Below are 143,552 nucleotides of genomic sequence, written 5' to 3'. Positions count from 1 at the left end.
CCTATCTTTTTTAAGGGCAGGGATTCAGTTTCCTCTAGCCCTCCTGTCTGTCCCAAAGCTGAGCACACTGATTTTTAAAGTTCCAGGTGTTAAGCCCCATTGATTGTAAGATCTCATAGATTCAGCCTCTCTGGTTTTCAAAGCCAAATGTTATGAGGATTCATCTTCCTCGTGTAGATACTCCACCCCTGGGATATGCTAGGAGAATCTGTTTCTTTCTCCTTCCTGCACCTGTAGCATCCTTCCCCTCCTGTAGATCCATTTGCCTCCCAATCACGTTTCTGTCTTTCCAACCTTCTTTGATATGGCCTCTTCTCTACACATAGCCCTGGGGAGCCTGTTCTGCCAGACTTCAGGTTGTTTTCTGGGTTATATACAGCCATGTGCATGTTATCTAGTTGTATCAATGGGACATGGTAAGCTTAACATCCTCCTACTCTGCCACCTTCCCCAGAAGTTTCCCAAATGAGATTGTAATGAGCTTCTTCCATCCACAGTATAGTAACTGTGTTTAAGCCCTATTCAACTAGGACATCGTTTGTGAAATGTAAAAATTTCTTCATTTTCCCCTTCATTTCTGTTAACATCCTCAGCTTCTAGTAGCCTAAGTTGTAACATTTAACCTAAAATTTATGGATAAAAAATGTTTCTATTCATTTGGCCTACAAATGTTAATTGAATGCCTACTAGGTAGCAAGCATATACTAATTGCTAGTTTAGTCTCTACTCTTTAGTCTTCTACTCTTCTCTATCTATATTCTATATAGATAGATATAGATATAGATCTCTCTCTCTCTATATATATATATATATACACACACACATATGGAGTATTACTCAGCAATCAAAAAGAATGAAATCTTGCCATTTGCAACTATGTGGATGGAAATGGAGGGTATTATGCTAAGTGAAATATGTCAGAGAAAGACAAAAATCCTATGACTTCACTCATATGAGGACTTTAAGACACAAAACAGATGAACATAAGGGAAGGGAAACAAAAACAATACAAAAACAGGGAGGGGGACAAAACAGAAGACACTCATGGAGAACAAACTGAAGGTTACTGGAGGGGTTGTGGGAGGGAGGATGGGCTAAATAGGTAAGGGGCACTAAGGAATCTACTCCTGAAATCATTGTTGCACTAATGCTAACTAATGTGGATGTAAATTTTAAAAAACAAAAAATAAAATTTACAAAAAGATTTTTAAAAATTAACACTGAGCAATGATACTGAAACTGAAGCCAAATGAAACCTTATAACATCTCCAACATGATCAGTTGCTTAGAAGAAATAAGCCCAGGAGCATCATGGAAACCAAATGTGTTTTCTGATCATTAATAAAACTGTATACTTGCTAATGTTACAGAAAAATATATAGGTGACAAAAAGAATTTTAAGCTTTAGAAAATATTTCTTGTAAAAAGGGATAAAATTATGTAAATCCACATTCTCTTTTCCACAATTACAAAATCCATAAATCTCTAAAAACCGCATTTTTTTTTCATAAATTTGGTGCCAAAACTATTTTGTCAATGAAATGTAAGCTAAATTGACATGAAACTATTTATAACTTATTCATTTACTGTGAATGTGATATTAATGTGTTTGATTACAAGGTACTCTCCCATACCCCATGGGGATATTATGTAATCAGCCGTACATATGCTGTATTACTTTTCCAAATCAAAAAAAAAAAAATCTAAATTCTGAAATATATTTGCATCCAAAGCTCCGAATAAGGGGTTCTAGATGTACATTTCCTCTTCTTTAAAAGACAATTTTACTAGTAAGCTTTAGGAAAAGACACACACCCATGCACACACACACACACACACACACACACACACACACACACGCAGATACCAAATAAACTACCATTTCTTTGAGGGTAGGGTGTAACACATTATGCACTTTCCAAATCTATCTCTAACTCTCATCTGAGAAGTTGATCTTACTGTTCCCAATTACAACAGACTTAAGTATTTTGCCCAAGTACTAACAAAAGATGAGAACACTATTCTCATTTCTAAGGCTTTTAAAATTTCAACATTCTGTCTATAGATGATTTCGGGTATCATAAAATTACTTTTTTAAAATATATGCATTTATTTCACAAAGTGATCGAGGTACAGGCCCTTTTTTTAAGAGAGAGAGACACACACAGAGTAAGCAGGGGAGGGGGAGAGAGAGAGAGAGAATCCAAACCAGGCTCCGTGCTGCCAGGACAGAGGCAGACATGGGGCTCGAACTCATAAAACCATGAGATCATGACCTGAGCCAGAACCGAGAGTCAGACGCTTAACCAACCGAGTCACCCAGGCACCCCAAGGTACAGGCCATTCTTAACGGACTGCATCATTCTAGAATTTCTGGTTGGTATGGGCCTCCACAAAAATAACACACTTGGCAATACAGGAACAAAATGTGACCAGGGATTCACACAAAACTTTCTTTTATACAGTTGGCAAGGAAGAAGAATCTGAGAAACTGAAGCAAGTGCAATCTAGGGTGAGACTAATACTCCTACATGTAGTTAGCTATAAGGTTTCTGTTTTATTATTATTAATAGTCAAATTGTTGGAGAAGAAGAAAAATTCAAACATTCTTGTTCTCATTTTAAAGTACAATATTTTATGGGCACCAGGGTGGCTCAGTCAGTTAAGCTTCCCACTTCAGCTCAGGTCATGGTCTCGTGGTCTGTGAGTTCAAGCCCCACATCTGGCTGTCTGTTGTTACTACAGAGCCTGCTTCAGATCCTCTGTCCCTCTCTCTCTCTTTCTGCCCCTTCCCGGTTTGTTCTTTTTTTTTCCTCTCTCTCTTTCTCTCAAGAATAAATAAACAGTAATACATACATACATACATACACACATACATACATACATTTAAAAAATATATAATATTTTAAAGAAAATTCCTTTTGCAAATATGACCTTCTAACAGAGATATCTATATGCTTGGAAAAAAAAATTAACTATCCCTTCACTCCAAGAAATTCCTCAAAATCCATCTCATATACAGACCTATTCCATGACATTTAGTTCACGTAACAATTCCACATGCTCCTAAACTTGGTGTCTGCCTTTCTTGTAACAGTAAATACATTATACCAATGGAAAAAAAGGAGGTAAAAAAGAATGTCTTAAATTCATCACTGTATGCTTAGAGCTGGCTTTTATATGTATAGGTAATACATCTTAATTTTTTGACATTCAATCTTCAGGGGGTACTAAGAAAATATCATTTTTCGTGCACTTCAGATATATTATTTCTAGAATTCACAACTATCCTGAAGATATCACCCCCATTTTATAGATGAGGAAACTATAGATCAGAAAATGGAGTCCATGGTTCTCATCTAATAGCTTACAGGAACAGATTTTAAACAAAGATCTGAATTCCAGTTCTTTCCACATTACCTTGCTAACATATGCTTACCTTAGAATGACGTTTCCTGTAGGACAGGGATTTCATCATGGCTATTATTGCTTCATTATATAGAATATTGCAATATAAAGAGAAAGCCAAATAATGAATCTGGATAATGTTAAAATAAGCCCCAAACAGGGGTGCCTGGTTGGCTCAGTTGGTTAAGTGTCTGACTTTGGCTCAGGTCATGGTCCCCTGGTTCTCGGGTTCATGCCCCACAGAGATATGCACTGGTGGTGTGGAGCCTCCTTGGGATTCTCTCTCCCTCTCTGCTCTTTCCCCACATGTGTGCTATCTCAAAATAAATAAACTTAAAATAAGCCCCAAACATGTATAATCTTACACTTATTTGCAGATCTTGAGGAAGTTGCTTAACTTCTCTGTGCCAAAACTGCTTCAAACAGTAGTGATAATACCTTAGAAATTAGTTATGATGCTGACATACATTAAAATATATAAAGCTCTTAGCACAATATCTGGAACATAGTAAACACTCCAGAAATGTTAGCTATTGCTACTGAGATGAAAACTCACCAGATGGACATGTTTTAAACCAGGTGACTCCAGTCAGCAATAGCTGGACATCTAATCCAAAAACAGTCAATCCTACACTGGCTTGAAATCTATGATATGATCCGGTGAAAATATGATGCATGTCTACTAGTTTCTCTCTCTTGGGAATCTGAATTAAGAAACAAGGACTAAGCCCATCAATCGTAATTCAGAATTTATATGGTTTGGCTCCTACCTTCATCAATTTTTCTCTCATCATTGTAACCAACGATGCTAAGACTGTTGCTGAATCTAGTCTTTCAGTCTTCATTTTTATATCATTTGGCAGCATTCCATATGTTCAAGACCATTCTCCTCATTCTCTTTGGAAAGCACTGAAAAATTGCAGCTATTCAACACTTAATCCCAAGCCTCTAATCTCCACACCCCACTGTCCCTCTATGCAATTTCATCCACACTTTTGACTTCACTAATTATCTTCATGTTAGCTCAGACTTGTCTTACACATTCAACTGCCTTGTCCATCTCTCACTTCTCTGGATGGCTCAACGATAAATGATACCTCCGACACCATATGTCCCAAACCAAACTCATGATCTTCCCTCTCAAACATAGCCAAGATCCCTTCCAGTGCTCCTTACCTCCATAATGGCCCCAACAAGTAACCAGATCACGAATTAGAAAATTAGAAGCATGCCCGGATACCTCCTTTTCCTTTATCCCCATCTTTTACTAAAATCCTATTAATTTTATCTCTTAAATATTTCTCAATTCCTTCTCTCCATCTCCACTGCTACCTTTTAACAGGTATACCTATATCCATTCTAATATCTTGTGTACTTTCCATACTGTAACCAGTTATATTTTTTTATGATTCTAATCATGTCATGTTCCTGCTGAAGAGTCCACCAATGGCTTCCTACTATTCTTAAGATGTTTGGTGAAAATACATATCATAGTAGTCAAGACCTGCAAAGATATGTTTCAGCTTCTTTCCCTCTTCTGTTGCCCTACATGCAGCCATATTTGTCTTTTTTTCAGTTCCTTAAACATAATAGATTATATTTCCTGCTACCTTAGGATCTTTGCACATGGTTTCCCTCTGCCTGGACTACTCCTCGTCCTTCTCTTCACTTAATTAATCCTTATTATATCTCATCTCATAATATCACTTCCTCACAGAAAGTTTCTTGAACAACTGGACTTTATCAGATCATTTAGTTATTTATTCAACAAATATTTAATAAAAACCTACTATACACCATGTATAGCTCTAAACATATGGGATTGAGAAACACAAAAAACCCTTCCCTTCATGAAGCCTACATTCTAGTGGAAGTAAACAGGCAATAACCAATAAAATAATGCATAGAATGTATAATATATGTAAAGCCAGTAAGTCTGGGGACTGGGGGTAAGGGGGAAGAAAGAAAAAAAAAAGGGTAAGAAAATCACAAGCAGAGAGTTTCCAGTGCCTGAGTTGGTATGTGACATAGAGTTGGCCCTCAATAAATATTTGTTGAGCAGACGAATGAATAAAGGAAGGAGCATGTTCAAGTTATGAGAAAGTGTAAACTGTAAAAGACTAGAGGAACTACTTGATGGATGAAACAAAGAGAAACCAGGCAGGTCTTGAGAGATAACAGTCTCTTGAACCATTCATTCTCAATGGCTTCATTCAGCTCCAGTTCCAGTCATTATATGGTCTTAGTATAACCATATTTAGTATCCATACCCTTCCTTCCCCAGTGCCAAGGGCTGGATAATTTAAGTGGGTCATTCTTAAAACCAAAATACCTAATCAGGACACGGATACAAGATTGTGTATACCACTTCCATCACTCACCACCACACATATCCCTAAAGCCACTTCTTTACTACACACACACACACACACACACACACACAGATATCACTTGTGTTGAAGCTTCAGTTCTCCAGTCCACAGCCCCTTTCAGGTACAAACTCCCTCCCATATACACAAGACTGTGAAAGCCCTTGCTCTTTTCCCTGACGCTGTGAGACACTTAGGTCACTACTCTCCAAGTCCAGTCAAACCCACAACTGGGGGCCCCTCAGGAAAAGGAACCTGGGTCTCTCCTTCCCAGCAGTCTCCTGCACCTTAAAGACTATCTTCTACCCACATGTAGATGGACATGAACTCCTTTGTGATTCTGAATGACCTTCAAGATCACTGATCCCATATATACTCAAACTCAGGCTCCAGCATCAGATGGCAAGGTTCTGAAGGACTGGGGCTCTGAGTGCCCCCTCAAGCCTCTTGTCTTTATCAGAACCCACAGAAGGATTTGTATACTTTCTGGGTGGCCTGGGCGGAAACTAAGGCACTGTACTTCCCCAAAACACAAATATTCAGTGTATACCCCCTTTCCATGGCACTGCCTGATATTACAGTAACACTCGCCTCACAGATACCTGCCTCCTCACAATTAGAGACTCTATCAAACCATGTCCCTTTAGGGAGCCCTCCCATGTTCCCACAAGTCTGTGTACCCCGCTCCATGACTAAGCCCACTCCTATGATCAGCCCCATCACAAGCACCCCTCAGGATTGGAGTCCTGTATCTTCCCTGGAGCCCCAGCACTTTCTGGGCTCATGCTCACTCAGGAGTGGGCACACTCGCACATACATCCCTGCGCCTTCTCTGGGACTCTGAGGTCCCTTCCCACCATTCAGAGTTGTATGACTTCCCTTGACCCCTGACCCTGAGGTCCCAGCCCCACCACACAAACACACAGGGACGCCTCCTCAGGAGTAGGGCCATGCCCAAGTCCCCTCTCCCCACAGACCCAGGACTGCCCAGCTGCTTCAGCGCTTTCCCCTGAACGACCGCGCCCACAGACCTGCCTCAGGTGCCCTCTGGCTCTACTCCGCCATGTTTTGTTGTCCCTCCACTTCTAAGCCCACGCAAAAATCGTGGGGCAGTGGGGAGTGGGCAATAGGATCCTCGGGGTGACATACCTTCCTCAGGAAGACTGGGAACAATGGCTGATAGAGCAACTGGTGGTCCACGTGCTAGCTGCAGGCACGTGGAGGGCCTGGCGGGGAGGTGGTAGGTGGGCTGGGAGGGAGCAGTCGCCTGAGGCCCCGCCCCCCATGGCCCCAGTCCTCTTGGGTCCAGGTGCCCACAGGGCTAGGAGTCCCCAGCACTTCTCATTTTGCTCCTGGGCATTCGAGTCCTGGCAACTGAGCATGCTCAGCCACCTCTGGGGACCCATTGTGCTGGGATGGCGCTCTGCTGCACTGAGGGGTTCTTCCTGCCCACCCCAGACATGTAAGGACTGGCTTTACTGTGGTTGAAGCTCAATTTGGGACTTGAGACAGATTTCCTGATTTCCCAACACATCTCCTCCTGGCCTGCCTGGTTCTGGTCGAGGTGCTGGGTAACCTATTTCTTCAACTGAAATGCACCGAGGAATCAATAGTTCTGTGCCCACCGATACCAAACTCGAAGAGGCCCAAAGAGTTCTGGCTCCTTGCCCCTCTACAACTGCACCAGCCCTAACCCTAGACTTTACTGCTGTATTTCTCAGTATACTTAGGATGTATTTTCCCATCTCCCCCTGGTGAATCGACACTATCTTCTAAGACCAAGCTAAACATTACCCTTTTCTGAGCTGCTTTATCCTCCCACAGTCACCTGTGTGTCCCTGGCCTGATGCTGACAATGTTTTATGCATTATTTACTTCTCTCTTCCTCACTTAAGGGTGGAGTGAGCTCTTTGATGCCTGGGGTCTGACACTTCATCTAGGTATACTCCATACCACAGCATAGTGCTTGACACAAGGTAAGTGCTTCATAAAAGTAAATGTTTGTGGAATGAAAAATGAATCCTAAGTTCACTCCTGCACATCCTACCAGTTTTATTGAGCACTTAATTTTTTAACAACTACCATTCTAGGCCCCTTCTCTTCAAAGGTCTCACAGAGAAAGGAAGAGATTATGGCTTTATATACCTCATAGAGACACCACCTCCAGCCTGGACTTCAACTTATTCTAGGATGTTAGCCCACCAGAGAGTGGACACTCCATACATTTCTTTACTGAACAAAAAGATGTAGTCACAGAAACAAAAAGAGAGAGATGGAGAGAAAATGGCTTTGGTAGAGGTTAACTAGTGTTTGAAGTGCTGCCGAATCACAGAGAGAACTCTCAATTAGAGGTGGCAGGAGTAAAACAACGAAAATCCTAAAGAGGAGTGGATACCCTAGCTGAGTCTTGAAGAATGAATAGCTGTCAGCCAGGCAAAGGAAAGGAAGACTGTGCCAGGCAGAGGGAGCAGCATGAGCAAGGCAGAGTGTAGGGAACAGCAGTGACACTCAAAGAAGTCCAGGAGGCTAGAGCACAAAACTCCTAGGGCAAAACATTATCTCTAAAGAAACTCCTGTATAGCTAAGTAATGTCTTCAGTTGGGTTCCCCAAAAGCAAAATCTGAGGCCAGGACTTGGTTGCTGGTAATTTGTTTGGGAAGTAAGCTCCAAAAACAGATGGGAGGGAGACAGAATGAAAGAGGGGAAAGTGGAAAAGCCAAGAAAAGGGTGTGATATTGAGCTGATAGCTTTACTAGATAATTGGGCTTGATTTTACTGGAGACCCTCTGAAAACCATGTAGAAGGTGCCTCAGCTTTGCACCACCAAACAGCAAGGAGACTGGGTCATTTGCCTCTTAATTTCCATCCCCATTATTTGAAGGTTATCTCAATCCCCCAGCTGGAACTCATTAACATTTCCTGATTATGCTTGCCCAAGGCTAAGCATTCTACTAGGATTTGAAAGAAAGCCTTGAGGCAGAAAAGCAGATGGACCAGAAAGCATTTGAGCTAGTAACAGGCTTAGAGCTACACTGAAATCAGGAATAAGGTTTTGAAAGGGTGGGCCTAAGCCAGCCAACTCCCATCTTGTTCTCTGTCCTTCACCTTGACCACGCCTCCTCCCCTTGAGTAACCTCCCGCTCACCTGCCTAACAGGACTCCGACCCTTCCCCAGCCAATCGGATGAGGCCACAGCCATTACCTCACCAACTGCCCCTAGACCCCAATAAAACCTTTGTGCTTTTGAAACTCGCTCTCTCTTCCCGGTATCTCACCGCTGCGTCGGTGCAGGTAGGGGATTGAGCTCGAGCTAGCTTGAATAAGGGCTCTTTGCTTTTGCATCAGACTTGGCTCCCTGGTGGTCTTTGGGGATCACGAATTCTGGGCATAACATTTGGGGGCTCGTCCGGGATCCCCAAGACCCCCGAAGGACCCCGACGTGGAGAGCCTGACTGGCCACGGTGAGTGTCTGTTCGTTCCGTCTTTTCTGTGTGAGCTCATTTCTGAAATTCTGGTAGTGCCCAACATGGTCTAAGTGGACGCACTGGAGGACCACGGGCCGGGAGTTTCAGAAGACGTTCCGATCCTCCCTTTTGGAAAGATGTGGAACCCCCTCAAAGGTCTAAGCTAGCTGTCAGTTTTGCTTCCATGGAGTTGGAAGACTTTCTAGGGGCCCTGTTTGTTTTTGTGTTTCTCTGTTTGGTTCTGTGGACGTACTGGACTTACTGGACGGACGTTATGGGACAGACTCAGACTACTCCTCTAAGTATTATGATTAATCACTTTAAGGATGTGAGGGGAAGGGCTAACAACCTCAGTGTGGAAGTCCGAAAGGGTCGGTGGCAGGTTTTTTGTTCTAGCGAGTGGCCAACTTTCAATGTTGGATGGCCACCAGAGGGGACCTTCGAACTCCCTACCATCCACCGAGTCAGGAGTATCATCTCTCGGCCTAAGATGGGCCATCTTGATCAGCTCCCTTACATTATCACTTGGCAGGACCTTGTAGAAGACCCAGCCTCTTGGCGTAAGCCTTTCCTAGACCCACTCCCTCTGGAGCCAAAACCCATTCTTGCTTTGCAGGGGACAAAGAAGAAGAAAAGTCTTACCCAGCCTTCAGCACCCCTCTACCCTGTCCTACAAGGGGGGACTGAAGAAGAATTAATTTTTCCTCCCCTGTATAACCCCTCTAGGATGCCGGAAGAACACCATCCTCCCCCTCCGGGGGAGGCAGATGCTATTCCGAGAGCGGGAGGTGGAAAGGCTCCAGTGGGAAGCCCGCCCTTTACCAGACAAAGGGCTCAGAGGGAGCAATCCGCCTCCGCCGCCGCCGACTCCACTGTTCTGCCCCTGCGAGCCACCGGACCCCCAGACGCAGAGGGGAATCAGCCCCATCACTTTTGGCCTTTCGCCACTAGTGACCTCTACAATTGGAAAGCTCAGAATCCTAAGTTTTCCGAGAAACCGGCAGGGCTTATTGATTTATTAGACTCTGTTCTTTTTACCCATCAGCCCACGTGGGACGATTGCCAGAAGCTTTGCAGGTCCTGTTCACGACTGAAGAAAGAGAAAGAATCCTCAATGGGGCCCGAAAACTAGTTCCGGGCGCAGACGGGAATCCCACCACCAACCAGGCTCAGATAGATGCCTCCTTCCCCTTAACTCGGCCCCAGTGGGATTTCAACACGGCAGAAGGTAAGGAGAGGCTCCGGGTCTACCTCCAGACTCTAATGGGGGGGGTCTCCGAATGGCTGCTAGAAAGCCAACCAATTTGGCCAAAGTAGGAAATGTACAACAGGGAAAAGATGAATCTCCGGCTGCCTTTTTAGAATGGATCATGGAGGCATTCCGTACCTATACCCCCAGGGATCCAGAGGCTCCAGAAAGCAAGGCAGCTGTTATCATGGCCTTTGTAAACCAATCGGCCATAGACATTAGGAGAAAATTACAGAAAATAGGTAGACTAGGAGAAAAAAGTCTGCAGGACTTACCGGTGGTAGCCAAAAAGGTATATAATAACCGGGAGCCTCCTGAGGACAAGCAGGCTCGCGCCATGGCGGCTGCCAGCAGTAAGCAGACTCGAGACCTGGCCAGAATACTACAAGCTACCACTGCTGAGTTCCCCGAGGAACGAGACCACCATCTCCGGCAGCTGGCAGACGACGCAAGAAAAGGTAAAGGAACCACCAAGGGGGGGAAGCAGAGGCTGCAGAAAGATCAGTGTGCATACTGCAAGGAGATAGGGCATTGGGCCCGAGATTGTCCGAAAAGGGCCCGCGGGAAGGGAAGCAAGACTGATGGAATAAAAGTCCTAGAGCTAGATGAACTAAGTGATTAGGGGAGTCGGGGTTCGGACCCTCTCCCCAAACCCAGGGTAACTCTTAAAGTGGAGGGGACCCCTGTCGACTTCCTTGTCGACACCAGAGCACAACATTCGGTCCTCCACACCCCACAAGGAAAACTAGCCAGCAAGAAGTCCTGGGTACAAGGGCCAACTAGTATGAGCCAGTATTCATGGACTACCCGAAGAACGGTAGATTTGGGGACGGGACGGTTATCCTACTCCTTTATGGTAATACCAGAATGCCCCTACCCACTGTTAGGACAGGACTTACTGACCAAGATTGGAGCTCAGATAACTTTCAGACAAGGGGGGGCCTCAGGTCACCGATGGCAAGGGCCACCCCATCCAGGTCCTGACCATGAAACTGGAGGATGAATACCTCCTCCACCAGGAGGCGCTCCCGAGAGAGGATAATATAGACAGATGGCTACAAGAATTCCCCTCGGTTTGGGCAGAGACAGGGGGGATGGGACTAGCCGCTCACAGGACCCCGGTCCTGGTAGAGGTCAAGCCAGGACAGAGTCCGGTAAGGATCAAATAATACCCCATGTCTCAGGAGGCCCAGAAGGGGATCCAGACACACATCCGGAGACTACGAAGCCTAGGGGTACTAGTTCCTTGCCAGTCTGCCTGGAACACACCCCTACTGCCGGTCAAAAAGCCTCACACAAATGACTACTGACCGGTACAAGATCTCTGGGAAGTAAATAAGAGGGTCGCGGACATACACCCAACTGTTCCCAACCCATATACTCTCTTGAGCTCCTTGGCGCCCTCCAGGGTCTGGTATACTGTACTAGATTTAAAGGATGCCTTCTTCAGTCTGCCGCTGGCACCCCAGAGCCAACCCTTGTTCGCCTTCGAGTGGCATGATCCGGAGGAGGGCTACAGTGGGCAGCTCACCTGGACACGGCTACCTCAGGGATTCAAAAATTCACCCACCATCTTCGACGAGGCACTACACGAGGGCCTGGGTGAGTACAGAAGGGAGCACCCTGGCCTCACCCTTCTACAGTACGTAGATGACATCCTGATTGCTGCCGACACGGCCAAAGACTGCGAGCGAGGGACCCAGGACCTGCTGGCTACTCTGGGGGCCTTAGGGTACTGGGCATCCACGAAGAAGGCTCAGATATGCAGGGAGAGGGTAAGTTACCTGGGATATATCCTGGAGGGTGGACAGCGGCGGTTATCAGATGCCAGAAAAGAAACTGTCCTAAAGATCCCTACTCCCACCTCCCGAAGTGAAGCAATGGAATTTTTAGGATCAGCCGGCTACTGCCGCCTCTGGGTTCCAGGTTTTGCTGAGATCGCCAGGCCCCTATATGAAGCTACTAAAGACAAGAAAACATTTAAATGGGCTGAAAAAGAAGAAACTGCCTTTAATCAGTTAAAAAAGGCCCTCTTAAGTGCCTCAGCCCTGGGCCTACCAGACATTATGAAGCCCTTCCACCTCTTTGTAGACAAACATAAGGGAATAGCAAAAGGGGTTCTAACTCAAGCCTTAGGCCCCTGGAACCGCCCAGTGGCTTACCTGTCCAAGAAACTACACCCAGTGGCTGCCAGCTGACCACCATGCCTAAGAATTATTGCGGCGACAGCACTCCTAGTCAAGGACGCAGACAAACTGACCCTAGGACAGGAGATCTGGATCACGACCCCACACGCCATTGAAGGGGTCCTAAAACAGCCTCTGGATAGATGGATGAGCAACACACATATGACTCATTACCAGAGCCACCTACTCACCTCCACGAGTGTGGTTCCACCCCAGTGCAGCCCTCAAGCCTGCAACCCTGCTGCCCGACCCTGACCTAGGTGCTCCACTACATGACTGTGGGAATCCTGGAACAAGTACATGGATTCCAGACGGACCTGACCAACTGACCCTCCCCGATGCCGAGGCTACTTGGTTCACTGATGGCAGCAGCTTTGTGCGAGACAGACACAGGTATGCAGGTGCAGCGGTGGTCACCGAAACGGACACTGTATGGGCGGAGGCTCTACCCTCCGGAACGTCAGGCCAGCAAGCAGAGCTCATAGCCCTCACCAAGGCGCTGACGCTAGGAGCTAGAAAACGGCTTAACAACTACCAGACTTGGGAGACCCAGTTTTACCAGACCAGCCCAAATACTCCCAGGAGGAGTTACAGTGGATCAAGAAACTCCCCATGGCCCAGGAGATAAAGGGATGGTGGTATACACCTAACAAGGAGCTCGTGCTGCCAGACCGGCTCGGAGTCTCAATATTAGAGCACATGCATCGGTCTACTCACATGGGGGCCCGAAAATTAAAAGACTTAATCCGACATGCCGGAATCAAGATTCACCAACAGGACACCAAAATACAGCAAGTTGTATCTGCCTGCAAGACCTGCCAACTCACCAACGCGAGAGCCACATCGAATAAAAAAGGAACCAGGCTCAGAGGCACCAGACCGGGAGCCCAATGGGAAGTCGACTTCACTGAAGTCAAACCAGGAAAGTATGGTTATAAATATCTTTTAGTATTTACAGACACCTTCTCTGGCTGGGTGGAGACATACCCAAGCAAGCATGAAACGGCTCAGACGGTGGCTAAGAAGCTACTAGAAGACATCTTACCCAGGTATGGTTTCCCTGCCATGGTAGGATCAGACAATGGACCAGCTTTTATCTTGCAGGTAACACAGGCAGTAGCCAAGGCGGTGGGGGCAAACTGGAAATTACATTGTGCTTACAGGCCCCAGAGCTCAGGACAAGCAGAAAGAATGAATAGAACCCTAAAAGAAACCCTTACCAAATTAACCATGGAGACTGGTGGGGACTGGGTGACTCTCCTACCGTATGCCCTTTACCGGGTTAGAAACACTCCTTACACTCTGGGTTTTGCTCCCTACGAGATCATGTTTGGCAGGCCACCCCCTGTTATTCCCAACCTTCGAGCTGAACTTCTTACTGAGTTTAAAGATCAAGAACTTTTTCTTTCCTTGAGAAAGAAAAAGCCCTTGAGAGGGCTCCAGAAGGCGCATGAGGACATTTGGCTGCGCCTCCGTGCCATCTACGAGGCCGGCCCAACCCTGACACCTCACCAGTACAGGCCGGGAGACTGGGTCTATGTTAAGAGGCACCACCAAGAGACCCTCGAGCCGCACTGGAAGGGACCCTACATCGTGGTGCTGACAACACCCACTGCTCTCAAAGTAGAAGGCATTGCAACCTGGGTCCATCACACCCACGTTTGGTCAGCGGACCCCTCCTCCATCCGGAAGGACTTCGTCATGTGATGGGCCATCAGTTGGGACCAACACAACCCGCTCAAGCTCAAGCTACAGTGCATTCAACCCACATAATATTGGTAACGCTGTTAACTCTGCTTGTCATTGCTCATGCTGCTGGGAGTCCCCATGCCCCTCAAAACATCACCTGGCAGATCATAGACACCAGCTCAGGGACAATACTTAATCAGTCCTCCCAGAGCCAACCCAGGGACACTTGGTTCCCAGAACTTTGAGTAAACCTGCAAACTCTGTTCCCCTTGTCACCATAAATGCAGCCGGTCCCACGATTGGGTCCGTAAGCTACATGACAAGGGGGGAATGAAAGGGCGGGCCTATGCCAGCCAACTCCATCTTGTTCTGTGTCCTTCACCTTGACCACGCCTCCTCCCCTTGAGTAACCTCCCGCTCACCTGCCTAACAGGACTCCGACCCTTCCCCAGCCAATCGGATGAGGCCACAGCCATTACCTCACCAACTGCCCCTAGGCCCCAATAAAACCTTTGTGCTTTTGAAACTCGCTCTCTCCCCGGTAACTCACCGCTGCGTAGGTGCAGGTAGGGGATTGAGCTCGAGCTAGCTAGAATAAAGGCTCTTTTGCTTTTACATCGGACTCGGCTCCCTGGTGGTCTTTGGGGATCACGAATTCTGGGCGTAACAGTTTGGGCACCAGAAGAACCTCTACAAAAAGTTACATGAAAATACTCATCAGAAATAGCCCTCCATAGCTGAGTAGTTTAAAAATTCACAAGCCTTGTCACTACAACTATCAAGATGAATATACACAAGCTTTTACACATCAATCCTAATGATTGGTAAAGGCTGTGGGGGCTATAGGAATTTCAGTGTGGGAGGGGTCACTGAAGGCTGAAGAGGACAAAGGAGCTTCATGAAGTATAACAAAATGGAAAAAAAGGCCTTTGAGAACCAAGGTTCTACTCAAACTCTTGGGCAAATCACTTAAAGAGACATTGAGCCTCAGATTCCTTTTCCAAGAAACCCAAACAACAGTGCTGCCTACCACAAAGAGTGCAGTAAGTCACAAATGAGACAGGTTAAAATGCATTTTATAACTATAATTATGGTAAATAAAGAACCTGGCATGTTTTTGAACAATTAACATAAACATACCTTGATTCCATTGCTGAGTAGGCTCTGTGCAGATGCTAGTGTTAAACTTAAAAAATAAAAATGACAGGGGTGCCGAGGGGCTCAGTGGGTTAAGCCTCTGACTTCAGCTCAGGTCATGATCTGGAGCTCTGCTTCCCTTAGAGCTCTGTGCTGACAGCTCAGAGTCTGGATCCTGCTTCAGATTCTGCGTCTCCCTCTCTCTGCCCCCCCCCCCCCGTTCATTCTCTCTCTTTCTCTCTCTCCCTCTCACACACACACACACTCACAAATAAACATTAAACATTTTTCTGAAAAAACAGATAAAACTTCCAGCTGTTTTACCAATAAAAACAGGTTTCTCTGGGAATAGAGATTTGCAACCTGAGACAAGCAAACTGTGGCAAAACCACAGACAAGGCCTCCTGGAAAGGAGAGATATGCTCTCTCAAAGAGAAAAGGGGGAAAGTTGGAAATGCTGTTATAAAGTCCATTGGACGAAACTAGGAGTTTAAAGTATACCAGATTTTCATTGAGTATGTTGTGACAGGTTTTCATTGAGTGTGTTGTGACTGTTTCTCATTTTTCCTCACTTCCAGTAGGTCTGCAGGAAACAAGGAGTACTCAACTTGACAGCTCCCTCTGCCCTCTGCCCACCTCCTGACTCCTTTCTAAATGAGGTTTCCTTTTATTACTTTTCACACCGAAGATAAAGAAAAAAATGAATATACCACTGTCCGTGGTTTCTAGAAGCTCGCAATCCAAAAAAGGAAGGAGAATTAATCCATAATTATAACCTAGCATGATTGATGTTCTGATTAGAGCAACCATGGGAGGCTGTGGGAGCCCAGAGGGAGGTATACAACCCAGCCTGGGGTAGAGAGGATAGGCTAAGGGATATTTAGGGGAAACTTCCTGGAGGAGAGTGTTTGATCTAACTCTTCAAGGGCAGGTAGGAATAAGCTTGGCAAAGAAAACAGTGGGACAAGGGGAAAAGGTGGTTGGGGCAATGGGAACAGCATGGACAAAGCAAAGGATAGTGTGTCTGGGGTGGACAGCAAGGACAGGAGTGGCTGCATCAATAGGTAAGTACAGATTCTGGAGAACTCAAATAGCAGGGGACTTGATCCTGAAAATGATAGAAACCCATTGAGGAATTTTTAAGCAGGTCAGGGACCTGGTCAGCTCCTCTGGTCGCTGTGTAGAGAGTAGATTTGAGACAGAAAAAAAAAAAAAAAAAATTGAACAGTGCAATTCTATACAAATGTGTTTGTTGACATTTCAAATTACCATGTGATGAGAACCTTTTATTTGCTATATACACTTGCCCTGTACAATTTAAATCTTAAGTGAATTTAAATATCAGTTATTTAGTCAGACTAGCCACATTTTAACTGCTCAATAGCTATCCTATATTGGAAAGCATATATAGAGAACACTCAAAGTTTTTTCCCACAGCATTGAAAGACAAATTACAACTGGGCAGAAGAAACAAAATGCCTAGAAACATTCAGGACTTAAAAAGGCCAGGTTCAGGATACCCGGATGGTTCAGTCAGTGAAGCGTCTGACTCTTGATTTCAGCTCAGGTCATGCATGATCTCACGGTTCAAGAAATCAAGCACCAGGTTGGGCTCTGAGCTGACAGCATGGAGCCTGCTTGGGATCCTCTCTCTTTCTCTCTCAAAATAAATAAATAAACAAACTTAAAAACAACAACAAAGTCCAGGTTCAGTTCTTTATGTCAGCTCCTCCTCAGGAAGCTGGGAAGGAAGGAGGATAGACTTCATACCTGCTGGAGTCCTCAGAGAATTCCTTCTGATATGACTAGCACAGCATGAGGACTGGGATAGAAATGTCGCCCTCATGGTCTCCTGGGAGTCGGTTTTCCCATGCTATCATTCAGAGTGTACCCAGGAGGTCTGCCTTCCCCAGGGATTTCCTGAGGTTTTTTATCTCCACAGATAGCCACTTCCCACCCACCATAGAGCCAGGGTGCCTTCCTTCTCACAAAATATTCCCTATAAGATTCACCCACTACCTCTGTAAACATTTATTAAAATGATGCCTTCCACATGCCTGTCACTGACTTAGATACAGTATGGAAAGAGAGATATTCAAGGTATAATCACATTTCTCACATGGGCTAACTCATTTACATCTCAAAGTAACATTGTAACATTACTATTAACATCATCATCCTGTACAGAAGATGAAATTGAGATTCAGAGAGTTTAAGTCACACAGTCAGATGGCAGCAGCGCTAAGGAAGGCTGAAATGGTGCTATGTGGTCTTAAGTAATTTCATATCAAAACTCTCATGCTTTTAATGTTTACAAACACGTTGGGAAGAAAAGATGAACACACACAAATACAATTTATAATTTCCAAGCAATGTAGTAAAAGCAGTGTTACAATCATGCTCAGAAAAATATTGAAGCATCAAAGAGGGATGCCTTTGGTGGACATCATGGAAGGTTTCCTGGAGGAAATGACCCTGGAGCTAGCTGGAAGCATTCCACCCACAGAGCTAGGGGCAAAGTTGTTATAGAGGAGAAAAAGAGGCAAAGCAATTATTTGACTGGTTATAGCTTAAGCAGTTGTCTGATTTGGGAAAGCCTAGGTGGCTGTTTGTGACTGGCTGCCTCAGGGTTCATTTTCTTGGATTCAAATGCACTGACTCTGGCTTAGTGTTTGGTTTGGTTAATGAGGCGTTAGAGCCACCCCTGTCTAGTGGCCTCCTCCTTTAAATATTTTCACACCAGCATATATTCTCCACAGGTTTAAGTTTAAATATAATGAGCAGGGACAGAAACAAACCTTGCTGAAGCAAAACTGTTAGGGATACTTCCTTTTCTTTTAAGTTTATTTATTTATTGAGAGAAAGAGAGAGACAAAGAGCTTGAGTGGGGGAGGGGCAGAGAGAGAGGGAATAGAGAGACCCAAGCAGGCTCTGTGCTGATAGCAGCACACGCTGAGAACAGCACGGAGTCTGACTTGGGGCTTGATCTCACGAACCGCGAGATCATGACCTGAGCCCAAATCAAGCGTTAGATGCTTAAATGACTGAGCCACCCTGGTATACCATTAGGGATGATTCTAACCTGACCTTTTCAACTTAGCTTTAATAGTAACAGAGACAAGGATGGTTCACACTGTACAAATATCTTTCTTATTCAATTATTAGATGGATTTTTTATGAATGAATTTTATCAGAACTGCTAATTGATTAGATAATTGCTCATCGTTTAGCAATAACAGAACTCCATAATATTTTATTTCATTTATGGGGTTATTTACTTAAAGCATAATTATATTTATTGTCATGATAAAAAGATTTCTGTTTTTTTTTTTCTTTTTTCTTTGAGAGAGACAGAACACAAGTTGGGGAGACGGGCAGTTGGAGAGAGAAAGAATCTCAGGCAGCCTCCACATTCATCATGGAGCCTGATGCGGGGCTCAGTCCCACCAACCTGGGATCATAAACTGAGCCAAATCAAGAGTCTGACGATCAGTCACCTGAGCCACCCAGGAGCCCCAAAGTGGGTTTCTGATATGATTTCTCAGTACCTTAAGCATTGGAAATCTTCAAACTGGTCTTTCTAACGATTATTTTCAGGCTATCAGGCCAAATTTTCTCTCTATATCACCTACTTTATGCTATATGGTATACTGCTCTGGGTATTACAATCATAATTCAGGCCAGTGTGTGTTGAGATGTCACTTTTATGTATTTGGTCTTAATTATTAATTGCATAAATGCCTGTTTGCATGTATTTGTCAAAAATTGACTTTTAGGGAGAGTAGTATTGGTTTTTACATTTTTCTAATGCTTTCAAACACATTTCTGTCTCAGTTATCATCACCTAGGACGTTTTTCTTCTTAATTAGATTGCTGTGAATGTGCTAAGGTACTATCTCTCCACTTCAAGCCCCCATCTTCTCAGTTCTCTGATTACATGGCAACACGTTCTCTAACTCTTGCTTCAGTTGCTTCAGTTTTATGACATTATCTAAGTCACACCTCTTAACTGAAAGAACCTTTTCACCAGAAAATGCAGATCCAACTAAGAGTCAAAAACCCTCGATATTGAGTTACTTTCTATGAACTACATTAAGCATTTCCTCCACCTCAAAGTCACAAGTATTTTGTTGTTATTTAAATACCATATGATACGTGTTCACCAGAGCCTTGCAGTCAAGATACACTCAATGATTATGTTGAGTCATAAGAAAACCCATTGACTGACAGAGGTAATGGACACCATACATTTTTGCTTCTCAGTCTTTTCAATTGTGGCATTCGACATAAGTCTGTTAGCTGAAATAAGAATTTCTAGGCTGATCAGTAATTCAATAAATTATTAACTTCAGTTGAATACATGTGTCAACACGTAATTAAGAAGGTCATCAACTCAACAAGAATGATGCTACCATCTTCATTGTGTATTAACAACCTCTCAAAGAGTAGCTCTTCAGTCTTCGGGGTTTGCACTGAATTCATGTTTTGAATACAATTCTTAATCCAAGATTAATTCATTTAAACTTTACCTTTGTGTACAACCTATCTACTTCAAGCAGGCTTTAGTGGGACTATTGGAACTCAGGGACTCTATAATGCCAAAGTGTAAGACTAAAGGAGTTTAATATGAGAACATTTATATTTTATCAGAACATGTGAAAAGTCATCTTCTCCATTTGTATTTTGGTCTACCACATTATTTCATGAAACTATTTTCTCCTGAAAATCAATTTGCCACAAAGCTTTATTGTATAACCTGTTATATACAATGCATTAGGTAATAAGAATTTCAAGTTAGAATGGTTACTTCTTTTGAGAAATGTCCATTATTATTTACAAATATTTTAAAATCTCTAACAACATACAATGAGATATGATAATAACTGTATGTGGTCAACTCCCCTAATGGTACAATGGGAAGAATGTAGATACTGATGAAGGCTGAGAAAATGTTTCAAAAAGTAGAATTCGAAATTTTAGGATTGATAAACAGCACTTTTATAAAAGCGTGAAATTAAAGGAAATAAAAAGTGATCACAAGGATGAAGTATCAGCACTACATCATTACAGAGCAGTCAGGAAACTAACCTTAGTTTGTCAATGAGGTGGATGACATAAAACATTAAAATCCAGGGATGTCTGGGCGGCTCAGTCCGTTAAGTGTCTGACTTCAGCTCAGGTCATAATCTCGCGGTTCCTGGGTTCAACCCCACATCAGGCTTTGTACTGACAGATCAGAGCCTGGAGCCTGCTTTGGATTCTGTGTCTCCCTCTTTCACTGCCCCTCCCCCACTCACACTCTGTCCCTCTCCCTCTCAAAAAAATAAACATTAAAAAAAATTAAAATCCAGACAGATATTTTCAAAACATTATTGTGCAGACAGTAGATTCACAAAAATACAAGTATTATCAATTGACAATTATGGGGATTTCTTTAGAAACTCTGAGCTGTTTCTTTAGAAACAACTCAGTTGTTCCTGTCATCACTCCTCTGATTTGTAAACGAAAATAACAATACAGTATTCAGTAGCAATAATTTAGAGAGAAAATAATCAAATAAACTTTGAACTTGAGGTGAGAAGCATAGTTAAATAAGAAGAGAACCCAAAGCAGTTAAACAAAATACATTTTAAAAATTAAAAATCAGATGAAGAGAGACAGGAGAAAAACTAGGATGCAAGAGTTTTATGAAAACAAAGGGAAGAAAGTATGTTTCCTCCCCTGTTTTTTTTTCTTGTATGAGAATGCACACTTAAGGCTTTATCACAACTTGTTATTTTTAGTTCACAGTTCTTAATAGACAAGCTAACCTATAATTACCAAAGAATCACTAGGAGTAGTTCTTCAGATAACAGGACACTGAAAACACATTTCCACTTAACAGGAGGGGATTAGTTGGTAGAATGTGTTAGAAAAGCTGCAAATCGGGGCGCCTGGGTGGCGCAGTCGGTCGAGCGTCCGACTTCAGCCAGGTCACGATCTCGTGGTCCGCGAGTTCGAGCCCCGCGTCAGGCTCTGGGCTGATGGCTCGGAGCCTGGAGCCTGTTTCCGATTCTGTGTCTCCCTCTCTCTCTGCCCCTCCCCCGTTCATGCTCTGTCTCTCTCTGTCCCAAAAATAAATTAAAAAAAAAAAAAAAAACAAAAAACGTTGAAAAAAAAGAAAAGCTGCAAATCTCCTACAACAAATATCAATCCTCTCATTCGGGGGTTGTTTTTCATCACTGACTAAAAAATATAGTCAATTCATTAAACTTTCTTTCAAGTTCTAAAATTGTCCCAGGTGAATTATCAGGGTTTTTTCCCCATCATGTCACTCTGGTGGGCTGATAAAGACCCAAAAACAACATATGGTCAAATGTTTACTGTCAAACAGCAATCTCGTAACGTTAAAAGAAAATGGGTTTTGGATTCAAAACTACATTAAAGAAACACTTTTGTTAGTTTGTTTTTAGTTTATTATGTGCCAAAAACTTGAGGTGGGCACAAGCACCCCCCCTCAAAACAAAACAAAAACCCACAAAACTAAAAAACAGAAAAACAAATGTATTACCATTTAGTGATAAAATCAAACAACAACAACAAAAGAACACACAAATACCAACAACACGATATGATGTGAAAAGACAGAAGGGAAAGTGACTTTTTGTAAGGTGAGAAAAAGGCAAGTAGTTAACTAACTTGGATCTTAAAAGAGAAGTTGTTTTCCTTTTGTTGTTATTGATTTTTGTCTTTTTTTTTCTGAAAAGAAGTAGAGGAAGGCAAAGGGGAATAAGTGTTAAGGTATGAACCCTATTCATGTTTGAGTAGCATCAAGCTTTCTCTGAGATTGGAATTTAGACACACACACACACACACACACACACACACACACACAGACGGAGGTAGTAAATGATTGGTAAGGCTGTTCTACTTGAAATCATCCCTGTATTAGCCAGGGTTCTCTAGAAAAAGAGAACTAACAGGATGTAGACACACAGATTAGAAAGATAAGGAAGGGAGGGAGATTTACTATAGGAATTGACTCATGCAGTTGCAGAGATCTAAAAGTCCCATAATCTTCCCTCCACAAATTGGTATAATTCAATCCATGTCCAAAGGCCCTTGTACCAGGGGCTCGGATATTTGAACACAGGAAAAGATGAATATCCAAGCTCAAGAGAAAGAGTGAATTTGCCCTGCCTTTGTCTTTTGGTTCTATTCAGGCCCTCAACAGATTGGATGAGGTCTACTCACATTGGTGAGGGCACACGTCTTTATTCAGTCTCCTGAATGAAATGCTAATCTCTTCCACAAATACCCTCACTGACCACCCAGATATAATGTTTTCCCAGCTGTTTGCATTCTATAGCTCAGTTAACACATAAAATCAACCAATACCATCGCCACTAGCTCCCAGACTTTTCACAAATCTGCAACTATCCCATCACTTAAGTTCCAGTTCAGATATTGTAATTCCATTGAGATCTTCCCTGATGCTCTAATAAGTCAAAATTGCACCTTCTCTCCAGTCCTGTCACATTATCTTGTTATACTTGCTCTCTCTTTTGTTTTTACCCTATTTTTCTTTCCCCATAAAACTTATGACTTCCTGATGTTTTTTGTCACTTACATATTTATTTATTCTATGTATCTTTCCACTAAAAATGTAAATTCCATAAAAGTAGGGTCCATGTATTTGTACCCACTGGAATATTCTGCAGGAGTAATTAGAGATGCATCTTATATGTGCATGAAAGCAACAGATGAGCACACAGTATTTCAAAGATCATTTCAGAGAGTGATTATTTTAAAAATAAGAAAGCATATAATCCTAAATCAGTTTCAAAAGCTTAAGGAATGAAAGAAGTAATGATTATCCAAAGATCACAGTCTCATTCAGGAGGGTTTAATTTTCTATTATGTATACGCATATAATATTTATTCAAAAAATGAGACTAATGCATTTATTTTCAGAATTAAAAAAGATAAAGTTTGAGGAAAATGAAAGTTATTATAGATAAATCAAAAAAAGATTTGTTGCTGAAAGTTTAAATTCCAAATCTTTTCAAGTTTCCAAAAAATTAGTTACCTGTTAATTTCTTAATGGATCAAAGAACTTTTCTCCTACCACCCCCAATACCCATTAATAAAAATCATCTAATTATCTGTATTAGACTACCAGAAAAACAGCTGTTTCGTTAGAACCTGCCTTGCAATTCTGTAATTATCTTTCAAGACTCATTTATTTAACCTTTTTTTCATTCATTTTTGGGGGGGGGGGGTGGGGGAGGGAGGGGCAGAGAGAGATGGAGACACAGTATATAAAGCAGGCTCCAGGCTCTGAGCTGTCAGCACAGAGCCCGATGTGGGGCTCAAACCCACTAACCATGAGAGCCTGATCTGGGATGAAGTTGGGCGCTAAACCGACAGAGCCACCTAGGCGCCTATTACTCATTCTGAAGAGAGACTGGTCCCCCAGTATTTGAAGGTTTCAAAACATGCGTGCAAGTTCTCTGATACGTCTTCCATCAGGAGATAAAGTCTATGCTCCCACCTTCCCTTGAGTCTGGGTGGGTTTGTAATTTGCTTGCAACAAATACAAGGGGCAGCAGAGACACTGTAAGATTTCTGTAGCTAAGTCACAGAAACCAGTGCAGTTTCTGTCTTGTTCACCCTAACACTCATTTGCACAACTCTGAAATGACATGTAAGGATCTAACCAATCTGAAGAAGCTATGCTATGAGGAAGCCTAAGACCCATGAAAGCACCACAGGTAGATGCACCATTTGAGAATCCAGGTTAAGGTCCAAGCTAATATTGGAAATGAACTGCCATATTTGTGAATTAAGACAACTCCAGGTGAAACTGTACATTCACCTGCAAGTGTGAAGTCTCTCCAGCTCAGGACCCCGTCATCACTAAACAGTGAAAATCTATGTCTGCTATGGCCTCCCTAAAATTTTTTCCATTGTTTTTTGATGTTTATTTGTTTTTGAGAAAGACAGAGCATAAGCAGGACAAGGGCAAAGAAAGAGTGAGACACAGAATCTGAAGCAGGATCCAGGCTTGGAGCTGTCAGCACACAGCCCGAGGCGGGGCTCAAACCCATGAACCATGGTATCATGACTTGAGCTGAAGTCAGACGCTTAACCAACTGAGCCATCCAGGTGCTCCAGACTGCCTTAAAATTTTAGCTCATAGAATCAGTGAGGCTCACAAAACTGTTGCTTTAGGTCACTAAGTATTAGAGTAACTGTTAGGCAATTACAGTGATCACTATGCAAAGACTAGAAATTTCAGCAACACCAACAAGAGATTCCCCTATGTATGGAATAAAAAACAGGTAATCCTTCAGGAAAAATCTCCATCACAAGAGCTTATTCTCAAATAAGCAGTTAGTCACTATTAAAGAGGATTCCACTTGGCCTGGAAGAACCCTAGCATTTGGAAATTCTAAAAAAATATTTACCATACTGGGTAGTATCGTGCTCTGTCAAGTCAAGAACTCTATAGAAACTTTATGTGCTTAAAGACTTTAAAACTGGGTCTGTCTTTTCTATTTACCTTAAACTGGTCATTGTGAACAGGTATAATATTTTATTCTGAGTATTTTTGCCTTTAAAATAGGCCTTACAAGCATGGGGAATGACTGTGTAAAACAAGCAAGCAAGCAAGCAAGCAAGCAAACAAGTGACAAGAGAAGATAACCTCTTTCTCATCAGAACTATTTCAATCTAGAGAACATGTTTTTCTGATGGTATGACTGCTTGAATTACTTAGGCCAAGTCTGTGTGCAAAGATATTTGGATGAGATGAAAACTATCAATGCAATTTCCAGTTAGAATCGCTTCATTTATGAAAGCTAACACTTATTTATACCCAAAGGTGGTCCCTAAAAAATACAGCTAACTTTTAGTGCAGACTGTACATGGTCATGAAGACTGAAAAATTATCCATTTAACTTAGACAATGTAGCTAGGTATTCTAGACGACAATCTATGTCTCCCAACAAATTAGAATGCTCTTTTTCCTAAAAGCATATAAAAATCACTAGATTTCAAAGATTACTCTGTTTTAGCACATTATTTCCAAACATTAATAGACATTGGTTATAATATAACCTCAGTATTATTTTGTCTTAAATAAATTCTACTTGGATTTTGTCATGTAAATTGGAAAATATGCCATCTTTCACGAACATTTAATTCACCTAAACGACTAGGCTGTAAATTCTCTGCAATACTAGCAATTCTATGGAACAGTGTTGACCAATAGAAATAAAATGTGACCACAAAAAAGAATTTTAAATTTGCTAGTAGCCACATTTTAAAAAGTAAAAAGAAGCCAGTAAAATCAATTAATTCTATATGTGTATATACTTATTTATATATTTATATATTAAATATGTACAATTATATATAATTTTTAATTATATATGTAATTAAACCTAATATGTCCAAATATTATATTTCAACCTGTAATGTATATACATACATATATACATATTTTGTTGTACTAGGTCTTTGAAATAGATTATGTTACCGCACATCTCAGTGTGAGATACAAGCCTTGCTTCAAATGTTCAGTAGTCACATGTGACTAGTGTCAACTAGTTGGAGAGCTATAGAATATTACCCACAGTGGAGTTACATCCAGGTTTTGTGCACGTTTACCTGTTTCATTTTTCCCCTTTATGGCAAGGCTCTAATTATTTCAAGAACCTCAAATAAAAGTAAATATATTTGATTGTATCCTTTTATGTAAGTTATTTACTATTTAAAATAAATCTTTATTTCTTCCCATTAGTTTCAATGCCAAATACTGATATGCTACCCTAATTCAATATGCAGATGTAATCAGTTTTCCAAACCTAGTGAGAAAAAGATTAAATGTAATAAATAATTCTTTTGGCTGAATTATCAGCTGTGCAGAGAAACCTTCTCTAACCACCTTCTTGGGCGTTCCCACCCTCCATCCCACCAGACACTCCATCATGTAATCCTGCTTAATTTTTTTCATGTTTCATATAACTATTGACAATTTAAGAACATTATTTAAATCAGTTTACCTGTTCATTGTGTATCTCTGCTACTATAATATAGGTTCTTTGAGAGCAACCACATTTTTTTGTCCGTGAAGCACCAATGATGCTCATTGCTTAGAAGAGTGCATAGCACAATGGAGGTGTTCAATAAATACTTGTTCACTGCATTTTAAAAACATAGACAAATCAGCTAAAATGGTGTTTAGAGAGCTTCACCTAAGAGTCACTGGCTTCTTAAAACCTTTCTAGGAAGTATTAAAATCTCCTAGAAAGTAGTGCAATGTTTATAGTGTAATTCATATGGTGGAAGGTCTCCTTTAAAAACAAGGAGTTCAGAAATGGAAAACATCTCATTTCTGATTAGGATAAGAGAAAAGCTTATCCTCCCCCCCCCCCCAAAATATCATCTACAGTCTACTTAATACAATGCTATTAACCCAACATACAAACATGTTTCTTTCTCGTTATTAAAAAAAGCCTCTCAAATTTAAAGTCAATAAAGAAATTAAAAGCTTAATGAGAGCAAGAATCCCCTGACTGTGTTCGTGCTGTTATCAGCCTGTGATGCTGTAAAAGATAGGATGATGATTTCATTACCAGACAACCAAAAGAAGAGGAAGGATAACAAGGAGAGCTGTGAAAGACCTCCTGGTGAGAGAAATCTTGCAGTGAAAAATTGTTGAGCTTAATCAAGTCAAGGGAGAAATTAAATACAAAAGGGATAGCTTTTAAACATAACCACCTATTGCTTAATGCAAAATAATTTGGGAAAATAAGGAAAAATAATTTGAGATTGATCTAAACAAGATTCCTATTCAATGTAAAATTTTGTGGGAAACCCTGAGATAATGCCCACCATCTCTTCCCACGTAATCTCAAGAAATTACAATTGGCCTGGTCAGAATATAAGTAATTTTTTTTATTACTCACTTCAAAAATAAGTATTATATGAACTAGAAATTTACTGCAAAATTCTAACATTTCGCTCCCAGATTAAGAGAGAACCAACCCTTCAGCAGATGTCAAAAGCTTCCACAACTATGGTCAAAAGAGAGGTGCATGGGTACAGTACTGGACTTTTCCTGCTTCCCACTGCCTTCACAAGTAGTACACAGGGTACCCCAGACACAAAAAGGTTCTCACCACTTCTCCCTTCTATAAGACCACTACCCCCACACCCTCTGTTCTGGCTTCTTTCAGATCATCATCAAAACCTCCTGGCATTGTTCTCAATTCCCACACTTTCACCCCTTTAGACTCTGCACAGCTCCTGTTTATTCCCCCTCTCTCAGCTTTCCACAGTTCCTAAAACTTGCCCACTGTGTTCTGTGCAATTCACAATGCATCATCTTCAAAGTCCCCAGGATCTTGACACTTGACTCTGAATGTTCCCTTCCTCATCTTGCTCAAAGGAGCCCTGGATCTTCTCTGAGAAAAGTGTTTTCCCAATGGATCATTTTGTTTTACCCCGTCCTTCCTCACACGCTTGAGACTGTACTGGGACAAGTGTTCGTTCTCTTTACAGCTCATCTCCAGTTCTAGATTATTCCCTCTTCCTTCTCTCTGAATTACTCTAGCTTTGAATCATGTCATCAGATATTACCGCATACCACTCTTGAGAGTTAGCTCCTATCCCTCGTGTTATTCCTCTTCATTTCTTGAAGATTTTAGTTTCTACTTCAATCACTCTCTCAAAGATCTTACAAATCTTAGAGATACCAATTTATAGGAGGTGATTCTTCCAACATTCTAATTTCATGTAAATGACAATAAAATTTCCATATTCACAAGTTCAAACATTTACTTTCTGGTCATGTACATACATATTAGGGAGAGAGAGGGAGTGGAAGGGAGAGGAGGGGAGAAGAGAGAATGGAACAAAGAAGAGAGAAGACTGGTTTCTTTTCAAATTTTTGAATGTGAATCTTAAAGGATTCCTTAATAATTCCTTAAAACTCAGCAAATGTAGTCTTTTTTTAGTCTCCCCGTCTTGACCTTCAACTCTACAAGTTTTGTATGATACAGCAGTAGTTTACTATTTGTAGTCATATACATACATGCACATATAAATACATATACACACACAATCTCTGTACATAAATACACATTTGACGATACTTTTGGGTTACTCAGAACAATCTCCTTCCCACATGGTTATCTTGCAAAATATTGGGGTTTTTCCTCAGGGTTTAAGGTTAGATGAGTGGAGGTAAGGTACCAGGCCAGCATGTACACCTCATCAGAGGAATGCAGATTATTAGATTAGTAACAAATGCTATAAAACATACCCTGGCACTTTGGTGTGCCATAGCCCAGCAAATTAGACGGGTGTCCTTAGTCCTTAAGGAAAACACTATGCTTCCAATCCTTTACAAGTTGATCTATGAATGTAAACCTGGCACTCATTTCAATACATACAGGTAGTAAATAAACCAAAGGTTTATTTCAATCCACAAAAATTTCAAAAGGAAGAGAACATGATGGGGAAACCATATGTTTCTTAGATACACTAAGCAAGATTACTAATTTCAGAGATATACCAGCATTAACCATAACAACAACAACAACAACAACAACAACAACAACAAGAGTAAGGATGCTTACACACATCAATAAAAAGCAACTATTTAATTTACTTTTAACTTACTCTATATCTCCATCTTGCCTTGATTTAGCTAATTCTTGGTTTCACTCTACTCAGGGATATCACTCTCTTTCAACATCAGTTTTACTGCCATCGACCTCCCCTCTGGCAACCATCACTTTGTTCTATCTATTTAAGAATCTTTGTTAGTTGATGTTTTGTCCATTTATCCATTTTTTCAGTTTGTTATTCATTTGTTTTGTTTTTTAGATTACCCATATTAGTGAAATTATATAGTATTTGTCTTTCTCTGACTTATTTTACTTGGTATAATACCCTCTCGGTCTACCAATGTTTCTATTATTTACAAGACAAATATGGAATCAAGTGGTTAATAAGCACCTAAATAATTAAAACTAGCTTATATTCCATTTCAAAAATTTTATTCATTTTGCTAGACATGTGTCAAATATGCATGAATAAGTTGGAACTAGGGAATCAGTTATCCAGGATCACATGCAGATATCCCAGGATCAGTGATCCGTGAGGTTTTCTGAAATGGAATTTGTGTTTAAACATTGTTTCTGGACTTTGTGTAAGTTTCCTGTTCATTTTCTCCTTTACATAATTTTCAAATTTTGAGTTTCAGGCTATCTACTCCATAAGAGTTTGATATCTGACATTGCTAAATGAAACTTCAAGTTCCAGCACCTTCTTAATAATAACAACCTAGAGCAAATAATTTTCTTGCTCTCAGACTTCCTTGACTATAAAATGGAGCTAATACCTACCTCTTAGGTTTACTATCAGGATAAATGGAAATGTTTCTTTGAAGCAATCTAGCTCAGTGACTGGTACATAATAGGTGATCATTATATTGGTATAAGCCATCCATTCAACAAAATTCTAGTATAGGTCAGATGTTTGTCAGTAAGTAAGCATTTTAGCACCCCTGGAAGTACCTTCTAGTGATAAAGACAGTCAACAAAGGTATAAACAAATTAACAATCTGGTGGTGATAGGTACTATAATAAAACAAACCAGGTTATGTTTCAAATCAATAAGTCAATAAATGAATAAATCAGGTTAATGGGAAAAAAGAATGTAAAGACGAGCAATCTACTTTTTCTCAGCCCTTTGTTTATTGGACATTGTATCTGAAAACACAGAGAATGTCATGCAATAAACATGTTATGATCATTTTTATAAAAATTTGGTTGATTATATGTTCTTACCATAAGAAGTTCTTCATAAGATCCCAAAAGATGATTTCCCTGATGACAAAAAAAAAAAAAAAAAAAAATGAAGATTAGAAATATGAGTATCACACCATATGTGATTTAGGTTTATTCAAGTTTTATTTTCATATTCTGATTTCTCTTTTTTCTTGAACTGAACCATATTTATTAAAGTAAGACTCCCATCACTATTTGAATAATCAAAACAATTTTACATTTGTTGTAACACTATTTGTCTCTTAGTAAGTAAAAAAAAAAAAAAGCACACCAACCATATAGAGTGAAAATACTCAAGACCTTTCCACGTCTAATTCTAATATTAATTATTTAACCTTTACTCGACTCAGTTTCCTCATTTTATAAAATCATGGAATTTGTTCCAATGGAATTAGAGCATATCTAAAATTTGAATTCTGTTAAAAGTTGAGCCAAAGTAATTTTAACTCATTTAAAGAAAAGTTTTATACATATTAATTTTGAAATACCAATTATACCACATACATACAACGTGTGAAGATATATTGCATATATCTCATGTTTAAACTAGAATTAGAAGTTATTGAGTAATTTAAAACCATTTAATTTCAACCAAGAGAAGAATATATTTTCCTTCAACTTTAGAATTCTAAACACTGAAGCCTGAGACGAAAAAGAAGAAAGAAAATTCTAATTTGTCCCTGAGTGATTTAAGTGGTTTTTAAAAGCATCTTTTGCTCATAGAAAATATTTTTCTATCCATTCCTTTTTTTCAATCCCTACCATGTCTTTTTCCAATACCACTTTAATTTAAATTTTGACTACCAACTTCGAATTGAGCAAAAGAAATAGATTTCCAAAATCAGTGGGCTGCTGTGAATCACTTTCAAAAAGAGAAGACAAACAAATGGATTACAGCTATCATTAGGCTCTGGAATTGAAATTACAAGCACTCTGAGGAGTAATTCTCGTATGTGGTCCAAGGATCCTGCTGCTCATGTCCATTAACATGGCACACCCTGCTGAATTATGAAAATATTCCTAAGATCTAACATTTTTACAAAACGATGCTGAAACCAAATCCCCAAAATACTCCCTTGATAAATACAGGTTCTATAAAACTCAGTATTTATATTGTAGTCTTAAGAAAACTTTAAGACATACAGATATATTTCACATATTAAAAGCGGTGAAGTGTCTGGTATTAAAATTAATGTGCAGAGCAACTGAAAACTCCATTAAATAGATCCTTATTTTAAATTCCATCACCAATAGACAATGACTCTGGTACTCCCACAGTAATAAAGCCCAGAGTTCTTTCTCTGCAACTCAAGAATGCAGACCTGGGGCAGGTGAAAGTTCCAGAAAGGTGGATTTCATCTTACTATAAGGAGGAAAAAATACATCATGAGATAAGAGTGTTTTCAGTGACTAAAAACATTTAAACAGAGAAGAGGTTCATGTTAGACCATTCTAGCAAAGGTTTCTGACCAGAGCGCCCCCACATTTCTTTCCCACATTTGGGCCATTATTTCTGTGTGTCAATAACCTTTGTAGTGGGCTTACAAAAAAATGTGAGACACAAAACAAATCTGTGTTAAATATACATTAAATATATATTCCATATTAAGCATTTCTTAAAAATGTGCCATGCTGTTCAAGAGTGTATCATAATCACAAGTAGCCCCTCACATTTGGAGTTTCCTAGGTCTCAAACACTCTTTTCCCATCCTCTTTCCCAGTAATATAACCTATCCTATAGGTTCTAGGTATGTACTACCTTTTCCAGAAATGAGTTTCTGCCCCTCTCCAATGTTGAAACAGATTGTGTTTTACCTATTTCCTTTGCTAGAACCATAGGCACCCATAGGCAGCAGTTGTGGTTATAATTAAATTGTACCCCCAAAATTAGTTCTGTAGAAACACCAGATCCAGAATGTTGATGCACTTTAAACAGATTATTTTTTGAGATAAATTTGGAGAACGCTGCATGATTCAGAGATTAAGCAAAGTCATTTATTAAAGGACATCACAGAGCCATGAAACTTTTATATTCTGTGAATTACTATTAAAAAGGTAAGTGGGTACAGAATTTCTCAAAATTGTTTTCCTTCAGACTCATTTTTTTTTTTTCATGGAGCAACTTCTAAGACTAAAGTTTCTTCACATTTGTTTTAGAGAACACAGAATTATTTTATTCACCATACTCTTGACTGCACCTGGCACAAAGTAGACAGGTAGGAAAAACTAATTGTATCAGTTTTTAAAGTGTAAACTAACCGGCTTTCAGGTTTCTTGATAAATGCCACCCCAACTGCCCCTATTTTTTGAAAAGGGACTTGGTGATCATCCTCTTCGTTCTGATTACAGGAATTCCCTGATATACTTGGTCACTTAATTTCTGTGAGAATAATTCAGGGCTCAAGATATTACATCTACACGAGCAGTGGGTTTCATTTTTGGATAGCAATTGTTCAAAAAATTCTTTTTCACTGGGGCACCTGTGTGGCTCAGTTGGTTAAGCTTCTGACTTCAGCTCAGCTCATGGTCTTGTGGTTCCTGAGTTTGAACCCCACATCAGGCTCCTCATGGACAGCGTGGCGCCTGCTTGAAATTCTCTCTCCCTTTCTTTCTGCCCCTCCTCCACTTGTGTATCCTATCTCAAAATAAACTTTAAAAATTCCTTTTCATTGAATTTATAACTGAGCACCTCTAACTGCAGTGCATTGATTCAAGCTCTTCCTCTTCAAATGACTAAAAAAGTTTACACTCTCTTCTACCTAACACTTCATAGGCATTCCTTTTAGGTTTCTACCCTCTCAAGTGAACATCTTAGTTCCCTTATTCCTACTGCAGTGTGGTTTCCAGGTTTCTAAGTTCACAGCAAACTTGCTATAAAAATTTAGGTTGTTAACTCTGTGTTATTCTTCTAAAGCATACTTGAGGTCAAAATAAGACAGGATCTTAATGTTTTGGAAAGATGCCACGGCCTAATCCTGTGCTCTCTATTCCATTCATATTGTTCCTGTGGCCCAGAATGCTGTTCTTTCTTTCCTTCACCTCTACAAACAGCGTTTACCTTTTGAGATCAAGTCAACCCCATGGCATGCTCAACTACTTTAGCTGCCATTTCTTCCCTCCTGCTCTCAGACAAATCATTCAGGACTCATTGTCTACTATCACAATTTACCCTCCCAATTTTCTTTATTATTCGCCGATGTTCCATGTGTATTTTTCTTTATTCCCTAAGAAGTTATAAAGGTATGAGGGCAAGTACTTTACTTTTTATTTCTCCAGAGCACTTTATAAAAGGCTTACACACATGAAATCTATTGGTTAAATATTTGCCTGAAAATGTTGGTGCACATTGATATGCAGATTGCTATGGCTACCATCCTTACAAACCTCCCCTTGCTCCTTAATATTTAGAGGGCTAAGGTAAAGAGCACTGGGATCGACATAGTCAGGATGCAGTTTACTTTCTGACTGCCCAAGCTTTTTTCTTTGCTCTGAGGGAAAGGTGGTGTGCTGAAAAGGACACTTGCAGATTCTCTGGCCTGGTTTCCTGATAGGTCCCTCAAACGGGAGGCACTGGTAGGAATTTAAAAGGCAAAAGTGAGGAAAAAATCCTTCTGTTTTCAACTCTCAAAGTAGCAGAAAGTCAACTACCAAGAGGGTGTAGACTCCAGCATATGCAGGTACTCATAGCAGCAGGTGAGGAAGCTCCGTTTCGGAAGCAGTGCCTCAGCTTAACTGGGAGTGCTCTCTAGGACAGAGGCAGGGGCAGCTCCCTGATTCCATGTCATATCTACTCATCCCTTTCCCTGCCCATCTATCACTTTTGAAAACATTCCTCTGCCTTAAAAAACCTCTCTTTGAGGGGACACAAAGGGCCGTTAAACCGACGAAAATCCATCAAGGAAATACAAATTAAAACCATAATGAGATACCTTTCAATAATCACCCAACCCATTTAGAAAGTACAGAAATAGGGGCTCCTGACGGACTCAGGTGATAAAGCGTGAGACTCTTCATCTTAGGGTTCTGAGTCTGAGCCCCACATTGGGTGCAGAGATTAGTGAAAAGATACAATAAAATTTTAGAAAGTAATAAAAACAGAAAATACAGAAAGGAAAGAGAAAATACCAAGTGTTGATGAGGATGGACAACAACCAGAATTCTCAGACACAGCTTCTGGAGCTGTAAACTTGGCACAAACTCTTTAGGAGCCTAGCTGGCTGTTTCTACTGAAAGTGAACTTAGGCCACCTCTATGGTCCCAGAGCTCCATTTCTCTAGGCATATGCTCATCATAAATGTGTACAAATGTTTACCAAAAGACACAGAATAACATGTTCACAACATACTACTTGTGGTCGCTGAAACCTGGATATTACTCAAATCTTCAGTAACAACAGAAGGATACATTGGGGTATATTCACATAATAGGGATACTTAGAGCAATGATGATGGCTGTCTACAACTACATGCAACGATATGGATGAATTATACAAACAATGTTAAGTTAAAGTAGTCAGTCATGAAAGTACACATACTGTATTATCCCTTTTATATGAAATCACAGCAGACAAGACTAGCATATGCTGTAAGAAGTTAAGACAATGTACTACCTTTTGGGGAAGCAGGAGACAGCCTAATGGGGTGCCAGGTGATCTGTTTCTTTATCTGGATGCAAGGGACAGGGATATTCACTTGGTAAAAATCATTGAGGTTCACTCCTACAATATGTGCACTTTTCTGTATGTATATGTGTGTATACACACACACACACACACACACACACACACACACACATATACAGAGAGAGAGAGAGAGAGAGAGAGAACTCAGTACAAACTTTAAAAAAGGTCCTGGTCTACTTCAGACCAGGGAATATCAGTGACTTTGTCACTGCATACCTAGGGTAATATACTGGAAAAAAATGAAACCAACTATTCTAAACATTTCTTTTAGCCATTAAAACAAACAAGCAAGCACTAAGCAAGTTTTCTCAGAACAGCTAACTATAAAATAAAATAACTGAAAAACCTGCAGTAGTTTCTGTCTTCTTGACTTAATGCATATAGATGTAGGTTTCCTTGCTTTCCAAGTTAACACATGTAATTCTTATGTTCTATTTCAAAATAACTTTTATCATTTCCATAAAATAACTAAAAATTCCAGAACACACATGTTAAACATTTCTGCCAGAGGCACCTCGGTGGCTTAGTTGATTAAGTGTTGGACTTTGGCTTAGGTCATGATCTCATGGTTCATGAGTTCAAGCCTTGCATCGAGCTCTGTGCTGACAGCTCAGAGCCTGAAGTCAGCTTTAGATTCTGGGTCTCCCTCTCTCTTTGTCCCTCCCTCGCTCGCGCTCTCTCTCGAAATAAACATTAAAAACAACTTCTGCCAAATCCCATGAAGTGTTTCAAACCAGTAAGATATGATTCAGGTTTTAAAAATATGTAACAAACACCACTGGCATTTTCACATATTTTAAATACCCAACTTTATCTTCCAGATCATATTTAAACATTTTCATTCATAATCATTATTTTCATAAAAGTTGAGTCTTTAACCAGAATAAAACTTCCCTACTGCTAGACAAGGAAAGGAGTTATGAAATAAAAAACCTGAAGGGAGATACTTTGTTTTGTCTTTCATTATTAAATACAATTCAGAGGCTCACACTATTTAATGGAATTTCTTTTAAAACATACAGAAGTGAAAGGGAGGAGAAGATGGCAGCGTAGGAGGATGCTGGGCTCACCTTGTCCTGCTGATCGCTTGGATTCCACCCACACCTGCCTAAACAAGCCACAAAACCGCCAGAAGACGAGCAGAACGGACTCTCTGGAGCCAAGCATAGACAAGAGGCCCACGGAAGAGGGTAGGAAGGGCGGAGAGGCGGTGTGCGCTACACGGACTGGTGGGATGGGGCTGGTGTGGTGGAGGGGCAGCCCGCCCAGTAAGGCATAGCCCCTGCGTCTGGCTTGCAAAAGTGGAGGGGACAGACTGCGTGAGTTCTAACAGCCAGCAGGACTTAATATCTGGAATGTTAAAAGTCAACAATTCTACCCTCGGAGATCTGGGAGGGCGAGAGGACCCCGGGAGAGTTGATGAGCCCTGAAGACGGAGCTTAGCTCGGCGGGGAACAAAGGTGCTGGCCAGCGCCATCTCCCTCTCCCATCCCCCGGCCGAAATCCCAAAGGGAAACAGTTCCCCTCACCGAACTTGCTTGCACCATGCAAACACCCAACGCTGTGCTTCTGTGGATCCATCCCTCCGACGGGTCTGCTACCTCCCTCCAGGTGCTACAGGGCCCCTCCCGCAGGGGACCACTTACAGCAAAGAAGCTAAGCCTGCCCCGCCCACCCCTGTGCACGTTGCAGATCCACCCTGCCTAATACGCCAGATCCCATCAAAGCAGCACAAACCTGGCAGTGTGCAAGTAGCCCAGAGAGGGCCCACACCAGTTCACAATGAGTCCTGCCCCTGGGAGAGGGGAACGTAAGGTGCACACCAGTCTGACTCTGGCCCAAGCGGTGGACTGGGGACAGACATTGGGTCTGACTGCGGCCCTGCCCACCAACACAAGTTACTCCAGACAACACAGGGGAAGTGCCCTGCAGTTGGGCGCCACCCCAGGGACTATCCAAAATGATGAAACGGAAGAATTCTCCTCAAAAGAAATCCCAGGAAGTAGCGACAGCTAACGAATTGATCAAACATGATTTAAGCAATAAAACAGAACAAGGATTTAGAATAATAGTCATAAAATTAATCCCTGGGCTTGAAAAAAGCATAGAGGACAGCAAAGAATCTATTACTACAGAGATCAAGGGACTAAGAAATAGTCATGAGGAGCTAAAAAATGCTATAAATAAGGTGTAAAATAAAATGGAGGTGGCAATAGCACGGATTGAAGAGGCAGAGGAGAGAATAGGTGAATTAGAAGATAAAATTATTGAAAAAGAGGAAGCTGAGAAAAAGAGAGAGAAAAATCCAGGAGTATGAGGGGAGAATTAGAGAACTAAGTGAGGCAATCAAACAGAACAATATCCGCATAACAGGAATTTCAGAAGAGGAAGAGAGAGAGAAAGGGGCTGAAAGTGTACTTGAACAAATCATAGCTGAGCACTTTCCTGATGTGGGGAAGGAAAAAGGCATTGAAATCCAAGAGGCACAGAGACTCAATTCAGATGTAACTTCAATTGATCTTCTGCACTACATATCATAGTGAAACTGGCAAGTACAAGGATAGGGAGAAAATTCTGAAAGCAGCTAGGGATAAACATGCTCCAACATATAAAGGGAGACCGATAAGACTGATGACAGATCTATCTACTGAAACCTGGCAGGCCAGAAAGGAATGGCAGGAATACTTCAATGTAATAATGAACAGAAAAAATATGCAGCCAAGAATCCTTTCTCCAGCAAGTCTCTCACTCAGAATAGAAGGACAGATAAAGGTCTTCCCAAACAAAAACTGAAGGAATTCATCACCACTAAACCAGCCCTACAAGAGATCCTAAGGGGATTCAGTGAGTAAAATGTTGCAAGGACCACAAAGTACCAGAGACATCATTACAAGCATGAAAACTACAGACATCACAATGAATCTAAACCCATATCTTTCAATAACAACACCGAATATAAATGGACTAAATGCTCCAACCAACAGACATAGGGTATCAGAATGGATTAAAAAAAGAAAAAACACAAGACCCATCTGTTTGCTGTCTACAAGAGACTCATTTTAGACCTGAGGACACCTTCAGATTGAAAGTGAAGGGATGGAGAACTATCTATCATGCTACTGGAAGTCAAAAGAAAGCTGGAGTAGCCATACATTTATCAGACAAACTACACTTTAAATTAAAGGGGGTAACAAGAGATGAAGAAGGGCATTATATAATAATTACAGAGTCTATCCATCAGGAAGAGCTAACAATTGTTAAGTGTCTATGCGCCAAATTTGGGAGCCCCCAAATATATAAAACAATTAATCACAAACATATGCAACCTTATTGATAAGAATGCAGTAATTGCAGGGGACTTTAATACCCCACTTACAACAATGGATAGGTCATCTAGACACAGGATCAATAAAGAAACAAGGGCCCTGAATGATACATTGGATCAGATGGACTTGACAGATATATTTAGAACTCTGCATCCCAAAGCAACAGAATATACTTTCTTCTCAAGTGTACATGGAACATTCTCCAAGATAGATCACATACTGGGTCACCAAACAGACCTTAATAAGTATACAAGAATTGAGATCATACCATGCACACTTTTAGACCACAATGCTATGAAACGTGAAATCAACCACAGGAAAAAGTCTGGAAAACCTCCAAAGGCACGGAGGTTAAAGAACACCCTACTAAAGAATGAATGGATCAACCAGGCAATTAGAGAAGAAATTAAAAAATACATGGAAATAAATGAAAACGAAAATACAGCAATCAAACGCTTTGGGATGCAGCGAAGACAGTCCTGAGAGGAAAATACATGTCAATCCAGGCCTATCTCAAGAAACAAGAAAAATCCCAAATACAAAATCTAACAGCACACCTAAAGGAAATAGAAGCAGAACAGCAAAGACACCCGGAACCCAGCAGAAGAAGAGAAATAATAAAGATCAGAGCAGAAATAAACAACATAGAACCAAAAAAATCCTGTAGAGCAGATCAATGAAACCAAGAGTTGGTTTTTTGAAAAAAACAAACAAGATTGATAAACCTCTAGCCAGGCTTCTCAAAAAGAAAAGGGAGATGACCCAAATAGATAAAATCATGAATGAAAATGGAATGATTACAACCAATCCCTCAGAAGTACAAACAATTAGCAGGGAATGCTATGAAAAACTATATGCCAACAAACTGGACAACCTGGAAGAAATGGACAAATTTCTCAGCACCCACACACATCCAAAACTCAAACAGAAAGAAAAGGAAAACTTGAACAGACCCATAACCAGCGAAGAAATGGAATCAGTTATCAAACATCTCCCAACAACTAAGAGTCCAGGACCAGATGGCTTCCCTGGGGAATTCTACCAGACATTTAAAGCAGAGATAATACCTATCCTTCTCAAGCTGTTCCAAAAAATAGAAAGGGAAGGAAAACTTCCAGACTCATTCTATGAAGCCAGCATTTCTTTGATTCCTAAACCAGACAGACTCCCAGCAAAAACAGACAACTACAGGCCAATATCCCTGATGAATATGGATGCAAAACTTCTCAATAAGATACTAGCAAATCGAATTCAACAGCATATAAAGTGAATTTTCCCCATGATCAAGTGGGATTCATTCCTGGGCTACAGGGCTCGTTCAACATTCGCAAATCAATCAATGTGATACATCACCTTAATAAAAGAAAAGATAAGAACCATATGATCCTGTCAATCCATGCAGAAAAAGCATATGACAAAATTCAGCATGCTTTCATAATAAAAACCCTCAAGACAGTTGGGATAGAAGGAACATAGTTAAACATCCTAAAAGCCATTTATGAAAAGCCCACAGCTAATATCATCCTCAGTGGGGAAAAACTGAGAGCTTTCCCCCTGAGATTAGGAACATGACAGGGATGTCCACTCTGACTGCTGTTGTTTAACACAGTGTTGGAAGTTCTAGTGAAAGGGCGGGACTACACCAGCCGACTCCATCTTGTTCTGTGTCCTTCACCTTGACCACACCACCTCCCCTTGAGCCACCCCCTCCCCCACCTGCCTAACAGAACTCGGACCTCACCAACTGCCCTTAGGGGAGTTGGTGCTCCCCTTGAGCAACCCCCTTCCCCACCTGCCCAACAGAACTCGGACCCTTCCCCAGCCAATCGGCTGAGGCCATAGCTATTACCTCACCAACTGCCCCTAGGCCCCAATAAAACCTTTGGGCTTTGGAAACTCGCTCTCTCTCTCCCCGGTATCTCACCGCTGCGTCGGTGCAGGTAGGGGATTGAGCTTGAGCTAGCTCAAATAAAGGCTCTTTTGCTTTTACATCGGACTCGGCTCCCTGGCGGTATTTGGGGATCACGAATTCTGGGCATAACATTTGGGGGCTCGTCTGGGATCCCCAAGACCCCCGAGGGACCCCCGACCCGGAGAGCCTGACTGGCCACGGTTAGTGTCTGTCTGTTCTGTCTTTTCTGTGTGAGCTCATTTAATTCTGGTAGTGCCCGACGCGGCCTAAGTGGACGCACTGGAGGACCACGGGCTGGGAGTTTTGGAAGACGTTCCGATTCTCCCTTCTGGAGGGACGTGGAATCCCCTCATCTGTTTTGGAGGGACGTGGAATCCCCTCATCGGTTTTGGAGGGACGTGGAATCCCCTCAAAGGTCTGAGACGAGGCGGGTCGCTCCCGCTGGTCGGCGTGAGGCCGTCGTCTTTGGAGGGACGTGGAATCCCCTCATTGGTTTTGGAGGGACGTGGAATCCCCTCATCTGTTTTGGAGGGACATGATTTCCCCTCATTGGTTTTGGAGGGACGTGGAATCCCCTCATTGGTTTTGGAGGGACGTGGAATCGCCTCATCTGTTTTGGAGGGACCTGGAATCCCCTCATCGGTTTTGGAGGGACATGGAATCCCCTCATCGGTTTTGGAGGGACGTGGAATCCCCTCAAAGGTCTAAGCTAGCTTTCAGTTTTGCTTCCATGGAGTTGGAAGACTTTCTAGGGGCCCTCTGTTTGTCTGTTTTTGTGTTTCTCTGTTTTGCTCTGTGGACTTACTGGACGGACGTAATGGGACTCAGACTACTCCTCTAAGTATTATGATTGATCACTTTAAGGATGTGAGGGGAAGAGCTAACAACCTCAGTGTGGAAGTCCGAGAGGGTCGGTGGCAGTTTTTTTGTTCTAGCGTGTGGCCAACTTTCAATGTCGGACGGCCACCAGAGGGGACCTTCGACCTCCCTACCATCCACCGAGTCAGGAGTATCATCTCTCAGCCTAAGACGGGCCATCTTGATCAGCTCCCTTACATTATCACTTGGTAGGACCTTGTAGAAGACCCAGCCTCTTGGCTTAAGCCCTTCCTAGCCCCACTCCCTCCAGAGCCAAAACCCATTCTTGCTTTGCAGGGGACAAAGAAGAAGAAAAGTCTTACCCAGCCTTCAGCACCCCTCTACCCTGTCTTACAGGGGGGTACTGAAGAAGAATTAATTTTTCCTTCCCCGTATAACCCTTCTAGGATGCCGGAAGAACACCATCCTCCCCCTCCGGGGGAGGCAGACCCTGTTCCGAGAGCGGGAGGCAGAAACGCTCCAGTGGGAAGCCCGCCCTTTACCAGACAAAGGGCTCAGAGGGAGCAATCCGCCTCCGCCACCGCCGACTCCACTGTTCTGCCCCTGCGAGCCACCGGACCCCCAGACGCAGAGGGGAATCAGCCCCATCACTATTGGCCTTTCGCCACTAGTGACCTCTACAATTGGAAAGCTCAGAATCCTAAGTTTTCCGAGAAACTGGCAGGGCTTATTGATTTATTAGACTCTGTTCTTTTTACCCATCAGCCCACGTGGGACGATTGCCAGAAGCTTTTGCAGGTCCTGTTCACGACTGAAGAAAGAGAAAGAATCCTCAATGGGGCCCGAAAACTAGTTCCGGGCGCAGACGGGAATCCCACCACCAACCAGGCTCAGATAGATGCCTCCTTCCCCTTAACTCGGCCCCAGTGGGATTTCAACACGGCAGAAGGTAAGGAGAGGCTCCGGGTCTACCTCCAGACTCTAATGGGGGGGGTCTCCGAATGGCTGCTAGAAAGCCAACCAATTTGGCCAAAGTAGGAAATGTACAACAGGGAAAAGATGAATCTCCGGCTGCCTTTTTAGAACGGATCATGGAGGCATTCCGTACCTATACCCCCAGGGATCCAGAGGCTCCAGAAAGCAAGGCAGCTGTTATCATGGCCTTTGTAAACCAATCGGCCATAGACATTAGGAGAAAATTACAGAAAATAGGTAGACTAGGAGAAAAAAGTCTGCAGGACTTACCGGTGGTAGCCAAAAAGGTATATAATAACCGGGAGCCTCCTGAGGACAAGCAGGCTCGCGCCATGGCAGCTGCCAGCAGTAAGCAGACTCGAGACCTGGCCAGAATACTACAAGCTACCACTGCTGAGTTCCCCGAGGAACGAGACCACCATCTCCGGCAGCTGGCAGACGACGCAAGAAAAGGTAAAGGAACCACCAAGGGGGGGAAGCAGAGGCTGCAGAAAGATCAGTGTGCATACTGCAAGGAGATAGGGCATTGGGCCCGAGATTGTCCGAAAAGGGCCCGCGGGAAGGGAAGCAAGACTGATGGAATAAAAGTCCTAGAGCTAGATGAACTAAGTGATTAGGGGAGTCGGGGTTCGGACCCTCCCCCCAAACCCAGGGTAACTCTTAAAGTGGAGGGGACCCCTGTTGACTTCCTTGTCGACACCGGAGCACAACATTCGGTCCTCCGCACCCCACAAGGAAAACTAGCTAGCAAGAAGTCCTGGGTACAAGGGGCAACTGGTATCAGCCAGTATTCATGGACTACCCGAAGAACAGTAGATTTGGGAACGGGCCGGGTATCCCACTCCTTTATGGTAATACCAGAATGCCCCTACCCGCTGTTAGGACAGGACTTACTGACCAAGATTGGAGCTCAGATAACTTTCAGACAAGGGGGGCCTCAGGTCACCGATGGCAAGGGCCACCCCATCCAGGTCCTGACCATGAAACTGGAGGATGAATACCTCCTCCACCAGGAGGCGCTCTCGAGAGAGGATAATATAGACAGATGGCTACAAGAATTCCCCTCGGTTTGGGCAGAGACAGGGGGGATGGGACTAGCCGCTCACAGGACCCCGGTCCTGGTAGAGGTCAAGCCAGGACAGAGTCCGGTAAGGATCAAATAATACCCCATGTCTCAGGAGGCCCAGAAGGGGATCCAGACACACATCCGGAGACTACGAAGCCTAGGGGTACTAGTTCCTTGCCAGTCTGCCTGGAACACACCCCTACTGCCGGTCAGAAAGCCTCACACAAATGACTACTGACCGGTACAAGATCTCTGGGAAGTAAATAAGAGGGTCGCGGACATACACCCAACTGTTCCCAACCCATATACTCTCTTGAGCTCCTTGGCGCCCTCCAGGGTCTGGTATACTGTACTAGATTTAAAGGATGCCTTCTTCAGTCTGCCGCTGGCACCCCAGAGCCAACCCTTGTTCGCCTTCGAGTGGCATGATCCGGAGGAGGGCTACAGTGGGCAGCTCACCTGGACACGGCTACCTCAGGGATTCAAAAATTCACCCACCATCTTCGACGAGGCACTACACGAGGGCCTGGGTGAGTACAGAAGGGAGCACCCTGGCCTCACCCTTCTACAGTACGTAGATGACATCCTGATTGCTGCCGACACAGCCAAAGACTGCGAGCGAGGGACCCAGGACCTGCTGGCTACTCTGGGGGCCTTAGGGTACCGGGCATCCACGAAGAAGGCTCAGATATGCAGGGAGAGGGTAAGTTACCTGGGATATATCCTGGAGGGTGGACAGCGGCGGTTGTCAGATGCCAGAAAAGAAACTGTCCTAAAGATCCCTACTCCTACCTCCCGAAGAGAAGTGAGGGAATTCCTAGGATCAGCCAGCTACTGCCGCCTCTGGGTTCCAGGTTTTGCTGAGATTGCCAGGCCCCTATATGAAGCTACCAAACAGGGGAAAACATTTAAATGGACTGAAAAAGAAAAAAATGCCTTTAATCAGTTAAAAAAGGCCCTCTTAAGTGCCCCAGCCCTGGGCTTACCAGACATTACGAAACCCTTCCACCTCTTTGTAGACGAACATAAGGGAATAGCAAAAGGGGTTCTAACTCAAGCCTTAGGCCCCTGGAACCGCCCAGTGGCTTACCTGTCTAAGAAACTAGATCCAGTGGCTGCCGGCTGGCCGCCATGCCTAAGAATTATTGCGGCGACAGCACTCCTAGTAAAGGATGCAGACAAGCTGACCCTAGGACAGGAGATCTGGATCACGACCCCACACACCATTGAAGGGGTCCTGAAACAGCCTCCGGATAGATGGATGAGCAATACACATATGACTCATTACCAGAGCCTCCTACTCAACCCTCCACGAGTGCAGTTCCACCCCAGTCCAGCTCTCAATCCTGCAACCCTGCTGCCCGACCCTGACCTAGGTACTCCATTACATGACTGTGTGGGAATTCTGGAACAAGTACATGGATTCCAGACGGACCTGACCGACCGGCCCCTCCCCGATGCTGAGACTACTTGGTTCACTGATGGCAGCAGCTGTGTGCGAGACGGACACAGGTATGCGGGTGCAGCGGTGGTCACCGAAACGGACACCGTATGGGCGGAGGCTCTACCCTCCGGAACGTCAGCCCAGCGAGCAGAGCTCATAGCTCTCCCCAAGGCGCTGATGCTGGGAGCTGGAAAACGGCTTAACATCTACACAGACAGCTGTTATGCGTTTGCCACAGCTCATATTCATGGGGCAATTTATCAGGAGAGGGGGTTACTGACAGCAGAAGGACGGACTATAAAAAATAAGCAGGAGATACTTAACCTGCTTACGGCCTTATGGCCTCCTGCCAAGCTAGCAATTATCCACTGCCAAGGGCACCAAAAAGCTGATAACCCAGTAGCTACAGGTAATCGAAAGGCTGACCAGGCAGCCAAGGCAGTCGCCCTTACTTCAGTCCCCACCATGACCATACAACTACCGGACCCGGGAGACCCAGTTTTACCAGACCAGCCCAAATACTCCCAGGAGGAGTTACAGCGGATCAAGAAACTCCCCATGGCCCAGGAGATAAAGGGATGGTGGTATACACCTAACAAGGAGCTCGTGCTGCCAGACCGGCTCGGAGTCTCAATATTAGAGCACATGCATCGGTCTACTCACATGGGGGCCCGAAAATTAAAAGACTTAATCCGACATGCCGGAATCAAGATTCACCAACAGGACACCAAAATACAGCAAGTTGTATCTGCCTGCAAGACCTGCCAACTCACCAACGCGAGAGCCACATCAAATAAAAAAGGAACCAGGCTCAGAGGCACCAGACCGGGAGCCCAATGGGAAGTCGACTTCACTGAAGTCAAACCAGGAAAGTGTGGTTATAAATATCTTTTAGTATTTTCAGACACCTTCTCTGGCTGGGTGGAGGCATACCCAAGCAAGCATGAAACGGCTCAGACAGTGGCTAAGAAGCTACTAGAAGACATTTTACCCAGGTATGGTTTTCCTGCCATGGTAGGATCAGACAATGGACCAGCTTTTATCTCACAGATAACACAGGCAGTAGCCAAGGCGGTGGGGGCAAACTGGAAATTACATTGTGCTTATAGGCCCCAGAGCTCAGGACAGGTAGAAAGAATGAATAGAACCCTAAAAGAGACCCTTACCAAATTAACCATGGAGACTGGCGGGGACTGGGTGACTCTCCTACCGTACGCCCTTTACCGGGTTAGAAACACTCCTTACACTCTGGGTTTTACTCCCTACGAGATCATGTTTGGCAGGCCACCCCCTGTTATTCCCAGCCTTCGAGCTGAACTTATTGCTGAGTTTAAAGATCAAGAACTTTTTCTTTCCTTGAGAGGGCTCCAGAAGGCGCACAAGGACATTTGGCCGCGCCTCCATCCCATCTACGAGGCTGGCCCGACCCCAACACCTCATCAGTACAGGCCGGGAGACTGGGTCTACATCAAGAGGCACCACCGAGAGACCCTCGAGCCGCGCTGGAAGGGACCCTACATCGTGGTGTTAACCCCCACCGCTCTCAAAGTAGACGGCATTGCGACCTGGGTCCATCACACCCACGTTCGGCCAGCAGACCCCTCCTCGATCCGGAAGGACTTCGTCACGCGATGGGCCATCAGTCGGGACCAACACAACCCGCTCAAGCTCAAGGTACAGCGCATTCAACCCACCTAATATTGATAACTCTGTTAACTCTGCTTGTCATTGCTCATGCTGCCGGGAGTCCCCACGCCCCCCCAAACATCACCTGGCAGATCATAGACGCCAGCTTGGGGACAATACTTAATCAGACCTCCCAGAGCCACCCCAGGGACACTTGCTTCCCAGAACTTTGCGTAAACCTCCAACTCTGTTCCCCTTGTCACCATAAATGCAGCCAGTCCCATGATTGGGTCCGTAAGCTACATGACAAGGGGGGAATGAAAGGGCGGGCCTACGCGAGCCGACTCCATCTTGTTCTGTGTCCTTCACCTTGACCACACCTCCTCCCCTTGAGCCACCCCCTCCCCCACCTGCCTAACAGAACTCGGACCTCACCAACTGCCCTTAAGGCACACCTCCTCCCCTTGAGCCACCCCTCCCCCACCTGCCTAACAGAACTTGGACCTCACCAACTGCCCTTAGGGGAGTTGGTGCTCCCCTTGAGCAACCCCCTCCCCCACCTGCCCAACAGAACTCGGACCCTTCCCCAGCCAATCGGCTGAGGCCATAGCTATTACCTCACCAACTGCCCCTAGGCCCCAATAAAACCTTTGGGCTTTGGAAACTCGCTCTCTCTCTCCCCGGTATCTCACCGCTGCGTCAGTGCAGGTAGGGGATTGAGCTCGAGCTAGCTCGAATAAAGGCTCTTTTGCTTTTACATCGGACTCGGCTCCCTGGCGGTATTTGGGGATCACGAATTCTGGGCATAACACTAGCATCAGCAGTCAGACACCAAAAGGAAATCAAAGGCATCAAAATTGGCAAGGATGAAGTCAAGCTTTCCCTTTCTGCAGATGACATGATATTATACGTGGAAAACCCAACAGACTCCACCAAAAGTCTGCTAGAACTGATACATGAATTCAGCAAAGTCGCAGGATACAAAACCAATGTATAAAAATCAATTGCATTCTTATACACTAATAATGAGGCAACAGAAAGACAAATGGAGAAACTGATCCCATTCACAATTGCACCTAGAAGCATAAAATACCTAGGAATAAACCTAACCAAAGATGTAAAAGATCTGTATGCTGAAAAGTATAGAAAGCTTATGAAGGAAATTGAAGAAGATATAAAGAAAAGGAAAAACAATCCGTGCTAATGGATTGGAAGAATAAATATTGTTAAAATTTTTTTAAAGTAAACTCAACACCCGATGTGGGGCTTGAACCCAGGAACCCAAAATCAAGATCGCATGATCTGCTAGATGAGCCAGCCTGGTGCCCCCATGACACTGACTTTGTATTCGGCTATGAATTAGCGATTTCTTGGCAATATGAATTAGTCACCTGTGGGTCTTGAACCTTCAACTCTGTGGCAACAATAGACACACACTGCACGTTTCTGCTCAGAAAAGGATCATCAAACTCGGTCCACATGTAGTCACCAAACAAAATGTTATGTCTGTTGATCAGCTTTCTAACGCTCAGCTTAGTATGTTCTTTTTTGGCAGGGCTGGAAACACAAGACACAGAGGTCAGGATGGTAACAAGTGCCTTCTACAAAGTCAGACCTTTCAGAGCACAGCCGTGGGCTCGCCTGGGGGGTCAGCCCCAAGCCAAGCCCTGCTCCCCATACGCCAAGAGGCCACAGCAACAGCTCCTGCCACCCGCGGCTGCCCCAACGGAAGATCAGCCGGGACACACAGGCCTGGCGCGTGCCGCGAGCTCTCGCTAGTGCTGCTACTGTTAGGAACCAAGGCGCAAAGTTCCCACAGCCGTGGGGTTGCAGCTCGAGTCCGCATTTTAACAAAAGCCCGAGGCCTCTGATTCACGTGGGAAAACTCTGACACTTTCCGACTGGCCTTCAAGGCTTCCAGGACGCTGACCGGTTCTGGACCATACCTGCCTCCGCCCCACCGCCCACACTGCCCCAGCCGGCCTCCCCCTCGGCCTCGCCCTCTGCGTCAGGCAGGCCCGGGAGGGTCCACCGTCCCGGGCGTCTGCCCCACACAAGCCACACCCAGACCCCTCTGAAAACTGCGGACCACGGGGGTTCGCCTGGGGTCCTGAGACGTCAGGTGGTGGGCAGCCAGGGTGGCCGAACAGCCCGACAAACGCCAGCTCTGAGGATAACTGGCACACACGCCCCTTCATCCCAGGGCCGTCAGGCTCCGCTTGGGTGCGGTGCCCAGGCTCACCTGTGCTCCTCTGGTGCACCTCCAAGTGGACATTCGGCGCCTCGGCAACGCAGGGCGGCGCTTGTTTAAGGTCGCCCACGGCCTCATCCATGGCGCCGCCTGGAGCAGTGGGGACCCGGCCGGAGCGTGGCCGCCTCGCCGCCTGGCGCCGCTGCATCACCCCGCGCCTCCGCAGCTGCCTTGCCGCCGCCTCGCTCCAACTTCGCCTCGCGCCGCCGCCTCGCCTCACGTGGTCGCCGCGACAGCTCGTGCCGCTCCCGCCTCGAGCTGCCCTTGCCTCGCGCGCCGCCGCAGACGCCACCGACGCCCGCAGCTCCCTCGCACCGCCCCGCCCTCGCAACTTCCCTGAAGCCTCCGCCGCCGCGGCCAACACCGCCTGGCGCCGCCAACGCCGCCGCCGCCGCCTCACGCCGCCCCCACCTCGAGCAGCCGCTGACGCCGCTGACTCCACAGCCTCGCGCCGCAAGTGAAACAGGATGATGTGATAAGGCTGGAGACGAGGTGCAATTTTGATTTAGATTAGAGCATCAGGGATTACAATGGAATTACATTATCTGAACTGGAACTTAAGTGATGGGATAGTTGCAGATTTGTGAAAAGTCTGGGAGCTAGTGGCGACGGTATTGGTTGATTTTATGTGTTAACTGAGCTATAGAATGCAAACAGCTGGGAAAACATTATATCTGGGTGGTCAGTGAGGGTATTTGTGGAAGAGATTAGCATTTCATTCAGGAGACTGAATAAAGACGTGTGCCCTCACCAATGTGAGTAGACCTCATCCAATCTGTTGAGGGCCTGAATAGAACCAAAAGACAAAGGAAGGGCAAATTCACTCTTTCTCTTGAGCTTGGATATTCATCTTTTCCTGTGTTCAAATATCAGAGCCCCTGGTACAAGGGCCTTTGGACATGGATTGAATTATACCAATTTGTGGAGGGAAGATTATGGGACTTTTAGATCTCTGCAACTGCATGAGTCAATTCCTATAGTAAATCTCCCTCCCTTCCTTATCTTTCTAATCTGTGTGTCTACATCCTGTTAGTTCTCTTTTTCTAGAGAACCCTGGCTAATACAGGGATGATTTCAAGTAGAACAGCCTTACCAATCATTTACTACCTCCGTCTGTGTGTGTGTGTGTGTGTGTGTGTGTGTGTGTGTGTGTCTAAATTCCAATCTCAGAGAAAGCTTGATGCTACGCAAACATGAATAGGGTTCATACCTTAACACTTATTCCCCTTTGCCTTCCTCTACTTCTTTTCAGAAAAAAAAAGACAAAAATCAATAACAACAAAAGGAAAACAACTTCTCTTTTAAGATCCAAGTTAGTTAACTACTTGCCTTTTTCTCACCTTACAAAAAGTCACTTTCCCTTCTGTCTTTTCACATCATATCGTGTTGTTGGTATTTGTGTGTTCTTTTGTTGTTGTTGTTTGATTTTATCACTAAATGGTAATACATTTGTTTTTCTGTTTTTTGGTTTTGTGGGTTTTTGTTTTGTTTTGAGGGGGGGTGCTTGTGCCCACCTCAAGTTTTTGGCACATAATAAACTAAAAACAAACTAACAAAAGTGTTTCTTTAATGTAGTTTTGAATCCAAAACCCATTTTCTTTTAACGTTACGAGATTGCTGTTTGACAGTAAACATTTGACCATATGTTGTTTTTGGGTCTTTATCAGCCCACCAGAGTGACATGATGGGGAAAAAACCCTGATAATTCACCTGGGACAATTTTAGAACTTGAAAGAAAGTTTAATGGATTGACTATATTTTTTAGTCAGTGATGAAAAACAACCCCCGAATGAGAGGATTGATATTTGTTGTAGGAGATTTGCAGCTTTTCTTTTTTTTCAACGTTTTTTTTTTTTTTTTTTTTTTAATTTATTTTTGGGACAGAGAGAGACAGAGCATGAACGGGGGAGGGGCAGAGAGAGAGGGAGACACAGAATCGGAAACAGGCTCCAGGCTCCGAGCCATCAGCCCAGAGCCTGACGCGGGGCTCGAACTCGCGGACCACGAGATCGTGACCTGGCTGAAGTCGGACGCTCGACCGACTGCGCCACCCAGGCGCCCCGATTTGCAGCTTTTCTAACACATTCTACCAACTAATCCCCTCCTGTTAAGTGGAAATGTGTTTTCAGTGTCCTGTTATCTGAAGAACTACTCCTAGTGATTCTTTGGTAATTATAGGTTAGCTTGTCTATTAAGAACTGTGAACTAAAAATAACAAGTTGTGATAAAGCCTTAAGTGTGCATTCTCATACAAGAAAAAAAAACAGGGGAGGAAACATACTTTCTTCCCTTTGTTTTCATAAAACTCTTGCATCCTAGTTTTTCTCCTGTCTCTCTTCATCTGATTTTTAATTTTTAAAATGTATTTTGTTTAACTGCTTTGGGTTCTCTTCTTATTTAACTATGCTTCTCACCTCAAGTTCAAAGTTTATTTGATTATTTTCTCTCTAAATTATTGCTACTGAATACTGTATTGTTATTTTCGTTTACAAATCAGAGGAGTGATGACAGGAACAACTGAGTTGTTTCTAAAGAAACAGCTCAGAGTTTCTAAAGAAATCCCCATAATTGTCAATTGATAATACTTGTATTTTTGTGAATCTACTGTCTGCACAATAATGTTTTGAAAATATCTGTCTGGATTTTAATTTTTTTTAATGTTTATTTTTTTGAGAGGGAGAGGGACAGAGTGTGAGTGGGGGAGGGGCAGTGAAAGAGGGAGACACAGAATCCAAAGCAGGCTCCAGGCTCTGATCTGTCAGTACAAAGCCTGATGTGGGGTTGAACCCAGGAACCGCGAGATTATGACCTGAGCTGAAGTCAGACACTTAACGGACTGAGCCGCCCAGACATCCCTGGATTTTAATGTTTTATGTCATCCACCTCATTGACAAACTAAGGTTAGTTTCCTGACTGCTCTGTAATGATGTAGTGCTGATACTTCATCCTTGTGATCACTTTTTATTTCCTTTAATTTCACGCTTTTATAAAAGTGCTGTTTATCAATCCTAAAATTTCGAATTCTACTTTTTGAAACATTTTCTCAGCCTTCATCAGTATCTACATTCTTCCCATTGTACCATTAGGGGAGTTGACCACATACAGTTATTATCATATCTCATTGTATGTTGTTAGAGATTTTAAAATATTTGTAAATAATAATGGACATTTCTCAAAAGAAGTAACCATTCTAACTTGAAATTCTTATTACCTAATGCATTGTATATAACAGGTTATACAATAAAGCTTTGTGGCAAATTGATTTTCAGGAGAAAATAGTTTCATGAAATAATGTGGTAGACCAAAATACAAATGGAGAAGATGACTTTTCACATGTTCTGATAAAATATAAATGTTCTCATATTAAACTCCTTTAGTCTTACACTTTGGCATTATAGAGTCCCTGAGTTCCAATAGTCCCACTAAAGCCTGCTTGAAGTAGATAGGTTGTACACAAAGGTAAAGTTTAAATGAATTAATCTTGGATTAAGAATTGTATTCAAAACATGAATTCAGTGCAAACCCCGAAGACTGAAGAGCTACTCTTTGAGAGGTTGTTAATACACAATGAAGATGGTAGCATCATTCTTGTTGAGTTGATGACCTTCTTAATTACGTGTTGACACATGTATTCAACTGAAGTTAATAATTTATTGAATTACTGATCAGCCTAGAAATTCTTATTTCAGCTAACAGACTTATGTCGAATGCCACAATTGAAAAGACTGAGAAGCAAAAATGTATGGTGTCCATTACCTCTGTCAGTCAATGGGTTTTCTTATGACTCAACATAATCATTGAGTGTATCTTGACTGCAAGGCTCTGGTGAACACGTATCATATGGTATTTAAATAACAACAAAATACTTGTGACTTTGAGGTGGAGGAAATGCTTAATGTAGTTCATAGAAAGTAACTCAATATCGAGGGTTTTTGACTCTTAGTTGGATCTGCATTTTCTGGTGAAAAGGTTCTTTCAGTTAAGAGGTGTGACTTAGATAATGTCATAAAACTGAAGCAACTGAAGCAAGAGTTAGAGAACGTGTTGCCATGTAATCAGAGAACTGAGAAGATGGGGGCTTGAAGTGGAGAGATAGTACCTTAGCACATTCACAGCAATCTAATTAAGAAGAAAAACGTCCTAGGTGATGATAACTGAGACAGAAATGTGTTTGAAAGCATTAGAAAAATGTAAAAACCAATACTACTCTCCCTAAAAGTCAATTTTTGACAAATACATGCAAACAGGCATTTATGCAATTAATAATTAAGACCAAATACATAAAAGTGACATCTCAACACACACTGGCCTGAATTATGATTGTAATACCCAGAGCAGTATACCATATAGCATAAAGTAGGTGATATAGAGAGAAAATTTGGCCTGATAGCCTGAAAATAATCGTTAGAAAGACCAGTTTGAAGATTTCCAATGCTTAAGGTACTGAGAAATCATATCAGAAACCCACTTTGGGGCTCCTGGGTGGCTCAGGTGACTGATCGTCAGACTCTTGATTTGGCTCAGTTTATGATCCCAGGTTGGTGGGACTGAGCCCCGCATCAGGCTCCATGATGAATGTGGAGGCTGCCTGAGATTCTTTCTCTCTCCAACTGCCCGTCTCCCCAACTTGTGTTCTGTCTCTCTCAAAGAAAAAAGAAAAAAAAAACAGAAATCTTTTTATCATGACAATAAATATAATTATGCTTTAAGTAAATAACCCCATAAATGAAATAAAATATTATGGAGTTCTGTTATTGCTAAACGATGAGCAATTATCTAATCAATTAGCAGTTCTGATAAAATTCATTCATAAAAAATCCATCTAATAATTGAATAAGAAAGATATTTGTACAGTGTGAACCATCCTTGTCTCTGTTACTATTAAAGCTAAGTTGAAAAGGTCAGGTTAGAATCATCCCTAATGGTATACCAGGGTGGCTCAGTCATTTAAGCATCTAACGCTTGATTTGGGCTCAGGTCATGATCTCGCGGTTCGTGAGATCAAGCCCCAAGTCAGACTCCGTGCTGTTCTCAGCGTGTGCTGCTATCAGCACAGAGCCTGCTTGGGTCTCTCTATTCCCTCTCTCTCTGCCCCTCCCCCACTCAAGCTCTTTGTCTCTCTCTTTCTCTCAATAAATAAATAAACTTAAAAGAAAAGGAAGTATCCCTAACAGCTTTGCTTCAGCAAGGTTTGTTTCTGTCCCTGCTCATTATATTTAAACTTAAACCTGTGGAGAATATATGCTGGTGTGAAAATATTTAAAGCAGGAGGCCACTAGACAGGGGTGGCTCTAATGCTTCATTAAGCAAACCAAACACTAAGCCAGAGTCCGTGCATTTGAATTCAAGAAAATGAACCCTGAGGACAGCCAGTCACAAACAGCCACCTAGGCTTTCCCAAATCAGACAACTGCTTAAGCTATAACCAGTCAAATAATTGCTTTGCTTCTTTTTCTCCTCTATAAAAACCTTGCCCCTAGCTTCTGTGGGTGGAATGCTTCCAACTATTCTTGGTTTGCCTTGCAATTCCATTAGAAATGTGATCAAATAAGCTCTTGAAAAATTTATCTATCTCAGTCTTCCTTTTTTTTTTTTTTTTTAAGTTTAATTATTTTGGGAGAGCGAGAGAGGGAGAGAGGGAGAGAAGGAGAGCTAATCCTTAGCAGGGCTGCATTGTCAGAGCTGAGCTGATGCAGGACTCAGACCTATGAACCTTGAGATCATGATCGGAGTCTAAACCAAGGGTCTGACACTTAACCAACTCAGCCACCCAGGTGCTTCTCAGTTTTCCTTTTCATATGGGAGAACATGGCTAATTATAAGATAAAATATTCTTTGTAGAAATTAAATCCTATCAGAGAGATTAAAAACAAGCCTTCCTTAATATATGCTAAGTAATTTAAACCTGTATATTATTACATTGACAGTTTGTACAGTTTTAATTTCTACAGAATATATGAAGTGAGAGTGATCATTGCTGTGTGTCCGTTAAGACTATTTTGGTTGCAAGGTACATAAAATTTAACTCAAATTGCTTTAAACAAAAGTCAGAATCATTATCCCTGGAAACTGAGACTTCCAGCAATATATATAAACTCATTAGCTGCTTAATTCAGAGGATCAAACAATGTCCCTCAATCCATTTGTTCTCTCCAGACCCTGGTTCTCTTTCATATAAGCTCCATTGTCAGGTAGACTTCTTGTGTTTGCAAGTTGGGTACCACTAGGCCAACGACTGCAAAGAAAGCAGATGAATTCTCTGTGGGAAATCTTACTAAAACCTGCTTTAGTTGGTTCTCATGAGGTCAGTGTGTATCCTTGAGCCAATCACTGAGGTAGACAAATGTGAGGCTTTTGTTGGCCAGGTTTGAGTCATATGCCAGGCCTGTACCTATGAATGGAATCAGTTTCATGGGAACCACATGAATTGAGAGTAGGAGATGAATATTTCCCCAAAAGGGAGTCAATAGCCAAAAAACATGTATTAACCACTAAATGATAGATCTAGAATCACCTGGGTACTTTTATACAGGAGCCTCGGATAGTTTTGCCTTTGAGAATGGATGGCCATGACTCTTTAATAAATAAGAGAATGGAGGGACACGTGGATGGCTCAGTTGACTGAACATCCAACTCTTGATACTGGCTCAGGTGATGATCCCAGGGTCGTGGAATGGAACCCCACATCAGGCTCCCTGCTGAGTGTGAAGCCTGCTTAAGATTCTGTCTCTCTCCATCCGCCCCTTCTTTCTGCTTCTGCATGCATTCTTTCCCTCAAATAAGAAAAAAACAATGTGTCTACAAAAAAAAAAAATCAATAAATACGAAAATGGAGACTGAAGAAGCATTCAGAATCTTGAATGTTATGGCCACAAATAGAATTACTGTCAGTGAAGAGAGCACTTTTATTTTTTATTTGTTTTTCAGTTTTTAATTTTTTGTAAATTTAGAAAGAGCATGAGTAGAGGAGAGGGGCAGAGGGAGAGAGAGAGAGAATCCCAAGCAGTCTTCATGCCCAGCCGGGAGTTTGACCCAGACTTGAACCCAAGAGTTTGACATTTAGCCAGCTGAGCTACCATGTGCCCCGAAGATACTGCTTTTAAAAAAGAAAAAGATCATAAATTCAGGCAAACTAATAAAACTTAGTTACTCTTACTAAATCATAATTAATCACACTAAAAAATTTACAAACCTATTTATTCCAGAATCAACTGTTTCTGAACACTGGATTACTAGAGAAATATGGATGATTTTTAATTACATTTTATATGTAGTTTCAGGTGTTGTTTTTTTTTTTTTTTTTTATTGTTTAGGAAGAGGTAAAACTTCGACACCAGATTATCATTGTACCCTAAAGATCTCTCGTGGATTTTCTTTGGTTTCCTGAACTTCAGATTTACAAAAAATTATCAAAATCCAGGGAACCAAAAGTGAATAGACAGAAAGTTTACCACTTTGAAAGTATAAGCTTTACTGGAGATGTTGTATCCTTCATTTTCTATAGAGCCTATTGTAAATCTTTGGTTGGTGCCTCATCATTTAATCACTTTGATCAGTTTATGTGTATTTGATTAGGTAAAGTTGAAACTATTGCTTGTGGTGTGATTTAGTAAGGAAACATGGTCTGGGGTCAAGGAGGAGAGAACAGGGAAGGGGAGTGAAGGGAGAAGAAGAGAGAGAGGAAGAATTGTCTGGAACATAAAGTGAAATATCCTCATATGCCAGATATGAGAGACTCAAATATCTTTTGATCTGTGGAAAGCGTGAAGTGTATTTCTATTAGAATGGAAATGCCTTGCAGTGTGAGCTTTCTGCATTATAAAGAAGACAATTGGTTTTCTGTTCATGCTCCAGCCTTATCTTTTATCATCAAAGTTGCTGCTATTTTGGTATGAGGTCCTGAATGTGATGACCACATATGACCTTCCCAGATCCTGAGTGGAATCCAGTGGGTGGTTATGTACACTCACACCTGTGTTCTCTCAGACACAATTACTTATACTCAGGATCACTTTACATCAGCTGCGTTAATGACGTTGTATCATTAAGTGATACCATGATCACAGCTTTTGACACTGATTTTCCTAAGTATGGCATCAGTTTTCTTACAAACGTATTACCTTCTTCTTTTCTCCCATTAAGCTCCATTTTATTTTGACTGTGAGGTTAATTTTCATTAAGGCTGAGTGAAATACTGAAGGGAAAATAGAGACTGACAACTTCAACAAGAGAGGGAAAAGAAAAGTGGCAGAAGATTTCACAACAAATGTAAAGGAAGATAAGGCAACGTTGGCTGTGTGGTTAAAATTAAAAGGAAGGGAAATAAATGCTTGGAGACTCAACTGTGAGAAAGTACTGGAGTTTTACTGTTGTTAAAAGGAGGTTGAATGGGCCTCTATTTGCTTTTCCTTGGAGTCTTTTTTTCTTTAGCCTATTAGGCAACTGTGAATATATCATTAGAATTGTCAGTTAATTTTAAAAAATTATTTAACTGTTTGCTGGAAAAGATTGACTTGTAAATAATGAGATGAATGAAACCAAAGATTATGGTATCATATGATCTACTTTAAATTTAGGAATATATTATTTGAACTTTAAGGAAAGTTTAAGTGGGTGATCTCTAGAGAACTGCAGTTGTACATATATGGATATGTGTCTGTAGTGTTTGTGTTTTATTTTTCTTTCTAATTAAAGTAATTTTGTGTTGATGTGATTTAAGATTGGGCTTGCTGAGAGTAGTTACTACCCCATAAGAACTACCTCTTGAAGATCTACTCATTTAGTGGTGAGGACAGGACTTTAAAGCTGAGAAAATTAGAAAATGTCACACACTCTGCACATACTCTCAAGAACTGGTAAGCAAATGAATAGGTCTTTTACCTGGGACCTTAGAAGCTCAAATCAAATTTGCCCAATTTTGGTACATATTGAAAAATATTTTGTATGTTCTGTGCTTCTGGTATTTACATATTAATGTATTTGAAACAAACAAAATTGATATGTTTAAGTGTTTTGAAACAAAAAAGCAGGTTATGCATAGCAGTTTCAGAGAATGTAAGGATCTGCAGTGATGAAACCTTTAATATAATTAGAATTGTCAATTTTTCTTCTTCTCCCTGAAAATAGACTTGATAAAGTTGGGAGAATACTTAAAGTTTACATGTCAGTAGTATCATCAGGATTGTTCAGAGACTTCAGTATATAAACTGTCTCATCATTTGATCTGATTAGATTTGTCCTAATCTGTTTTTTAAAGGGTGATTTTTTTTTGTATTTTTATAATTTAAAAAAAATTGGAAAACTTGAAAATTAAATTGTTAAAATAATATTTAAAGCATCCATAATCCTGCTATTCAGAGAAAACATTTTGTATATTTTAATTTACTATAGCCTTTCTATAAATATCATTGTTTTTTTAAATTGAGTATATATCAGGGTTTTTGACTTTTATTTTAAAATTTTATTATAGATAATTTCCTATATTAGAATATTCTCAAGATAAGTTTGATGCATACTTGATATTTCAGTCTTTGAATATGCTGTAATTTATTTAAAATTTCCACATAATTCAAGTATGTTGTTCTTTTTTCCATTTTAAGACAAAATTGTAAGTATTTGTATACATTAGTCTTTGCAAATTAGATCATTTATAATATATATACATATATTTAAAAGATGCTACCTGGTAATGACTTTGTAGATACAACACTAAAGACACCATCCATGAAAGAAATAAATGACAAACTGGATAAAAATTGAAATTAAAGCCTTTTGGTCTGTGAAAGATAATGTCAAGAGAATGAGAAGATAAGTAAAACATTGGGAGAAAATAATTAAAAAATACATTCTCATAAACGACTGTTTTCTAAAATATGCAAAGAACACTTAAATCTCAACAATAAGAAAACAAAGAACTTAATTAAAATATGGACCAAAGACCTCAACAGACACTTCACCAAAGAAGATAGAAAGATGGCACATAAGTATCTAAAAGGATGCTTCACGTTATATGTCATCAGGGAATTACAAATGAAAATGTACCACTACACACCTATTAGAATGGCCAAAATCCAAAACACCAAATGCTAGCAAGGATGTTGAACAAGGGGAACTCTGATTTATTGCTAGTAGGAATGTAAAATGATGCAGCCTCTGTGGAACCCAGTTTGGTGTTTTCTTACAAAACTAATCGTAGCGGGGCACCTGGGTGGCTCAATCAGTCAGGTGTCCAACTTCAGCTTAGGTCATGATCTTATAGATCATGGGTTCAAGCCTTAAGTTGGGCTCTGAGCCTGGAGCCTGCTTCAGGTTCTGCTGCCCTTTCCCTGATCACACTCTGTCTCTCTCATAAAAGAAATAAACATTTAAAATAATTTAAAAAAAAAAGAATCACAGTTTCCAGCAACATGTTCCTTGGTATTTATCCAAAGGATTTCAAAGTTTATGTTAAAGATTTATGCCCACACAAAAACCTGTACATGGACATTTGTAGCACATTTACTCTAACTCAGCAGAACGTGCAAGCAACCTTATAATATTATTCAGTGCTGCAAAAAACCAAAAAAACAAAAAAAACCTATTATGCCATGAAAAGACATGGAGGAAACATACATGCATATTACTAAGTGGAAGAAGCCAATCTGGGTGTACTGGGTGATTCCAACTATATGACATTGTGGAAAAATCAAAATTATGTAGACAATAAAATGATCTGTGGTTGCCAAGGGTTTTGGGCAGGTAAGGATGAATAGGAAGATCATAGAGGATTTTTAGGGCAATGAAAATACTCTTTATGATACTGTACTGATGGATATATGTCATTATGTATTTGTTGAAACCCACAGAATATATAACTAAGATAAGCCCTGTAGTTTGTATGAATCTAAAACTGCTGTATAAAAATAAAGGTCAAATTTTAAAAAATGCTGACTAGATTGACAAAAATCATGTCATATTTTAATTTGCATTTCACTTCTGGTAAATGAGAAAAGAAGTTTATTTATTTATTTATTTATTTATTTATTTCATTTACTTTTAAAGTTTATTTTTATTTATTTTGAGAAAGAAAGAGCAAGTGGGGGAGGGGCACAGAGAGAGAGAATCCCAAGCAGGCTCCAAGCTGTCAGAGCAGAGGTGGATACAAGGCTTGAACCCATTAACCATGAGATCATGACCTGAACTTGAAGTCGAGTCGGATGCTTAACCTACTGAGCTACCCAGGCACTATGAAAAAAGAACTTTTAAAACAAATGTATTATTCCTTCTGAATTTTGTTTTCTTAATTGCATGTTTACATAATTTGCCGTATTTTTATTGCTTTTTAGTATTTTTTTTCAGTATCCATATTCAATTCTGTGATCTACTAGGACTTTGAGGCTTGATGAAGACTATAAGCATTCTTTAAATAAAAAATGATTAACTAGCATTCATACCCAATTTGTGAGCTAGTAGCCACCTTACTCTTTTTGTTAAAGACAGCATTTATAAAACATGACCTTATCCAAGCTGTATCCCATGATTGTAGTGTTATTGGTAGGGACAAGTCATTATTAGTTATTGAGGAGGTAATGTAAGGTAAGTTTCTGTTTCTATACATTTTCTAGAACTTCAGATTTGATATTATATTTTGATAATGTGTAAGACATTAGTTCAACATGAAATTGAGGTGGCACAAAAAAATTTTGGGGGTGAAAGTAATTTTGACACATCAAAAAAGTTTATGTAATTATATTCATAGGTATGCTCAAAGGTATGGGTTTGTCTAAATGGTCACAGGTCTGTTCCCAAAACAAACAAACCAAAGAAACAAACCAAAGAACTTGAGATCCTCTAAAGATACTATGATGTATGAGTCATCTTGGACTATTATAACAAAATACCATAGACTGACTGGTTTAATCAACCGAAATCCATTGTCTTACGGTTTTGGAGGCTACAAATCCAATATCAAGGTGATGGCAAATTTGGTTTTTTGGCCTGTGACCTCTTCTGACTTTCAGAGGGCCACCTTCTCACTATGTCTTCACATGGCCTCTTCTCTGCTCTTGTTGACAAGGAGAGACAGAGCGTTCTCTTCTTAAAAGGACACTCACTAGACCTATTGGATTAGGGCCCACCCTTACGACTTCAACTAGCCTTAATTATCTCCTTGAAGACCCCAGCTCCAAATACAGTCACATTGGGTGCTAGAGCTTCAACATAGGAACTTGGGGGAGACACAATTCAGTCCGTAACAGATATTTACAGGTTTTGTTAAACTAGTTTATAATATACAAGGGAAAGAGAAGACTCTGAGGTATTGGATTTGTAATAAGTAAACTTCTACAATATCCATGAGGAATTGTTATCAAAAGAAGTGGATTAGTACAATAATCAAACCTGTTTCCCACCATTCACAGTTCATTTCAACAAGTGAGAACTCTATATAACTCCTGGTGACAGTGTTCTATGGCATTTTCTCTTGTTCCTCAAGAAAAATGCAATGCACTGGACAGATTTAGGCAAGAATGTGCACTTTATTTTAAAATTTATAATGTATGTAAGCCTATATCAGGGCTTTTGAAAAGTAACTTAAATCCTTGTGTCAGAGTAAATATAGCAAGTGCCAGTTTCAATTATTTTTTTCTTTCTCATAATTTCTTATGAATCCACAGGTTAGAACAAAGCTACTTAAAATGTAGGCTCCAGGAGCCATCCGCCACTCCCATTGTCAGATTCTGTTGGGTCAGCTCCAAAATTCGGCTGCAAGAGAATGTACCCCTGTAAGAGCATCCTAGCAGATGGTCATTTTGATGGTTTCCCACATTATTCTGTAAAGTGAATGTATTGTGACCATCTGAGAAAGTGCCCACTGAGAAAGTGATTTTTTTCTTTCCTTTTTGTTTTTGAATGTCTATTTACCTGAAACATCTATTCATGAAAATGACTTTATAGGGAAATTGTGACATCCCTTAAGGCAATCCCATCACATTATCTGTAGTGTAGCCACACTACAAGCAGAAGGATATATGTTGCCTAATAGAGTTTCTGATGTAGAGAAGATTGTATTAATATATCTCTATTTTCAGGATAATGTTCTTTCTTTCATTCATGACTATAATATAATGTTAGTTTTGAAAATAGGTACCCCCTTTCTTCATACAGATTATAGTATTTTTTAGGTTAAGTGTGTAGGCTTTCTATGCTGACTGGAGCTAAAGTGGTTTAATGTGTCTGTGTGTTTTTGTGTGTTTGGATGTGTAATTCATCTTTGAATTCTTGTTCTTGTTTGCCTGGATCATGTTAAATATGAATATACACCAGTGGGTACAGTTTAGTTCTAGACATAAACATTTTCTTTAAGTATTCTAAAGGTTCATTTTAATGCACTGTTTTCTTCCTTCTTTCAGAATTAATATGAAATCATAATATTCAATGCCATGAAGTTGAAATACATGCTATGATGAGCAAATTGTAATGAGGGAACAGACAGTGGTCAGCAAGGTTAGGAAAGGCTTTCTTGGGCAAAAGTGTTTTTCCTGCTACCTGAACTAAGAGGAGTAAATAATTAAGCAAGAATATGGTAAGCAGAACCCAGAATTTGTAGCAAATGCTCAGCCACTATTTAGTCTTTGGAGCTTTTTCTGAATAATTGGAAAAGACAACGCGGAAATTTGAGCAGGGAATTACTTCATCTTATTTACATATTTAAGTAAACACTTTGATTGCTCAGAGATGAACAAAGGGTATCAAGAATCGATGCAGGGAGACCATTTAGAAAGCCATTATGTCTATCTGGGTGATAGACGATAGAAATTAATCCAGAGAGGAGAGGTTGAGGGGGAGAAATCATTGGTTTTTAGAAATATTTAGGAGATGAAGTTGATAAGACATGGTGATTGATGGGATAGAGGAAGTGAAGAAGAAGCTGATATTAAGGGTGATTCTATTTTGAGTATAATCTCTCATCAGATTTGGGCATAGAGATCATAGATTTAATTTTCAGTGCATGGGGTTTGAGATACTTGTAAGACAGCTAAGTGTTGGATGTCAAATTAAAGGTTGAATGGAACTAGAGCACAGACAGAAATAGTCCAGACTGTGTAAGTATAATATATAAAGATTTGTGAGTGAGATCTCCTACAAAGATAATATAAACGGCTAAAAAAATGTTATAAAACTAGTTCAGTTTACACAGAAGAGAGATTATACTTGTTTCTCATAGTTCCAGTGTAAATTAGTATCAATAGGTATAAATTGCAGATAAATTAATCTCACATAAACATAAAAAAGATGTTTTAAACCTTCATGGCTCTAGGAGTAAGAAATTGGCTTTGGAGGTGGTAATTCCTCATTGACATCTGTGATAGATCAAAGCCTAGACAACTAGAAAGTTTTAGACATTGAAGAGTCTTTTTTAAACCTGAGTTGTAAAATCAAAAGACCTAAAATATTTCTACTTTATTGTTTGTAACTTGTTACGATGAACATGGGTTCTTTAATTATTTAAAAGAATACTATTGATGATTAAAGAACATGAAAATGAGTGGAAGATATGAGAAATTTTTAAATGATAATATGCCATCCATAGTTACAAAGCTAACATTACCATGCTTTAAAAAATCCCTATTTAAAACAGACATTTGATGTTTCCGTGAATCCTAAGGTTGGTCATCATACTTAGAGAAATGGAGAAATTATTCCATGTTGCACTTAAACTTTATGGAGCATTTTGCAGTATGGTTCACTAGTTTCACATTTTATGTCTATCATAGTAATTGTCCTCCCACAAAGATATGGTTAAAAAAAATAGAGCAATGGGAATAAGTCTGTAGATAAGTTTTAAAAGCCACTGTGGGCATCACTTAACCCAACAAGCTGGGTATTTGGTTCTTCCCCTATGAATTACTCATGACCAGAGGAGTGCTGGATCATTTACTGCATTTCTTGCAAAATGCTGCCTGGGGAATCATTGCACATTTGTGACCAGAGGAGTAAATATGTGAGAGCCTTGGTTTTTTAAATGTTGTCTGCCTATGCATAACTGTTTTATTGTCTAAAGAATGCTAGAGATAGAAAATGCAGAGGTTCTATTCAACTTCATACCTCCTCAGCTATTTTGAATGTTATGACTACAGAATAACACATGACATTGTGAGCAGTAGAAAGACTACAATTATTGGCTTACACTCTACAACACTTTAAAACTTGGTTCTTGTCAATCCATACTTTTAAACAGCTATTTTAAAATCTTGCTAATTGTTGGTATATCTTTAAACAGCTGTTTTAAAATCTTGGTTATTTTGGGGGCACCTGGGTGGCTCAGTAGGTTAAGCATCTAACTCTTGGTTTGGGCTCAGGTCATGATCTCACAGTCGTGAGACTGAGCCCCATGCTATGCTCAGCTCTGACAGCCTGGAGCCTGCTTAGGATTCTCTCTATCCCTCCCTCTTCCCCTCTCTCAAAAGAAATACACATTAAAAAAGAAAAAAAAAATCTTGGTTATTTTCAAAGAGAAAGAATGAGCCCAACTCATGAGAAATGGTGGGGCAGATAGTAGGGTGTCCTGTAACATTTTCCAAATCTGCTTTCTTTTGTAGGATACAACATTTACTGAGAATGCTAATTTCAAACTTTGTGCTAGGGCAGTATTGTCCAATAAAATTGTAATGGGAAACGGAAATGTGAATCTCATATGTAATTTAAAAATTTTTATAGCCAGACTACTATACTATATACACTATAAAATATTTCAATGTTGTATTTTAGCAAATATATAAAACTATTACTATGTCAACATCAAACCATTATAAAAATTAATGAGATATTTTACCTTTTTTTGTACTAGGACCTAAATACCTGCTTTATATTTTAAACTTACAGCACATCTCAGTTCAGAGTAGTGACACATTTCAAGAGCTCAATAACTATACATGACTGGTGGCTGTTAAATGACATGCAGAGAGTTCTAGGTTCTCAAACATGACCTATTCCTAACTTCTGATTATGCCAATAGATATGTGGAAGTTGAGAGACAAGAGTAAGGGATTGGGTTTGAATTCTAAATTCTAACAATATACCAAAATCAAAAGGAGTGGTTGGTTAATAGCTAAGAATGTAAAACCCATCATTGGTTACATATGAAATCAATAAATGATTTTTTTGTGTGTGTGAATAAGACAGAGTGTAATGGTAGATAATAACTGACAAGTTTTTCAGCTTTGCAGGTAAATTCTAAGTTTGAAATAAGAGTTATTCCTATTGATAGTGAAAGAAGCAAGCAGAACTCTTAATCACCCATGGTAGATGTGGGGTCAGAATGGTATGTAGATCTAAGGGAAATTAGTTAGAAGTAAGAAGTCTCAAAAATTAGCCAAAAAATATCCTTAGGAGTTTGGATCGCACCTTCATTTAATTTTCTCCAGTTCCCAGGAGAAACTAGAGACGATTGGTCCACCTTTGAGAGCTTATTAAAAACTAATTCAGATGAGTTAAATGAGTCAGTTATAATATTGCCTGAGGATTCCAGAAGAAAAATAAAATTTAAAAAAATGTTGATTTTCCCTATCTTTTAGTTGTAAACGCCACTCAAAATCACCTAATCTTTGTAAAAGAAAATTCTGCCATTTGTTGATGGCATTTCTTTGTCATCTTATGTTAGTGGTTCTGATTATTGTCTTCATGTCTATGATCAGCAGCAGGAAAAAGTCAAACCTTAAAATAAGGTCTTCCCAAATATAGAGTTAAGATGTTAAGAATTAACACACATGTATTTTCTCAAGGAGATAATCTGGTAACTGCTCTCTTTGGAAATATGATTTAATGTTTCACGATACAGACAGAGAGTACAATCTTATTTGTAGCAAGTAATCTGTGAGTATATTTTATTTTCTGTCCTACTAAATTACCTCTAACAGCCAGACGTTCTGGAAGAACAATTAGGTCTAATGAGTGATTCTTCAAAATTTCACCAAGAGAGAACACTGAATTTCTTTTCAGGGCTAAATAAAGCTTCAGTGTAACCAAGTATTTCCTAGCATCACGAGATTTATGCAGTTACTTTTTAAATTAAGAATCTTATACCTAGAGGGGCACTTGGGTGGCTCAGTTGGTTAAGCATTGGACTTCAGCTCAGGTCATGATCTCGCAGTCCATGAGTTCAAGCCCTGTGTAGGGCTGTGTGCTGACAGCTCAGAGCCTGGAGCCTACTTTGGATTCTGTGTCTCCCTCTCTGTGCACTTCCCCTGTTTGTGTCATGTGTCTCTCTCTGTCAAAAATAAATAAACATCAACAATTTTTTTTAGAAAAGAATCTCATACATAAAGAAGCACAAGAATTATATACCATTCTTTTAACAATGTAGCTTCTTATATCTTTTGAATCTGTTTTAAATTCCATCAGTAGTGACCACCAATTTGTTCAGCTCTTTTAGATACTGTAGTGGATGTGTGAGGCTTTTTCTACATATGTGGCTTCTCTGGTGTAAACAAGTCTATTTGACATCTTCTTCAGAAGGTAATGTCTATCTGTAGCATATGAGCATTCTGTAAAAATAAATCTCACTGCAGTTTAATGAAATTGTTACACAATAATGTAAGTTTTCTGAACTATAATATGAAACATTAAAGGGGTTTTCTTCTTCTTCCTTCTTTTTATAGTATACTAGAAATCTTATTTGGCCTGAGAAAATAGGACAACTAATATTTAGTAATCTTTTTAAAGTTTATCTCCTGTTAACATGTAACACCTTTCCTGGCCACTAGGGTCTTGGAACTCTTCTCTAGTTACTTCCCTCCATAACACTGCCCAACTTCAAGGACAAATTTCTAGATCATTGTCTGCATCTCACTATCTTTTATAATTGTTTGTTTTCCAAATCTTAAAACCCTTTATCTGAAACCATCTATCTTTCCAACCTCAGTGGCACGGCCATTGAGCCTAGCTGCCATCCCCCACCGCACCCCACCCTTACATCTCCACCTGCCTCCTCCATTCCCTACCTCCAGTGACCTAGAAATTGAGCTCCTTTAATGGGTCATTCTGTAGCAGGCTTTGTTTTCCTGTTTATGTGGCCTGGACACAGTCATCGCTCATTTCAAATGTGCTCGCTTAAGACTTTTTATTCTTTTGTTCCTCTTCACCTTTCACCACAGAAAACTTGCCATTGATAACAGGGATTGGTCCAAGAATTTTATGTGTCTCCTTGTCATCTCAGATGCTTAGGACTTCTACAGAAACATGACATAGCTATACTGATCAGGTCCATTAGGGTTATGAGTGTAGAATCTTCTGCCTTAACTGCATTCTCTCTCTCTCTCTTTTTGTTTTGTTTTGTTGTGTTTAGGTTTTTTGTTTGTTTGTTTGTTGGCTTTTTGGGGTTTTTGGTTTTCCCAAGGCATTTCTTTGGGCAGACCTAGGGACAGGGAAGCTCTTTTGATGCTACTTTTTTTCTCTTTCAGGACTTGAAACAAGTGTGAAGAGGCTCTCTGGTGAGATTGTGGAGTTGAAGCAGCATCTGGAGCACTATGACAAGGTCCGGGAGCTGACCCAGATGCTGCGGGAGAGCCACAGGTGCCTGTCCAGGGCAGCGGGGGTGGGCAGGGGGAAGCAGGGCCAGCCCCAGTGACAGCAGGGTACGCAGAGGAGTCGCCTGGTGGCTTTGCAGCATGCAGGCCCTGTGCCACACGCGTCACGCGTCTCCGGTTGACTTACAACTCCCCTGAGCTCCCCTTTCTTCAGGAAAAGCAAGTCCCTTCTTGCTGCTGCATCTGTGAGGGGCAGGTGAGAGCTGCTAAGAGACTCTGGGCTGTCTTGGTCCACCCTGCGTGGTTCCTGTCAGTTCTCCTAGCGCGCGGGGCCTCCCCCTTTACTCCCAGCTGTGTGCTGGGTGGTGAGAAGGGAGCAGGCAGTGTGGGGGCTGTCCAGGTGGAGCCTCAGTTTCTATCCAGAGAATCGTGTGCTGGGAAGCAGGTGCAGGGAGGAGGCATGCCGCCCACTGGGTGGTGTGAGGTGTACTTTGTGGAGGCGCAGAGCATGAGCCCAACTCACTCCTACTCCCCCACTTTGGGCTGAGTCCCACACACCTCCCCCAGGCTCGAGTGCAGCACGGCCCTAGGTGGAGCCAGGCTGTGACGCTGGGGGGTCAGCAGGCCTACCCCAGGCACGAGGTACAGAGGGGAAGGGGCTCCTGGGAGATGAGCTGGAGCATAGATGGAGCAGCGGAAGGGAGCAAAAGGTAGCTGTCATGGGTGTAGGGGGGGGGGATAGGTGAGGCAGGATGGCTCCCAGAACCCGATGGGCCCCCATCTGCAGTACTGTGGGCTCCGTGTGGACTGGGCTGCCGTGCAGTGGGTGGAGGTGGGGGGCAGTGGTGGTCCACACTGACTTCATCCACTCTGGGCCTTAGCCTGGCCGGAGCAGATGGCTGGTGCCTGCACAGGAGGTCTGTCTTCGGGGGCATGCGTCTGTGGGAAGATGGCCCCGCTCCCATCTATCCCTGGTCGCTGCCGACTGGAGGGCGAGGGCACTTCGCAGATGGCCGAGTGGGCAGTACAGGGCCGCTTCTTCCCTGAAGTCCTTCCAAAGGCAACCATGGTCAACACTGTAAAACCAGGACTCTTCAGTTATGCAGTCACTATTGTCAGAATTATTCAGGGAGCCCCTTTACATTGGACCGGGAGATAGAAATATGTCAGTCTTTGGATCTGTTCCAGAATGAGAACATTGTTCTGCTAGCTGGGAAGATGATGATGGTTTTTTCAGAAAACAGGTGTGGCTGGAGTAGCGAGGCACCCCTCCGTCATCCGTTGCCTTCACCCGTCCGTCTGGGTGCTGAGCCTGCACGTGGCCTGGTGGCTGAGGGCTCGGGTCACGCGTAGCCTCACGCCATCTGGAGGCCAGGGGTGGATGGCAGGAGCCGGAGCGGGTGGGAGACGGGAGGGTGTTGGCTGCGGGGACGGTGTGGACGGGGAGGGCCCCGGCCAGGTGAGGGAGGATGCTGCTGGAGAGGAGGCGGCAGGTGGTCCTCAGGAGTCGCTCCCCCGAGCCCTCCTCCAGCTCCCTGGTCAGCACCAAGGAGGAACAACACCTCCTGCAGGAACTGAGCCAGGCACGCGCGCAACACAAGGCCCAGGTGGAGCAGCTGCACTGGAGCTACAAGGAGCTCAAGAAGATGCTGGGCCTGTTTCCGCGCGGTGGCTGCTAGGCTGCGTCTGGGTCGCCTCCACGCACCTAGTAAACCGCGGAAGCTCTTTTCTACCTGGTACGATTGTGGGGCAGAGCTGTGCCTCCCGTTCATAATCAGCTGAAGTTTTGAAACGTGTTCAGGGCCTACAGCTCAGTTTTCTAAAACACCCTGAAAAGATGGGATTGATCTGCCAGTAGGCAAGTCTGCGAACAAGGACATGTAGGGGTAGTATTTGCAGGGAGGTGCTAACCAGGGTGGCTCCCTCTGAATCCACGCTGCTCCTGCTCCTGAGATTGCAAAAAAAAAAAAAAAAAAAAAAAAAAAAAAAAAAAAAGGATTAATCCAAGCCCTTCACATGTTTTGAGACAAGACATATTGATGTTTTTTGAGACCAGCATCATTAATTTTCCATGAAATATCTTGAGATAAAATGCAGTATTTTTCTCCCTAATGTAAGAGCACTGTGTGTGATTAAATAATTTTGTGTGGCAAGATAAACTAACATTCTAAAAAGTGACTTTTTATAAATTGTGACTGAGATCTTCTCACTGAATTCTTTCATGAAGCAAGCTAGGCGCAGGTGGGACAGGTACGTTCCAAGATTCAATAAAAGTAACACATTTTGGGGAAACATTAAAAATACCATTTTGTGACATCACTGCCTCACAGTGGAAGTATTTCCCCAGGCGCTCTCTTGCTTACAATTACAGTGCATTTCTGAAAATTAGAGCGCACACAGACAAAATACTAGATTTTTAGTTTGGAAACTTCTTATCTTATTTAAATACTTGGCTTCTAGGTAAAACAAAGTACTTTTTTAAACCAATGCCTACTTAATTTATGGAGAAGAGCAGGCAGGCCTACAGGTGCCTGTGTGTGTCGTCGGGCTCTGCCACTGGTGTTCGGGGGTCGGGCGTTTCCCTCAGGAACCGGGTGGTCTCCCTGGTTCCCTCCTGTCTGGTCCTGGCTGTGTCCTTTGGCATCAGTTTCTCTGCAACTTAGCAGGAAAACATGTCACAGCAAATATGGTTTTTGTGGGGGAGTGCAATTTCTTTCATCATACCATTTTTTTTTTTTTTTTATTTATTGAAAAGATTTTAGCATTCAACCATTTTAGGCTTGTTGGAAATGCTCACCATGCTATTACTTTATGTTCCTCTTGTTTGGGTTTTGTTGAGCTTCTTAGACCTGTGACTTTATAATTTTCATCAAATCTGGGAAAGTTTTGCCACCATTTCTTCAACATGGTTATTCGATCCAGCTTCTGTCCCACCCTCCCTCCCGGACCCCAGTTACACCCAGACCACTTGGTAGCATCCCCACGGGTCCCCAGACTTCGGGTCTTTTTTCCCATCTTTTGTTCTTGCCCTCCGTTGGGTCATTTCTGCTGCCTTGTCACAGGCCTCACCCATTCTGCATTTGGGCCTGTGTAGACAATGGATTTTTAATTTCAGAAATTACGTATGTTTTTAGTTCTAAAATCCCATTTGGTTCTTTCTTATTAACTTTGTGTCCCATTATGTTCATGTTTCACTTAACTCCTGAACCATGTTCTTAACGCCTTTGCTGCAGGTAATTTCAGATGATTTCTAGAATGGTTACACTGATGCTCCGTTAGAAGTGTATTAGTTTCTGTCGGTCCATGTTTCCAGCACTTACTGTCAAAGTTTTAATGTTTTCATTCTAGAGGGTGTGTGATGCATAGTGTTTCTGTAGATAGACTTTATCAAGTTAAAGAAGCTCCTTGTAGTGTTAATTTGCCAAGACATTTTTTATCGTGAATGGGTGAATTTTATCACTTTTTCTGCAGCCATTGAAGATGACCATGTGGTTTTTCTCCTTTATTCTGTTCATGTGGTTAATTTCGGTAATTTGATAACGTAAAACAACCGAAATTTTCTGGGTTAAGTACAGCCTAGTAATGATGGGTTTTCCTTTGCAAACATACTTTTGGATTTGGTTACTATTTTGTTTAGGATTTTGTATTCTGGGTACCCCACTTAATGTCTGACATTTAATTATTGGAATTCTCTGGGTCTCCATTTCCTCATCTGTAGAAAGGGGTAATAAGTGCCTGCCCCCGCTGTCGTGAAGAGGAAGTGGTAGCTAGAGTCTGGTCCCAGGACCCCGCTGATGCGGCACCACATGGTGTGGTTGTTGGCTGGGACGGCGGCAGGAACCAGTCCTGTCCCCGCGGTGACACCACCTACAGTCCTCTCTTAAGGTGCCGCTATCCTCAGCGTTCGCACCGCCACGCCATGCCCGTGATAGAAGTTCAGCTGTGCACCCTTCTCTGCTTTCTAGGAGAATTCAGGACAGGTTGTAACTCTCTCTTCCCTGCGTGTGTGATGGAACTTGCTGAGGAAGCCAGTCGGGCCTGAAATGCTCTTTGTGGGAGACTTCTAGCCACGGGTTTAGTTCCCTTAGCCCCTTCTCACAGAGCACCGTCCACCCCTCCATTCGCCAGCCCCCCGCAGCGGGTTTGGGGCCATGTGGTTCATTCTGAGTGGGACAGAGAAGAGCTGCCAGGCCACCAGGGTGGCCACCATCCCCTCCGTAGCCTTGCCGGCGGTGCCACTGACCAGCGGGCCTGTTTCTCTCCTGGGGGCAGAGAGCCCTCCTTGACCTCTGCTGGACTCCGTGTGCATAAGAAAGGAATGTCACTGTGTCAGCCACTAGGTTTGGGGGTTTTTCTACTTTGCCAGTAGTTACTCGGCCTAAGCCCTGGGATGGCGCAGGCTGTCCCTTTCTTCCTGAGTTCTCATAAGGGCTGTATCTCAAATTCGCTTGTATTGCTTAATTGTCCAAGTTTTTGGCCTGTCTTTTAATGGCATTTCCATGGCCTCAGCATCTGGAGCTGTGTCCCTAAGGCAGACCTGTCGGGGTGGTGGTTGCTTCAAGCAAGTCCTTGCCATTCGGGGAAGGGAAGGGACGTGGGTGAGCGATGGCCACGGGTTGCTCCCGACCTCAAGCTCCACTTCCGCTTTCAAGCCAAGGACACGTCGGGGCGGCCCTGGCCGGCGACAGAGCAGGCAGAACACCAGGGCCAGCTGCGGGGCTCTGGCGGGGCCGGCGAGGCTTGGTCCGCACCTGCGTCCTCCCCACAGTGCTGGGGCCACCCCGTCTCCCTGGCCGTGGTTCATGCTGGTCCATGGCGCCGCGTTCTCTCTCACTTCCTCTCCTGCACCACAGCTTCTGTTCCTTTCCATCTTTAATGGAAATTACTGATGCATTCGGCTCTAAAACCTTTACTTTATCGCTTTTCTCTCTTTTCTTTTGCCATATCGCCTGACATAATCGATACGCTTTTGTTTCTTCTTGTTTTGTATTCTGTTTCTTCTGTGATTGTCCCCTTCTATACTGTAGCCATTTTCACCTCTGCTGGTTTTGGAAGCTATGCGTTCTTTCTGGCATATTATCACAGCTGGTGTTCATCTAATCAGGGCTTCTGCTCCCCCGGTAGCGTACAGGAGCCATGAGCATGTACCTCCCTGGGCACCCTTCGGCTTCCATGTGATGGTTTTTAAGGGTTTTTTGGTTTTTGGTTTTTGCTTTAGTATTTTTTTGTTTTGTTTTGTTTTGTTTTTGAGAGAGAATGACAGAGAGAAAGAGAGAGAGAGAGAGAGAGAGAGAGAGAGAGAGAGAGAATCCCAACCAAGTAGGTTCCACCCCCAGCACAGAGGCTCACTCTGGGCTAGAACTCACAAACTGTGGGATCATGACCTGAGCTGAAATAAAGAGTCGGACACTTAACTGACTGGGCCACCCAGGCGCCCCAGTGTTCGAGTATTTTAGTGAAATATTTTTTTCCCACAGAAATCATTTATTTACAGGGTTTTTGTATGGTTACTTACTGCCCATTTTTTGAGCCACTTCCCTGCAGACATTCTGTCTGTGGTCATGTTCTTGCTGCAATTAGACTTACTTTTAATGTCTGCTGGTGCAGTTTTCCTTGTTGTAGTCTTAGAATGAATGCCTTTATCTTCAGTTTTGAAAACTATTTCACAGAGGATTTCATGTTGGTACTTACTCGAGGACATCATTGCTATGTCTGGGCCCCCACCCGGGGCTGCACCAGGGCAAGATTGGAACGAGCCTGGGACTACGAGGCAGGTGGCCTGGGGTCAGGCCAGGAGTCACCCTGTCTAAATGAGGAAGCAAAAGTTTCCTCCCTGTGGGGAGGTGACGTGAGACCCTGTGAGCTGTGGCTCCCATCCCTCCCACAGCCCCTCCCACAGCCCGTCCATGTTAGATGTTAGTGCCTGTGTGCGACTGCTGGTGTAGGTGGTGCACCTTGAGGACAACAGATCCACATTTCAACACCTTTATTTATCACTTTACCAATTTGACACACAATGTTAACAGCAAACACAGGAGAAGCAGTATGCAGACAGACACGAGCTGCTTCACTACAGGTTTGCAGGTCAGGCCTTGACGGCAGCTCTGACCGGGGACACAGTGCCTCATGCTCTGGGGAGGGAGAGGAGGGCCACCCCGATCCCATACATATCCCTGGTTGAGTGCGGCTTTGAGACGCCAGCAGACGTGCCTTTCTGAGTCAGAACACCCAAGACGTCAACTCTACTCTTCACTATCACACTGATAAAGTGATACACTCAGGACTCCCTAATGGTAACAAAACAGTGTAAAAATATATTGCATATATATATATATATATATATATATATATATATATATATATATAAATTTATTTCCCTTTCCTGAAAAAAACTTAGTACAAACTAGTAGTATACGATCCCTTTCAAGTTTCTTTTAAGTTGTGCGGGTTTCCTTTCTGTTTGGCTTGGTTTGGGTTTTCAAGAGTCTAGAGGGAGAGAAAAAAACCTCTCGAAGCTCAGGGTGGCCACTGCCCAGCCCACCTGGGGCCATGCACTCCACATGCCCAGGGACAGAGGCCATACCCTGAACCACCAGGTTCCACAGTGTTCAGTAGTCAATCAGTGGAGGGGAGCTGTTCACGGTCAGTGTTTTAAGGATATTCTAGCCTATTGGTAACTTCACAGTACAGCTGAATTTTCAACCTGGCCTGCATGGAACAGGTGACCACAGGGTGTCCCATGTGGCGTGGACTGCAAGACGGGGGAGCCGCCAACTTGTGTATGAAGAGAGCTGGGCTGGGTCCCCAGGGCAGGGCCAGCACATGCTTTTCCCGTAAAGGGCCAGATGGTGAAAATTTTAGGTGTCCCCTCCTACCACCACCAGGCGACATAGCGCAAAACCGGCCATACGTCATGCCCGACTGAGCACACGGGCACAGCTGGGCGCCAAAAAACTATTCACAGAAGCAGTCTGGGGTGGGGGCATGAGCCCGCTGCCGCAGGCCCTGTCCACGAGCAGCCAGAGGGACACCCGTGGCCTGTCCTGAGCGCTGAGCACGGGGACGCAGACGCAGAGCCACACCAACAGGAAGTGGTGCCAGCGAGCCGCCTGCGCGCACTGTTCCCCGGCTTCTCGCATCGGCTGTGATTTTCATCTGCCGCAAACGTAGGACTGGGGACACTAGAGGTGTGAAAATACTCCGGTATAAATATATATCTTCTGCGATAACATCCTAAACTTACATGATTTGAACTTCACTTTGGTAAAGCTGACTGTTACCGCCACCTAGTTGCCTATCCTATCACGTTAAATAAAAATAAATAAGTGTTCTGGTGTGATCAGTGTTAAGCACCCTTCTCCAGTTCTCCTGACACTCGCATGCTGTCAGCCCTGCCCTCCCTGGCAGAACGTGTCCTGTCTCCTCGTGCTGTGCGGTCTCTCGCTCACAGATAGACGCTGGATTTCTGGGTAACCACGGTTAGTAGAAGATAATTGGCATTGCATATAACATGCAGCAAAGACACACACCCTGCCTGTGTGTTCTCAGTGTTCAGACGCCGATGGAGGAGCACGCGTGTGCGTGTGTGTGCGCGCGCGCGCACATGTTCTGTGTGCGGGGGCCACACACATGCGGGGACACGTTTAGCAGATTATTTTAAGCTGATGGAATGGAGAGCACTGAGGACTCGTGATGGAGTCTTTGCCACCTCCCCCTCCTTTTGAGGGAACGTCCAGGCTTTGTCTGGGGACGGGTGCCATCTGAAGAGGCTTTGGGGTTGGGCAGGGGAGGCAGGGGAGACTGTAGCCCCTGTGGGGCCAACCGGACCTCCCTGCTGTGGGACGGGGTGGACCGCCAAGGGGACCCATTCACAAACCCCATGGGAAGGTGCTGTGAGAACAGTCAGGAGCACATTGGGAAACACTGGTCACAAGTGAGCAGCTCAGCTCCACCAGACTGTGGCACTGGTGCCTTCCACTAAGAAGAGGGCTCCTGCTCTGGGGAAGGGCGTGACAGCAGGGGTCCCCGTGGGCAGGCAGATGTGTGGTTTCTCTTGCTTAGACCCCAATCTCCCAGGGTTGTCCTGGGGAGGCTGTTTTGCCTGGAGACCCCGCTCTGGCACAGAAGATGGCCTCCTGGGGGTGAGAGGGGCTGAGAAGGGCCGGTGGAAGGGGGTTGTGCATTCCCGGTACAGGCTGTGGCATGGGGACCCTCGTCCCTCGGCTCACTGGGGCATGCACACTGTGGGGGCCAAGGTCCTGCTGGACTCCAGTGTCCACGCTGTGTCATGGCTGTGACAGGGGGGACCCAGGCGGTAATGGCAGGAGGCGGAGCCCCACCGCCTCAGACGGTGCTCCCCAACATGGTGCCCAAGAGGATCTGGGAGGAGGTCTGGTTTGTGATCTGCTCGTTGTTGAGAAACATTTGTCATGTTCAGAGTCGCCTTCCAACATTTCCCACGTCCTCCCCTTGCCTCCAGATCCTCACCGCAGTCCAGCCAGGGATACTGTGTCCTGCTTGCTTGTCCCTCCTCCAGCACTCAGTCCTTGGTTTCCCCACCTTCCCCCACCATGGGGTGGAGAGGCCTGGCCGGGCAGCTCAGGATCGCCAAGGTAGAAACTAGAGACTGCAGTGAGCACAGGTGACTCAAGGCCTGCAACCATCTCAGATTTTTCCCTGCACTGGGAAGTCTCAGAACCTCGGAAGGAAGCTGCTGGCGAGGCCCCACCGTGGGGGCGAGGGGGAGGACCACATCCCTTCAGAGGGGCCATGCTGGATGGGAGCTCGAGCCCCGAGCCCCACCACACAGACGAGGGACCATCCCTAGCTCTAGCGATGACCAGCATGCCCTTTGGGCACAGGGAGGCGGGTGCGTGTGCCACCCCGATGCTGGTATTTATTTCAACAGCCTGTGCTGTGCGCCAGGGAGTGCCCCCAACCAGCCAGCTGCCACGGACACAGAACAGTGGCCAGGGTGGACGGGCTCCAAGAAGCATTTCCCTGAGGCTCCCATGGGCTTTTCCCAAGACCAGCGCCAGGACCACATGGCCCCTCCAGTCACTTGCCAGGCTTGGTGGCACTTCTGCAAGGGGACATGTCCCCATGAAGCCACTGTGATAAGAGTCCCAATGCTTGGCTCCCCTGTCCAGCCTCATGGAGAAACCAAATGCCAACAAATGCTGCTGGCCTCGGGGCCCTTTGTGGGCCTGCCTCTCTTGTGTGGTTTTCTGCATTTGCAGGGGTTGGGAGAGGTTAGGGAACACTCATGCAGAGACTGAACCACTGAGATCTGTGCCACGTGCCAGTGAACAGGGAGCAGCCACAGGGACCCACAGCCCGAAGGCCCTGAGTGCAGAGTGGGGCCCTGGACAGAAGACACCATCATGCCAGCAAAGCGACTGCATGGGAAGCCTTAGCCAGCAGGGTCTCCTGGCCTAGAGACACAAACGGCAGGAGAGAAAGGGGCAGAAATGGTATTCTGTCTTTGCTGAACCATTCTGGGAACAAATACATTTCCAGTTTATTCTTAGAAAAACACAATAAAGTGAACGGTCTTGTCCTTGGTTTCCATTTTGACAACTTCAGACCGTGTTCCTCTGGTCCACTGAGGAGCCCCTTCCACTGGCTCACCTTCCTCCAGCTCCACAACGTGTGTGCGTGTGTGTGTGTGAGCATGTGTGTGTGTGCAAGCACACACATCACATGTAGGTATGTGTGAGTGTGTGTGCACATGCAAGCACCTGTCCCACCTCCCCACACCTTCATGATGTCCTGTTAGCAGCTCACTTCTGTCTTCTTGGTGCTGCTGGTTAGTGCGTTAGCTTGTGCTGCCCTCAAGGTTCCAGGGAGGGGTTTGCAGGTCAGCAGGGGGCCAGCTTCTGACAGGGTCTGTCCCACTCACCCCTTGTGGCCCACCGGCCCCTTTAAAATGGACTTTTCGCCTGTAAGCCAGGTAGTTAGTGTGGTCTGGTCCCAGGAGACGCTCTGAAAAAGGCCATTTGTTGTCGGCCAGCACTGGACGCGGCAGGTGTGTTAGAAATGGTCAGTGATTTCGGGGCCTCACTTGGGGGTCAGAGAGAAGCACGCCAGGCCGCAAGCAGGGGGAGGCCTGACTGCCACCCCCACGGTCCCCCGGGGCCCCAGCCTTGAGTTCTTCCCCAGGGAGCAAGGGAATGTAATGAAGTGTGAGGTGGCACGGGCCCCAGCGGGAAGGGCTGCTCCTGGGCTGGCTACTTGCCACCCTGTACCTTCTGGTCATAGGTGCCCGCGTGCTTATAGCCCGGTACGTAGCCTGACTCATCCACCAGGTCCACACGGCCCACCTTGCTTTTGCCCTTGCCTGATGGGTCGAAGCGTTCCTTGTGGGAGCCCGTGAACTTGGTCGTGTCCGTGAGCTGGGACACAGTGGGCGACGAGATGGCCTTCTGTAGAGGGAGAGAATGGGGCGCGCCCGTGTGAGCGCAAGGGGCCAAGTGAGCACGTGAGGCTGTCGGCAGCTGGGTCGGCACACCCCCACGGAGTAACACGTCCCCTGTCCCACCCCAGACCCCATGGGCTGCTGCCCTCCAGGGAGTCCCTGCTAGCCATGCTCACCATCACCCCTGAGATGATGGGGGCCTTGCCCTCAATGAGCCTGTGCACCTCACGGACGGCCCCCTCGCTGCTCTTGTCTTTGAATCTCTTCTTGGAGAGCTCTTCAAACGCCTCCTTGAACTGCTCGAACGTGATGGTCCAGCAGGATTTCCCTCTGAGGGAGGAGAGCGCTCAGGGCCCAGGCCAGGGCCACTCCCCTCCATAACTCACAGCCCCACCAAGTAGTGCCCCCAGAACCTGCTGACATCCGGGGACCAGGTGATGTCAGGGGACCCCTTCCCAGGGACCTGGTGGCATCAGGAGACCCCCTGCTCGGGGACCAGGTGACATTGGGGAAACCCTGGCCCTGCCCAGGGACCTGATGACATCGGGAGACTACCTCCCAGGGACCTGGTGACATCGGGGGACCCCTGCCCCTGTCTGGGCACCCAGTGACATCAGGGTAACCCTCCCCCCACCCAGGGACCAGTGACATCAGGGGATCCCTACCCAGGAACCTGGTGGGGGCCCAGTGGCCTTGGGGAACCCCCACCTCTCTCCCACAGCAGAAATCAAGTCTAACGTTAAAATACAGAATATGCCCCTCCCCCGCCCTGGTGTGCACTGTTTTTGCCCAACAGTCGGCCGCCATGGGCAACGGCAGCAAATACAAATTGTCTTGGAAAAAAGCTTAAAGGAACTATATCCTTTATGAACAACTGGACATTAAAACAAAGCTGCTGTCTGGTTCTAAAATGGGGCGTGTGTGGCGTCCACTCAGAGAAGGAGGGAAAAAGTCAGGTCAAGAAGCTCGTCCCATCTGAACCACACAGAGGCCAAGTCCTGCCTGGGGCCACCATGGCCCGATGTCCCTGTCATCATACAGGGACGGGGTCGGGCGGCGGCCTCACCAATACGCCCGGCAAAGTGGTCCCAGGGCCTGTCCCTCCTCCCAGGACCCCCACTGCCCCCACCTGAAAGCCACCTGCCTAAGGGGCACAAGGTGGCTAGGGGCAGATGCAGCCCTATTCACTCCTTGCTGCAGGCCACTCACAAAATTTCAGGAAGATTCTAAACTGTGCACTTTTTATAATTTTTACTAAAAAACCATTTTTACCACTTTGACTGGATCTCTCCTGCTAATCCATGGAGTGAGTTGTCAGGGTTTTAGAACAAGAGGTCCTGTGGGGGCGGCTCCCTGCCACTCAGGGACACCCTGTGGGTGCAGAGGCCTGAGTGGGACGGCCCTGCAGATGTCCACGAGCAGATGGCCCAGAACAGCCACAATAACCACGAAGGCACAGGGACAGACCCACACGAGGGTTTCCACGGAAGAGCAAAGAAAGGCAGCCCAGCAGAGAAAGGGCCGTCTCTAAACAGCTGATGCTGGTACAGCGGGGACCCAGCCCTGCACTGTGCCTCGAAGTGCCTACAGAGACTCACTCAAAATGGGCCATCGTCCTAAGTTCAGCACAAAACCTAGAACTATAAACTTCTGGAAGAATACCTAAGAGAAAAACTTTGTGATCTTGGGTGAAGCAAAGATTTCTTAGAAACAACACCAAAAAAGTCCATAAAAGAGACAAGGAATTGGAATGCACCGAAATTTAAAACACCACGCCCTTGAAAAGATGCTGTTTTGAGGAATACAAAATGAGCCACAGATGGGGAGAAAATACGGGCAAACAGACACCTGAAAGAGAAAGCTTTTCAAACTTAACAACAGGGAGAATCCCGCATAGAAAACAGGGCAAAATACCCGAACCAGACACTGTCCAGGAAGACCCCTGGGTGGCCCGCGCAGAGCACACAAAGCACCACCCCACATGGCGAGTCCTACCAGACTGGACGGCCAGCGTGGCTGAAGCCAGTGAAATGGCCACACCGGGAGGATGTGGTCAGCTGGGCACTCCGACGTGGCGTCCACCGGGGGAGGCAGTTTGGCAGTTACGGCTCTGAGCCCCCAAGTCTGGGCTCGACACAGGACAGACGCACCATAGTCCCACGTAAACCATGTAGTCAGGTGTCCTTCAGCAGTGAACAGATGGACACCACACGCAGGGACTCAGAGGCACTTGACGTGCCCATCGGAAGACACGGGACACAGCCCACAGTCGGGGATCGGGGCTGGGAAGCCTGAGCCCCCACGGGGCCTGCACTCAGAACACAAATGCCCCTTCTGTCCTCGGGTGCTGGTCCCGACCACGACCGCACAGCAGGGGCTGGTGACCTGGTGGGTGCAGGGCTTCCTCAGACCCAGTGGTGGGCAGTGGGCTCTGCCCCCGCAGCAGTTGGCCTCGACCCCCCCACCCAGCCTCTGGGGAAACGTTCCTCGGCAGCAAGGTTCTCACAGCAGCCGCCCCACATGGAGATCCCTGCCCTGCTGCCTGGCCAAGGCCCTGTTTGTTTGTCCTGGGCCGTCAAAGGCACTCCTGTCTCCTATTCACGCCCTGCCCGGGTGGCATGTGGATACCAGGCCTGACGGCCAGCCCCGAGACTGGCCGCCGGAGCACGCAGCCCTCTCTGGGCACCGCGGCACCAGGCGCCACCAGTGGGAGTCACTTGAGCTGGGGGTGGGGGGAAAGGCTGACGGGGGCTCCCATCAGAGGGCCACATTCAGAGCTGGTGGACACGAGCCTAAGGCCGACTCTCCCACTCCACCTGGCTGGGCCAGGTGTCCCCAAGTGTCCCCAGCGTGATTGCCCATCAGGGAGTTCTCCCCAGGGGACCCGGCACCCTGCTGCTGAGAGCAATGCACAGTGAGTTCTAGAATGACAATGCCCGTCTCTTCCCCAGAGACACTGATCACATTACACTGCTCTCTGGACACAGAGTGAGCCTGTTCTCCAGAGTCCACAGAACTGGAGGGTGTCCCCACACTGAAACCCCCTCTCCCAGCTCCAGGCCTGGCTGGCCAGTGCCCTGCCTGCAGGCCCGCCCAGCAGTAATGGGGTCACTGATCACACACAAGGCCCCGTGAGCTGGGGTTTCACTTTGCTTCCCAAGCCTTGTGTCCCCCAGGCCTCCAGACCCAACTCAGGGTGGGCAGGGGGCTAAACCCTGCCAGTGCCAAAGGTCACCTGGGGACACTGGGGCTGGCGGGGGCCCGGGCAGCCCTCCAGAGACAGGCGTATGTCCCTCCAGGGCCAACAGCAGGAAAGCTCCCGGGCTTCAGGCCAAAATGTGCCAGCACCTCCATGATTCAAGACCGATGGCACTCCCAGGGACACCTCTCCAAGAGGTGGCAGGCAGCATGCTGGGTCATCACGGAGAACTTGGCATTCATGTGGGAGGAAGCTACTGGCCCCCCATGCCCCACTCCGCAGCAAAGCCAGGGGCCTGGGTGACCTGTCCAGAGGGCAGCCTGGCTGGCCAGGATGCCCGTGCAGGCAGGAAGTGGGGTGTCAAGGGGCCACTTAAGGCCCTGATGAGGCTCAGTGAGAAGGAGGGGCCTGTGGGGAATTCCTTTGGGCTGGCAGGAGTGGGGGGCTCCTGGGGGAGCTGTCATTGTGGCTGTGATGTAGCGGCGATGCCCTCACATCATGCCTGACCTGGGGCAGTTCCCAGGCCAGACCAGCAGCTCCAACTGCACGCTGTGCCCAAGGAGGACCGCCGGTGGGACGCCTGGGGGGCTCTGTCCATCAAGTGTCTGACTTTAGCTCAGGTCATGGTCTCAACGGTACCCGAAGCCCGGCTTTGGGTCTGTGCTGACAGCTCGGAGCCTGCTACCGACCCTCTGTCCTCTCTCTCTGCCCCTCCCCTGCGTTCGCTTGCTCTTGCCCTCTCTCTTAAAAAAAATAAACAACAGAAAAAGGAGGACCAATTGAAGCCAGACCTTCCTGGCAGACAGTGGCCGCCCTGCTCCTACCCAGGGCTCCCCATTGCTGCTGATCCACCCGCCTATCAGGGCCTGGGCACAGCCATGATGCTGTGGGGCTGTAGGGGCCGCGGGGAGGCCCTGACCTGCCTGAAGGGGCAGCTGTGGCCCCGACTCTTCCCGGCCAAGTAGGAAAAAGCCACCCTGGCGTGCTTGCTTCATGCAGGTGCCTGGGGCTGGGCTTGCCCTGTGAGGGGCAGGGGCGGGGTCCCTGGGGGCTCCAGCCACCACCCCCACCCACAACCTGCACCCCTAATTGCCATCGTGGCTATGGCAGGGGATGGGCTATGAAACAGACCCACTGAGGTCACTGAAACCATTTCTGAGCATTTGGGGAAGGTCACCTTAAAAGGACAAAAGGTGTGCTAAGACCCAGCATCCACATCAACCCAGCAAGGGACCAAGTGTCAGCAACTCCCCAATTCCAGACACACCAGGCTGCCCATCGTGGAGGCCCTACATGGCCTCAGGCCAGGAGAGGGCCCCCACAGAGAAGGCCTCAGCCACATGGCCATCCTGACCCCGCCGCTGACCCCAAATGCCCACGCTCACTTGCCCCCTGCCTGGAGAGTGTGGGCCCTGGGCAGACCCAGCACAGGGGAGCCCCTGTCCCTGGTGTCTCTGGGATGTGTCCGCACGCACGGGGCCCTGCCAACCTCAACCAGACCTCCCGTGGATGCCCCTGCCCCACAATCGTGCTGGACCGGCGGCGGGCAGCATCTGGACTGTGTTCTGTGGAGAAGGCTTAGCTCTGTTATTCCCGCTTCCTGCCTCGGACAAATCCCACCATGTCCGGGCCGTGGCCACGTCCTGGCTGGGGCCACAGGGTGTGTGGCAAGAATGGAACCGGTCAGTGGCCAACAGGTCCCAGGGAGCCCCACCAAGGTGCTTCTTCCTAACCTGAGACCCAGACACCAGCATCATGTTGCAGCAAACATGGCCCCTCACTCTGAACACACAGCAACCCCAAAATAGGCACATGCATGGGCCAGGAGGCCGCCCTCTGCCCCCCTCTGCCGGGCCCTCCACCTGCACCCCACGCGAGCACACAGGCCTAACTGAGGGGACGCTGTCGTCCAGGCTCCCCACATGGGGCTGTCAGGGTGCTATTTGTGCAGGATAGCACACAGAGTCTGGATTAATTAGTATTTCAGACCCACCGAGGTCTGCCCCTCGGGGCGGAGAGGGTGCCAGAAGGCTTTGTCTTGGTAGCAATAGCGTTCAGTCGAGACCCGGTGTGGAGCTGCAAGAAATTTTTTTAAACAACCTCCTTAAGCCTCGACTGCCTAAAGCAAAACTTACAGAAAAGGTGACACAGGACAGACCCCGACAGACCACCGTCAGCTGCCACATGGACATCAGCACACAGAATTCCTGACCAGGAACACTGGAATTCCCTGTTAGTGATGTTCCTGCAACAGAAGCAGGTGTGTCTGTGAGCATGACCAGGTGTGTCTGTGAACAGAGCCAGGTGTGTCTGTGAGCAGGACCAGGTGTCTGTGCGCAGGCTCTGTGGAAGAGCTGCACTTACACTAGAATCGGAGACCAGGGATGGTGTGCAGAGTGGGGTAAGGTGGGGGCCGGCAGGACACATGTGTCTGGGAATCTGGACAGGCCACAGGGAAGCCAGAGCTCACCCAGACCCCCATCCCCCAGTCCTCCACATGCTGCTGGCTTCTGTCATTCTTCCTGGGGGCTGCATGAGCCCCTCCTCTGGCCCCATCTCCCTGGGAACCTCTGGCCTGGAGGTGAGCAGCCTCCCAGAGACCCTCTCTGAGAAATGCCAGCCCCTCCTCCTGCCCACCTGCCCCTGGGCCCCCGCTCTGAGAGGGGGGAGAGCCCACCAGTGTGACCCCAAGTCCCCCAGCACACTTCCCAGGCTCTGTCCTGACTCCTGAAACTCCATGTTGGTGTCCTTGAAGGAGCCAGGTCCTGCCAAGCTGGTACCCAGGTGTCCTGCACTGGCCTCCCCGTGCTGCTGGGGTGCGGTGTGAGTCTAGGCCCCTGAAACAGGGGGAGCCAGTGTCCTCCACGGGGACACCCTGCGGCCACAAACCCAGAAGAGGCAGATATTCTTTGCTAAATAACAGGGCTGGAGTGTCCTGAAGCCTTGGAACCTATAGCGTTCCCTGGAGAATTCCCTATTTGCGTGCAGGGAGAATTCCCTATTTGCGCAGGCCTGTGTGGGGGCTGCTCACCCCGCCAAGCCCCTCGGCTCCCAGAAGTACCCGCCCACGAAAGGCAGGATCTTGTTCTGGGCTCTTGCCTTAACCTCTTCCGCTAAAGGCACAGCGCCAGCCCCTCTGGGTGCAGTGGAGTCTGCACGGGACACACTGTGTTGCAAGTGGGATTGAGAACCAGGCTCTGGGCCCCTGAGGGACACCACAGGCCCTGTAGGGGGATAGGGCTCCTGGGGGCAGGCGCATCAGAGGGAAGCTTCTGGAAGCCACTCTGGCTCTCCCTGAGCCCCTGCTCAGTGTCCCTGCTGTTCACTCCCACCTCTCCCGGATCTTGACACCTGGGCCCAGGCCAGCAAAAGCTCTAGGTGCTGAAGCCCTTGGGATGGTCGCTGGGCCCACCGATGGGACGCCGGGGCCCAGGGTCCAGACCGAGACCTCATTTCTGTGCAAGAACCCTCGGCATGAGGACACCACAGCATGAGGGGCACCACGGCACACCCCCAATCACGAAAGAGGGCCTCAGAACCAAGGAGAGCAGAGTGGCATGGGAGGGTGGCCCCGGGTTACCAGCAGGGACAGAGGAGAAGGGGGTTCAGCCCACCTGAGCCCTCTGGGGCCCCCTGGCTCTGAGATGGCTGCCCAGGCCCACACTAGCCCGTGGCTCACCGTCTGGGCCACAGGTTCTCTAAGACCTGTCCTAAGATGCTCTGCCCACAAGTCCCAGCCATGACACAGAAAACACTGAAGCCCTGAGGGTGCGGGTGCCGCGTTTCCCACACTTTACACTCTGGTCTTGGTGGGCTGAACCGGAGGGAGACTTGAGGCTCCCGGACAGATGTCCCCGGGCAGGTGGTGCCCTACGGGCTGGATGAGGACACAGGTGGAAACTTCTAGCCGCTCAGTCACCCAGCGCCTGGCCCCACAAGTGCACGGCCAGGGGTCTCTGTCAGCGCCTGCAGGCAGCCTGAGGGCAAGTGGAGTGGGCTGAAAGGTGGCCCCGAGAAAGGAACGGCCACATCCTAACCCCCAGAACTGTGAATGTGACCTTGTTTGGAGAAAGGGTCTTTGCAGGTGTCATCAAGCTGAAGGTATCAAGGCGAGGTCTGATTTGCCTGGCGGCCCTGAACCCAATGACAAGTGTGGGGGTGGGGGCGGGTCCTACACAGCCCTGCTGCAGGGGCAAGGCAGCCAGGTCCCAGCCTCGGTGGGAGCCAGAGTCACTCCACACCGCAGGCAGACCTGAGGAGCTGCCCATGGATACAAAAACTGTCCTTCACAATCCTAAACAAAACATTAACCAACAGAATCCTGTCATACTAATGCCACCGTCATAAACGCAGGGAGAGCATCTGACAGAAGTCAGCATCTATGCATCATGCGAATTCTTAGTAAATCAAAAAAAGAGGAAACTCCTTAATCTGAGAAAAAGGGCCACTTGAAAAAAACTGAAAAATGCTGCCACACTTGAAATATTGAAAGCGTTTGTTTTTAAGTTGGGCAAGTACTGTATTCCCCATGTCAGTACAGTAAGGCAAGAAAAGGAAATGAAGATATAAAAATTGTTAGGGAAAAAAACTCATCATCTGCAGTTTCTAGGGTTGTGCACACACCAAACCCAAAGGGATCCCAGGACGATTATTAGCATCAATAAGTGAGTCTAGTGGTGTTTCTGGATACGTGGTCAACACACAAAAGGCCATTTCATTTCTGCATAACAGCAAAGATGCACAGTAAAAAGCATTTAGAAATGCAACATTTAAAATATGAAGAAATACAAGTTCCTAGGAACACCGCTCACAGAGGACACACAGTCAACACAGAAAACTCGGCCACTGAAGGAAACGAAAGGCCTAAATGATGACGTTATGAACATGGGTTGGAATCTACATACAGAAAGATGTCAGCTGTCCCTAAATTTAACCAGCCTTAACTTAATCTGGATAAAAACTCCGACAACTTTTGTGTCTAGTATCCAGATGCACTGAGCTGGGAGAAGGGCTGTGAATACACAGTGATTTTAAAAGGACAAGATTTGCTCCACGGGCATGGAGACTCAAGAGAAAGGTCTGGAAGCAAAGACAGCACTAATGGGACAGAATCAACAATGGGAGGGACGCCAGAGCCCAAACACATGTGCACACGTGTGTGACCTGCAGAAAAGGTGGCCCTGCAGAAAAAAGGGAGGAGCATATTTTCAGTAAATGGCAGACGCAGGGGAGACGGGGCATCGACACCACCCTTCAGGCGCTCCGAGGACTGAAGTAGGAAAGGCAAAATCCACACCAAGGTGAGGGCTGAGGGTATCTGACGTCCTGGGGATAGAGAAAGATCCACTGCACAAGCCTCAAAAATCACTGCCCTTAAAGGAAACAATTCTAGGATGGCACCAGGCTGAAATCAAGAACTTCTGTTCATCAAAAAATATCACCGATGGAGAGAAAAGGGAAGCCATGGGGTAGGAGAAGATACAAATATGGGCTTGTCTCCAGAACCCGCAAAGGACCCTACAACTCAATGAGAAAAAGGCAGCAAGTCCAGAGAAGCAGGCAGGGGCCCCTGCCAGGGTGGAAGGCCCAGTGGGGCAGGGCCTGCAGGGTGTCAGGAGAATGGAGCCTCAGACCCCGAGGACGCGGGGGACAACTGACCAAGCAGCAGGAATCAGAACCAGGGCGCAGCGGGCCGCGCGGCCGAGGGGGCCGTCCACCCACAGACATGCGACCTGCTGCCAGGGAAAGGGTGCAGCGAGTCCTGAGGGAGCAGGCCAGGGGCCGTCAAAGGCCGAGGGGCACAGGGCCAGGGGCCCCAGGGGCTGCCACAACTGGTCCTCCGAAGCACCGAGAAGGGGGCCACCCTAGAGCGTCTCCCACCCACCAGCTCCTGCCCCTCAAGCCAGGGGCCCTTCCAGCTGGCCGGACCATGGGACACAGCCAAATGACAAAGAACCAGGCTCCCCTGTTCCCTCAGGGGACAGGCAAACGTTCTGGAGAGACCCCACACAGAGACAGGGGAGCCTCGTGCCAGCCACTCAACCCAGACTCAACTAAGCAGGGCAGCCTCGGGTGGTCCTGTCTGGCCAGCAAACCCCTAGCCGAGGTCAGGGGGTGGGGACCACTGTCCGTGCCAAGCCCTGCTGGGTGGCAGAGTCATGAGCAAAAGCAAATGGGGTCACTGTCTTAAAGCCCTGGTTTGGGGACAGTCTGTCCTACGGTATTAAATGACGGGAGCGGGGTCAAGGGTCAGTGAGTGCACGAAGTGCGTACACCTGGATGGAGAAGGAGGGTGTGGGTGGGCTTTCTACAGACAGCTTGTGACGCAGCGCCGCAGGCACACTCGAGGAGCACCTGACTTAACCTGACTTAACGTCGGTTCTGGGCCCAGACCCACACCTGCACTGCACGCCCCACACCCTGCCCACCTGGCGCCCCCTCCCCCCCCCACCCCCCTGTGCAGGTGAGACAGCGGGGCATGTGGGGACTGCACGAGGTGACCCGGGGGCACCGGCTGCTGGGTATTGTCCCCAGTGCAGTGGGGCTTCCCACCTGGCAGGTGCTCAGCAGACATGCAGTCACACAGGTGTGACAGGGAGAGATCTGGGGAAACGTGGCTCAGGGCCGGAGGTCACACGGAGCCCACGCGGGGGCACTGCACTTATGCCAAGAGAACCAGAGACACAGGCACCCTGGGGACATGCTGGAGACATGCAGGGACACGTGGGGACACACAGGGACATACGCTGGGGACACATGGGTGCGCCCCACCACAGAGGCAGCAGGAGGAGTGGAAAAGGCTCCAGGTGGTTTTAACATCTAGGCTTGAGCAAAGGTAAGAATCCATCATTCCTCACCACAAACCTAATTAAAAACAAGAAAAAGTCGGTGTGAACGTGCTCCTCCCAGGACCGGCTGGCAGGTCCCCCTGCTGAGAGAAGCGAGGGCTGGGGGCGAAGGCTGGGAAGGCAGAAAACTGTCACTGCCTTACACTCTATGCAAGACTTTAGACTCTTCACCAAGAAGGTCCTGTGTTTGAATGCTAAATTACACCTCCCGGCTGACGGCCGTCCTGTGCTATTGCACAGTTCCAGGGAATAAGGAGCTTGGAAGCAGACTGACACCCCACATCAGATGAGAGGTGGGGAGGAGGGAGGAGCAGCCCCCCCCCCCCACAGGCCGCTCCTGGGGCTCACACAGGGCCGCACCCTCACCCGAGGCCCCAGCAGGGCCAACCCCGCACCCCGCACTCTCCGCTGCTGCAAAGGGTCCCCCTGAAGACGCACTGCTGAGGGCAGACACCAGGGCTCTGTCCTCACCCAGAAAGGCTGGAGACCACGTCTGAGCCCCAGGTGCAGGTGCGCTCCATCCCCCCACCCCCTTGAGGTAAGGCTGCTGCTTACACACAGGCAAGTGTCTGCCAGGTCCAGGGTCTGTGGGCTCAGGGGCACACCGCCCCGCCCCCACCGCCCTCCAGCTGGAGCCACGCTGAGCCCAGAGAGGACCTGACACTTCAAGGTGCAGCAGGGCCCTTGCCTTGTGGTCCCAAGATCCCCAGACATGCTCCTCCTGCCTCACCAGCAACATCACCAGCTATAAATAGGCCTGGCTTCCAGGCAGCGCAGCCTCTCCCAGAGGAAGCTTTTCATTCTCAGTCTCTCCTGCCTGGAGCACTCTGCGGCCCTGAGGACCGTCTGGCTGCTAAAAGCCTTCTCTGCATCCTCAAGCAGTGATGAGTGATTTAATTTTCTTTAAATTCTCCTGTGATTTACACATTTTCCACCATGAGTATTTATAACCTTGTATACACTTTTACAACAGTTATTTACTGAGACTTCAAAGGATTCGGGAAGAGGAGCCAAACAGCACCAGGGAGATAAGAATACAGCCAAGAGAACTTCCCATGATCTCCATCACTTCATCCTTCTGTACTCACGGAGAGGGATTTTCTAATGTAGCACTTAAGTTATGGTACCTTTCTGACTCATGGAACCCTCTGGAAATCAGGAAAGCGGCAGACCCTTCCGCCAGGAGAATGCACATACCCTCCTACCGCAGGCAATTTGCAGACAAATTCACCAGCACCCCTCCCCCCAGAACCCTCGAGGAGCCCTGTGATTTGGACCATGTGATGGGAAGAGTGGCTGGTACCAGAGACAGGGTCACAGAATCCAGCTTAATTAAGGCATCAGTCAAGCCGCTGTTTCGCTGCCCCACCCCCATTTCCTGCTTGTTCCAAGCTCTCTCCCCATCACTCCAAGCCTCTGTGGTCCCAGGGCACTCAGGATCCAGATTGGCCTTTACCAATCACCTCCTAGGAGTGCGGGGCTGCCCTGGATTGTGCAGAGCTCCCCCCGCCCCCCCCCTCTCCCCCACCTCCATTGGGTCCTCCCTGAGAGGCTGGCCATGGGGAGTCAGGACAGGCCTGCAGAGTGGGACATGGGAGCTGGGTCCTTTATCCAGCGTCCCCGAGACCCTGCCGAGACCCTGCCGGTATCCAAAAAATGCCAGGTAAATTAACCACTAAATACGCAGATAGATGGCCACACTGTCAGCTTACCCTAAACGGTGTCTCATCTTCAGAGACACCAAACGCCTGTCGAAATAGTCATGAGCAGAGTGGCAGGAATGGATTTTCTCCCCAGCTCATTTCGAGGCTGCATTTGTGTAACTGAAACCGCAGAATAAAGGGTTTCTCTGGTCCTGCTGCACAGGTGGGGCACTGCTCCCCAGAGGTGTGTGAGCAAACCTACTGGCAGCGGATCTCTTCATCCTGACTGCCAGGTTCTGTGCTCACAGGCGATAAGTGAATGTGTCACCCCCCGTGGAGGCTGCTGGAGTCGCACAGTGAGCGGCAGACACTGTCACCTGGCATGATAATGGTGAAGCAAATATGACCAGAGAGGGGCCTAGGACCCCGAGGGGGCGGCGCGGTCTTTGTCAAGGGACCACGCTCACTCTGAGCTCTCTGCGTGGCCCCGGGTCTCCCGGAATTGGGGCTGCAGGGCACTGGCTTCATCACACACCCTCTAAGTCCTAATTCCCTTCGGTCTTGCCGGCGGCGACCACCTCAGGCCCGGGCGTCCCCGTAGCGGGACGTGGGGAGGCAGCAGCGGCGGCTGCGGCGGCGGGGAAAGGGGCTGCCCGGAGGGGGGGGGGGGGGGGGGCGGGGCGTGGCTTCGTCGCGTGAAGCGCTGCCGCCCAGACAGGCCTCAGCGCCTCATCCGGGGCCCACGCACCAACCACCTGTCCCTTGCGGCGCGGTCGCCCCCGCCCGCGCCCCTCGCGCCCCCGGACCCACGCCCCCGACGCAGCCCCCGGGGGCCTCAGCGCGCAGCACCGACCGCCAGGCAGCCCAGGGCTTGGGATGGGGGCGCAGGGACGCAGGGGGCCGCAGCCAGGAGGGGGCGTGGAGGGCGCAGGTGGCAGGCGGGGCGGGCCCGGGCGGAGTGGGTGGTCCTGCGTCCAGCGCCCGGGACCTAGCTCTGCGGACGCTTACCTCGGAGATGCGGCCACTGCAGCGAGCGCCTCCGCGACTCGGCCGCGGGCGACCGGGTGTTCGGCGAGCTCCCGCACCCCCGCCGCCCCGGGCTCGCCAGCCCTGCACCGCGCGCCCCGATGGCCCGCCACGCACCGCGCGCTCATTGGCCCGCCACGCCCCACGCGCTCATTGTCCCGCCCCCGGCCCGGCCCGCCCCGCACGCTCATTGGCCCGTCCCCGGCCCTGCCACACTCCCGGCCCCTCCTGGCCCGGGGAACGCGCGGGGTGCACGGAGGTATGTGGCAGCGCGGTCTGCCTTACAAGGCCGGCGCGGCGCAGGGGCGTGGGAACCCCGCAAAGGAGGCGAGCCCGGGGCGGTGGGCTAGGGGCGGCCGCACCTGGCCCTCCGGGACCTCGGGAGGCTCGCCCGCATCCCCACGGCAGACAGCACGGGAGCGGACGGGCCTCCGGCGAGGGGCGGGGGGACGGCGGGGCGCTGGCCTCTCCGCGGAGACTCGGGCCAACGAGGTGGCCCAATGTGGAGTGGGGTCGGGGTCGGGGGTGCGGGCTGGGACCTCACGCAGGGGGCGCAGGGAGGGCCGGCGGGGAATGGGCCTCGTCCCGGAGATTGGGAGCAGCCGGAACGTGCAGCCGCGCCTGGGTGCGGTCAGGCCATGCTGGGCCCCGGTGCAGCCAGGGCCGCCCTCCCAGGGACAAGCAGCGGTTGCATTCCCAGCGCAGCCAGGAGACCCTTTTCTTCCTGCGCTCGAGGTGGGCCCGTCCTGCCTACCTGCGCACGCAGATCCGGAAATCTTCCAATGTCTCCTCTTTTCTGGCTGAGGCCTGCTGCCCTTCCCCTCCAGGCTGGCCCCACTTGCTCAGTGCTGGGGCTTGGGGTAAGGGTCTCCCTGTCTGTCCTGCAGGACACCCTCCAGAAGAGAAGGCCGGTCGGGGGGGCGGGGTGTGACCCTTCTTCCAGTTTCATTGCTGTGGCTCCCTTGGACCTCGCCAAGGAACCACTATCCCAGGTTCTGCCCTCCCCTCCTGGCTACAGAACCCCCACCCACATGCCCACCCAGTCTCTGTCCTTGGTCCATCTGGCACCAGACCCCCGCCCCCACCCAGGCTCTGTCCTTAACTCTCCCAGCTGCAGAGACACCCCCCCCCCCACACACACACACATACACCCCCTCTAGACTCTGCCCTGCTCTCAGAGCCCCATGAATCACAAGTGCCAGACTCTGCAGGTGGGATGCAGCTTTGGGGCTCACCTCAGAGATTCCAGCCTGCTCAGAGCCTGCACAGGCAGCTCACGAACCAGAGAGGGGGCTATGGTGCAGGCTCTGCCGCAGACCACTAGGCCACGGTGGGGAGGACGTGCTTTTCCTGACATTTTGGGAGCCAGGGACAGGCAGCCCTAGGGGCTCAGCCCCACCCCAGCCCCACAGAGGTCCTGGGTTCCACATGCCTCCTTTCAACCCTCTAGTTTCTACTTCTGCTACAAACTGGTAGAAGATGGGCGACCGTCTAGAGGTCTGTTCGTTGAGACTCAGGGTTCTGTTTGTTCAGGTCGGAGCTGGACAGCGTCTTCGCTGCATCCCACTCAGGCCTGAGCACTGCTTTCTCCTGGACATCACTACTAATGATGCAAGAGGAAGAAAGAAAAACATTGCACACTATGTTCCCACTGTCGTATCAGCCAAAGGTGACCGTTGAATCCATTTTGCAAGACCTGTTAGAGCTCTGACATAGACACAGGGTAATCTGCCAACGGAGGTGGGCACCAGGTTTCAGGAGCATAAATGTTCAAGGAGCATTTTCCCTGGGAAGGAGAGGCAAGGCCTCGGGAGATGGGGACACCCTCAGGGCCAGATGGGCAGAGTCACAGCCCGCGGAGGTCCTGCCCCCACATTTCAGGCTGGCTGGCGCCCTGCTTCTGGAGGGTGGAGACAGCATCACTGTCAGGGCCAGCTATACATACGGGGCCTGGTCAGAATTCAAACTTGGGGCCCCTTGTGTAAAAGTTAGTAGCACCCCCAAGATGGCAACAACAGTGTATTGAACAGAGCTCAGGGTCCTCCTTGGGGTCCTCAGCACACACAGCCCTGACTGCAGTCCTGCTGCCAGGCAACTCTTGGGACTCAGAGAGGTTGGGTAGTTGACACGAGGACACACAGAGGCATAGGGCAGGGCTGGCGCCCACAGCCCGTGCGTGTGATGCTTACTTCAGAAACTTGCCTTTTCATCTTTATTTTTAAATGCAAATTTATTTAGTTTGAGAGAGAGAGGTGGGAAGGGGCAGAGAGAGAGGGGGGTGGAGACAGAGAATCCCAAGCAGGCCCCGCACCGTCAGCGCAGAGCCCGATACGGGGCTCGATCTCATGAATTGTGACATCATGACCTGAGCCAAAATTAACAGTTGGATGCTCAACTGACTGAGCCACCCAGGGAGCCCAAAACTTGCTTTTTTAGCTTATGAATTTATCCTTGCAATCATAAAACTGGGCCTGGAGTGTGCACCAGAGGAGGCGTGTGAACAAGGTGGCTCTCTGGCTGCCCCTCTGGGAGGACGTGGTCCACCACCAAGTTATCGGGTGATGAAAACAGAAACAATCTGCCACCACTGAGATCCAAGCCCTTCAAGGAGCTGCTCCCACATGTGCATGAAAACCTGTCAGAAGGCAGCCGTGGGACAGAGAGGTGCCACAGCCTCCCAGGAAGCCTCCACATGGTAACAAAATCTGTCCCTTAGTACGGTCCAGATCTGCCCCCAGTTAATCTAAGCCAGAGTTCCTCTGCAGCGTTCCATGCACAGGACCGCGTGCGCACCTCCTGGTTAGCGCAGCCATGCCCTCTGCTCTGACACAGTGCTCCCCTCGAGAGTTCCGGGATTGGGTTCATCCCAGTGCCTCTCCACCTCCTGGGGACACAGCAGCTGAGCCTTTTAAGGTCCGGCAGACTCTGCTTCCATGATTGCATTTTCTGCTTTTGCAGAGGAAAATGGGCCTTTGTGCAGCAGCACGTACCATCTGTCCCATTGTTACAGTTTTTCGCGTCCAGATGAGGCAGAGTGACAGAAGTTAGGTGTGCTCTCTCACATGGAGCAAAGGCAGCAAAGCACAGGACCCCTGAGTGGCAGGGTCCCCAGCAAGTGCCTGGGTAGTAGCCTCCAAGCGCCATGCAGGGTGACAGAACTCAAAGATGGACCCAGAGCCCCGCAGGAGCCCGTGAGAATGCAGCTGGGTCTGGCCAGCGTGTGCAGCAAGTGTGGAGGCCGAGCTCAAGACTCAGCATCCGTGGAGTGCCGACTGAGGCAACAGGGGAAGGAGACAACTTAGTGGGGGACTATTAGCCCCAACCAAGACACAAAGATCAAAGTCTTTAACTGTATCTCGGAAAAAATTTCAAGAATATTCATAAAAATACAGGAATACTCAGCACCCCAAAAGGTGAACATAATGATTCCATGTAGCAGTACCAGGGGTGCAAACCAGCAGGAAAATCAGATCCATGTGACAAGACCAGTCATCTGGGACTGACCCAGGACTGATACGAGGTATTAGCACAGCTAACTGCATTCCACAGGGCCTGAAATTTAAGTTGAGACATGGGAGTCACAGCAGCACCACAGACTGAATTAGTAGGACTGAAAAACTACAGTGTGTGACATGGAAAATACCCTGGACAGGCCAATGGCAGATTAGGCACGGAACAAATGTAGCAACAGAAGCTACCCAAAGTGAAACAGGAAGAAGAGAATTAGAAAACCCGGATCGTCAGTGATCTGTGGGACAGCTTTAGGTAGCCTACTGTGTGCTTAATTGGGGTCCCCCCAAAAGCAGAGAGAATACTTGGGACAAGGGTGCAGAAAAGGTGTTAGAAAAATAATGGCCAAATGTTTCCAAGTTTGAGGTAAACTATAACCCACAGACGCAAGAGGCTGGATGCTCCCCAACCATAAGGACCACAAGGGGAATGCTGCTGGCAGTGAGCAGGAAGGGACAGGAACAGCCGGAAGACCGGCACAGTGTGAAGGGGCAGAGGAACAGAGGGGGCGGCACGCCGAGGGTCCCTGGGTGAAGGGTGCTGAGGTGAGGCAGGGCAGCCCAAGCTCCGTTTCTAGAAAAGGTCCACGAGCCCCGGGAGAACACACACCTCCCAACAAGTGAGCCTGGGGTCCGCAGCCATCCCGTGAATCAGGCTCGTTACTTGTGTCGTCCAAATCTGTGTCTTTACTCTGTGAAAACCTGGTGAGCTGACAGGAAGCACGAGAGGGTCAGGGTGAATGTCACACCTGTTCCCCGTGCCTCCTGTCCATGTTTGCTTCGCGCACTTCTCTCCCTTCTGCCTTCTCCAGTCACAGCACTATGTGTTTGGTGGTAGTAAGCACAGTTCTCTGTCATCTACAAATGTGTTTTTACTTTTTCCTACGTGTAGCACTTCTGGGTATGTGACTTTTCTGTCACGCTTTGTGGAAGTTGTTTCCTCCCTCTGTCCTTACGGCCAGAATGTCTGCTGTCTGTCTGCTCTTCCTCTGTTGGTGGTCTTTCCTCTGGCTGTCCTTAAGGTCAGAGTGTCTCCGGTGCCCCATGCTTCCGTACAGGAGGTCGAGGTGTAGATCTCCTCACCTGTGCAGCTGGCTGGACAAGAAGCCACTGGCACGTGTTTTGTGAGTCCTGGGAGACCCGGCCACTACAGTAAGTCCCTTCTCGTGGGCTTTATGGACGCGTCTGAGGCCCACCTGCCCTCCGCACCTGCCAGCCCTCCCTCCACGTGGCCCTCACGGCTGCATCCACATTCCGACAACTTCTTCAGATTACTTTCCAGTTCAAGAACTCTCTCTTTGGCTATGTTTAATCTGGTGTTTAATTTATCCAAGTTTTAACAAGTATATTTTTTATTTCTAAAAATTCTTTTCGGTCTTTTTACGTACCTTCCTGATCATTTAGAACATCCTCTCCTTGCTTACTTATTGTCATTCTGTTTCACATTAAAATATTTTGGTTTAAAAAAAATTTTTTTAACATTGATTCTTGAGAGACAGAGAGCGTGAGCAGGGGAGGGGCAGAGACAGACACACAGAATCTGAAGCAGACTCCAGGCTCCGAGCTGTCAGCACAGAGCCCGATGTGGGGCTCGAACTCACGAGCCGTGAGATCGTGACCAGAGCCGCAGTCAGTCGCCCAACCGACTGAGCCACCCACGCGCCCCAACGTTAAAATATCTTGTGCATCCTCCTTAATATCCCGTATTTCTAGTCCTTGAGGTTTCTGGGGGTCTGAATTCTCTTTTACTGTTTCTTGGCTCTCTCATGTGTGATGGTTTGTGATCTTTGGTTGTGAGCTTATCTGGACTGATCTCAAGCTCTGAAAATCTAGCTTCTTAACTTGGGCCAGTTTAGCTCAGTTTATTTTTGCCTGAGACTGGATTCATCCCGGATCCTTGCCCCCAGCTCTGTTCCTGGCTTCTGGATCAAGGCCTGGTTTCAAAGGAGCCCCTGGCCCTGGACCACCTACCTATCAGCTCACTTTTGTTCTCCAGTGTTGTGTGGATTTTCTCACTTTGTATGAATCCAGGATGCAATGAAATTACATTTTCATGAGAGCACTAATTATCTTGTGGTGAAAAGTTCACCATAAAGCCAGAAGCCCTGGGGCGCCTAGGGGGTTCAGTGGGTTAAGCGTCTGATTCTTGGTTTGGGCTCAGGTCATGATCTCACTGTTTCTGAGTTCAAGACCCATATCAGGCCCTGTGCTGGTGGCATGGGGCCTGCTTGGGATTCTCTCTCTCTCTCTCTCTCTCTCCTTCTCTCTGCCCCTCCCTTGCTTGCTGTCTTTCTCTCTCTCTCTCTTTCAAAATAAATAAACTTAAAAAAAAAAAAAAGCCAGAATCCCCTCCTCTGTATCACACCCCTCGGCCTCACTCTGGCCAGGACTCAGGTGGCCCCCAGGCTGGGTGGGGGCAGGAGGGGCTTTGAAAAGGCCACTTGAAACCCAAGAATTTAAAGTTTACCAAGACTGATTTCAAGCTTATTGCCAGTGAAATTATTTTTTATTATTTCGTATAACTTTCTAAGAAATTCTGAAGAATTTCCTTAAAGGCTACTTAGGTTCATAACAGTTGTCAACATTCCTAAGTAACACAAGTGAAAACATCACACCAAGTCTGTCCTGAATCTTGGAGCACGATGGGGACGTGTTTGAAAAATTATGAATGGCTTTCAAGTATGGCTTCCAGGTGGAGTGAGGCGCAGGGGTGGTCAAAGTCTTTCCGTTTAGCACAAGTCAGGGTGCGCACAGGCTCCCTTCTTTCCTTGACTCTGGGTGCAGGACCCAGCACTCCGCTTGGAAGAAGCCGGGCCACCGGCTGCCACTGGTGCCTGCATAGAGTCGAGGGCTGCACTGCATCATGAACACGGCGGGAGCGCCTGCCGGCCTCAGGCCAGTCAGGCATCATGGGAGTCGGGGTGAGCGCCTGCCCTGGACTCAGGGGCTTCCGTGGCAGGGCGGACACAAGTTGTGCTGACAGAGATATCCAGGTTGACCCTGGTCTCTCCCTGAGCATCGAGCGGGCTCTCTGCTTCCTAGCTGGGTGGCGATGCCCGGCCCCAAGTCTCCTCTTTTATCTGTCCTGGAAGCTGGATGTCCTCTCCATTGCACACCTGGCCATCTGCAGGCTTCCTGGTGGTGATGACAGTGGCAGGCTCCATGCCGTAGACCTGCTGCCTCTCCAAGGGGACATCCATGTGCGGCACATTCTGGCTGCTGGAGGGCAGTGTGTGCGGGAGCCTGAGTTTCTTCAGGGCTGCCTCCCGAGCCCGGATCTCTAAGGCCATTGGTGTGCGGACAGCCCATTTGGCCAGTGTGGGCTCCTTGTCTCCTGCAGAGCAAAAGAAAGTGCCATGAGCACCTGAGGGCGGTGAGCAGAAGGCGCGCCCAGTCCTTGGCCCCGGGTGCAGAACCGGCCCTCTGCAAGGAAGGCCAAGGACAGGTTCCTGGTGCAGTCCGTCCTGACATCTTGCCAGGAGGGCAGCTGCTTCTGCACAGAACATCTGTGTCTGCACACACAGCCCTGCTCAGCGGGTCAGCGGGAACCCTCCTCCACCTATCCCCCATGCTGGGATCCCCGTACTGGGCATCTCCTCAGACCCAGCAGCAATGCTCATGGCTCCTGGTGCAGCGGGCAGGCATTTCCCCACCCACACCCAGGATGACTGGCGGTGCCGACGGCCTTGTCCACCAGTTGTGGGTGCAGCACTGGCCCAGCCCACCAGCCACGTGCACGTCCCAGGCCCACCTGTGCCAGTCCTCAGTGATGTCAGACTCACACCTGCTCATGTGACAGGGACCTCACCCCACCACATGTGGTTTTCAGTCACATTTCCCGGAGGATGGCAGCAGGTACACACTTGTTTGTGGGTCTTCTGGGTTCCCTGTTCCCTGAAGTGCCTAGTCATCATGTGTCTACGTTTTTCCTGCTGGTGTCATAGTACTTTGTGTCCTGGACACCAATTTTTGTCAGCTATGTGTTACAAATATTTTCCCAATTTTTGACAGCCTCCCTTTGTATCTGGGTGTGATCTAATTTCTGTGTATCTTCCTTTAGGGACAGTGCCTTAAAGAAAATCTTGCTTAAGGACCCTCAGTCACCATGAGGACATAAGGACAGTACCAGGAGTGCCCGGGGGGGCTCAGTCTGTGAAGCATCGGACTCTGGGTCTCGGTTCAGGTCAAAATCTCATGGTTTCCTGGGATCGAGCCCCGCATCGGGCTCTGTGCTGACAGTGCTAAGCCTGCTTGGGATTCTCTCTTTCCCTGGCTCTCCACCCCTCCCCTATTCTCCGTCTCTCCCAAAATAAATAAATAAATTAAAAAAAAGAAGATAGTACCAAATATTATCTTCCAGTTTGTATAGTTGTCCCTTCACGCATTATGTCTTTAGTCCACGTGGAATTAATTTGTGTCAACGGTACAAGGTGGGGTCTGGTTTCATTAGTGTTATTCCCACACGGCACCAAATGTTTCCGCGTTTATGAAACAATCTACCCACCCCTGCTCGTCAGTCGCCCCACACCAGAAACAGTGTCCCTGTGCCCACTGACGTGCTCGCGGCCCCTGCAAGCCACCACACCAGGCCCTGTGCTTATTTCTGCACAGACACCACTCTGTCTTTGATTCACAAGCTTCGTGGAAGCAGCCCAGCCAGACATCCTAAATTGCTCCTTTTCTGCTTCTTGGCATTCTTGATCCTTTGCAGTTCCACACACATCTCAGACGCAGGGTTTCGAGCTGGCATCCTGCACTGGCCTCTCTGGGAGGCCTGGCACGCACTCTGTGAACTGTGTCTGTCCGCACTCATCAGGCTCCTTAAAACGTCTCTCTGCAAGTTTTATCATTTTCTCCATGAGTCCGGCATGTCTTTTGTTAGGTCTGTTCCTAGGGACATTGCTTTCTAAAAATGCTACGAAAATGGTCTATTTTTCACTCCCTAACATTCCTTACTTCTGTGTGAAGTGCCTGTTTCACTTTCACCTTAAAACGTGCATCAGCCAGGAGGGCAGCCCTGGGCTGATGGCCCCCTGTACTGCAGGCAGGACTCCACTCTGCTGTAGCTTCCATTACAACGAGTGTAGCTAGTCGATATTCCCTGGAAGGACTCCCCTTTTTTATCGCCAAATATTTAAAAATACGCATTTTATTTGTCTCTGGAGTGTGCCAGCTTGCTCACGACATATCTACAGTCTCATTTGCTGTTCCTGGACTCATTGGACCCGAGTGTGTGCGGGTTTGCAGTGCAGGGCCCTCAGCCCCACTGCCTCGCACAATGCCCCCTGAGCAGCCCTCCTTGCAGGGGAGCCCGCTCACACCACAGACCCAAGCCCCACCTCCGGTCACGCTCTCCGCCTGTCGTCCCTTCTTTGAGTGTCAGGTAACTTCTCCAGTTCCAGCTTCGAGCTCACGAACTCCAACTGTGACCCGTGTGCTACAAAACCCTCAGTCAGCTGCCCCACGTCAGTGGTATTTTCTGCAGCTCTAAGTTTTATTTGGTTTCTCTTCAAATACACGTGCAATTTAAACAAGTTTTCTGTTCTCTTCAGATGTTTTCCCCTTTGCCTGTTGTTTCCCCAAACAACAACCACAGTTACTTTGCATTTGGTCCTTGAGCCCAACTCCCAACATGTGTCTTTTTCGGTGGTGTCCTTGGCCTCCATGAGGGCGTGGCCATGTGGGATGAGAGCGGCTGGTATCTTCCCAGCTCCTGCGAGGGGAGCGCCTCTCGGCACCTGCAAATGGCTGGTCCAGAATCACTTGGTGTTAATCCTCAGCTTGAGGAGTTTGGGGATTTTCTCAGCTCCTTTCGGCTCCAAGGTTCATTCTTGTGTCTTGTGGGAGCGGAGCACGGGGTTCCTCCGGGCTCACCACTACAATGCACGTGTAGCCATTTGAGTCCCGATTTTACAGGATGACTTATCGGCCTTCCATTCTGGCTGCGCCCTGAGCTTGGGCCTGTCTCTCCCTTATGTGAGGCCGTGAGAACCCGGCTCACCAGGGAGGCAGGGACTCTTGGGACATAGGCTGCAGGTGCCCACGGGGCTCTCTGTGGGTTTTTTCTTTGCCTCTGTCCCTGGCTGAGGACCCCTTGTTCTTACCTGTCCACAAGCACCACACCCACATGGACAGCGTGCACATGCATGTGCCTGTGGTGTCAGTCCACTCAGGAGCCAACCTGCCATGTACCCAGACCTGAGGCTCAGGCTCCCTGTCACTTATGCCACTTGCTTGTATTTTATGTTTCTTAAAATCCAGCTTTGGCCCTTCCTGGAATCACGCAGAAATCAAACTCACCCTCTCAGCCTCCACCTCTTTTCTAGAAACAGGAGCCACTGACTCCTGCGGCCACAGGTGTGTTGAAAGGTCAGCCTCCACCTCTTTTCTAGAAACAGGAGCACTGGAGAATTGCACTGTGAGCTCTGAAGTGATGGTGGCAGCAGGAGGCGTCATCGTGGCCAAGGGTAGGTAGTTGTTTAAAAGCTGAGTGGTGAACATTTCCTTAGATGAGGTGGGGCCGTCTCAGAAGGACTCTGGAAGGGTCAGGCGAGTGAACAATGAAATCACCGTGCATTTCGGCAGACAGCGTGCGGGTGGTGGAGTCTGAGCCTCTAACAGAGCACATCAGGCCTTTAGTTCCAGTCACTAGTCAAACTCTCCGTGGCCCTCGCTCTGGTGCCATCATTAGGCTGGCCACCCCTGCACGTCAGGGTCCATGGCTCACATCGGCAGCCACAGCAACGCCATCCAGGGCCAGCTCCTACCTTGCCGGCACTCTGCCAGCGGGGCGTTCAGCCCCACGTCTTGCACCTGCTGCTTTGTGGCACACAGAGCAGGTGGTGGGGCTAGCGTGGGGACGCCAGGCACCATTGGCAGACACTACGTGAGCCCAAGCTTGTCCTCCTTGCCACTGAGACAACAAGCGTCCTAGCCTTTGACTCCCCACCGGTGATTTCTCCCTCTCCTTGTTTTTCTGGAGAAAACATTTTCCTCTTTAGGGAATCAAACTTGGGTGGATGTCAACTCCCACACTGTGTGATGTCTTACCTGAAGCTGGGCCTTTGCCCTCAGCACTGTCTCCTTCCACAGGCAAACTCATTTCCTGTTGGTCCTTTAAGACCTGCAGAGAAATAACAGGAAATACGTGACATGGCATCTCTCGCACTGCCAAAGGGGACAGAATGTAGCAGCAAGAGCACAATTTGGAGATGGAGCCATGACGGGCTCTGGGACACTGGCAGCCATCTCGCCTCTTGAGTTCAGAGCACTCACTTGTATGTGGGGCTGCTGATGAGGCTGCGCTGGGGGGGTGGCTTTTCCCTCTGCATGCGCATCAGGACAGAGACAAGTGGTGCTTTTCCTGATGAGCAGGAGGGTCTCCTGGGGGCCAGCAAAGCCTATTTGGACCATTGGCATGGGGGGAAGACACAACACAGGCCGCCTCATCTTGCTTGGCACCTTCTCTGCACAATCTGCTTGCTGGTGGTGAGTTCTGGCTACCCAGGGGCCCCGAATGTCTTCACACCGTCTCTCGAAAGCAGGAGGTTTCTCCCTTGCCCTGGTGCTACTGGGCCTGCTGACGGTGACTTCAAATCCCCTGCACAGACGACAGGGGAGAGCCTGGCTCTTGCCAAATGGCCGGGGACGGTGCTCCTTCTGACTTACAGGGCTGCGGTGGGACTGGACTGTGCAGCTGTGCACAACTTTCCTTGGAAGGTTCTGCAAGTCCAGTGTCTCTAGGAGATCTCTAAACCCGTACATGCCTTTGTCCTCCTCCCAGAGCCAGCTCTTGAGAATTAGTCAAGATACAAACTGAGGCATGAATGAGGTTAAATAGGAAGGAAATGAAAGGGGAGCCTCATGAACAATGGCTCCCTGAAGAAGAGGAAGCAAACGGGAACAGACTGCAGAAAAGCCAGGCGTGAGGACAATGCTGTTGAGATGGACAGGCCCCCAGGAGACCCAACGCAGAGGCAGTTGTGGGAGCTGAGGTGGGGGCAGGGCTCTGACGGGTAAGAGGTGGGGGCGCCGGCCACAGAGGGCCACAGAGTGGGCAGCAACCTGATAGAGGCAGGACATGTAAGAAAACCCCACAGAAGGAGGTGATGGAGCTTGGAAGCAAAGGTGATCAAGGTATTACTGAAATGATGCCCCAGGGAAGCACACTGTTTGTTTAGAATGAAAACAGAAACACAATGGAGCCGGGCAGTGGAACAGTGGAGGCCTGCCTGCGGGGTAGAGATTTGTGGGGAGGTGGTGACACGTGTTCTCAGAGTGCACATCGGCATCCTTCACCTGAGGACAAAGCCAGGGAACAGGAAGCATGACCAGATGTGACCACTGTGCTAAAGAGAGCCTTTGGGGTCAACTATTCCAGACTCTGAAGCCAGACCAGACATGGTGCACAGCACCAGGGAAGGGATGCTGTCCAACTCTCCCGAGTGAGTGGTGTCAACAAAGCAGCGACAAACCCACCCTTGGTCGTCCTGTGGCTACAGGCCAACAGCCTTCATTCCTGTGCAGGCAGTAGGGACTCTGTACTCCAAAACTTGTCTGTTGTGCCTTTGGTTGGTCTGGTCTGGTCATGTCCCGAGGGGCCGGCACAAGGGCTCGCTTGCCCTGGCCCCCTTGGCAGCAGTAGCTGTCTTTGGGAGCATCTAATGGGACACTTATTCCCCTTATTTGCAGCCAGACATTGAAGGAAAACACTGGCTGACCACAGAGATAATGAGAGAAACTTTGCAACAACAAATACATGTTTTGCAAAAGTAGCTTGGGAGAGTCACAAACTGACAGTTCAACAAGCAAAGATCTACAATCCCAAGCAGTGGGAGAATCTAATGTCCAGACTTAACCACATTATAATACTCAGAATATACAGTTCTCAACAAAAAATTATAAAACATCCAGAGAAACAGGAAAATATGGCGCATTCAAAGGAGAAAAATAATTTGACAGAATTTCCTGGAAGAAGCCCAGACATTTGAATTAGTAGTCACGGACATTAGGTCAGTTATCTTAAATGTGCTCAATGAGCCAAGGTGAAGAATTAAAGGAAGTCATGAAAATACCGAATGAACAAAAAAGAAAATCAATAAAGAGATAGAATTACAAAAAAGAACCAAATTCTGCCACCGAAAAGTGTGAAATTAAAAATTCACTAGAAGAGTTCACAACAGAGCAGGAGAAGAAAGGATCGGTGAGGCTGAAGACAATTGAAATTCTCCAACCTGAGGACCATGGAGAAAAATGGAACAAAGGAAAATGAAGAGCACCTGGTGGACCTGAGGCCCAGAAGGAGAAGAGAGGGGGCAGAGAGAAAAAGTATCTGAAGAAACACAGCCTGCACGCTTTCCAAATCCGATGGAAGATATGGATCTACACATCCAAGAAGCTCAACAAACTCCAAGCAAGATAAACTCAGAAGGGTTCACACCAAGACACAGCATTGCCAGATTCTCAGAACCCAAAGAGAGGAGTCTGAAAGCATTGAGAGAGAAGTGGTTAATCACATACAAGGGGCCTCAGTAAGATCAACAGCTGATTTCTCATCAGAAACCATGGAGTCCAGAGGGCACCTTTCAAGTCCTGGAAGGAAAATCAATCTGCCGACCAAGAATTCTAAATCCAGCAAAACCATATTTTGGGAATAAAGAAGAAATTAAGATGTTCTTAGATAAACAAAAGCTGAGAGAACTCATGAGCAACAGACCTCCCCTACAAGAAATGCTAAAGGGAGATATTTAGGCTAAAACAGAGGCTCTAGACAGTAGATGAAATAAAGTACGCTCAAAAAGATAACCACACAGGTTGAGACATAAGCCAGGATTGTCGTACTTTGGTTTGTAACTCCTCTTCTTCTCTAGGTGACTTAAAAGACCAATTCACAGAATAATTATAAATCTTTCTTAATGGGCACACAATGTGTAAAGATGTAACAATATAAAGGAAGAGGTAGGAAGATGTATAGGATCAGAGTATATATTACCGAAATTAACGTAGTATTATTCAAACTAGACTCTTATAAGTTTAAGGTATTAATTGTAATCCCCAAGGTAACCAGTAAGAAGGTAACTAAAAAGTATAAGCAAAAGGAAAGAAGATGGGAATCACAATGGCACAGTATGCAAATTCAACTAAATACAGAAAGGCAGTAGTGGAGGAAGTATGGAATAAAAAGTATACGAGACATACAAAAAATAAATCAGTGGGGGAAAGAAGGTCCATTTGATGTTTAGCGAAAGCAGCTGGAACAACAGAAACCCACCTGGAACGGATGAAGCTGGATCCCTACCTCACACTAAACACACCAATGATCCACAGAGTGAGGACTCAACTCTCAAAAGCAAATGTTGAAAATTAGTAGTGGAAAGTATAGATGACTGTCTTTTAGAAGATTGGGTTCAAGATTAAACGAGACCAAAAAGCATTATCATAAAATATGCACAAGTGTGAGTGTGACTCTGACTCATCAAATGTTGAGTTCAGCTAAGCATCGAGTCGAGTTGCTGTGACACTCTATCTGTAATTCACCCAACTAATGAGGCGTTTGTATCAAGCATATATAAAGAACACAAATATATCTATAAGAAAAGCAGAAACAGGCCAGGAGGAAAATGGGCCAACGACAAGAGCAAGCACTTCCCACAGAAGGAAATTCACGTGGCTAATGCACATTCAGCACCATCGGTGGTGAGGGGAAGGCTGGGAGGGATCATGAGCCGCCAGCCGCACCACTAGGTGCCCCGGGTGTTGGGGACGACACGGACCCACGGGGCTCTGAATATGCATACGCTTCTGCGGGACTGCAGACCGAGCACCCCTGTAGAAGAGTCTGGCCTTGTAGAAGAGATGGCCTACTGCTCATCACAGAGGCCTGCACGGGGGCACACGTCCTGCTGGCCCACAGCAGAGGGGAGTTACAAGAAGCAGTCGCAGAAGGAAGGCAAATGAGCTCCGCCACCCGGGACAGGGAACCACCGTTTTGACCGAGAGGTGATTCCCCCAAATTCCAAACATCACATACACACTATGTCCTTTCTGTGAAGTAAAGAGTAACCGATGTGTTGTGAGCATCTATTTTTTAGGAATACGTATGATGTGAAACACTGAAGTGAAAGGAAAACATGAGAACAAAGAGCGTGGCCAAGCCACATACACAGAAGCAGACCACATGTGGCTGGGCCACACAGAAGCTGACCACATCAGGACCCTGCCTTTTTCTGGGGGGGTGGGGTGATGCTTCATCTGTTACCAAAAATAAATAAAATACTGAGTAAACTTAGGAAGCAGGTAATGCAGAGATCAGTGATGAGTCTGTGTCCTCAGATGAGGATTATAATTAATGGGCAGCAAGGTCCAAAGCAGGTGTGATGGGGGACGGGGGTTACCATTTACTGAGCACCAGTCCCAGCTGGACACCGGCAGCAGGACTCGGGACCCCACACAGAGTCCATGCATATCTTGCAAGCGTGCAGACCCAGGCACTCCAGGAGGTTAAAGAACTTACTCTGGGCTGTGGAACCAGTCACGCTTGCACACCAGAGTGGACTCCAAGTCCAAGTGTGTCTTATGGCGCCCATTTTTCTCTAATGACTCTGCTAAGAGCTACGGGCCTTGGGGTCACCCGCAGAGGGGTGGGCCTGGTGTGAAGTGGGGCACACAGGGTGTCAGGATTAAACGCGGGTTCCAGAATGAGCAGAGAGGAAGCCCCAGCCCGGGGAACGGCGTGAGTTCAGTGAATGTGCATGGGCGGCTGAGCACCAGGGTCTGAGGGGCCCTCTCAAGTGCAGTCAAGCTCGAAGCCGAGGCTTCCAGCACATTGTCTGGAGCCTCGTGCTGTTACAGAAGCAACTCAGGCCCCACTGGCTGGGTGGCCTCGTGAGCCACTCTGGAAGGGAGCACACAGAAGGATGGACGGTGGGACCCGGGTCCTCCACAGCCCTGCCTCGCTGGGTTCTACACTCACCTGCTGGTGAGGCTGCCACCATACTGTGTCTACCTGTGTCTCCTGCCTGGCCACACAGGCCACCCCACACGCCCTGTCCTGGGGCCATGAGCGTATCATCTGCAGGCTTCCTCACTCAACCCCGTGTGTGGCTCACACGCTCTGTGTTGACCGTCAGTTATACACACCCCTTCTCTATCCCAACATTTATCCTCAACATTTATTATGAAAAACTCCAAACACACAGAAAGTTGAAGGGATTACACAGGACACCCTGAAAACACCCACTGCTGAGAGTCTATCACAGCGGGCGTTCTGCTCTGTGTCACCTACCACGTGGCCATCACCAGCATGTGGCACCAGAGCACACATACGAGGCTTGTTTTAGGGACACCTGTCTGGGGACTCCGCTTCTCACACACACGGGCCCCTGTCAGGAGCGTGATCTGCTCTCGCTTCTCCTCCTACTCCACACACACCGTCGGTGCTCTTTGTGTAGTGGCCCAGGCACCCAGTAAATGCAGAACACCAGTGCGACCAGCATCCAGGTATGGTGCTGAGCCCAGCTTACGAGGGAGCCCCAAGCCCTACATCTGAGCACAGGCTCACCTTCAGTGGCAGGTGGTCCTCTGTGCCGGCGGCCAAGGTGGGGTGTAGGGTGAAGTCACTGGATAGCGACAAGGACACCTTGCTCCCAGGTAGGCTAGGGCAGAGCAGGGAAGGAGGAACACATTACAGAGCAGGCCCTCGCTGGGCGGGCTAGCACGTGGGGACCCTGCAGGCTCCACGGTGTCCGTGGACATCTCCCCGCTGGGGCCCCCTCTTATCTGCAGGCTCGGGAGCAGGCAGCGCCTGGAGGCTGAGTGCCAGAGGGGGTCCCGCGCCATAAACATGCAGAAGGTTCATGCGAGAAGGACACTGCAGGCTTCCACCACCAGCGGAAAATTAAAACAAGCCACCCCGTGGATTTCTGCTGACAGAAATGCCTTTAAAACCAGACAGAAGCAGCTTCACCTGCATGATGGACCCTCCCCCTTATTCATATATTCACTGTTTGGCTGATTTGTACATAACCAGCAGACCATACACCCTAGACAGATAAACAGCCGGAAAGAAGTACTCCCAATAAGTTTGTCTGCCAGCGACCGCCAGGAACACAGGCTGCATTAAGTCCTACAAGGTTTCCCTGTGATCGACGTCCCAGGGAGGCCCTGGGTAGGTGGGCCTCGAGGACTAAGACTCGGGTGAGGCCTCAGGAGCAGGCCACGGAAGGTGTCTAAAGCGCTAGCTGCTCAACTGGGTCCAAACTCTTTGGTTACCAAAGAAACATTTTCTGCAACAATCCCTGCGGGCCAGAGCAGGAGGTGTGTGTGTGTGTGTGTGTGTGTGTGTGTGTGTGTGTGTGGTGGGTGACATTCAAGTAAATAACTTGCCCTTTTTAATTTTACTTCAAATGCATTAAAGGGCACTTGGTACAAAGTTACTGAGGTTGTGAAGTCAGGATACAATATTCAGACACTTACAACTGCGAAATATTCCCCAGAACCATCCTTCCAGGAACAGAGGGAGCCTGTGCTCACCGTGTGCTCAGGGAAATGTAGGGGAGACAGCACAGACCTCGCTGACACGGGTGCTGTGAAGCCTCCTGTTACTCATACTCCAGGAGAAGATGACGTCTTGTCAAGGGGACGGTAGTCACCGTGTTTCGCTACACCTGATTTATTCTCTAAAATGTGTGCTTGAAGCTGGGCCATGATGTGAAAGGGGCTACTCTCTGTCTCTGTGGCACAGGAGGGGCAGAGGCCGTGTGCTCCCCAGGGGCCTGCAAGGTGCAGTCACCCACCTGGCACACGGTGAGCCCTGCCACTGCTGCACACGGTCATGGACCGCGGTGTCCTCTGCAAGCGGCACATGCTCACAGACAGAAAGTAGACGGGCATCGCTTACACCTGTGCACTAGCTCACATGTTACTTGTGAAGAACCTAGAGAGGTCTCATCGCAAGCTCCAGTGAGCGGAGTATGGCGAGCCCTTCGGGGGGCAGTCCGCATCTGTGACGTCAAGGGAAACTGGTTTGTCTTCGATCACGTCATCACAGTACCCCAAGGTTTCCCACAAAAGACTGTGTTCCTCGGGAATCATGGTGAAGGCTTTGAGACACGGGAAGCACCTGCAGGAGGCTCAGAGACTCACCCGAGGGCAGATAAAGTCAGGCTGTTGTCTATTTCCTGTGAGAGAAGAAATGATTGTTCACGACAGGAAACAAGATGGAGTGGTCAATGTCGAGCTTATTGTTAAACAAAACCCACATTCTTTATTACCCGATTTGGAGCAAACATTCTCAGGGTCCCAGGGTCAGGGAAGGGGTCTGTGAGGGAGCGCACTCCACAGCCAGTGCCCACACTGGCCAAGGGGCCCGCTCAGGACCGGTATGTGTCACACACGGCCACCGGCGGGCCCTGACCTCTGTGGCAGGTCTGCATGCGGGCAGCTGCCAAGACTGAGGCGCACAGAAGAGGGGCCGCCTGAGGACTCGGAGGGCTGAGGGGAGACACCCCAGGAGAGTCTGACCTTGACAGCACCTGGGTCTCAGGGCAGTCAATACCTAAGTACGGTATTTTTTTTTTTTTTTTAGTTTTTTTATTTTTTTAAAATATACATCCAAATTAGCATATAGTGCAACAATGATTTCAGGAGTAGATTCCTTAGTGCCTCTTACCCATTTAGCCCATCCCCCCTCCCACAACCCCTTCCATAACCCTCTGTTTGTTCTCCATATTTATGAGTCTCTTCTGTTTTGTCCCCCTCCCTGTTTTTATATTATTTTTGCTTCCCTTCCTTTGTGTTCATCTGTTTTGTGTCTTAAAGTCCTCATATGAGTGAAGTCCTATGATTTTTGTCTTTCTCTGACTGACTATTTCACTTAGCATAATACCCTCCAGTTCCATCCACGTAGTTGCAAATGGCAAGATTTCATTCTTTTTGATTGCCAAGTAATACTCCATTGTATATACCACATTTTCTTTATCCATTCATCCATTGATGGACATTTGGGCTCTTTCCATACTTTGGCTATTGTTGATAGTGCTGCTATAAACATTGGGGTGGATGTGTCCCTTTGAAGCAGCACACCTGTATCCCCTGGATAAATACCTAGTAGTGCAATTGCTGGGTCATAGGGTAGTTCTATTTTTAGCTTTTTGAGGAAGCTCCATACTATTTTCCCGAGTGGCTGCACCAGCTTGCATTCCCAGTACGGTGTTATTTTTATTTCACAATGGATATCTGGTTGTTCCAGGACCATTTGTTGAAATTTTCACTTCTCCCCAAAGGATTGCCTTGGCCATAAATGTGAAGGCTTACTTCTAGAATTTTTATTCTATTCCATTGACTACACTAACCTGATTACTATAGCTTTTTAGTAAATTTTGAAGTCAGATTGTATAATTCTTCCAATTTTGTTCTCTTTTCAAAATTGTTCTGGCTACTCTAGGTACTCTGAATTTCCATGTACATTTTATGATCAGCTTGTTGGTTAAAAAACAACAACAACAACAACACACAAAAAAACAGAACCTCCTAGGAATTCAATAGGGATTGTACTATGTCCATAGATCAGTTTTGGGGGAAATGCTATCTTAACAATATTGAGTGTTCATATCCATGAACGTTGTATATCTTTCCATTATTTTAAATGTCTTCAGTTTCTCTCAGCAACGACTTATAACTTTCAATGTATAGACTTTACTACAGTTTTGTTAAATTCATTATTGTTAATGCTATTGTTAATAAAATAACTAATATTATTTTCAGTGGCATTTTTGCCAAATACAGAAATATGATTGGACTTGCTATTTTTTTTAACAATACAAAGTCAAAAGATTTGTTTTTTAACAACTGTTTCCATTCCAGATAATGGCAAATTACATAAAACTTTTCTAGGTCAGCCAAGGCAATGGAGAAATTTTTACTTTGACCACGTGGTGGCAATTTGCTGTGGAGCTAGCTGGAGGCACGCAGAGGTTCCTGACGCCAGGTAGGGACTGTATTTGATTTCAGGTGTGCTCTGGATAACACTGAAGATAAATGTCCCAGAGCTTACTGGAGAGCACTTTACCTGCCTCTTGCAAAGCTATTTCATTACTAGTAGTTTTGTTTTTTGTTTTGTTTGTATTTTAGAATCATGTTGTCTGTGATCAACACAGTTTCACTTTCTATTCTTTATTCCTTTTTCTTGTCTTATTGCACCAGCTGGAACTTCAGTACATCCTTGCCTTGATCCCGGTTTTAAGAGGGATGTACTCAGTCTTTCACCAGGAAGTATGTTAGTTGTATTTAATAGGTGTATTGCATAGGTCAGAATGAAGATCTTTTCATTTCATTCCTAATTTGTTGAGAATATTTTTTTGTCACACGTAAGAGTTTCTTATTGGCAACTCCCTTTCTGAATTGACATTGCCATATTATTGTCATTTATTGTTGGTATTTTGTAGAATGTCAAATAATTTTCACATAGCCATGGTACTTAATCCTGCATGCTGCTAGATTCGGTTTGCTAACACTTAATCAATGGTGTCTGTCTGTGTTTTCTTGAAGGATTTTGCCTCGTGATATTCTTTTGGGATGACATTGTCTGGCTTTGGTATCAGGTTGGAACTGGCCTCACAGAACAGGTCTCCCTTCTTCTATATTCTGAGAGGGTGTGTGTCATTATTTTTTAAAAATTCAGTAGAATTCGACAGTGTTGGTGATTTGTGTAAATTGGCTGGAAAGGTAACTACCTTTCTTAAGTGAGAAATGCATTTTTCAACACTGGAAGATTTAGAATGAATATACAAATGTTTAAAAGCTCCAGACCCCATGCTATTACTACTGTGGCACTAGAAAGCCATATGACCATATCTGGCATATACAGTTTTGAAAACAGAAGAAAATGTATCCTCAGGGGTGTGGGGTGGGGAGGGTTTAAGCCGGTGGGATCCTAAAGCTCCACGCACACCAAGAGGCGAGCCCAGCCATCAAAGTGGGATGATGATCTATCTCAGATAATCCACAGAGGGATTAAACGTGATGATGGATGACAAGTGTCCAGCAGAGTGACAATGAACGGTCACAGCTTCCTTGGATTCCTGAGACAGGATGGGAATAAGGTGGCCCTGAGACTGCTCTACTACACATTCTAGAGGCGAGCTCCAGAGCCACACACCAGAGAGAGGGCTTCCACATGTTCGCCTGGACACACGTTATAACCAGCGGGGGTACATGGCCCTCACGGTCATACATGGTCAACACCCACATGGTCATCACATCTTTGCTTCTTGAGATGTGTCCTTCATGTCACTCAGAAGCTGTGTGGCCACCACCACCCAAGAAGGGATGGCAGGGATGGGGCGCCAATAGATGCTATCACTGCCACAGCCACCACTGTGACCCCTGGAATGGAGCATCAGCCTGGTCTCCATGCATGTAAAGTGTGTACTTGTTGGAAGGCTTGATGGGAGCGAGTGGCGGGGAGGGGTCATGCCATAATTGTGTTGGCTACGGTTTAAGCTGTGACTTGGCCAGTCACACACAGTCCCCACTGAAGACCGGCCTCCAGCATCTCCAACACGGAGCTCTGACTCCAGGCTCTGCAATGAACGCAGTGGACCAGATATGTCCCTCCTCCCCGCTGACCTGGGAGATGAGCAGGGGCACCCTTCTGCCGTGACAGTAAGTGGGTCACTGAGCCCTTCCTGGCCAGAATCCCGCCAGCTTGCTGGAGTGCACACATGTCACCCAAGCACACGTGTGATGCTTCCGTTCCAGTAGCACCCATTTTTCCGTCATGTTTCTCTGCTCACACACATGCCCTGTGTTTTAGATCGTTTGTGCTGCCCGCCTTGTTTCCCTTTATCCCCCTCCCACCACTGTCCTGTTCAAGCAGTGTCCCCGGAGGACACCATAAATGCCTTAAACCAGCCAGACAAGCAGGTCCAAATACTGTCCTGCCCTTGCTCTTGTGGGGAGCTTAGACTCAGCACTGGACCCCACCCGGCCGTGCCTCACTTACCATCACCCACAAGTCCTCCATGAACGTGTTGGTGGAGGAGGGTGGACCTGAGTGCACATCCAGCAGCAGGTGGTTGAACTTCACTCTGTGAGATGGCAGGGGGAAGGGGAGACACTCATCAACAAGGACGGCCACTGCTTCCTGGAGGGGATACTGATGGCTGCCGGAAACCACAGGCCACAGCATCACACAGCCTCCTTACCACCCTTTCCCCTCAGGTCCACTGCATGGTGGGAGACCCCGGGAGGGCAGGGGAGGAGCACCTAAAGGGAGAGCTGCAGGAGCAGCAGGGGGTGTCAGGAAGAAGGGGTGCCCCTGCAGATCAGGAGGGGATTTGGGAAGAGACCCTGGGTTTGGAAGGAAAGAGATGTTCAGGAATTACCAAGAGCAATGGTGGGGATGTAGGTCGTGGGACACTCAGCTAACTGAACTGTGCAAGTGGATTGAACAGTGTCCACCAATGACCTCACATTGCTGTAAGGGGGGTTTTCAGATGCAGCGACTCTAGCAGCTCAAGGTGTCATCACCTGAGACCAGGGTCAGCCCGACGACCGCATCCGTGCAAGAGGACAGGCCCTCAGCCCGACGACCGTGTCCGTGCAAGAGGACAGGCCAGCCCTCGGCCCGACGACCGAGTCTGTGCAAGAAGACAGGCCTTCGGCCCGACTACCACGTCCATACAAGAGGACAGGCCCTTAGCCCAATGACCGCATCCGTGCAAGAAGACAGGCCCTTAGCCCGATGGCCGTGTCCATGCAAGAGGACAGGTCAGCCCTCGGCCCGACCACCATGTCCGTGCAAGAGGACAGGCCCTAGCCCGACGACCGCGTCTGTGCAAGAGGACAGGTAGGCCCTCAGCGGGATGACCACTTCCATGCCAGAAGACAGTCAGGCCCTTGGCCTGACGACCGCATCCGTGCAAGAGGACAGGCAGGCCCTCCTGGTTCGTTAATTTTCAATCATTCTTGCCAGAAAGGGGCAAAATGGGAAAACTGAAGAGACAAAGGGAAAACAGCGTCAGGTTCGAGCCAAGGAGAGAAGCCAAGTGCAGGTCCTATGACTGGGGACATGTCGAGGTGAGTCCGGCTCCAGCCTCCAGAGCAGTGAGACGGTACATTTCTATTTTTTAAGCCACCTGTTTTGTGGTCCTTTGTCAGGGCAGCCCTGGCAGACCGAGACCCTCACCCTAACGTGAGCATATTTCTCATTTCTCCATGTTCTGAGGTGACTTTCCACGCTGGTACAGTTTCAAAGTGGAGACCAAGTGCACGTTTTAAAATGTGTGCTTACCCTGGGTTGTGACCTTCATAATGGGCCACTTTCTGCTTCTGTGACTTTGCAGGGGTGCACTTTGGGTGCGTGTGTGCCTGCAGGGCTGTCCTCTGTGTGACTCCTCGCAGGCTCAGAATGAGCAGGCATGGCTCAGGAGAGACGGGAAACTAGGTATTATCGGAGGTCATAAAAAGGAGGCTGGGACCCGCTCCCCACACGTTCTCCGACTGACACACAGAATAAATGAGCGCTGACGCTGGTGTGCTAGTTCAGATGCAAGTTGTCCACAGGGAGAGAATTACTGCATTTCCCCAAGCACGTGGAGCGCAAAAGGTCCCTGCGTAGCTGTACGTGGTACTGTTACGTTAAACAGAGCTATTTCCTACTGTGTTGTCACATTATTTAAAAATATCCCATCAGAGATGAGTCACTTTCCAAAGCAATTTGACTTAAGATCGCGTAGCCATTTTCATTCAGAGAGAACAAGTCCAACAAGCTTACAACCTACCTGTGTGAGGGTGATTTCAGGTCACCTGTGGCTGCCTGTGGGGGTAAAGGAAAAAGAAGAAGAAATTGTTGGTACTGAGGCTATTCGTAGGAAATCAAGTCCGTCATTAGTTTCAGGTGCGTGTGGCTCAGAGACTTCCCAGGAAGGGGTCTCTGTGTCAGAGGTTAAGAATACATTGAAGATTTTAAGAAACTGTCAAACTACTTTCCACAGTGGTATCACTGTAAACCCCCGACGACTTTGCACACCTAGCTACGGGCCTCCGGTTCCTCTGTGTCTCCCGCTGCTGGTGCCGGTACCCTTTCTCAGGGAGCCGTTCCAACTGTCTTACCGTGGCTTTAGTTGCACTTTCCTAGTGGTGAATGATGTTGAACATCTTGTCAGGTGATTATCTGCCACCCATATATCCTATTTGGTAAAGTTTATTAGAATCTTTTCCCCATTTTAAAAATGGGGCCGTTTTTCCCTATTAAGTGTTGAGAGTTGTTTATTTATTCTGGATTTAAGTACAGGGTTTGCAAATATTTATTCCAACCTGTGACTTACATTTTTATTTTTGCAGTGGTGAATTCTGAACAGGAAATGCTTTCTTTTATAAAAAAGTCAAATTTTCCACTTTCTTCATAGTGGTTTTGGTGCCCATATTAAAGAAAACTTTGTCTACCTCAAGATCACAAAGGTTTTCTTCTGTTTTCTTCCTAAAGTGTTATAGGTTAGCCCCTAAATTCAGAACTGTGGTTGATTTTGAGTTATTTTTGTGTGTATGGTGAGAAGCAGCTATTAAGCTCTTCCCCGCCCTCTTTTTTTACATATGGTCATCCAATTGTTCTGGCACAGCTTATTAAAGATACTCTCATCTCTCCCTGTTTAATTATCCTGGCACCTCTGTTTAACACCCACTGATCAGGTTTTATTTCTGGACTTTCTATTCTGTTCCCTTGACCTGCATGTCTACCCTCACTGGGCACACCACCCTCACGGCTCACACTGTCCTGACTACTGTAGCTTGATAGTTCATTTTTAAGTCAGATTGAGTAAGTCCTCCAATTTGCTGCTTCTTTTTCTAAATTCTTTTGGTCACTCTACGTCCTTTGGATTTCTGTATCTATTTTAGGGTTGGCTTGCTATTTCCTTAAAGAAAAAAGCTTGCTGGAAACTCAATAGGGCTCATGGTAATTATGTAGATCAATTTTGGGGGGAGTTTTCTATCATGACAATATTTTGCGTTCCAGTCCACAAATATTCTAAATCTTTCCGTTTATTTGGATTGTGTTCAGTTTCTCTCATCGATAGTTTGTAGCTTTAAGTATACACATTTGGTGCTTGTTTTATTTTATTTTATTATTTTCAATGCTATTACAGATGGAATGGTTTTCTTAATATCATTTTGAGATTTTTCATTGTTAGTATACAGAAATATAATGGGGGTTATTATATTCATTTTGTATTCTACCACCTTGCTGAGCTATCTTATTATTTCTACTATATTTTTTGCAGATTTGTTAGAAGCATGTTTCCTGCAAATAAAATCAGGTTCATTTTCAAATCTGTATGTCTTTGTATTTCTTGCTGTATTACACTGGCTGGAACTTTAGTAAAATGTCAAACAGAAGTTTGAGGTGGACATTCTTGCCTCAGTCTCAATCTGTGAAGAGCAGACATAAACAGACACACACACACACACACACCCCTTACTCCACGTCTGTGTCCTATAGTTATTCCGTAACACTTTTTTAAGAATGGACAATTTCAAACACCCAGAAAAGTGGAAAGGATTGTACAAGAATGCCCAAACACTCAACTTCTCGGTTCTATCATCATTAAAATTTTGCTGTGAATATTTCTTTTTAACCATGTGACTATCCATCCATCATTTTATTTTCTGGTGCTTTTCAAAGCCAGCAGGACACAGACATCAATACCCTTCGTTAAAGCACACGGATGCCACTTCAGTCTTCGCACACCCAGATTGCATTGCATTTATCTCTTTCTCCCCCCTTACACACACACACACACACACACACACACACACACACTATAAGCCCTACAGTTAAGGATATTTTCTGTCAGTTTTTCTTCTCTTCTCCCTCCACCTTTGTTCCCATACGAGTAGCATGCCTGGGTACTGAGTAAATGCTTCAAACCAGTCAAACAAGCAATCCCAAGCGTTTTCTGTCCTCATTCTGGGGGCAGCCTGAGACCTTTCACATGCCCAGCGGCTCTCACCTGCAGCGGGGAGCTCTCCTCACACGTGGTGATGGTGGAACGCAGACCCGGGCACCTCAGCTGCGGCGGGGCCTCCTTGCGCTGCTCTCTACAGGGATGGGGCAAAAGGGAGGACAGACTTCCATGAGCAAAGAAGGGCCTTGCTTTGTGTAGTGAGCTCAGAGAGCACCGCTGACGGCTGCAAAGCTCCATGCACTGGCTGCCATCGTGACATGCTCATCTGCAGAGCCTCAGAGCCAGGAGCTCCTGGGAGGCCGTCCGTGTGCCCTCGGGTTGGCTGCACAACGGAGGACACGGCGCAGGAGCACCATCCATAAAGGTCTATGACTGCTTGCCGGTGGGAGGCCACAGGGGTGCTTCTTCCTGCTGCGGCACCCCCACGCTGGGCCACTGCGTTCTTGAGTCTGTGTGTGCAGCAGGGCTCAGTTACAAATGGACAAAGTGACCTGCCTTGGAGACCATGGCATTGTCACTTTGTGCTCATTCCTTGCAGCAACTGTAGGAAACTGAGGACTGTCCTTGATTACCCAAGTAGGTCCAATGCAATCACACGAATCCTTAAAAACTGAGAAATGAGGAAAAGGAGGAAGTCCGAGAGATCTAAAATATGAAGAGACTAGACCCACCATTACCAACTTAGAGATGGAAGGGCCACATAGCAAGAGTGGGAAAGCAACAGCTGCACTGGCATTCTCTATCTGCCCCGAAGCAGACTCTTTCCCATAACCTCCAGAAGGGAGGGCTGACCTGGTGAGCCGTGACTGTTGCCTTGGGAGGCACCAATCAGGGACCCAGCTGAGCTTGCCAGGCACATGACCCACAAGCGCTTTCAGACGAGTCTTAGTTCAAGCCACTACATTTGTGGGAATTTGCCAGATAGCAATAAAAAATTAATACAAGCCACTTGATGGACATTAGCTGAGCAGAACACCTGTAGAATTAGGCAAGAAGTATCTTCACACGTGTGATCCTACTTTTGCAGCAGATTAATGGTCCAGAGGAAATACTCCCAATAAATTGGTCTGATACCTACTAATAGAGAGAAGCACCCTAGAGAGTGCTACACTAAGTTCTCCCCTAAAATATACCAGTGATTTACATCATGGAACTCCACAGGCACTTACTGAGTGGATTTTTCTTTTGGGGGGATTGACAGAGTGCCATGTGATTTAAAGATACTCTTTGATCTCTTGGAGCTGACATTCTGACAGTGGGCTTTGCCTAACATGTAAGTTACACGTGAGTGTCCAGGTCAAACTAGGGACACTTCTGCAGGAAAGAGAGGCCACTGGGACAGATGGCCCAGCGCATTGAGAGGGCTTGTCTCTCAACACAATCGACCTTTCAATACAAAGGTTAGCAGCTCCCTTTCCAGTTGGAGAAGGGAACACTATAGTGATTGAAAATAAGAAATAACATTCCAGAAATGAGGAATATGGTCCCTCCCAAAGATGAAGTAACTTATATTCATAAAAATTATGTTTCTTTTTCTTTTAACTATGTCCACGATGTATGGAATTTTTTTAAGTGTATTTATTTATTTTGACAGAGAGAGGCCTTGGGGAGAAGGGGCAGAGAGAGAGGCAGAGAGAATCCCAAGCAGGCTCACTGCTGCCAGCACAGAGCCCAACGTGGGGCTCAACCCCACAAACCGTGAGATCATGACCTCAGTAGAAACCAAGTGTCCCATGCTTAACCGCCTGAGCCACCCAGTGGCACCACAATATATGGAATTTTTAAAAGGGGCTCTAAAGAGTTGAACAATGTGATTACAATTTTATAAAAACAAAGCATTGTGAGTATAACTCACAAAATAATACTAAAACGGAACTTGGAAGACAGTCCTCGGAGCACCAGCAGTGACTGCAGTGCGTGGGGCGGCCAGAGACTTGAGGTCCCCAGTTCCTGCGCAGTGTCCACACCGACTGCCCAAAAACGGGGTTAGTCTCAGTTGCTTCTAGAGGCGGCTGGCCCCCAGGCTGGACAGGGCGAGGGGCACGTGCTCAGATTGTACCTAAAGGACCGCAGTGTGGCAATGCTTCAAGTGAAACTCCAAACGACCCGGGTTTTCCCAGAAGCATGGCTACCGGGTGTCTAAGGAAACAAATGCAAAAGGAATGAGCGGATTCTTTGGAGGGATTCCCGATCCTCGGTCGAGAACCAGCACCAGCCCTGTGACCTGCCCAGCTCCACCAGAACATGGGAGTCGCCCCCCACCCGTTTCTGCGAGGGCCGAACTTCCGAGAGCACCACAGAACTGGGGCACTTACGGCCCGCTCCCCCAGGGGAGACCGACTTCTGGGGCAGTTTCAGGGCTTGGAGCTGAGACCATGCGGCTCCGCTCGCTCCCGCCTTTAAGGAATGTTTCCTGTAACTCCACTTGGAACTCTGCCTTTCTCAGAACTGCATGAAAACTATTTTAAAAATTATACGGAAACTAAAAACGTGGAGGAATTGTCAACAACTATGGAAACTAAAGAATGCCAAGGGCGTTCCCCTGCTGGACATTCAGGGTGAGGCACGGCCGGAAGAGGGTCTCCTGGGGGAGCCGGGGGCACCAGGTCCTGGGCAAATCCACCTTAGCCCCTGTCTCTGTGAACACACAAATTCAGGACGGCTTGGAAGTCAAAATGCAAAGCGAATAAAGCTGGTGAAAACACTAGCAAAGAATGTGGGTATTTGTATAACCTTGGAGTAACGAAGACTTTTTAAAGCAAGACTATTGAGAGCATATAGTATTTGTCAGACAGATAAAACAACTCTAGTAAGCTTACACACTTACCTACATGCAGACGGACTCAGGTCATCTGCTTGCTGTGAGCAATAAAAATTCATAACGTGAAAAAGTTGTTGACACTGGGCTTAGTCTTATACACGATTCAAGTCAGTTATTAGTTAATTTTGAGTAATGGTGCCTCAGAGTCCCTGGGTCCTAGGAAAGGATCTCACTGGGGGATAGCACCCCTGTCACATGAAGAATACCTGTGTCTTCACTTCTAATAGTTAAGAAACTGGAAGTGGGATTGCTGACTTCAACGCTGACTATACATTTCACTTTTTAAGAAAACACCAAACTGCTGATCAAAGTGATATAATTTGGTATCTGCACTAGTAACGTAGGAGCCTTTCGATCTACAGCTTCACCAACGCTTTTTATTATTGGTTCTTTTGATTATAGCCATTCTACTGGGTGTGTAATGGTATCTTACTGTGGTTTTGTGTTTTCTTAATGGTAAGTGATGTCGATGTGCTTATCTGCCACCGTGGATCCTCCTTGGTGAACAGTTGGTTCAAATCTTTTGCGCATTTAAAAAGTTAAAACACTGGGTCATTTTTCTTATAATTAAATTTTGAATTCTTTATATATTCTGGGCACAAGTATATGATTTGCAAATATTTCTGCCTTTGGCTTATGTTTTCATTTTCTTAATGGTGCTCGTTTGAAAAGCAAATGTTTTTAATTTTGATGAGAAACAGCTGCATTAATATATGGGCCTAAAAGGAGTCAGCCCTGCTGGCTTGATTCTGTGGACAGTGAACGTACAAATGATATAACACACATGCACACCACACACCAAACACACATGTACTGTGCTGCACACACACACATACACTGCATCACACACACCATGTACACATGCACACATACACATGCACTGCATCACACACATGTACTCGGTCACACACACACACACCGTATCTCACACTAAACACACACACACACACACACAACCACACACACATGCACTGCATCACATACTATGCACACACAACCACACACGTGCATCACATTATACACATCATGCACTCACACGTGCAAACATGCAGTGCATCTCACACCAAACACACGTGCACACACACACTGCATCACACACACCACATACACATACACACATACACCTGCACTGCATCACACAACGTGCACACACACACACACACACACACACACACGGAATCAGAGAATTGTGCCAACACAGAAGCAAAGGACTGTGAGAAGTTCCAGCTGCAAGGTGACACTGGGCGCTGCCCCAGGCCTGGATAGCGCAGATGGTGAAGCAGAGGGGCACCCGATACCTGTGGCATGCTTATTTTGAAGGACAGCTCTTTCCTCCCTGCTGGAACTTTTGGAATATTTTGATAGCGGTTCTGTGTCACATACTCATATGTGCTCAACTTCTTGAACACTAGAGAGGAGAAAGGCGGAAACAGGCAGTTACAATTACGCAAGCGGGCAGAGTGGCCCACAGGCCACAACCCGGTCTTCCAGGGCTTCCCCCCCAGGGTGCCGGGAGCTGCCTCCTAACCTGGGGCGCTGGGGGGCTGCTGCATGGCCACCCCGGGGCCCACCTGGCCTGTGGGAGGCAAGCAGTAGCTCGTCACAGCCCCAAGGCTGCTGGTGCCCCGTCCCAGGAACAGCTACCCTGCAGCCTTCCAGGCCCACAAAGCCAGTGTGGACCTGGATGCTGGCTCCGGCACTGTGGCAGAAGCACCCCAGGTCACTGAAAGGACATCTGAGACCCGAGTCTGTCAACAGACAGCACCGTCCACGAAACGGGTTCTGTGCCTGCTTCAGCAGACGCACCAATCCTCCCACTTCTCTCCCTAAAACCAACAAACACGAGGACAGATGGCTTCTAATTATTTCTGGAAAGGGATAAGGGCCACCCACAGAAGCCTAATTGCAGCTGGAAGGGCAGACGGAAGGTGGGCTGCCCCCCACACCCGCATGGAGCCCGTTCCCTTCCCTGGGTGGTTTGTACAAGGGCATCTGTCTGTGTTTGCTTTGGCTTCCTGATGAACTACACCTGGCTCTTACTGGTTCTCCCACCTCCCCCAGAACCTGTGTGAGGGCATAATTTGCATCTGGCCACATGCTCGCGAAAACACTAGTTCTCTGGCAGGGATTGTAGGGATGGCTGCCATCACCATCAGGTGGCAAGTACACACTGTGTGTTCCCCAGAGCTCACACTCGTCCTGAGTTTTGAGTAAACACCTTCATCTGACAGTAACGAGAGGAGATGTGGCTGGGGAGGGAGGCCAGAGTGCGGTGTGCACTGAATGAGTGTCTGCCGTGTCCCCTCCAGCGACACTAGGCATCAACACAGCAGCCCGGGGCCCCTGGTCTTTGGGATGCTCTGTCCCCCGCTTGTGTGGAGGCGGCTTTCCCCACACCCCTGCTGCTGGTACCAGACATCTGTGCATCTTCCTGGGAGGTCTTGCCCTCACCAATGCTGCACTCCACTCGTGCTGCAGTGTCAGGATGTCCTTCCCCCAAACTTCAAAGAGGCATCCAGCTGCCCACAGCTTCTGACAGGCCCCCCAGCAGCCCCTACCCCCCACCTCAGGGTGTTTGTGTCACGCCATCCCTTGGAGAGTGGGTGGCCCCAGCGCCTTGCACAAGAGGTGAGGGGCGTCACTTCCATGACTGGGCTACAAAAGGCCGGCTGCCCCCTCATGCTGGAGTGTCCTGGTGGGAGGAGGCACCAGCCAACAACTCACGGGGAACTGAGGCCAGGAACTGGCCTGCCAACACCCTGGTGTTGAACCTAAACGTGGGTCCCAGTCGGATGAGACCACAGCCCTTCCTCACACCTGGCGGAAGCCTTGTGGCCGAGCAGGGCCAGTGGACCCAGCTAAGCTATGCTGAACCCATGACCCACAGAGACTGCAAGGTGATAACTCTGTTACTTCAAGCAGGGTAAGTTTATTATAACAATAGCTAATATCCCAACTTTTTCTGGAAGTCTGTGCTTTGCTGTCCAAATACCCTGTAAACAGCACCTTGAGCCATAAGCTCCGTGTGCATCTCCCTCCCCTACCCCCACAGTGAGTGTGGCACCACCAGCCTCCCTGTTGCTTGGGTTGGGGCCCTCTGGTCCCTGTGCCTGGATCTCCCATTGGCCATCTGTCCCGTGGACCTGTTCTCCAGTCTCACATCCGTCTGTCCTGAGTGGCCGCAGTGGACTTCTGGACCTGCCCAGCTTGCCACCTGCTGGCTGTACTGTATGCTGCAGCTGGGGCACTGTCCCCAAATTCACCCTTGTCCCCATTGGCCAGTGAGTGGAAGCTTTAGGATAAGGGCCTGGGCTGACCCACCTCTGGCTCCGGGTGCTGATTCCGGCCCTGGCTCTGCTGAGGACACTCCCTGTGCCAGACCCGCTCTGGCAGCCACATAGGGCCCCCGCTGCCACCTTCTCCCTTGCAGAAGCCACAGAGAGAATTCATGCCCTCCCCTGGGCCACTGCGTGGTGGGGCCTGCTGCACGCAGTGCCGCGTGGACTCCAGGAAACGGCCAGTGTCCCTGCAGCAAGCTGGGTCAGCAGATACCCTGTCGCTGGCTCACTATTTTTCATTGTTAGGACTTGGTGCTTCTCTAAATCCCCTGTTCTTTTTTTAATGGTGCCTGTTCCTGCCTCGCATGTTCTGCTCCCTTATCTAACTTACTCCTAGTCCCTCTCGTGTCCTCTGCAGGCCTCAGAGCAGAATGAGCCCTGCTGTCCCTCTAGGGGTGTCTCTTCCTGTCATTTGTCTGATGTGCTCGTTTCTAGCAGGGGCCGGCAGACCTTGTCTTGGGCCATGTGGGAACGCAAGGGACAAAGACTGGAGTGGGGGTCAGGACACATACTTAAGAAGAGGTGGAAGATGAACAGGTATCCAGGCAGCAGGAAGCTGAGGGCAGACAGCAGCAGGACGAACACCCCAATGCCCAGGACCACCAGGGCCTTCGTCTTTACAGGGAAAAAAGGAAGGAACAGCAGCCAAGTGTCCTTGGAGACACCTGCGGAGGCAAGGGAGACATGCATGCATCCGGCACCTGGGGCATGGCCAGCCCCTCCTTGGGAGGTGGGGGAGGGTGAGCAGCCCAAGGAAGCCCCTCCCCCACCCCAGTGTGTGCCCTACCTCACCCAGGTGCCCTTGCAGCCCCCTGACTGAGGTGGGTGTCACAGCCCCACTTTACGGGTCTGGAAGGTGAGGCTGGGAGAGGATAACTAAGGGTCCGGGTTGCAGAGCCTGACCCCCTGCCTGGCTGAACCCCCACCCTGTCCCAAGGGCCATGCCACTGTGCCAGGCCCTCCCCGTTCTCAGTCAGCCGCCCTCACAGGGAACTGCAAGGCAGTAGCCAGCGCCTTGGGACATTTCCAGGACTTGGCCATCTGGGCCCCAAGGGCTGTTGACACTTCCAAACTTCGGTGTGAGGAAAGCACTGAGGAATCTGCAGGCAGGCCCATGGAAATGGAATCCAGCTGAAATGCTCTCATCCCACCACAGAGTCTGGGAGGTACTGATTCCAGTCCTTTACGTGGCATGGAAAGTGGCTGCCAGGCCCGCTGTGTGCCTTGGGGGCTGCAGCGCAGTGTGCATGAGGCTGGATGTACCATGGGGTGGCTGGCCACATGCTTGTCCCCTTAGCCGGTGATGTCTTGATGAATTCCCACCAATGAGACCAAAGTGCCCCAGGGAACTGGCGGGTAAGCAGCCCCATGGAATCTTCTGGAACAGCAAACCCAGGAGATTGCCTCAGTCATCAGGCATTCATGTGCAGCACATCCACGATGGTTCTGGAGCGAGCAAGTTCCCAGAAAGAAGCACCTTCGGAGACCAGGCTGCCCTCTGTTCTGCCAGCGCGTGGCAGCGAGGGCCCAGCCGACGCCCACATTGGAAGGAAGTAAGGACACGTGCTATGGAACTCGGGTGCGCTGAGGCTGCTGCTTACCATGTGTGAGCCGCATTTCAGAGTGTGTTGGGGCAATGAGAGGCCCCGTGGCCGGGAGGACCTTCGCAGGGAATCCCCAGTGCCCACCGGTGACTGTTCTGAGGCGGCAGTCACCGGCCAGCCCCTCTGCTCAGGCCATGTGTGGGGAATGTCAGGAAGGATGGCAGGCGGAGGCCTCCAGCTGGTTGTGTGCAGAGCGCAGGCGGCTCTTCTGCTGAGCAGGGCCGGGTCTCGCTGAGACTCCCACTGTTCCCTTTTACCATGGAAATATCCAGGATGCACTCCAGAGCAGGTGCAGGTCAGATAGCCCATCCCACCAGGGCTCATCCAGCCCAGGTGCACTGAAGGCCTTGGGATGAAGGTGCACAGGGCATGGTGCCCTTCCAGGAAGAGGGCATGGCCGTGACATGCTCTGGAGAGAGGCCTGGACCGGGAAAGGAAGCTTTGCTCTGAACCCTGAGGGCTGAGGTCCCCAAACACTCAGGACAGACACATGAGGTGCTCCGCTTGGGGTTCTCCCTGTGTCAGTGTCCAGGGCTGCTGTGACTGATGGCCATAGACCAGGCAGTTTCAACAGCAGAGATGAAGCCCCGAAGTCAGGGTGTTGCAGGGCCCGTCTCCCTCCGAGGCCATGGGGGAGGATCTGTCCTTGGATCTTCCAGCTTCTGGGGCTCCAGGCACCCCTTGGCTTGTGGCCATGTCCCTCCAGTCTCTTATAAGGATGTTTTCACTGGATCCAGGATCCCACACATTGCCAGGTAACCCATGATCATCTCAGGATCCTTAATCACATCTGGGAGGACCCTCTCTCCAAATAAGGTCACGGTCACAGGCCCGGGGTTGTGCAGTGATGGACAGACCTTTGAGGCACATGTGTTCCCAAGGCCAGGTTCCTGGAGCCGCTCAGCAGACACCTGCAGCCACACACCACCCAGCACCTTCCCCAGGCAGCCCTGCCCTCCCGCCCCACCCTGCTCCCTGCCAAGACCAACTACTGGGTGATGGGCACAGGGCCCCAAACCTGCCTTCTGGTCCCTGGGGGACTGCTGCCCTCCTGCCCGGCCCCACACCTCACCCAGCTAGGGGCGGGCCAGACTGACGTCCCCCAGAAGGAGAGCTTTCCCTGAAAGACAGCTGGAGGGAGAGGCTACCACCACGAGTGACCCGAGAGAAAGCAACGCCAGAGAGGGCCCCCCGCCCCGTACCTTCATAGAGGGGATGAGTGCGCAGCACCTCCGGGTTGACTGAGTACTGGATGAAGATGTACAGCAGGATGCTGATCAGGCAGAGCAGGCTGGCCAAGGCGGAGACCAAAGAGCAAAAGAAGTACCTGCGGGGGGCAGAGCCAGACTCAGGGCTGGGCAAGGTGCCCCTGACCCTGAACCCAAGGCCCAGCCTTCTTCCTGTCTCCTGGCACCCGAGCTCCCCAGGGGATGCCCTGAGGGCACCTCCAGTTTCTGTGCCCCCCTCCCACCCCCACGCGGCAGTGAGAAGGGCCTGGCCTGGCTCCCAGGTGGGTACACGGAGGCTCCAGGCGGGTCGGGCTGCCCGCAGCTTCCTCCACACGCCGCCACTGCTCACCAGGGCTCTGCCGGGTCGGGATCAGGACCACCACCCGTGCCCCCCATGTTGCATGGGATCCTGGGTGCTGTGCTTCATCCAGAAGCATGGAAGCCCAGCAGGTCGGGGAAGCAGGGGTGCTGGGACAGGCGCCTGGCCGGCCAGCGGCCCACAGTGCATCATCTCCACACACCCTCCCGGGGCCTGTGCACACTTCTGTGCACAAGTGACATCTTGTGCTTTGGCATTAGACCAGAATCACTCCTGTCCTCTTGCCTGTGCTCAGGACACAGAGAACAATCTAACCATCAAAAAATTAAATTCTGGTCAGCAATTCTTGGAATAATCTTCTGCTGCAAGGTCTTCCTTTGGGCTTTCTACCGTGGTGATATTTAAGGAAACTGTTTCTTTAGCATTTTCAATCTTCAGCAGTGTCTTTTATCCAGCTGAAATTTATCTGACTCCATTATTCTTTTCCAGAACATCTTGAGGTTTGTTTTTGTTTTTTTAACACATCTTTAGGCAGAGAGCTAAAACGAGAATGTCCTCAAAGGGTCATGTGGATGTGGAGGGCAGCCTGCATTGTGGCCCCTTGTCAAAGGCCCTGGAGGGCACGTGTCCTGTGTGTCCCCGAGGTGCAGGGGGCACAAACCTGGCCCCACACCTGGCTCTGGTTCCCAGGGAACCTGTGGTGTGCGGTGCAGCTGTTCCAGCCGACGGGCCCACCCCGCAGCAGAAGGCCCTCGGCCATCCGGTGCTGCTGGCACCAGGCCAGAGGCGGCCCTCCCGGCAGGGTGAGGGCCAAAGCCTGTCCAACTGCATGTTCGGGGCCAGAAACGTCGCTGTCGTCTCTGACTCCTGCGTCTGTGGTGCCTCAGCGCCCAGTCCGGGCACTTCCCCTGTGAAGGCACGTCCTCTCAGGAGCTTATCACACTTTGCCAACTGTTTTGGCCAACTCGTCTTGTAAATGTAGTCATTTCCTCTTGCTTTCTCTGCCTGATGGTGGAAGGGACAGGAGGGAGTCTGGGACTCCACGTGGACAGGGGTGGCCATGCCCTCACCAAGACCCCCGCGCACATGGTGCCCTCCCTCACTTCTGCACACACTCCTTGCTGCTGCCACTGCCCAGTGGATAGGAGGGCTCCTGGGGCCCAGCCGTCCCCACCAGGAACTTCTGCAGCCTTTTGTGCCCGGAGGCCACTGTCAGGACCTCGGAACTCCACCCTGTGTGCCCTGTGGGGCCCGGTCAGCTTGGTCCTCCTCAGTGGCAGGGCCACACACCCTCGCCCATCCCAGACAGCCGACCAGACCTCAAGGCGACCAGCCTGTGGCACCAAGACCTTAAGAGGAACATCTGGGGGAGAGAAGAGAGCCCTGCTACCATGAGGAGGCAGCCCCCCCCACCCGACTCCAGCTGGCCTGGGGCTCCTCCTCTGTAGTGGAGAGGGCGAAATTTGTCAAATTCTCATTTGACTTTTCTAATGATGACGGCTTTGCATTTCCTTCTGCTCAAAGCAGCAACGCTTTTGAAGCCTGAACAAGTGGAGCATTTCTTGACTGGGCTGCACGGAGCATGGCCCTCCTGAACCAGGCTGCCCGGAGCACAGACCACGACGCTCCTGGACCGGGCTGCCCGGAGCACAGACCACGACGCTCCTAGACCAGGCTTCCCAGAGCACAGACCACAACCCTCCTGGACCGGGCTGCCCGGAGCATAACCCTCCTGGACCAGGCTGCATGGAGCACAACCCTCCTAAACCAGGCTGCCCGGAGCACAGACCACAACGCTCCTGGACTGGGCTGCACAGAGCACAGACCATGACGCTCCATGACCAGGCTGCACGGAGCACACCTGCTATGAGTGGTGGGTGAGCAGTGGAACCCCTTGCAGCGCCATGAGCCGGCGAAGGCCACTCTGAACTAGCTGGGGGAGCCCCTGCGACTTTCTTGGCCACTCACAGCCTGGGCCCTAGCACATGGGGTCCTGGCAAAGCCCGTGCAGGACTGAACACCTGCTCCCAGTGCAGCCTCGACCCACATCCTCTGTGCTCTGATGGCCTCCCAGGAGAAAGCGCCCGGGTCCAGGCCAGCGAGCAGGTCAAGGACAAGTCAGCTCAGCCTGAGCCCCTCTGGATGGGGCTGGGCCTCCACATTCGGAAGGGGCTCCAGGCCAACACATTTCAGAGCCAGACAAGGAGAACAGAAAGACGTTAAGGACCGCTGTGCTGGGGACAGCACGTGACTCCCCCCACTGCCTGTGGCCCCCACCCTCTTACCCATGAGGCCCCCAGCCTGCAGGACCCCTCTCTCCAGGCCCCCTCACCCCTCCCCCTGACCAATCCCCCTCCCTCCCCCAGTCCTTTCACCTTCTCCTTCCCTAGCACCCCACCCCTCCCCCCTGCCAAGGACCTCCTCTCTCTCCACCGGGACCTCACCCCTCCCCACTTCGAGGTCCCTCCTCCCTTCCCCACCCCCGGCCCCTGCAATGCCCTTTTCCCTCTTCCCTGCTTGGTCTCCCTCTCCCTCCCCCAGGACTCTGCCCCTCCCTCCCGGACCTCCCCCTCCAGCCCCTCACCTGTAATTCCTGCCCCCTACACAGTTGTTAAGCCATTTGCAATGGTGGTCAAAGTCAGAGACACACTTGTTGCAGGCCCCACAGTGTTTAGCCTTCTGGCTCCTAGAAGGAAGAATTCACATGAGCAGCCTGTGCGGGAGGAAGACAGGGTCAGAAAGGAGAGACAGGTGGCAGGGAAGACCAGGCCCCAGGCGGGTTATCTTCCCTCAGCCACGCCTGCCACACTGTGCCACCAGCTCCCATCCTGAGCCACAGGCCTCCCTCCCAGGCTGCCTGCTGAGCCCTCAGGGCTCTGACTAGCCCAGGTGGGGTTCCGGTGGGGGGGCTGGGACTCATCCGAGCCCTTAGATGGGTGAGGGGTCCTGCATGTCTCAGGGCCACTGCTGGTCATTCAAGGAAAGCAGCACCGGTCAGCTGCGTGAAAACAGAAAGGCCGGGGCAGGAGACCTGCCTGTGCACAGCACGGAGAGGGGATGGGTCCACACGGCAGGGGCCGTGCCCTCGGGGCTGCCTGCTCCCACACCCTGGGCACTTACACGACGACCTCACACAGGTGGCAATATTGGTTCTCGATGACACGCGTGTGTTTTGATGGGTCAAAAGTGGGTATGGACTCCAAGTATTTCTTGAGCCGTACGTTGGTTTCAGCAGGATCGATGGAAATTCCAAGCAAGTGGACCACGAAGTGGAAACAGAAAAGCCCACCAGTCACCTGGCCGTGAGTGTGTCAAGGAACATGCAGGCAGGCCTGGTCAACACGGCGAAGGTGCCCGCTCAAACTAGAAGCAGGACCCTGGAGGCACCTGCTTACGGCCTGAGGGTGTGGACCCCGCGCTTCACCAAGGCAGCAAGGGAAGGCCTTCAGGGGCCAGCGGCCACCACGCTGGGTGCCGAAGTCGTGAGGGTTCTTTGGGCAGCAGAGATGCTCAGAGCACGTGCGTCGGGGGAAGAAGACGGTGTATCATCAAAAAATGAAGGAGGGGAGCAGGGAGGGCTCACACGGCCAGTCTGCACGGTCTGTCTGGGTCCCATCTTGTTGTCTCTCCTCGCTCCTAGGCCCCTCAGGCTCTCTGGCACCCACTCCCGCCGTGGCACCCAGGGTAAAACCAGTCCCCGGGCTCCCACCCTCATCTTCCCCTTCGGGACCAACACACTGTCTGTCCCCTTGGAAACCAAACAGAAGAGGTGGAAGCCGCCTCCCTGTCAGCCCTGCCCTGCTTCCCAGGACCAGTGCTGAATGGGAGGGTTCAGGGTTTACAGGTTGGGTTCCCGGGTGTGGTAGGGGGAAATGACCCAGCCTGGGAGGCGAGGCCATGGGTGCACGGGGTTCTGCCGGGATTTGACAGGGGTGGGGGTTCGGAGCAGGGGGTTGGGGCTACTGCTCAGTCCTGTGGGAAGCCCTTTGGGGGGGTCCTCCTCAGACCTGCCAGCAGCCTCTGCTTCCGCCTCTGAACAGCCTGGAGCTGACAGGCGGGGTCCTGCCTCCACAATGCACTAGCCTGAGTGGGAGGCTGCTTCTGGCCCAAATCGCTCATTCCTCCCTCGCCCTCCAGCCTCTAGGCACCACGTGCAGACCCAGGGCTCAGGCTGCCAGATGAAGGCATGGAGGCGATGGGGACCCAGCCCTGCTGGGGGAGGAGGGCAGGAGGAGGGCAGATGAGAATGAGCTGAGGGCCACGAGGATCAGCCCAGGAAGCTGGTGCCCAGGCCAGGGGTGAGTGGAAGGGTGGCTGAGAACCAGCCGGGCCCTGGGGGACCTGCACGGGGGCACGAGACTGACCAGATCCCTCAGTGCCACATAAGGGTTGTGGTGACACCAAGGCCCTTCCTGTGGCCACCGGACCCTGCAGGGCTGGGTAAGGCCTGAGCCTCCCCTGCTCTGCTGTCCCATTCAGGGTATGGGGCCGTGGCCGGGTGGTCAGGGGTCTGGTCAGGCTTTGCCATCACAGCTGGAGACACCAACACAGTGCTGGTATGCCATCTCCCTGCACCTATTCCCTGAAGCCTGAGGCGCTGGCTGGAGGCAAGCACTGTTTGTGTGGTTACTGGGGCAGCGGGAGCAGGTCCTGAGCAGAGGGGTCCGGCCCAGGACAAGAGGTGCAACAGGAAGGCCCCTTCCTCTGTCGCATCAGAAATAGGCAGGCAAAGTATGGGGGAGGGACTGAGGCGTTGGGGCCCTTGGAGACATTGTAGGGGCAGCGTGGTCTACACTATAGCTTCAAACTGGAGGCAGCAAGGCCCCTGACCTGAGCCTGATTTTCCCCACATGTCCCAACCCTGCAGGTGCCGTGGCCAGGCCACTCCCAGGACGTGTTCCCCAGGAACAGAGGGGCAGCCCCCTGCCATGTGGTAGGCAAGCCCTCTTAAGCACGAACACAGGTTCATGACAGGTCACCCGTGGGAGTGACACGGGTGAGCAAAAGGCCACCGCGTTTTGCCTGGCCGTTCACACCATCAGCCACTTGGCTGAGAAGTGTCAGCAGGTGGGCACCACACCAAAGTTCTGCCCCCACATTCAGATGCCCTGGTTATGGGTGTCTCTCAGGTTGCAGATAATAACAAAAGTAAAAGGGACAGGGTAGGAGGTCTCCAGATGCAGAAGGCCAGGCCCTGCCCTCGAGGCCTCATCCCTTAGAGACAATCTGTGTTTGGTAAACACAGCTCCGCCAGCCCAGGACACATGCCCTCCTGACCTTCCTTTCGGGTCCTTCAGGTTCTGCGGCAGGAAGGGGTGAGGCGCCCCCCAGAGCTCCCACCACCCGCCACCAGCCCTGCAGTCACTGAGGCTAACCTAACCAGGGGTTTTGCCTGGCCATGGCGCAGGCCCTGGGACTAAGACGGGTCACATCAGAGGCCAATCCCTCAGCACAGGGACCCTCTGGGCCCTTCACAGGGGCAGGGCGGTGGGGGAAGCTGGCCTCTGAGGTCAGCAGGGAACCAGGGGTCCGCCTCCTCTGCTTTGTCTTCTGGAGGTGCAACCGAGACCTTGCCTTCCCTCCTGGGGCAGCAGCCCCTGCAGCGCCGAATGACGCTGGCGCCCCCCCGGTGGCCAAGCGCTTCGGAGCCTGGGGGAAAGGAAGCCAGCCAGAACCTGAGACTTGGGGCCAGCCAGGGGCTCCTGGGAGAAAGGGTGTGCAAGTGAGCTCAGGGCGCCCTCTGGGCCCAAAAGCAGGTGAGTTCTCAGAGTGCTCCCTGCACAGAGGACATGAGGCAGCTCGAGAAGGCCCCAGAACAGGCTGAGCCACAGCGAAGGGAGAAGGGAGACAACGGATTAGAACCCAGAACGCAAACAAACCCACGGTCAGGGATGGAGGTTAGGATACAGATAGAGGGGAAGCTGGAGGCTGCAAGGAGGCCAGGAACCTCCCCGGAGCTGGCCCCTGCCGACACTGAGGGCTTCTGGTCCCAGAACGAGAGAGGGCTCCCTCTCAGAACTGGGAGATGTTTCGCTGTGGTGTGAGTCCCAGTGAGAGTGCCATTCTGACCAGGAAGTCGTGGGTCGGGCACTGCAGGCCTTTGTGCTGGGACAGAGAGAGGAGACCCCTTGCCACATGCAAAGCGTGAATTGTGACTGGATTCTGGATTTAAAAAACCCGACAAAGCAGGTTTTGGGGACCAGTGGAGAAATCTACAAGGCTGGCCGACTTCTGCCCATCCTCTTGTGTGTGAAAGACACAAGTTACACGGGGTGATGTGGGGCGTGGGATGTTGGCTTTGGAGGCCCCACCTAGCGTCGCCAACCCTGGGCCACAGGCCTAGAAGTGGGGCAGCTGCATTCAGACACACAGGACCCACATTCCCGGCTCTGTGCCGCTGGATCAGACACCCTGAGGGCCCCACAGGGGGAGGCCGGCCAGATCAGGGGCTGCGTGGCGCTGGGCAGGGGGCAGCAGGCTTGCACATCAGGCCATGGGGGACGCCCAGGCTCACTGGTGGGGTTGGCCAGCGGTGGCCCCCGGAGCACGGATGCGCTGGCAGAACTGAGGTCCGTCACTCACAGAGTGAGGTGTGAGGAGGGGGCTAGGCTGGCGATGCCCGCCTGGCCAGGGGAGGAGCACTCGGCTGCACCTGCCACGCTCCACCACGGGGCCTGCCCGTCAGCCCCAAGTGCGTCCCTGATGCCTGCCTACCTGGCCTGAAGCCTACTCTGGTGACATGTCTGGAACCTCCTTTCAAGGCCACCACGGGGTTCACAGTCCCCACTGTGTGGCTCCTAGCAGCTGGCAGGTTTTCTCTCTGGCCTCGGCCACTCCAGGCCCGGCCAACACCCTCCACCAGACTCACTTGTTGCAAGAAGGGACACGGTTATAATCGGTGTCTTCCTTGCACCCCTGGCGTGGTTCCCCCACCAGCCAGCCTGACCCACCCCACTGCAGACCTGCAGACAAGTGGGGCCTGCATGGGGCACCCCAGACCCTGAGAACGAACGCCATGTGAATCCCTGGGACTCAGCCTTCAGTTTCTGAGCCAGCCCTGTGACCCCTCTGCGACCCTTTCCTGTCGTCCAGGCTGCCTGCCTCACCCCAAAGACCCTGGACCCCAGGCGTGCTCTCCCTGCACTGACAGCAGGCAAGCAGCAGACACTCCTGTGCTTTTAGCCCCAGCCCCAAGCCAGTGAGCCACACAGAGAACAAACGTAAGATTTCAGGCAGCGTGGCCATGGCAGGTGTCTGGGGTAAAGAGGGGGAGTGGGGTCGCAGAACAGGGTGCGGACCCGTGGGTGACTCAGGTGTGGGGGCTGGTAGGCATGGCAGGGCCCCGAGCCAGATCTGGGGCAGGGCCCGCGGGGAGCCTCCCTGGGACAGCAGGCACTGCTCCCACAGTGAAGGATACACCATACATGATCAAGTTCCAGTTAGGTGGCAGCAAGGGGACGAAGATACAGAAGTTGGTGAAGGCCAAGATGAACAGTATGATCCAGGCCACCACCTGGAAGGTGTGCAGGGGCCACGACCAGCCATTCACTCTGGACCAGTGGCGGGGCGAGGCCGGTTTCCTGCTGGCTTCCCGCAGGGCCCCTCTCTGGCACCAGCTGCACAGATCCATCTGCAAGACAGGTGGAGGGCCACCCCCACCCCCAGGGACACCGAGGAAAAGGTTGCAGGAAAAGCAGACCCTATGACCACGCGACACTTCTGTGTGCTGAAATCCTCAGGAAATCTTCTGCAAGTTTCCCTTGAGGACGATCCTGCTCCAGAACAAAGGCCTGCTGACCAAGGGGCTTCTGGGGTCTCTGGGCACTCTGGGGACACCCAGGTCGAGCTGAGGGGCTGGGAGGGAGCCGTGGCCACTTCTGGCCAGGTGTCAGTCCGTTGGAGAAGGTGAGCCACATCACAGCTGCCCCCGGCAGAGCCGAGGGTCCTGCGGACTTTGCCTCATTAGGGCGGATTTCTGCCACTCTTCTCGGGGTGTGGGGCCAGGCAGGGCTTACCTGATCAGTGAGACCCCTGGGGGACCACAGAGACCATCCCACATGGACGGCGAGGCCAGCACCCCGGGGGTTGGAGCACAGAAAGGCACCCTGTGTTACAAACGACACAATTCCCGCACGAAAACAACATTTGGATGGAAGTACCGGCCAATGGGAAGGATGCTTCTGAAAACCAAACCCCATAAAACGGGGAGCTGGACTCTAGGGTGTAACCACAGACCTTGGCACAGGGAGGTGAAGCAGGGACGTGGGAGAAATTGGAAGTGCCATGGAGGATGGCAGTGGAGACAGCACTTATCTTGTCGAAGGAACGAGGGGGTGCGGAGAGGACACGAGGGCACAGGGAAGGCACGGGAGGGCGCATGTCAGCCCAGGAGCCCGAGGAAGGCAAGGGTGGGCCACATCCTACGGGGCTTCCCAGGACAGAAATGGTATCACTGACATGTGGAAACACTGAGGTTGCAGCTGGCATTGGATTTGGTAAAACTTGAAACAGAGCGAGTTTTCAAGTTCTGAAAGTACTTTGAACCCGAACAGAGACAGCCAAAGTGTCACAGGAACATGGGACCGAGAGTGCACGTGTGGGGGCACCGCAGTAGCACTCCTCGGAGGCCCCCCGAAAGCTTCCCTGCAGCCAATCTCAAAGTGGCACCAAGAGCAACACTCCACGGAGGGTGAGCGCAGCCTTGGTCCCTGGGGCAGGACCACAGCACCATGAGTGTGAGGTCACAACCACGCACACGGCCCAAGTAGCCGCAGCGGGAGGTGCACACTTACCCAGTCACCAGGAGTGGCTGTGGTGGGCGCCACCAAAGTCGGGCCCCACAGGCTCCATAGTCACGTGGGCTCTGGTGAGCCGGGGGGTCTGGAGAGAACAGCTGCAGGTGGTAGCAGGGGCCTCGCCCCGGGCCCCCTGGTGGGGCAGGTGTTCGGCTCCAACACCCCCTTGGATCTTCTGGTTCGGTTTTTCAGTCTCAGAAGATTCCAGCAGTTCTCACCAGGACAAATACACAGTTACCAACAAACGCACGGGCTCCTGACTCCTGCTGAGACCAGACGGCACAGTTAACGTGGGCTCCGTGTGTGCACAAGACACCCGTGCGGACACGTCCATCCACGTGCTCACGCTCACACACCACACACGGAACACACGTGCACACGCAACACACCTCACATACCACGTACATGACGTACCACACACATACACCATAGAGCGCATATACATGTGGAACACACACCACAGAGACATACACATGCACCACACGTACAGCACACACACAAGACACACACGCAACATAGACACACACCACAAACACACACACACACACAGCATAGGCACGCAAGATTTCTCGACTCATTTCTCGTTCCTCACCTTTCTCGTGCTATTTCCTCGGCCTGGAGCCACGTCGTTCCCCACCCCCTCCGCCGATGGCCATCTCTTGCCTTTGGAGCCTGTGCTGGTGTCACTCCCTAGACGACCTCCTAACCACCCCCCCCACCCCCACCAGATCTGAGCCAGGCCCCCGTCTACTCCTTCCGCAAATGCCAGGACTGTTCCCCTGGATTCAGCCTGCAGGAAAGGAACCTAACGATCTCCCTCTTGGGCAGACTCGGTGGGGCCTGGGTCCCCTCTTAGCCCAAGCTCAGTTCCTGACATTCGTTTTTCGTTACTCCTAAGGGTTTAGTCCAGGTTTTGGTGTGAGATGTGTTGGAGCCGCAATGCTCCCACAAGGCCGTCGTCACCTCCATGTCCCCAACACAAACATGGCCGACTCACAGAAGCTTCGAGCAGAGGCTGCTGCACTGGCCCAGTGTGACTGTGGACGGTGACCCTGCCCCCTGCCAGACAGACACCGTCACACCATGCTCTCTGAACAGGGCGTCCTGGGCGCACCTGCGTGTTTATGATATCATAGCCTGGCAAACGTGACCTTCTGAAACCTGACACAGGTCCTGACAGCCCCTGAATCATTATTTCATTCTGTGTCCTGCTTGGGGATGCGCACAGGTTGTGCTTCTGAGTTCTCTGGTCACAGTAGAAGCAGGAGACACCTACCTCACTGGGAGACAGAACCCGCTCCACTTCCTTCCTGGTTAACAGTCCAGGCAGGACTGAGGATCACAGTCTCACTCGGCCCAGGCCTGAGAAACAACAAAGGCCCAGTTGCCGTGGCAATGATGGAGCCCAAGGCGCCTCATAAAGCCAGGGCCGGCCCCACCCTGGGGCCCCCACAGCCAATGGGGGGCAGGGCGGGTCCAGCTACAGACACCCTGTAGAGAAGGCCCGGGGCCCCCACAGCCAGCTGGGGACACCCTGCAGAGAAGGCCCCCGTGGCCAGGGCAGGGCCAACTTCTGGTCTGGGTCATTCCTACATCCAGCCTGACTACCTGGGCTTCCATGTCCTCAACACGTACCCCCTTTGGCCCAACACACCATGCGGAGCGATCTTCAGGAGCAAAGAGTCCCTGGGGATGATAGGGACGCTGATCCTGGCAGCTTTGTCTGACCACAGGCGGGCGAGAGGAGATGGGGCCCAGGATGAGGGGCCGCAGGGAATGAGGGTGCTGGAGGCCGGTGGCCGGGCGGGGGAGGGGAGAGCGGCTGCCCCTTATGGGCCCTGCACACCAGCACCCGCCTGTGGGCAGTCCCGGGCTGGGGCCCGCACAGCTCTGCGTGCTAACCTCCACCTGGAACCACATCCCAGGGAATCCTGTGCCCAGGCCTGCCAGCCACCACTGTCCACAGCGCTACCCTGGGCCAGGCCAACATGCCACCAGAGACCCAGGGCAGACGACAGGCTGCTTGACCAGGGTCTCAGACCCCCAAGAGCCCAGCCTTCGGCACAGCAGAGGCCGCGGATGGTGGGAGATGCCAGTAACTGAACACAGTTCAAGTTCAGGGCAGGGCACCCACCAGAGTGCAGGCCTCCCACAGTGCACTCACTTTTGAGCCGCCACGTCTGACACGGCATGTGAGTGCTGGCTGTGAGGCCACCACTCCCACTGGCAGAGCTCAAGCTGCGGCAAAGTTTAGTCTTTACAGCGCTTGAAAGTGCTTTTCGGTAAATGAAGACGAGCAAGTTCTCGGCCTTCTGCATAGAACGGGCTTCCCCAGATACGCCTGTGTGCAGGCTGCTGGCCCCTCGCTGGGGTTTTTTCTGGGGCCTGTGGCCTCAACCCCTCCACTCGGCAGACCCTGAAAGAGGCACCAGGGAGTGGGGCAGGGGAGGCACTACCCCAGGGGTCCCCCGAGTCTGCAGGTGGTCGGGCCTCCTGGCTGACCTGGAGCCACGGTGACCTCAGCCACTCACACCTATGAGAAATGTGCCTCCAAAAGAGACATCTTCGCTCCATGAGAAAAACTTCAGAAGCTACAACACTAAGAAACAGACTAAAAACCAGAGCCGTAACCCCCGCCCGGGACAACCAGGACTTTTCCCACGCACAACTGCATGCCCTAAAGTTCTAATGGGCCCCACTCTGTGCTGTGGGCCCCACTCTGTGGGCCCCACTCTGCAACCCACTCTTGTCCCCTCTACTGCAGCCCAGTGTCCCCTTCCCTCAACACAGACTCCCCCCTAGTTTTAGGGTGCACAGAGCACTCCACCGAGTGTGATCCTCAACCTGCCTGACAGGAAGGTCATTCACAAGCTCTGTTACGGGCCTGCTGCAATCCCGCTGCGCACACACCTAAGCACCCAACCCCCAAAGGATCAGCACTGGGGCTAGGGGCAGGGATGGCGGAGGAGTGAGGTGGGAGTGCGGGACAGGTAGGCGCTGGCACTCACGTGCATACACACAGGCACCAACACACACACGCCAACACATGTGCTCACACGTGTACGGGCATTGACTCACACACATGCTCACACACGTGCTCACACATGCACTAGCACAATGTGCATGTGCACACCCGTGCACCAGAATAAACATGTGCACACGCGTGCTCACACATATGCTCACATGTCACACGTACTCATGTGCACACAGATGCACATACGAGACTGCACAAGCGTGCAACACTCACACATGTGCACACTCTCCATCTCACTGGTCTTGTTTGGAGTGTGGCTTCCCACAGAAAAGGCAGCAAGTTGGACCCCCATCACCTGGCACTGTCTGCCCAGACAGCCCCTTCCTGGAGAGTCAAAAGCATGGTTGAGGTGCTGTGGTGCTCCCATGCATCCGTGGCTGACACGTGGCCACTGTGGCTCTGAGGGACACTCCCCCTCTCAGGCCACCTGCCCCCAGTTATTCTGACCACCAAGAGCACCTGTGGGTTCTGACCTGGATCCTGCCAGCTTCCTGGGGCAGCAAGCCCAGGGAGGCGCCCCAAGCCCCAGGTCCCCCCTTCACGGCTGTGTGTGACACACCCAGGAAGGAGCAGCCTGACCGTGGGGTCTGTCCTCCTGGGGACTTGCTCCTTTGCTGGCACCTGCCACGGCTTCCTGACGCCTCAGCTATGCAATGTTTTGCTCCCCTTCTCCTGAGGTTCCCAAGGCGCCCTACCAGTGCAGCAGGCAGTGGTAGCAGGGCTGGCCCACCCCGTGGCACTTGTGGGCCGGGGGACGTCGTGCTGTCCACTGCCTCCGTCACACATACCCCCTTCCCCCAGGATTCACTCTGCCCTGTGAGGTGACAGAAGCACCAATCTTGTTTTGTTTTAATATTTTGAAGTTTATTTATTTTGAGAGAGAAAGAAGTGTGCGCACGTGCGTACAAGTAGGGGAGGAGCAGAGGGGGAAAGAGAGACTCCCAAGCAGGCTCCGCACTGTCAGCACAGAGCTCGACATGGGGCTTGAACCCACGAACTGGGAGATCATGACCAGAGCCAAGATCAAGAGTGGGACGCTTAGACGACAGAGCCGCCCAGGTGCCCTTCCAATTCTGTTTTCAAAAAGGAAGCCACCTGGAAGTTGTGCAGGGTGGGTAAGAGAGACACACTGCGGGCGGAGAACGGGGCCAGACACAGAGTAAACGCGAGAGGGTGAGCAGCCGGAACGGACGCTGCTGACCTCCTGTGACAAAGGTTCTTGCTGAAAAGTCACTTGGAAGTGGATACTTACAGGGGCGCCTGGGGGGCTCAGGGTGGTTGAGCGTCCGACTGCGGCTCAGGTCATGATCCCACGGTTTGTAAGTTCCAGCCCCATGTCGGGCTCTTAGCTGGCAGCTCGGAGCCTGGAGCTGCTTCCGTTTCTGTGTCTCCCTCTCTCTCGGCCCCTCCCTCTCTTGTGTTCTCTCTCAAATATAAACGTTGAAGAAAATTAAAAAAAACAAACAAAGAAGTGGACACCTATGGGGCTGCAAACAATTACATGCAATCGCTCTGTATTTTATTGAGATCTCTACATTTTGCAAATGTAAACAAGCATCCAGTAAACACAACCAGATTAAAAAAGTCTATGGACACAGCACATCACTGTCGTCAGGGGGCAGTGTCAGCTTCCAGCAGAAGGCAGGCCTCGCCCAGCACAGAGCCTATCCCAGGCCAGGAGGGTGCAGCCCCACCATGACCTGCTTCGGAAATGTGGGGACTGCGGGGAGGGCGGGTAGGGCAAACAGCACACAGGACCCTCAACGTGGGCATCTCTTGCCTCCCAGGGGGTGCTCGGGAAGGAAGCTGGGGCAGGATGGTATGTCCCGGCCAGCCACAGAGAGGAGCTTTACAGATCCCTCAAAGCTCAAGAGACAAAGTACAACGGCTCAACCCCACCCGGTCACACACCTGTATGTGTGCTGTCCACTGTCCAGGATTCACGGGGCTACCCACAGAAACACGGGATCCGCGTGTGGCTGACATGATGCCAGAGACACCTCCCCACCTCCCCGGGGCTGCTTCCCGCACGCCAGAGGGGACAAAACGAAAGTCTCTGTCTCACGACAAAAACTCTGTACACACAAATAAAAAAATAAAAAACTAACGGAAGTCTATCTATAAGGCTAGCTCTTTGCAGAGGCTGCAGGTTCTGGAAACTGAAGAAATTCGTATGGGTCGTGGGTCACCTCTGGCTGCTCCCCGATGCTGAGGCCAGAAGGACTTCCTGCAATTGTGGGAAAGACAGGTGTTCACACAGTGGATCCACACACACGTCGCGGTTCACACCGGGCCGAAAACGTGTCCTAGTGATGGCGGTTAGTGAAACCACAACTCAGCCATAGAGCCCGCTTGTTACTCAGCCAAACCTCCACCATGGACGAGCACCCCCGAGCCCACAACGTCAAGACGTATTTCGCGAGCCCGACCTTCTATCTGGGAACTACAACAGCAGCATGGGGAAGTAAGGGAGTAAATTCAAGGAGCCAGGAAGCGTTTGGTTCCCTTCCTGGTGGGACTGAAATCCCTGTGGGGCCCACACACCTGCCCGCTCTGTCTCAGTAAACACAGAAGGCCCCAGGCCACCTGCTCTCCCCTCAGGGCCCCGGAGGATCGACACACTCGTTGACACTCTGTGTTAGGACTAAAAACGGGAATGGCAGAAAGAAACAAACGTTCCCCGAGTTGAACTCAGTGTCTGAGGCTCGTTCTGCCCCTTCCAAGGTCCCTGGGGTGTAGCCAGCTGGGGCTCCTCATGACGCAGGGCCGGCCATGTCTCACGGCCACTCCCCACGATTCCTAACCCCAAGTGACTTCCACTCACACGCTTCAGCCCCGTGCAGCTGCCCGACTGGAGGGCGGTCTCAGCGCCCCAGGGGCAGGGGCACCCTGCAGAGGGAGCAGCCCACAAAGTCCCGGGGCCACCTTACCCAGGTGGTGCTGGTCCCTATTGGAGGGGGAGGTGTTGGACAGGGAGCTGAGGTTGGAGGACAGCTAGAAGGCCCCGCGCTCTGCCTGTGCCTCGTGTAGGTCCTGCAGAGGCGTACAGAGACACAAGCAACCAGGAGAGGAGGGAGGCTGCAGAGCAGATGACTGGCAGGCCTGACGTCCATCCGCCGGTGGGCAACATCCCCACTACGGGGCGAGCCTGCCTGCAGCGACCCCGTAACACACGCCACTTCTGGGAGGGTCCTGCTCGCGAGGCACCCCAGAGATGGAGCTGGTGACAGGACCCAAAGAGAGCCTGCGGGACACGAGCTCTGCCCAGACACCCCTGACGCTACCTTGCCCCCTGTGAGAGCCGGCTGATCCTGTCCCGAGCCTCGTCAGCTGCGTGCTCCACCAAGGCCAGCACGTGCTCCTCTGCCGTGCTGTCAGTCAGGCTGCAGGCATTTCCTTCCGGCTCAAACGTGCAGCTGCGAGGCAAGAACACCACACACGTCACCGGGGCATGTGCTGCTCCCACCTCACCACGGTCAGTCCCTACCACTCCCCAAGGTCACCATGGGCTGGGAGCAGGGGCACGAAGTACTCCTTGGCCCTGTCCTCATGGCTGTAACTGCAGCAATACGCGAGGCCTCCACGAACAGCAAGGGAGACCCGAACGGCCGCTGGAGGTGTCTCGTGTCTCAGCTGCACACCTGAGTCGATCTAAGAGCAACCTGACGGCAACCTCACTACTCACAATGTCATTCGAGGCACCGTTGGCAAAAGAGGCAAAGCTCCATGGAGCGTGGAGACACCAGAAACAAGGGTGAGCAGGGAGCACAGGTCATGAGGCAAAAGGGGCGTCCCGAGGCTTCGGCAGGTGGCCTCAGACCCCACAAGAGAAGAGCTTTATTTGAACAGCCAAGGGTCGCTGGGTGCAGCACCCAAGGGATGTGGTCTCTCCTGTGGAAGGTTCCAGAAGCATATGGACAGATTCCATCCAAGGAGCTGTGGGAGCAAATTCTGCCTGCAGATCCCAAGCCTGCAAGAAGCCCCCCCACCCCCGCCCCGGCCCAGGGTGGATGGCTGCAGGAATTGGGGGGTCGGGTATGATGAGAATGAAGCCCCCCCCCAAAGCGTGTCACTTGCCTAACACAGTCCAGCTATGTCCCCCGCTCAGGGACAGCCAAGCCAGGCCACCAACAAGTGTCCTGCATAGGAGGGAACTTCTTCAGAGTGAAGGGCCAACAATCACTGCAACACACATATGGGAACAGCAGTGTCACACCTGGAACAGAGCCTGCGTATGGCTGGCAGGGGCGGTCCAGCCCTTGTGCCCCTAGGTCCGTTAGCGTGACAAGGCCCGGCTGGTCCAGGTTGCCGGCCAGCTGCCTGGAAACACCTGAGACCAGAGCTCACACGCAGCCTCTGGGGACCAGGCTCCTTCCAGCAGGTGGGGGGGGGGGGGTCCACAAGCTACTCCACAGACACGGGCGCCAGCACAGGCTCACCCTCACTCACATTCCTGAGGTGCATTTCCCGATACCTGATAACTTCTCTACTTCCTTTTGGATTTCTTGGCAGTTTCAACTTGTACAGGTGCCGCTTCAGGAACGAGCTCCTCAAAAGCTGTGTCTTCGTTGCCCAGAAGATCTGCCGGCTGAGAAAAATCCATGTCCTGCATAAACGACATGCTGTGCTTCAGAGCTAACAGCCGCTCCTAGAATCAAAAAGGACAGAGCAGCAGGCCTTTACCTCTGCCTCGCAGCCAAGGCGCCATGGCGATGGGTTGGATGTGGACAGCCGCAGCCTCGCCTGGCCTAACAGCGGGCTCCCATGGCACTACCGAGGCAGGTGTAGGTGGGAGTCAGCACCACAGGCGCGGCCGACTGGCTGGGAGCACTCGGGGCTGGCAGAGGGGGACGGGCCAGAGGGCACAGTGGCCCTCACCTCACCTACAGGCCGATCAGGTACAAGGCACTGGTCCTAGATGCGTGACACATGCAACCTGGCTCACGGGACAGATCTGGGAAGCCACTCTGGATGGCCAAGACGTCCTGTCCGGACTCAGTGAGGCAGCCACGTAAAACAAATCACAGGCTGGCTGCAATCCATCAGACACCCACACTTAGATCAACAGATCCAGCACTTTCCATCAACCCTAAAGGAGACGTTCCAGCTGGCACAGGAGCAAAGAGAGAGAGAGAGAGAGCTTACCTGGAGGGGAGGGTGGCCTGGGATGTGTACCCTAGAGCAGAAGCTCCGCGCCACTGCCAGTGATGGACTGGTGGAAGCATGTCAGTCAGTGGGGGTGGGGCTCTGTGTAGGCATCGAGACAGAGGGGAACTCACGTCTCTGTGGCTCCCTGCTGCCACGGGTTTCTTACTTTGCTCATCTTAAAGCCTGCGTGAAGGATCTTCTTGGTCTACTTGTAGTACACGGTGTCTGGTCTGTTGTAGGTCATCGCGTTATCACACATCAGTTTGAAATCAGCCTGAAAGGGAAAAAAATAGAATCTGTCGAATTTGAACCACTAAGATGCCAGCGAAAACCGGATTCCTGTCAAGAGGCTAAAACTGAGTGGCAAGCAACTAAACCAGGCTCTTCAGCTTCACAAATGGTTTTTAACGACTCTTTGAGGAAAGTTTCAGACCTTACAGTGAGAAGCCTGCCAAACCTGGAGCTTCCTCTTGAGCACGACACATGCTTGCTTTCTGTTTCTGTTGTTTTATTCTGAGAAAGAGAATGTGTGTGTGAGCAGGGGAGAGACAGAATCCCAAGCAGGCTCCACGCTGTCATCACAGAGCCTGACGTGGGGCCTGAACTCTCGAACCATGAGATCATGACCTAAGCCGAAACCAAGAATTAGACGCTTAACCGACGGAGCCTCCCAGCTGCCCCAACAGGTGCGCGTTCTAAGAACACCGCAGCTCCCTCTCTCCATCTCCAACTCCCCCGCTTTGGGAGAAATCAGGTGTAAATAGGAACAAGAAGTGACAGCCAGGCCCTTTTAAGTAAAAGCTGAGGGATGAGCAGAGACCTGAGCACGTTCACGTCCTCTCTCTGGGATTTTGCCACAGAATTCAAAACTTGGTCTCTCGGCGATTACTCTAAAAGCATCAGCAAAAAGGCTTTCCGTAAGATAGGAAAATCTTGCTGAACAGCTTACATTAAAAGCAAGCTATTGGACATTTCCATATATCATCACCCCAACCAAATTACAGACAGCACACACCTGTCACAGGTGCGCTGGCCATGAGGACGCATAAGGACAGCTGAAGCCAGCCAGACCCTGACTGAACCCCAGCACTGGCCCCACGGCCAAGGTCCCCAGGGCTGGGCCTGTGGCCAAGTCCCCACCCTCTGCAGGCCTTGATGTAGCAGTCTTGAGGACAAGGCAGAGGGGGGACACTGCTCACATCCAGGACTGTCACTGGGCAGCAGAGCAAACCAGCGCCCGACAAGGAAGGTGGAGGACTGAGGGCCGCCCGCCCCAATACCCTTTCATGTGGCACAGCCTCTGAGGCTCAGCAAACACGCTCAGTCATGTCACCAGAAAATGACAGTGATAGAGCTAAGCCTTCCAAATTGAATAGAAACTAAGAAAGAAACCCGATGCCTTTTCCTAAATGACATCATTACCAAAGTGTCAAGCACTCATCTTGATCCGCCCCTGGTTTCAAAGCCAACAAACAATTCCTACCTCGCAGTTGTACCAAGAAACAGAGTTCAGAACTACACGCTAGAGAGTCATAGCGGCGGTGGTGGTGAGGTGGCATTGGCGGCGTGAGTAATTTATTAGGAATATTATTATTAAGTGTTAGCATATAAATTTTATTATAATAAAACATATTAAAATAAAGATATTTCTGTAAAGAAAGAAACACCAAATAAGCTTCTTATGGAAAAATCACATAACATTAAGTAGGTAG

The 143,552-nt window shown here is 48.6% G+C and overlaps 3 protein-coding genes and 1 long non-coding RNA gene across 6 annotated transcripts; all 4 read right to left on the bottom strand.

The window, feature by feature from the left end:
• Positions 1-76,443: 76,443 nt before the first annotated feature.
• Positions 76,444-90,272, bottom strand: LOC128774620 (tubulin polymerization-promoting protein-like). Its single transcript, XM_053893682.1, has 3 exons — positions 90,064-90,272; positions 77,542-77,695; positions 76,444-77,372 (listed from the first exon to the last, which is right to left on the bottom strand). Exons 1-3 carry the CDS (start codon positions 90,270-90,272, stop codon positions 77,178-77,180), a joined length of 558 nt encoding a protein of 185 aa, XP_053749657.1. The 3' UTR covers positions 76,444-77,177.
• Positions 90,273-95,975: 5,703 nt separating this feature from the next.
• Positions 95,976-116,240, bottom strand: LOC128774626 (uncharacterized). The gene is made up of 7 exons (XM_053893687.1): positions 115,598-116,240; positions 113,372-113,406; positions 111,592-111,676; positions 107,733-107,767; positions 106,150-106,243; positions 100,641-100,713; positions 95,976-96,924 (listed from the first exon to the last, which is right to left on the bottom strand). Exons 1-7 carry the CDS (start codon positions 115,787-115,789, stop codon positions 96,629-96,631), a joined length of 810 nt encoding a protein of 269 aa, XP_053749662.1. The 5' UTR covers positions 115,790-116,240; the 3' UTR covers positions 95,976-96,628.
• Positions 116,241-119,455: 3,215 nt separating this feature from the next.
• On the bottom strand, positions 119,456-135,022 carry LOC128774624 (palmitoyltransferase ZDHHC11-like). 3 transcript variants are annotated; one of them, XM_053893683.1, is made up of 8 exons: positions 134,935-135,022; positions 133,656-133,921; positions 132,281-132,493; positions 127,984-128,159; positions 127,448-127,549; positions 124,518-124,642; positions 122,224-122,376; positions 119,456-119,781 (listed from the first exon to the last, which is right to left on the bottom strand). In XM_053893683.1, exons 3-8 carry the CDS (start codon positions 132,491-132,493, stop codon positions 119,465-119,467), a joined length of 1,086 nt encoding a protein of 361 aa, XP_053749658.1. In that variant the 5' UTR covers positions 133,656-133,921; positions 134,935-135,022; the 3' UTR covers positions 119,456-119,464. The 3 variants fall into 3 exon arrangements, with proteins under 3 accessions (XP_053749658.1, XP_053749659.1, XP_053749660.1); XM_053893684.1 differs by having other exon boundaries at positions 132,281-133,921; XM_053893685.1 differs by lacking the exon at positions 119,456-119,781 and having other exon boundaries at positions 121,632-122,376.
• Positions 135,023-138,189: 3,167 nt separating this feature from the next.
• Positions 138,190-140,643, bottom strand: LOC128774628 (uncharacterized). Its single transcript, XR_008419065.1, has 2 exons — positions 139,977-140,643; positions 138,190-138,919 (listed from the first exon to the last, which is right to left on the bottom strand). It is a non-coding gene; the product is annotated as an uncharacterized LOC128774628 (long non-coding RNA).
• Between the last annotated feature and the right edge of the window lie 2,909 nt (positions 140,644-143,552).

This window comes from Panthera pardus, unplaced genomic scaffold, assembly GCF_024362965.1.
Source record: "Panthera pardus isolate Hobbes unplaced genomic scaffold, ASM2436296v1 HiC_scaffold_345, whole genome shotgun sequence".
Taxonomy (NCBI): Eukaryota; Metazoa; Chordata; class Mammalia; order Carnivora; family Felidae; genus Panthera; species Panthera pardus.
The sequence above is the reverse complement of the archived record's forward strand: the minus strand, read 5'-3'. Positions and strand labels throughout refer to the sequence as shown.

Bases quoted from the DNA above. Each gene is read 5' to 3' on its own strand.
- LOC128774620 (XM_053893682.1), bottom strand. From the start codon at position 90,272: ATGAGCGTGCGGGGCGGGCCGGGCCGGGGGCGGGACAATGAGCGCGTG. The intron at 77,696-90,063 runs GTAAGCGTCCGC...CTCCTCCCTCAG, and splicing joins GCAGTGGCCGCATCTCCGAG to AGGGAAATCCTGCTGGACCA. The intron at 77,373-77,541 runs GTGAGCATGGCT...CTCCCTCTACAG, and splicing joins CCATCATCTCAGGGGTGATG to AAGGCCATCTCGTCGCCCAC.
- LOC128774626 (XM_053893687.1), bottom strand. From the start codon at position 115,789: ATGGAGCTTTGCAGCCGTCAGCGGTGCTCTCTGAGCTCACTACACAAA. The intron at 100,714-106,149 runs GTGAGCCTGTGC...ATTTCTCTGCAG, and splicing joins AGGACCACCTGCCACTGAAG to GTCTTAAAGGACCAACAGGA. The intron at 96,925-100,640 runs GTAAGACATCAC...TTTGCTCTGCAG, and splicing joins GGGCAAAGGCCCAGCTTCAG to GAGACAAGGAGCCCACACTG.
- LOC128774624 (XM_053893684.1), bottom strand. From the start codon at position 132,493: ATGGATCTGTGCAGCTGGTGCCAGAGAGGGGCCCTGCGGGAAGCCAGC. The intron at 127,550-127,983 runs GTAAGTGCCCAG...TCTTCCTTCTAG, and splicing joins CACCTGTGTGAGGTCGTCGT to GAGCCAGAAGGCTAAACACT. The intron at 122,377-124,517 runs GTACGGGGCGGG...TTGCCTCCGCAG, and splicing joins CACTCATCCCCTCTATGAAG to GTGTCTCCAAGGACACTTGG.